Source organism: Crassostrea angulata, chromosome 8, assembly GCF_025612915.1.
Source record: "Crassostrea angulata isolate pt1a10 chromosome 8, ASM2561291v2, whole genome shotgun sequence".
Lineage (NCBI taxonomy): Eukaryota > Metazoa > Mollusca > Bivalvia > Ostreida > Ostreidae > Magallana > Magallana angulata.
The window spans coordinates 2,328,184-2,448,946 of record NC_069118.1 but is presented as its reverse complement, the minus strand read 5'-3'; the positions used below and the strand labels follow the sequence as shown (position 1 = coordinate 2,448,946).

The following is a 120,763-nucleotide window of genomic DNA, read 5'->3' as shown; positions in this document are numbered from 1 at the left end:
TGAGACCACTGAGCCAAGAAATAAAATACAGAAGATGGAAATTCATAATCCATATCCTCAGAAAAGACCACAACAATGATTGTAACATTTCCTGGACACCTGTAGGCAGAAGAAAGAGAGAAAGACCCAAAACAACATGGAGAAGAACAATCGGAAGAAGAGAGAGGAAAGTGGATTGAGATCCTCGGCTGAGGCGATGGCTGCTGCTGTGGACAGAAACAATCTTTTTAGACGTGTGTTAATGAAAAGTTCACATGACAAAACCATTCAATTTTTGCTGACTCGCACATTTGGTTTTTCATCATTTTGATTCGAGTATCAAGTCTGGTTCGAGGGTTTGTTAATAAGGAATTGTATATGGTCAAAACAATTTTTATTTATCTTATAAATACCACTCTGATACAATTTTGATATAACATCTATGTATGTATAGTAAGATTCTTTTCAATTAAAGGGAGAAAAACACAATTAGTAAATAGAGAGAATTATTCAAAGATACATGCATAATAGTTACTATTGATTAACATTCTCCAGATACTTAAAACTTACATGTTAAAATACAATATTTTCTCAAACAGAGAATTAAGAGGGATGTTATTAATGGAAGTACAGGATCTCTTCATATTAAATATTCCATTAAAATGTCATTTATAGGCTTGTGTATTTAATAGTTGCATGCGCATACATAGCAAAGGTAAGTAACCTAATGCCACGCAATGTACGATTAACATTGAGCTATATAGTACTATATGTACCTTTATCCCGCAAAATAAGTCAAAATATATAATATATGTAGTAATAACGTATCCAACGAGCAATGTTTTGTATGAAATGTGGACAAACAGTGTTCAAAAACAAACGTCCAAAGGAAAAATACAAAACAGGAGCAGAGCAAACACGAACCTCTACAAAAATAAAAAGTAGGATCAAATGTATGGGGGAAGGGGATCGGAAAGGGTGAACAAGACGCTAATGCAAAACGATGAACTAATTTAAAAAACAGACAAAACACGAAACAGAAAAGTTTAAAACAAAATCAATAGCGTGCTTAGTTGTCTCAGGATAAATCATAGCCTTGAGAAAACGTAACCCGAAAAAAAGTACCCTTGACTCATAAGAAAGGAACGTTTACATGGGCGGATCCAGAATTTTGTCTCAAGGGGGAAGGTCCGAGGGATATTTAGATTTTCCAGGGGTGGGGTGGTCAGGATCCACGTGCACACAAATTAGGGTGCGTTTTCTCCGAGAGAAAACGTACCTTGGAGAAATCGTAAAAAGAACTGAAATAGTTATTGATATATCATTGTTTACATAATCAAGTGCATTGAATAATTACACAATCCAGCAGAAACCTCGTTTTTGAAAGTGGTGGGATACTCATCCTTAAAATCTTGACAAGCAAAAAAGAAAAGAAGATATTAATTCGCAAATCATGAAATCCTAATTTGTGAGAAGAGTGGGGGGATAGTATGCGTTTATCTATAACTCTATAACTTTAATTTCACTCTAAATATCATTATTTTTACATAATCCATAAAGAGTGAGGGAGGAGGGGTGGGTGCATGGGGGCAACTCCTTGATAATTCAGTTTTTTATGTGTAAATTTAAGAGAAATGTTTGCTATAATAAAATTAAATGGAAGGGTCAGTCTCCCTTCCCCTGATGCCTCATGCCTGCAATAATTGTATTTACACAAAAACAAGCAATAAAATCTGACTATTCGATGATTCATAATTACCTAACAATATGTATGAAAAACGTCGGCCAGGATTAGACTGTATTTGCTAAAATAATTGTCGTATCGACCATAGAACTCAAGAAATAAAGATGTAATGTGTGAATGAGTTCAGTCGCTTCCTTCCTTGATAACGTAAAAATAAATGGCATACGATCTTTCCCAATCACTGATTAAATTTATATTTAATTCTAAAATATAATATTGGGTAAAATCAATCATATCAAAAAATAGGAAACGATTGGAAATGAAGGCGGTAAACCCAATTTCTGATAATTAAATTAATATGCAAAAACCAAGGATATGCTACCTTCTATTATTAACTTTCAGTAATGTGGTTTAGGGCACCCCTTATAAACAATACCACACAAAAGAACAACTTCGGTTCTATTCGGGCCACTGATCTAATTATGTGGTCCAGAGGTTTAAAAATGTAATTATGTTACCTTCTTCTTCAGCTGCTAACACAGGAATGACACGGCGCTCAGTGTCTCTCAGTTTTATACAAATGGGAGAGTCCACTGGGAAAGGGTGAAGGGTAATTCCATTATTAAACATATTTTACTAAGATCACATTTTTACAAAAACTTCAATCAAGGAAGTTAATTATCTTGTTTCATCAACTCGTTTGTCAATAGTTTGCCTCGCTTTAGAAACTGTTCATACGTATATCATGCCTTTGCTTATCGAATCAACTTAGAGACAAAAACTACATATGCAAGTGATGAAGGTCTATTGCTGCATAAGTAAGTAAATTTTATGAAAGAAAAACTGCAGTCTTCGCATGTATCATAAAGTTTTGTTGTTAGGTTACCGTTAATGCTTTTTACTTGTAAAATATTTATCTTTCTCTTTGTCATCACCGACACCATAAATAACAATATTATTATTTCTTACCTTAACGTTACAAGATAAATATTTCGACTTCCGACTACTTAACAAATGCATACAACAGAAATGTTATTCCAGTTTCTATAGGACCATGCTAAAATTGAAAATAATTGAGGTTTGGTTTTCCCTGGTTTTAAAATCGACCTTCAGATGTTGTACCTTGTGGATCTGTTTTTAGTCAGTTTGATGCATTGGCATTATTCATCATGGCATTGTGTTTTTAAATGCAGGGATGTGGGTTTTTTTTGTGTTTTTTTTTTATAGTTTTGCAAAATTAAGATTGAGGGATATCTACATGACGATATCTACAATATCAGATGTTTTTATCGCAAGTCCTCACCAATGCAGAGATGGCGCTACAAGGATTAGAACATATTCTAGTGTATTTATATACATAATTTATATATATTCATTGCCAGACGTTAGTTTATGAGCGTATAAAGTGAGACATTTAAAAGTCATGTTGGCAAGGTTTTTGGCAAATAAAAAAAATATCGTTTTGAACCAAATAAGAGATGCTTCAAAAATAGGCCCCTTTACTGCATATATGTTTACAAAATGCAGGCGGTTTGACAGCTATCAGCTGCAATTTATGTATAAATTTATTAATAAAAATATTCAGCTGCTGTCCTATTTGTATTGATCATTGATCTACTTAAGCTTGTGAGAAATTTTTTCATCCAGAAACTGTTTATCAGGCAATCTTAAAACTCATTGGTTTTCTATTAATAACTTTGAGCTAATTCAGGTGAAAGAAAATTAATATTTATTACATTATGTTTTTTTACCGATTTGCACGATTGCGCAGGGCTGCAAATAGCAAAAATATGCTCTAGTCATGGTGCGTTCCATTGTGACATTTAAGTTTATTGGACTTTATTATAATTAAATGTTGTAATTTTCAAAAACCGCAAGCATTGCTTCCCTTTTTTGGAAATTAAATCAAACAAAGAAAAGCAGTCATGAATAAGGAAAATAAAAACAAAGATTAGTAGTATGTTTTAAACAAACATGGAATAAAGAATTTACAATATTTCCATAATATTCATTTTTATAATCAATTAATCCATTTCAATTTGACAAATCTACAGTCATGAATTAGGAAAATAAAAACAAAATTGTTTTGTTACAAAAAGTCTTTAATTCACCCGCTCATAACAAGGCCGAAAGGGACGAAAATCAAATGGGGTCAATATTTCCCTGTAAAAAACAAATTGTTTTAATTAGCGGAAAATCTGATTGGTTATGTAAAAGGCTAAATTGAAACCCCTGCTTGATTCTGTAACGCCAGATAATAATCAGACCATATTTCACAATTTGAATTGAAAAAAAAATATATGAATTAAGTTTGTGGTCTGCATCAAAGGGGCCACTAGTCCCTCTATGTCCGACATAATCATATGGATTACGACAATTGGTGGTAAAGACACATTCTCCATGTGTTATATAGATACATGTATGTAGACAGGTTTAAATGCAATCAGGCATGCAGATTATATCCATGTCGGCTTCAGGTGACCCCTTGAGTAACGCGGGTTATGTATTTTTTCTGCAATGTCAACACCTTCATATCCCGCATGAATCACCAAATAACACATTTTATTTGTTTATAAAAATCCCTATTTTTATATACTGTATGTAGATTTTTTTTGTTTGTGTCCCATTTTTTCGCCCATCTATACTTGCAAATAGTTTCGCCCCTTCTTGAATTCGCCCAGACATAGTTGTGTTTAAAGAGAGAAAATTTAAGACATCATAATTTGACAAGTCTTGAATTCACCCGCTCATAACAAGGTCGAAAGGGCTTTGGAGAAGTAGCAGGGACTTCTGTTGGTTTGAATAAACCATATGTTAATTAAGGAGACTAAGAAGACAGGCATGGTCAGGGTTGACCGGGTATTACCGGTGCTGGGAATTACCAGTGGTAAATACCAATATTTCATGACCCGGGAAACACTACTTATTTTCTCAAGATTGGAAATCATTCTTTGTTTGATTTATTCATTATAATGGAATACTAAGATACCGACAGAAAGAATATGTATAACAACACAGTCTATCATGTTCTTTAGGTGTTAAAATGATAAATCTTTTTTTTTTTCAGCTGTATCTAAGTTCCTGTTTAGCTTTTTTAACTATATGATTTGTATTTCTGTGATTTTAATAAGCACAATAAAGTTCAATACTTTAATTATCCTTGTAAATGTTAAAAACAAAAAACAATCCAGCAATAACACGTTTGGTGAATTGACTCGAGACTGCTAACTATCTTTATTTTAGGGATAAACATTCTTTGAGTAGGGTTGATTGGCCTTTTCTAAGATGTGCTGCCTAATGTAGTAATGGTACTGTCACACTTACTTAGAACCGTTTTAACAAAGGCTTGGACTTTGGGCAGTCTGTTACAAACTCTGATTTGACGAAGGCGGGGTCAACTCATGGTTAACCGCACAGTCATTGGCCAATAGACATGAATATATTGAACGCAGTGAAACTCACCGGACTTCATACAGGGATGTATATTTCGCTGAAACAGCGTCAATTTCACACAACAAAGCAGATCTTGGCAAACAACTTTCCGGTTTTGACAGTCTATAAATATTAATGAGCTTCTCTTAGCGAATGAGAAGAAAGGAGGGGTCATTATCTGATTTATCTTGTTTTGATGAGGAAACTAGATAGAAACATCCCACAGAAAGTCCAACCTCTTGTTAAAGCGGTTCTACCTTTCGTTACTTTTTGGATTAAAACGTCAACCAACGTTAAGTCTTCTTGATCGTAAATTAATTGTTGATTTTGATTAATGTTATCCAAATTCCTAAGCTAAATACATATAAAAAATAAAACTTATAAGCAAAGTCAGTCTTTAATAATTACACAACACATTAAACTTGACAATAAAAAATAGATGTTGTAATGTATTAGTTATATATATGAGATCAACAATAGCATCTATCAATAGTTTTGGCTGTGTATTACTCGGTGGACATCATTACTGGGACTAACCCTGGGCTCTCTGTGGATGATTGGAACAATCACAGCGGAATGGTCTGGACGAAGGACATGTAGAGGAACGGACACAATTCCCGAACCGATAACCAATATCCTTACAGAATATATTACAAGGGTCACAGGAAGTCCTACACGGGCCAACGGAAGTACAGCTCGCTCCAAGAATTACTACACCCAGCAGTAAAACGAGGTTCAATGCAACAGTACGTGTCATCTACAAAATAAGACGACTATAAGACGTTCATGGATGTAATGGATGTATGTAAGACTCATTTATGACAAGGTGTTAAATTAAAAGTACAGTTTATAGCAACAATACAAATAAAAGTTATATGATAACATTGTGACCGTTTAGAGGGCGAGACCAAAAACACAACTGCGTTGTTATTGTTGTTTTACTTTTCTTCACTATACACTCCTCTAAGGGGACCTAGAAACGATTTGAGTTCAAAATTTTAACCCCCTCCCATTTTTATTGTTCAGAGTGATTAAATTAAAATGAGTATTTTGAAAAATTTGAAAGTCAAATATCATATGAAAGTTATAAGCAAGATAAATAATTTGTATTTTTTGGTTTTCTAAACAAAGCTCGGACCTTGTTATTTTTCACATATGTGGTTTTTTTTAATAAGTTTCGACCAAATGTTGCCTTATCTGTTGATAATATTGTTTCCGAACATATTGAATTAGTTTACTTGTTTGCCACAAGTCAATTTATCAAAGAAATGGTAGTTCAATACTTTACATTATTTGTAAACAAATAATACATTCGAGCTTTATTTACCTAACAATGAATTCTTAGTTCTGTATCTCTCTCATAACTGCATGACTTTTAATATTTAAGTCATTTTTTACATTGATATAATGACTGAAGTTTTCAATAATATATTCTGTACAAAATAATTGTATCCAAAGCAAGGTTCCTCTCTATTAACTTTGAGTCTCATGACTCGAAGATAATAGAGAGAAAAACAAAAAGTAAAGAGATGATTTCAGCAAAAATTCACACAGATTTTCTATGTCAAAAAAGTAGAGAATTTTACTTTTCAAGTATTATAGGTCTATTTATAATTACAAAGAATTGAGATGAAAATCGTGTATGCATCAATTGGAGAACAGAATCTTAGAGTCTTAGGACCTTAAAGAAATGTCATCTATAGTGTTATTTCCAGATGATTTAAAGGCTATACGACAAGAGTGCAGTAGGCATGCAAACGTAAAGTCAAGATGTAACATTGGCCTATAGAAAACAGATTCCATTTAATTGCGTTTAGTTGCGTCAATCAAAATATGTAGTAGTTTGCTTAAACGCAATCATTATCGTTGTCATCATCGTAAACACTAACAAAATTATTATTTATCTTACCTTGCCGTTACAAGATGTTACAATTTCCGACTAATAAACGATAGCATACAACACAATGATATTCGAGTATTTATAGGGCCATACAACCAGTTGGATAAGTAATTATATAGTGATGGGTTTTGCCTGTTTTTCAAAATCGACCTTCGAATGGTGCACCTTAAGGATCTTTTGTTATTCAGTTTGACGTATTTGTATTATTCATCATATATATTCTAAAAAGAAGGTAATTGTTTAACGTATAAAGGTGTTTGCAAAAGCAAGGTTGTGGAATATTTACGTGACGATTTTTCAAAATTTAAAACTTGTTTATCATATGCATGTCGTCAACCGTGCAGAAAAAGTGCAGAGAAACTGTATATTTTTTTTACGCCATAGAGGATTTACATTTTAAAAGTAATTGCGCTTTCAAAACGAGATTTTATCTGAATTATCCAATATTTTTAACTTTGAAATGTTTTGTTTTTTAGAATATGATGATTGCTTGATTGCTTATAATTATCGAAGTATTTTCTCGCCAAGAGTACAAAACATTTTTTACTTCTTGGAAGAAAGCGATGCACCTAAATGCGAAAGAAAACATAATACAAAATTTGGATCAAACGATAAAGAATTGTTTGTACATTTTTATGCATATTAATTTGAATTTGTGTGTAATATAATTTAAAGTATCCATCAATTTCGTAAACAAATTTTATCTGGGTTTAATTAGAAGAACTATTTAACTTTTCTTAGACAATTTTACAAATGTACAAATTTTTAAATAATCAAACAAACGTTTACAATCTGTTAATGGCATAAACTAAAGGTTGTTACAATGTTTCAATTGCAATTAAATATGTCTTGTTAAACTAATTTCCGAAATAAACAACCAAGTGTCTTGGTGACAATTATCGCTAGCACTATCAAGCGTAACAAATACATCGATATGGTGACGACGAATGGCACACTGAGTTTCTTAAACAGCTCCAGTACCGATGGCCAAAGGTCTGGCAATATGAGATACGAAATCTGCAGTTGTTCTCACAATAATAATCCGTTGGGTGATCACTGCTTACCCCGACAATAACGGCACCAAGCAGAGAAACAAGCGTAAATGCTACAACTCTTGTCATCAACAATATAAAGTGAAAGGAAGACCACAAATTTAATATGTGAAGAAATCAACTTCATGCAGTGTTTGCTGTTTATGAGAAAAATTATTAATTTATATCACAAATAATTTGTTTACTTGGGAAGAGGGTGGTTCGTAAAGGTTTAGAAAGACTCTTCTAATGTCAGAACTGTTACATCGTAATAAAATTCGCATTAGAAATTCTTCTTTGCACAATTGATAAAAAAATCATATTGTATAAAATTGATATTTATCCCTATGAAACGAGTATACATTAGTATAATTCTTTTACTTGGTCATACATAATGCTTCCTCTTATATCAGTGAATGTTTCATTGCATTCAATAAAACAAACTCATGTAAATTAATTTACACGCGTATATAAATCAAAAATAGAAAGTGAACTAAAATAAAGTCCCTGCAGCATTCTGTCATCAATATTCTTGCTAATTTGATTTTAAACGACTAATTACTAAAATAGATATAAATTCCTGGCAGCGTTGTCAATATTTAGTTTTATTAATTAAAATGTTGCTTGTTTAAAAAGGGAAAATACTACACACTAATTCTGATTTGGTTTAATTCAAGTTGTAACCTTCTTCATTTGATCATTTAGCCTATAGAGAATAAAATGCCAATTTCTTTCGTCAGCAAAAAATATAAGCATAACGATTTCCATTCTATGACAGAAAGAACTGGGCTGGATTAAATCTTTCTCTCAGAGAAGAGACACTTTCAGGCATATATCCGACTTAAAACATTACCTTTTTTGTTTTAAAAAAGGACAGTGTCATGTAAACCTGTTGACAATGCTGATAAATTTACATATTTTAGCTGTGCTTAATTTTGATTTTTCCAACAAAAGGTTTTAGATAAAATGATTAAAGGGTGTGGTCACAATTTTGATCAATATTTATTTATCCGTTATTAATGTTTTAATGTTTACAATGCTTTAGTAAGACATTTGTAATAGCCAATTACAATTCCCCGGTAAGACTTAAAATGAATGCAACAAAGGCTAGGATCTGTTTATTTATGTTCAAAACGAATTAGCGGAAAGAAAAAAAATCAGCTTGAAATTTTTACCGGTATATTAACAATGTAAACAAAATTATTGCACAAAGAATAGTAAGCTCTGTATCTTGCTTAAAACTCCTCGACTGACACTCAAATTTTGGTTAATTAATATGAAAGCATTACTAAAGCACTGTAAAAAAATAAAAAAAAAAAGAGAATTTGACCAAAATTGTACCATGTCCTAGGTTTATTTTTATGAACCTGTTCAGGAGTTGTGCCCCGGATGATCAAGAATAAATTTATTGAATAGTAAAGAGTGTGAATTTTATATAGGGTGGTGTCTCGATTTACAATCTGATCAATGTTGGTCCATGTAAATATTATCGAGCATATTTATTTTTTAAAGAAACATAAAACTAGAAATTTAGGCTTCATGTATAAAGATTACAACTATAACTGACTCAAATGACAAATGATACTGATGTATAAATGAGCTAGTCTTTCTTTAAACATATGTAGTAAGCTTTTTGGGTTTTAATTTTGCACTATCACGATGAAAAAACAAGATGTTAGGTTAATTTTAGGGATTCTTTGATATTATATGCACCTGTTGGTTTTACGATATAGACTGTGGTTTTTTTATGGAAAAAAAAATTGAGTTCATGAAACGAAATTCAATACTTCTCTCAGTTTTTCAGATTAAAACGTCAACCAACGTTAAGTCTTCTTGATCGTAAATTAATTGTTGATTTTGATTAATGTTATCCAAATCCCTAATCTAGAAAAATATAAAAAAAATTAATCTTATAAGCAAAGTCAGTCTTAAATAATTACACAACACATTAAATTTGACATTAAAAAATAGATTTTGTAATGTATTAGTTATTTATACATATGAGATTCACAGTAGTATCTGTCAATAGTGGCTGTATTACTGGGTGGACACTATTACTAGGACTAAACCTGGTCTCTCTATGGATGCACGAAACAATCACAGCGGAATGGTGCGGACGAAGGGCAGGTAGAGATACGGTCACAATCCCCGAACTGATGACCAATCTCCTGACACAATCTATTACAGGGGTCACAGGAAGCCCTACACGGACCAAAGGAAATACAACTCGCTCCAAGAATTACTACACCCATCAGAAAAACGAGGTTCAATGCAACAACACGTGTCATCTACAAAATAAGACGACTTTAAGACGCTCATGGATGAATGTATGACTCATTTAGGACAAGGTGTTAAATTAAAAGTACAGTTTATGGCAACAATACAAATAAACGTTATATGATAACTTTGTGACCGTTTAGAGGGCGAGACCAATAAACACAACTGCGTTGTTATTGTTGATTTTCATTTCTTCACTATACACTCCTCTGAAACATGCAAAATTAAGGGGACTTAGAAACGATTTGAGTTCAAAATTTTAACACCCCCCCCCCCATTCTTAATGTTCCAAATGATTAAAACGGGTATTTCATATGCTTTGTCAAAATTTTACAGTCAAATATTACATGAAAGTTATAAGCAAGATAAATGGTTTGTAATTCGTTGAATTGTAAACAAAGCTCGGACCTTGTAATTGTTTACATAATTTTTTGTGTATAAATTTCAAACAAATTTAAATGTTGCCTTTTCTGTGGATAATATTGTTTCTGAACATATTGGATCAGTTTACCTTGTTTGCCACAAGTCATTTTGTCAAAGAAATGGTATTTTCATACTTTACATTATTTGTAAACAAATATAAGACTCGAGCTTTATTTACCTAACAATAAATTCTTAGTTCTGTATCTCTCTCATAACTTGACTTCTAACATTTAAGTCATTTTTTACATTGATATATTGACTGAAACTTTCAAGAATAGACGTGTATTCCGGACAAAATAATTGTACCCCCAGGTCCCACTCTCTCAATTTCGAGTCTCAAGACTTGAAGTTAAGAGAGAGAAACAAAAAGTAAAGAAATGATTGCAGCAAAGATTAATTCAGATTTCCTTTGTCAAGAAAGTAGAGAATTTTACTTACGAAGTATTATAGGTCTATTTAAAAGAATTGAGATAAATACCGTGTATGCATCAATTGATCTGAAGAACAGAATCTTAAATATATTCCGATATTTACAACAATAAAAATTTATTGTGTTATTTGTAGAGGATTTAAAAGTTATACAGCAAGAGTGCAGTAGCCATGCAAACGTAAAGTCAGGATGTCACATTGAGCTATATAATTGAGAACTGATAATAATTTCATAGTTGCGTCAAACAAAATTTGTAGTAGTTTTCTTAAACACAACCATTATTGTTGTCATCATCGTCAACACTAACAACAAAATTTTTTTCTTACCTTACCGTTACAAGATGTTAAGATTTCCGACTAATAAACGATTGCATACAACACTAATGTTTTTAGAATATTTATAGGGCCATGCAACATGTTGAATAAGTAATTAATTAATGATTGGTTTTTCCTGTTTTTCAAAATCGACCTTCGAATGGTGCACCTTAAGGATCTTTTGTTTTCAGTTTGACGTATTGTTGTTATTCATCGTATATTCTAAAAAGAAGGTAATTGTTTAACGTATGAAGGTGTTCACAAAAACAGGGTTCTGGAATATTTACGAGACGATTTTTCAAAAATCAAATCTAGTTTATCACGTGCATGTCGTCAACCGTGCAGAAAAAGTGCAGAAAAAGTGTATGTATTTTTACGCCTTAGCGGATTTACAATTTAAAAGTAAATACGCTTTTAAAACGAGATTTTATCTGAATCATCCTTTATTTTTAACTTTGAAATTTTTTGTTTGTTGAATGATGCTGAAAATTATAGCTTGATTGCTCTTTCTTTCTCCCCAAGAGATCAGTATTTTTTACTTCTTGAAAGAAAACGATGCAATTAAATGCGGGAAGAAACCGTACAAAATTGGGTACAAACCATATTGATTTGTTTGTACATTTTAATGCATGATAATTTAAATTTTTTTTGTAATCCGAATAGGGATGGGGTAATGGTTATTTGTAATGGTAATTGAGTGTAATTAATTACAAATTTTGATGTTATTGAAAGTAATGTGTAATTGGCCAAATTTTCAATTACATGCAATGGTAATTTAATTAATTACTGTCAAAAAGGCATGTAATTCCAATAACTTTGCAATTACTTTCAATTACACACTGATGTACATATAAATATGAAGCTGTTCACTACTCATTGTTCCCAATGTTCTATCGTTGGTATCAATGGCACCAGTTCAAGGTAGGAAGAGTAGTTATAAGCATTAAACTATTATAATATATATCATTCTAAATATTTTCAGAATGAATTTTTTCAGGGATTCAATATTTAATCATAAGTTTCCCAAACATAATAAATACATGTATTTGATGATTTGTCTGATTTTTCTTTAAAAATACTTATTGTGATTGGCTTTGGCCGATCACAGTTGTGTCCATATGAGGCATTCGGCAAATTTAACGATTTGCACACGCATTGCGCCTTGCACTATTTTATTTACTATGCAATGGCATCCTTATTTAAATCTTTAATTAGACGTAGATTACAAAACCAATATTCTTATCCGTTTAACCTGAAAATAAAACATATAATGGATATAAATGCAAAGGAGAAAATTTTCAGATAATAGATTTGAATGCAGGAAATACTTTAGTTAAGACATGATAGATGTTGGTTAGGGATATGACTTTCAAATGTTTATTGAATGTCAAAGGTGGTATGGACACTTCCATATTGTGACTACCTTCGTTTTGAAATAAACAATAAAACCAAATTTATGTATTTTTTCTTTCCCAAAATTGTTACCTATCAGAGTAGTTAGTTAGCAAATTCTAAACAGAGAAAGTATTTTGATTATGACGAACTTTTACTCCCATTATAGACATACCTCCTTAAATGTTTATGTGTTTATGTGTTGTAGCTAAATCATGGTTTTAGTAAATTTTGATGACAAATGTAATTTGTAATTTAATTAATTACATCTACAAAGTAATTGTAATTTAATTAGTTACATTTGAAAACTCTTGTAATGGTAATGGTAATTTAATTGAAGGATTTAAGCAAGTAATTGTAATTTAATTAATTACCTTTCATTGTAATTGACCCCATCCCTGAACCCGACAATATATTCATTATTTTCAACCGTTTTGTTAAAACAAGAGGCCCATGGGCCACATCGCTCACATGAGGAACAATAGGTATGATAAAATCAGCTTAATGGAGTCATAATACAAACTATCTGGACAATGTACAATAATACATGTAGATCCTGTATAAATAAAATCCATTTTCCCCTGGATATTCTTATGTTTATAATCATTAGTCCCTTTTCTAACAGGATGATTTTATAGTCATATCATATGTTGAGTATTGCAGTTCTCAAAAAGATCCTTAACAATAGTTTATATATGGGATATAAACGTACATCAAACTCTGAACCTTCTCGTGAGGCCAAAGAATTATCCTGGGGCCAAAGTCTTAACAATTATAAAGAATCATCTGGCTGATTAGTTTCTGAAATTTTTTTTAAAGATTTACCCTATATATTCCTTTGTTAAACTTTGACCCCCCATTGTGGCCCCACCCTACCCCTGGGGATCATGATTTTCACAACGTTGAATCTACGGTACCTGAGGATGCTTTCACACAAGTTTCAGCTTTCCTGACTGATTAGTTTCTGAGAAGAAGATTTTTAAAGATTTACTCTGTTTATTCCTATGTAAAACATCGACCTCCCATTGTGGCCAAAACCTACCCCCAGTGTTATGATTTTCACAAATTTGAATCTACACTACCTGAGGATACTTCCACACAAGTTTCAGCTTTCCTGGCTAATTAGTTTCTGAGAAGAAGATTTTTAAAGATTTACTCTATATAATCATATATTAAAATTCGACCCCCGATTGTGGCCCCACCCTACCCCCGGGGGTCATGATTTTCACAACTTTGAATCTACACTACCTGAGAATGCTTCCACACAAGTTTCAGCTTTGCCGGCTAATAAGTTTCTGAGAAGAAGATTTTTAAAGATTTACTCTATATATTCCTATGTTAAACTTCGATCCCCCATTGTGGCCCCACCCTACCCCCGGTGGTCATGATTTTCACAACTTTGAATTTACACTACCTGAGGATGCATCCACACAAGTATCAGCTTTCCTGGCCGATTAGTTTCTGAGAAGAAGATTTTTAAAGATTTACTTTATATATTCATATGTAAAACTTCGATCTCCCATTGTGGCCCCACACTACCCCCGGGGTCATGATTTTCACAACTATGAATCTACACTACCTGAGGATGCTTTCACACAAGTTTCAGCTTTTCAAGCAGATTAGTTTCTGAGAAGAAGATTTTTAAAGATTTACTCTATATATTCATTTGTTAAACTTCGACCCCCCATTGTGGCCCCACCCTCAGGTGAGCTAAAAAAGGTTAAGTTTACAATACAATAAGTTGTTAAAGTTGGTTTCTGGAAGAACAGACTTTGAAAATTTTCTTAATAAATATTGACAATTTTTTTTACTTTTTTAATCTTTAGTTTTTAAGATCTGTGTACAAACATAGAATTGGGAGCATATCTCTGTATCTTGCTTATGATCCGAAGCTTAACACTCAAATATGGTTAAATAGAAATTGTAAACAATTAAACACAAGAAACATGCACTACATGTATAACCAATAAAGAACACGATTTATTTTTTCGAAATGAATCATATATATACATGTTTATACCTACATATTTCCGTCAGCGATATCAAACTCTATTTAAACTGAATAAACTCGAGAAAATGCCGAGCATCTCAACAAAACCTATTGCATTAATCTACCATTACGCAAAAGATAATGCCGAATTACCGATAGAATGAACTGTATTTCAGTACCCCTACATCAGATTTTGCTTAATTTGCGCTGGTAAACAGTTAACTGTTTGATTTACCGAAGTCTTTGTTTGATTTGATACGTAAAAATCACGAAATACAGACGATAGTTTCCAGGTTACAAAGCATAAATAATGAAAACGAAACGGAAATCAGAACAAGCTAACACCAACGTCATGTGTGGAAACTGTCAACGCATTGAAATATTTAGCCTCAATTTACTTCACAAAATCTGCACCAATATATTTTGCATGTTTCCAAATTTCCCTTCATACGCGAACTGTTGCACAACAAGCAAATTCATCATAGTCAGATCGACCCTTTTTCGTATCATGTCATGGCTGCTTTAAACAAAGAACCTCGTTTTAGAAGTATGGAATACGAGTCTTGGTAAAATGGGTATGCAAACCCGGGCCGTGGCAAAATAAAAGCCGGGGCAGATCGGCAATCGTCAATTCCAAATGCGCATTATTTTGCAGCAATATTTACAGCGAATACAAATATACTAGTCCATCAAATATCCTGAAATTTTATTGAGATTGGCAGATTAATAACTGCCAATCTTTTGTTTTGCCCAGGCCAAGTCTTGCCTACCCATTTTACCGGATGCCGAACCCGAAGCTATTAAACTGATTGAAACACGCCTTTCCTTTATTATTATTTTCGTAATAACTCAGATTTGAAACAGAATTACCCCTTAATTTTTGCAATTTATATTTTCCTTCCCATAAGGATAATTTATGCTAAACTACGTTGAATTTGCCTCGGTAGTTCTTGAGAAGAAGATTTTTCTACAGTTTGAAGGTTTTCTCCGCTTTGAATACAGATCGGACTTGTATATCTCGATTTATATTCGCCCTCCCATAAGGATGCTTTGTGCCAAATTTGGTTTAAATTGGATAAGCGGTTTTAGAGAAGAAGTTCAAAATGTAAAACTTTACAGACGGACAGACGGACAGACAGACGGACAGACGGACGACGGACAAAATGTGATCAGAATAGCTCACTTGAGCTTTCAGCTCAGGTGAGCTAAAAATATTATCTGGGTTTGATTAGAAGAAAGTTTATAATTTTCAAAGACAATGCTATTGATGAATTTGTTAGTGACTTAAAGGCTAAAAATCGAACAAAGCAGTTTTAATTTTAAAAAAAATCTATTATTTGAAACATAATCGTCGTATCGTCATCAAAGTAATTATTCAGTAGATGTTATTTCTCAACTCTGAATAAACTTGTAGGGAATGACATTGACAAGATGGACAGACTAGCAGCACAGTTTTTTTATTCTTTTTTTCTGGTTTTTTTTTTTTTTTTTTTTGGTTATTTTGTCAAACAGCTATTTTAAAATAATGACATTTTTCAATCATAAAAAAGTGTACTTTTCGAATAATCAAACAAAAGTTTACAATCTGTTAATGGCATTAACTAAAGGTTTTCACATTCTCTTAAATACAATTAAATATGTCTTGTTAAACTGATTTGCTAAATAAACAACCGAGTGTCTTGGTGACAATTACCGCTTGCTCTATCAAGCGTAACAAATACATCGATATGGTGACGACGAAGGGCACACTGAGTTTCTTAAACAGCTCCAGTGCGGATGGATAAAGCTCAGGCAATATGAGGCACAAAATCTGCAGTTGTTCTCACAATAATAATCCGTTGGGTGATCACTGCTCACTCCGACAATAACGGCACCAAGCAGAGAAACAAGCATAAATGCTACAACTCTTGTCATCTACAATATAAAGTGAAAGGAAGATCACACATTTAATATGTGAAGAAATCAACTTAATGCAGTGTTTGCTGTTTATGAGGAACATTGTTAATTTATATCACTAATAATTCGTTTGCTTGGGAAAAGGGTGTTTCGTAAAGGTTTAGAAAGAATCTTCTACTGTCAGACCTGTTACACCGTAATAAAATTCGCATTAGAAATTCTTTTTTACACAATTTATAAAAAAATAATTATATTGTATAAAATTGATATTTATGCCTACAAAACGAGTATACATTCTATGATTCTTTTACTTGGTCATACATATTGCGTCCTCTAATATCAATGAATGTTTTGATTCATTGCATTCAATAAAACACACTCATGTGAATTAATTTACATGCGTATATAAATCAAAAATAGAAACTGAACTAGAATAAAGTCCCTGCAGCATTGTGTCATCAATATTCTTACTAATTTGATTTCAAGCGACTAAATAGATATAAATTATTGGCAGAGTTGTCAGAGTTGTCATTATTTAGTTTAGTTTGCTTATTTAAAAAGAGAAAATAACTTTACACTTATTCTAATTTTGTTGAATTCAAGTTGTAACCTTTTTTCATTTGATCATTTAGCGTATAGAGAATAAAATGCCAATTTCTTTCGTCAGCAAAAAATATAAGCATAACGATTTCCATTCTATGACAGAAAGGACTGGATTAATTCTTTCTCTCAGAGAAGAGAAACTTTCAGACTTGTATCCGACATAAAACATTACCTTTTTTGTTCTAAAAAAGGACAGTGTCATGTAAACCTGTTGACAATGCTGATGATTTACATATTTTAGCTGTGCTTAATTTTGATTTTTCCAACAAAAGGATTTTGATAAAATGATTAAAGGGGTGTGGTCACAAATTTGATCAATATTTATTTATCCGTTTTTAATGTTTAAATGTATCCAATGCTTTAGTAAGACATTTGTATTAGCCAACCAAAATTCCCCAGCAAGACCTAAAATAAATGCAACAAAGGCTAGGATCTGTTTATTTATGTTCAAAACAATTTGTGGAAAGAAAAAAATCAGCTTGAAATTTTTACCGGTAAATTAACAATATAAACAAAAACATTTTTGTCTTGCTTATATTTCCTCGACTGACACTCAAATTTTGGTTAATTAATATGAAAGCATTACTAAAGCACTGTAAAAAAGAAAATTTGACCAAAATTGTACCATGTCCTAGATTTGTTTTTATGAACCTGTTCATGATCAGGAGTTGTGCCCCGGATGATCGAGAATCAATTTATTGATTAGTAAAGAGTGTGAATTTTATATAGGGCGGTGTCTCAATTTACAGTCTGAGCATTCCTGATGTGAAATGTTGGTCCATGTAAATATCATCGAGCATATTTATTTTTTAAAGAAACATGAAACTAGAACTTTAGGCTGCATGTATAAAGATTACAATAACTGACTCAAATGACAAATGATACTGATGTATAAATGAGCTAGTCTTTTTTAAAACATATGTAGTAAGCTTTTTGGGTTTTGATTTTGCTCTATCACGATGAAACAACAAGCTGTTAGGTTAATTTTAGGGATTCTATAACAGTATGTGCACCTGTTGGTTTTACGATATAGGTTGTGGTTTTTTATAGAAGAAAAAGTAAATTCATGAAACGCAATTACATACATCTTGTTTTTCAGATTGAAACGTCAACCAACGTTAAGTCTTCTTGATCGTAAATTAATTGTTGATTTTGATTTATGTTATCCAAATCCCTAAGCTAAATGCATATAAAAAAAAACTTACAAGCAAAGTCAGTCTTTAATATTAACACAACAAATTAAACTTGATATTAAAAAATAGATGTTGTAATGTATGTTATACATATGAGATCTACAGTAACATCTGTCAATAGTTATGGCTGTATTTCTCGATGGACACCATTACTACGACTAACCCTTATCTCTCTATGGATGCACGAAACAATCACAGCGGAATGGTGCGGACGAAGGACAGGTAGAGATACGGTCACAATCCCCGAACTGATGACCAATCTCCTGACACAATCTATTACAGGGGTCACAGGAAGCCCTACACGGGCCAAAGGAAATACAACTCGCTCCAAATATTACTACACCCAGCAGAAAAACGAGGTTCAATACAACAACACGTGTCATCTACAAAATAAGACGACTATAAGACGCTCATGGATGAATGTATGACTCATTTAGGTCACGGTGTAAAATTAAAAGAACAGTTTATGGCAATAATACAAATAAAAGTTATATGATAACCTTGTGACCGTTTAGAGGGCGAGACCAATAAACACAACTGTGTTGTTATTGTTGACTTTCATTTCTTCACTATACACTCCTCTGAAACATGCAAAGTTAAGGGGACTTAGAAATGATTTGAGTTCAAAATTTTAACCCCCCCCCCCCATCACCCCCATTCTTAATGTTCCAAATGATTAAATGGGTATCTAATATACTTTGTCAAAATTTTATTGTCAAATATTACATGAAAGTTATAAGCAAGATTAATGGTTTGTAATTCTTTCGATTGTAATCAAAGCTCGGACCTTGTAATTGTTTACATAATTTTTTGTGTGTAAATTTTAAACATATGTTGCCTTTTCTGTGGATAATATTGTTTCTGAACATATTGGATCAGTTTACCTTGTTTACCACAAGTCATTTTGTGAAAGAAATCCTTTACATTATTTGTAAACAAATATAAGACTCGCGCTTAATTTACCTAACAATAAATTCTTAGTTCTGTATCTCTCTCATAACTTGTCTTCTAACATTTAAGTCATTTTTTCATTGATATATTGATTGAAATTTCCAAGAATAGACGTGTATTCTGGACACAATAATTGTATCCATAGCGAGGTCCCACTCTCTTAATTTCGAGTCACAAGACTAGATGTTAAGAGAGAGAAACAAAAAGTAAAGAAATGATTGAAGCCAAAAAAATTCATTCAGATTTCCTTTGTCAAGAAAGTAGAGAACTTTACTTTCAAGTATTATAGGTCTATTTACAAAGAATTGAGATAAATGTCGTGTATGCATCAATTGAAGAACAGAATCTTAGAAATATTCCAATATTTATGACAATAAAAAATGTCATTTATTGTGTTATTTTTAGAGGATTTAAAGGTTATACAGCAAGAGTGCAGCAGCCATGTAAACGTACATTCAGGTGTAACATTGGCCTATAGAGAACTGACATCATTTCAAAGTTGCGTCAATCAAAATTTTCCTAAACACAACCATTATTGTTGTCATCATCGTCAACACTAACAACAAAATTTATGTCTTACCTTACCGTTACAAGATGCTAAGATTCCCGACTAATAAACGATTGCATACAACACAAATGTTTTTTGAGTATTTATAGGGCCCTGCAACATGTTGTATAAATAATCAATTAATGATTGGTTTTTCCTGTTTTTCAAAATCGACCTTCAAATGGTCCACCTTAAGAAACTTTTGTTATTCAGTTTGACGTATTGTTATTATTCATCATATATTCTAAAAAGAAGACCATTGTTTAACGTATGAAGGTGTTTACAAAAACAGGGTTCTGGAATATTTAAGTGACGATTTTTCAAAAATCAAAACTTGTTCATCATGTGCATGTCGTCAACCGTGCAGAAAAAGTGTGTGGTTTTTTACGGCATAGAGGATTTACAATTTAAAACTAAGTACGCTTTTAAAACAAGATTTTATCTGAATTATCAATTATTTTTATACTTTGAAAATTTTTATTTGCTGAATAATGATGATCGCTTGATTGCTTATAATTATCAAAGTACTTTCTCGCCAAGAGTACAATATATTTTTTTTCTTTGAAGTAAGCGATGCAATTAAATGCGGAAAGAAACCAAAATGCAATATTGGGAACAAACCATATAGATTTGTCTGTACATTTTTATGCACATTAATTTGAATTTGTGTGTAATGTAATTTGTTTCAATCAGTTTCGTAAAAATATATTATCTGGGTTTGATAACAAGAAAAATTAAGAAATTTCTAAGACAATTTTACAAATGTACAAAATATAATAGAAAACGCCTCGAAATTCTAAGAAAAGACACTTTTTGGAGGTTTTGATACGTATACGCCTGTTTGAGTCAACATATTCCAAGTATTGAACATATTTAAAGGTTAAAACTCGATGATATGTTAAACATATACCGGTATTAGTTTATATCATAAATCAAAATAAAAAACCAGACTTGTGTCATGAAAAAACCAACGTTTATTAGACTTTTTTCAACAAACATGGAATAAAGAATGTAAAAATTATTTCTGTTTTTTTGTTATTTAAAATCAATTTATTCATTTCAATTTGACAAACATCCAACTTTTTTAAATAGGATGTGAGTATGACTGGTACTTCTGTTTTAAAATATGTTTAAGTTTAACATAAAAGTAAAGTTTTTTTTAGTTCGTGGTTAGCATCAAATAGGCCACTAGCCCCTCTGTCTCTGAAAAGTACAAATATAGTCATATTGAATACGACATTTGCTGGTAATGACACATTCTCCACGAATTAAACTGATATCCAGACAGGTTTAATCGCAGTCAGGCGAGCAGATTATGTCTGTGTCGGCTTCAGATAACTCCTTGAGCATAAGAATGCGTCCGCTCGCCATCGTAATCAATTAGGCAAAAGAATAAAACCAATGTCAGCAACAGAATCCTTGTCATCTACAACGTAAGAAAAAAGTATGTCATGCATGAGACCGAAACATAAAGAACTACATGCGATAAGGTTTTATCTCTGCCCCTGTGTTCTATTAATGCAAAAATATGCTGTAAAAAAGCATAATTTCATAAAGATATTTTGATTAAACATAAAACTGAACACGCTAGTTACATGGATCTTAAAGTTTCACAACACCAATCATTTTTCTTGCTTTTCTGACGTCACTTAACTCGGCCATTTTCCACATTTTTTTAAAAAGCATGAATATTGCATCAGGTTTTCTTGATTATCAAAAGTAGGAGGTATAGAGCGCAGTGTTGCTTCAAAACCATTTTTTACATATGTTATTGTTTATATTTTTTTGCAAATGGTGTTGGAACAAGCATGCGGTCGATGTTTCCTTTTTAAAAAAAATACTGAAAAGCTAAAATATGTTTTTTTTGTGGAATTAGCTCATTAGCAACACAACATATTTCTAACATGACTTTGATTAGACAATTTATTTTTATTAACCTGAACTAGATACAGAAATGGGGTCAAGTACATTCGAAAGTAATTAATTTACATTACAGTTACTTGTTTAAAACTTTCATTTAAATTACAATCCCCATAACAAGGATTTCTAAATGTAAATAATTAAAGTACAATTACTTTGCAAATGAAAAACATTACCATACCAAACTGTCAACCATCTCAAAAAAACATAAAACGAAATACAAATTCAAAGCAGAGCAACACGGACCTCTAAAAAGATAGAGGCAGGATCAGTTGCCATGGAGGAGTGAGCATCCTCTGCTGACCGGTCACACCGATCGTGTGCTCTTTGATAGTAATATTTGACATAAATATAGGAACCTAATGATAAGATAGTAAATATGTGAATACTTAATCGAAGTCTCAAGACTCGAAGTTAAGAGAGATGAACAAAAAGGAAATAGATGATTACAGCAAAAATTACGTTTAGATTCCTTTGTCAAGAAAATAAAAAATTGAGATGAATGTAGTGTTTGCACCAATTTAAATAGAGCATCCTAGATATGTTCCGATATGTACGACCTTAGAAAAATGTTATAGTCATTAAACGTAAAGTCAGGATGTTACATTGAACTATATAATAGAGAACTGATATCATTTCATAGTTGGGCCACTCAAAATTTGTAGTAGTTTTCCTTAACACAACCATTATTGTTGTCTTCATCGTCAACGCTAACAAGAAATTTTTTGTCCAACCTTACCGTTACAAGACCGTACGATGTCTGACTAATAAACGATTGCATTCAACACAAGTATTATTCCAGTATTTATAGGGTAATACTATACAAGGGAATGTGGTTTGGCGGTTGGTTTCTCTGTTTTTCAAGGTCGACCTTCAAATAATGCTAATTCTATTGTTATTCTCCTTGATGAATTGATCATATTCATCAACAAATTCATCAAAAATTTGCATTCAACACAAGTATTATTCCAGTATCTATAGGGTCATGCTAAACGAGGTAGGTCATGCTAAACAAGGTAATGCGTGATGGTTGGTATCTCTGTTTATCAAGATCGACCTTCGAATTATGCTTATTCAGCTTGATAAATTAGTTTTATTCATCAAAAAATTCATGAAAAAAATTTGCATTCAACACAAGTATTTTTCCAGCATCTATAGGGTCATGCTACACAAGGTAATGCTTGATGGTTGGTATCTCTGTTTATCAAGATCGACCTTCGAATTATGCTTATTCAGCTTGATAAATTAGTTTTATTCATCAACAAATTCATGAAAAAATTTGCATTCAACACAAGTATTTTTCCAGCATCTATAGGGTCATGCTACACAAGGTAATGCTTGATGGTTGGTATCTCTGTTTATCAAGATCGACCTTCGAATTATGCTTATTCAGCTTGATAAATTAGTTTTATTCATCAACAAATTCATGAAAAAAATTTGCATTCAACACAAGTATTTTTCCAGCATCTATAGGGTCATGCTACACAAGGTAATGCTTGATGGTTGGTATCTCTGTTTATCAAGATCGACCTTCGAATTATGCTTATTCAGCTTGATAAATTAGTTTTATTCATCAACAAATTCATGAAAAAAATTTGCATTCAACACAAGTATTATTCCAGTATCTATAGGGTCATGCTAAACGAGTTAGGTCATGCTAAACAAGGTAATGCGTGATGGTTGGTATCTCTGTTTATCAAGATCGACCTTCGAATTATGCTTATTCAGCTTGATAAATTAGTTTTATTCATCAACAAATTCATGAAAAAAATTTGCATTCAACACAAGTATTATTCCAGTATCTATAGGGGCATGCTAAACAAGGTAATGTGTGATGGTTGGTTTCTTTGTTTGTCTTTGTGTTTTGTTATTTTGTCAACCGTGCAGTGCAAAGAAAGTAAATATAGAGTATACATAAAATGCATTACGCCACAGAGCGATATTTTTTCTTGATTATTTTAAAATAACTTTTTAATTTGTGTTTTGTTATTTTACCTTATTATTTTTTGTTGTTAACTGATGATATGATCGTTTGATTGCTCATTATGAACGAAGTTTTTTTTTTCGCCAGGAGACAATATTTTTCACTTTTTGGAAAAAAGGATGCAAGTAAATGCAGGGAAAAAGCATACAAAATAAGGATCAAAGCATTTAAATTTTTACCCATGTGCATTTAATTTTATGAACCCGACAATGATGTTTTTTTTTAATTTCCTTTAGTTCTATAGTGATTTTAAAACTAAATGTTTTAACCAAGTAGCTGTTTTTTAAATATAATATTTATGATATTTAATATTGATTATTTAAAACAATTATGAAATGGATTTTTTTTCATTTTTGTCAAACCTTTACTTTAAAAGAATGATATATTACAATCATAATAGCAGTGTATCTTTTATATAATCAAATAAATTTTGACAATCTGTAAGTTACATAAAGTAAATGATATTACATTTTTTGAAATACAATCACATATATCTTAATAAAGTGATTTACTAAATTAACAGCCGATCCTCTAGGTAAAATCATATCTAGCACTACTTATCGTAGCAATTAAATAAGTATGGTGACGATAAATTAAAGATTGGGCTTCTAAAATATATCCAGAACTGGTGGCAAAAAAGGCCAACAAAATGAGCCACAAAAGTATCTATAGATCTACATTAGAGTCGCTTAAACAATTTTTGACGCTAAAAACTATCAAATCAAATGAAAAAAATCGAAATATTTAATCCTAAAAATTTGAATACCTTTCAAGAATTTTATACAGAGCTCTTATAATAAAGAATATTAATGTAGTCAAAACTATTACACACTCCTTTTGATATATAATATAATTTTACAATCAAGTTTACTTTAACTACAAGAAAAAGGAAACAAATTATTATATTGCTTTGTCTTTCAGGTTTCAGATATAAAGTTTGCCGCCGATGATTTCGTAGTCTTCTTGCTAAAAGCCACGCTGAAATGTTTACAATCGATGCGCATGTGGTGTTAAACGAAAGACAGGGCTAGCTTAATTTCTTTAAAGGCCGTCTAAAATTATTAATTTGAGTGATAGATTAAGAATATTCAGATTTTGCAAAGCGTAATTTTTGCAATTTTTAAAGAAATCGGAAGAATAAATGAAAAAAAACACAATTATAGAAAGTGTTCTGTGTAAGTAATAATCATGCAAAACAAACGTAAAGATATGAAATAATATCATAAAATCTAAAAATGTGATAATTCCCATTATTGTTAACAGCAAATTAGTACCAAATCCCCGTAATACGTCTAATCGATAATTTATTAAACCGACTGCTGCTGATAATTAAAATGAATATATCTATACTACTATATTAAAATAATAGATTCGAATTTTTGGGCTTTAATACCGAATAATCGGAAGAGTACTATCATTTGTTTTATATATTTTAAACATCATTGGCACTAGAAGATTACCAATTTGTTTTCATTTTTTATCAATCTAGCTTCGCTAATTAATAATCAACGAAAATTCTTCTGAAAAATCCAGAAATCGTATGGATTTTTCGGATTTTAAAATCTTGCGCATGCGCATTACATTCACGCTTAATCACGGGAGGCTCTTTAGTTTTTGTTTCCACAATATCACATTTGCATGGATAAACTCAGAAACGATATTACAAATACGAGTAAATTTGTTATTGAAAATTTGTCACATATATTCTGTTCATCAAATGAAATACGGAAGATAACTCTAACTCATTGCATTTAATATATATTTTTGTATGAAAAATCTTAATAGTTTCGAATGTCAACTTGAAGCGAGTGAAATACGTTGCTGGAGAAAGGGTTGAATTCTTCAGTAATATGACTTAAATTTTTGATGAAAGGAACATACAGACTCAAGATGGTTAATTATAAATAATTTGACTGTTATTTTCAATGAAGCTTCATTAATTTTCTCCAAAATCGTTTCGGAGCGATTCTGCAATTTTTCGCTTCATTACGGTTTTATGGGAGGCATTTTAAATGTGGTATAGGTCCGTCCAGAGACACAGTTAGATTATTCTAACTAAGCAGAGTGTAGTAAAATTAATTGCATTATTGTAAGCTTAAAGATTCATTATGTAAATGGCAACAATACGGTGTGTTGATGTATCTATTTCGTAAATGTCCGACATCATATACAATGTCAACCCGTGCACGCACGGCTCAAAGTCTAGTTATTATATAAGAGTAATGCATGTCAATTCCGGCCAAACATTATAAACTGGGACACGCCTAACATATATGGATACATTTTGAGATAATAAATATACAGATTCATATAAAACACATGAATATGAATAGATAAATGAATACACACAATAATAATGCATAAAACCATTACATTGTTTTTAGTATTATATTAATCTTTTAATTCTCCAATTATATTGGATTAAAAGCTATAATATTTCTTAATGATTTTACTAAAACTGTATCGATTGATTAATTGCAGACTAGTTTAACCTCAGGCAACGATTGCTTGTGTGTACACACAAATAATGACGGCACGAAACAGGACGGGGTTTGGGGCTCGCTCCCCTCTTCCATTTTTTTCAGCGGACATTTTTTTTAGTTTTAATATAAAAAAAACCGAATTAACAAAAGTGTTGCCTCAGCTTTTTTCGGAGCATGAAAAAAATGACTGCGAAAATAATAATAATAGCAGTGAAAATGGAACTGAAATTTATACTACTAAAGTTATAGGTAAACGCATATTTTTGTCTATCAACCCCCCCCCCCCCCCCCACCATTTACATGATTTGCGATTTTTTTTTACTTGTCAAGCTTTTTCAGGATGCGCCTCCCCCAACACACACACGCACTGTAAAAAAACGATGCTACGGGCCTACATTGTGTATTTATTTATGATATACGTGAGTGACTATGTAAACAATGATGCAAGCAAAAATGATATAACTGCTTATTGAAGTTATTTATTGCATTACAACAGTTTTTATAAGTACCTCAATTCTTGTTACGATTTCTCCAGGGTACGTTTTTTTTTTACGCCAGGAGTACATTTTTTTCACTTCTTGGAATAAAGGATGCAAGTATATGCAGGTAGAAACCATACAAAATTATCTAAAGTATTTGCATTTGTTTGTACATTTTTACCCATGTGCTTTTAATTTTATGAATCCGACAATAATTGGAATTGTAATATCCTTTAGTTCTGTAAAACTCTGGTATTGATTAAAAGGTAGTTTATTATTTTCTAATACAATGCTTTTGGTTATTTTTTCAAGGACTTAAAAACTAAATATTTGAACCAAGTAGCTGATCTTTTATTATAGATATCGATTATTTAAAGCATGATCTTCATAACACGTACAGATATTTTATTAATAGCAGTTATTTCTCAACTCGTAAGAATTGTCATTGTCAACAAAACAGGGCTTCTCCGAACGCCTACTGCCCAATTATCATTCTTCAATTATACTGGGCAATTTTGGGTCCTTCTAAAGGGGCACAGGTAGACTTACCTGTGTTTCCTTGAATGAAAAAAATATAAGAGTTTCTCATTTTTGTTAAATTTTGAATGTCTTTATAACTAAAATTGTTGCATAAATAAAAAGAAAACCTTGAATCAATTTTGATATATTTATTTAATTTATCAGCACAACATTTAATCTAAAACAATGAAGTAATGTTTTGAAATTGCATAACATTATATATACAATTTTCTTTTTATTTTGACACATAGCAGTATATATACAATATTTACACAGATACTAATATGATAATGTATGTAACCAGGGACGTATATACTAATATGTATATACGTTCCTGATGTAACCAAAGTATATAAAAACAACTGCCTTTATGAACACTTTTCTACCTTCATCCATAAAATTATGGAATGAATTACCTCTTCACATTAGAATTTTACCAACTGAGTCTTCATTCAAAAAAGCCATAAAACATATTCTTTAGAAAGCAAAACAAACTTTATGACTTTGAAAACAGAAAAGCAAATATTATACATTGTCAGATAAAATAATGCAAGCAATTTAAATGCTGACATATTCAATCATTTTTTGTGTGAAAATTCTATTTGTGATATGTGTGGTTATGTATCTGAAAATGGATGCTTATTATTATTGTTTTGTCTGTCCACATTATGATGCACAGAGGCAAGTTTTTATTCAGTCAATAAGTAATTTACATTTACATATCCCCATCGTTATATGGGGACAGTAGTTTGCCTTATAACAAAAAGATTGTACATGATTATGTATTAGCTACCAAAAGATTTAATGCATTATTCAGTGTCATTCAAACAACTGAACCGCTTGCTTTCTACAACTATTTTTCATTTTGTACATAAATAATACCTGGTACCAAGAATCTTAATTCCACTTATTGTTCCTTTGTTTTTCTCAACTATATTCTATTGGTACATTGTACCATCAATGTTTGTCAAATTGACTGTTAAAGGAGAGGGCTCAAATAGGCAGATTGCCTGCTGCCCAATCCTATTATGTAATATTTTTTACATAATAGAATATTGTAAAACCAAAATAAACAACCAAAGTATATACAGGTAAAGTCTACCTGTGTCCCAAAGTATATACAGGTGAAGTCTACCTGTGTCCCCTTAGAGGGCCCCTTATTGCCTAGACCAATAATTAATTTTAATTGAGCAGTAGGCGTTCGGAGAACACACCCAAAACAGACAGCCCACCAATAATGGGGTTTTTAAATTGTATTTTTTGGGGGGTCATTTTGTAAAACCTTCACTTAAAAAGGTGATATTTTACAATTACAATAAATATTTATCTTGTAAATAATCAAACAAATTTTGACTATAGGTAAGGTATTTAAAGTAAAGGTTATTAACATTCTTTCAAATTCAGTCATATATGTCTTAATAAACTGTTTTTGCTATATAAACCATCATCCATTTCGTAATCACTGCTCGACCCGAGGACTTCTTTCAAAGAGATCAATACAGTCAAAAAATGTCCCAATCATCGAACCCGCTTTAAGGACAAGGGCATGCAATCCATGAATGCTGAAGAAAAATAGATATTTGCATTTAAACATACATCTTTTATTACATATTAATTTCTTTAAAGAATTTTAAAAAACTGTGTGAATGGGTCAATAATTGTAGTATTTTTTTATGTTTGAATCAAGATTTCTTGAATTTCACCAATAAAAATAAACGTTTTTGTTGCTTGAAATCAACATTAAACCTTATTTAGACTATGAGAAAAATATAGAGCACATACCCATTCTATAAAAGAAAAGGCCTTGAAGTTTTAAAAAAATGACACTATTGGAGATTTTGGTACGTATACGCCTGTTTGAGTCAACATATTTTAAGTATAGAACATATATAAAGATTGAAAATCGATGATATATTTAAATATACTTTACTTTGAATATTTTTTTTAATGTCGGATTTATTGATATTTAAGTTTATCAGTACTTTTTCCTTCCGTATATAGGCATTTTACACGCCTTATCCACCCATCTTCTTCGGATTATGAAATTGAGAAGTTGATTCCAAGTCAAGAAAATCACAATGCAAAGAGAAGCACTCCCTGGGCATTTGGTGTTTTAGACAACTGGCACCAAGAGAAAAAACATGAGTGTGCCTCTTGAATTTGCATTACCCAAACCGCTTCATATGGATGTTTTCACGATCAGCTATTCATTGACGTAAGGTAAACGGAAGTGAATATCCACCCCAGTCGGTTAATTATCTAGTCTGTGAATTATTAAGATATTTAATGAACAGCAAAAGACACGACATTAACTTTTACTCAGACTTGAGATTTGCAGATTTTAGAAAAATTCTGGACGCTATAATAAAGTCCTATTCAACGGACTAGGGACAAAGTGAAACAAGCAAACCTTATTACTATCAGGAGATGTAGAGTTACAATGGGAGACAGAAGTACATGGAAGCAAGACTGCAGAAACTTTACAATACACTGCGCTCTTTTAAATGTGTAAACTTTTCGGGCTGAGGGGATTTGATGAGCATAGAGACCTGACTTGCGCAAATGTCACCACTTGGGAGGATGAGGAGCGAGGTAAAGTTGGACATTTTGTCGGCCGATCTAATAAGACGTTTGGGAAAGAACTAGCTCACTTAACTCTTAAAGCTACAGTATATTTTATGTGTTTAGATGAACGTCATAGGGTTTAACTGTTGTGAAATTCATTTGCAATGTGTAATGCGATTTTTTTTAAATTTTGTATTATATTTCAAAGGAGAGAGATGCATTGCCGACTATTTTCAGCAGTATCTCGATGCGCTTGGAATCAACGGAGAGTTTTACAGACGTTAGCATGGAATTCTATTTAATCGGTGCGCAAGTGGGTGGTGTCAACAAAAAAAGAAGATCAGAGCAGGCGGTCCGAAAGTACAAACGATCTTGCCCAGAAGTATCTGATAATGTGAGTGAATTTGGGTTCCTCCCGCGCCGAAAGTATTTCTATAAAAACCTTTAATGACTATTATCACACCATCGACTGTAACAAATACAGCGGTATCGTGACGTCAAAGGGCAGCTTGGGCTTTGAACACAGTCCCCATTGAACACAGTCCCCAAACAGGTAGCCTCTTATCCGACAAGATCCACAACAAAAAAACAACAAGTGCTCGAGCAAGGCCCCACGTGACCGTCTCACCCCAAGGATCATCACACTCAGCAGGAAAACCAAGGTAATCACAAGAACTCGTGTCATCTACAATATAAAGTGAAAGTAGTGCTTACATGTTTAATTTGTGAATAATAAAACTTAGGAGAGAGAATGTGTACTGTATTGTATTGCTTAAGACCGAACATCTGAAAATGTATAATCATAAATGACTGGTCTGCTTAAAAACAGAGAGTCTCTCAGTTTAATGATTTTTTCAGATCCCTTGCAACCATGAGAGAATTCGCAATGGAAATGTTTTTTGCAAAAATATATTTATTAATGAAAAAATAATTATCATCAAAAACATAGGTATAACTGAATATTTTTTGGGGCACGTGAATTGAGTTTTCAAAAATCAGTAAATGCTGAAATAGTACGTGTGGTAGGGGGTGGGGTGGGAGGTTGAGGTCTTCTTATTTAGCTTTCGCATTTGAATATTAAATAAGGGCCATTATCAGTCTATGAATTTTGATTTTTAGTGGTTGGCGTAAAAGGGCTGGGTAGTTGTGGTGATTTTAGGACTATATTGATCTCCATAAGAAGAAGATCTAAATATAACATAAGTACATTAGAAAATATTCAATTTTTTAAACTAAACTAATAATATGTAATTTTTCTTTAATAGATAAAAGGTTGAGCATGTATGTTAAAAAAAACACTTCTGAAAATTTAAGATAGGCTCTAATGGTCAGTTTGTTTTTGTTGACCATCCAGCCTAAATTTTATTACTTTAACATAATTCTTTTAATCTATATTTATACACTCATTCTGTAAAGTCCTATTTAACTTGTTTATTAAAAGTATAGAAAAAAGATTCCAAATTTATTTTTCTGTATAGTCAGGTGAAATATTGTACAAGTTTGAATTTGATAAATTTAGTACATAGCTGTGTCTTCCTATAGAGTGAACATGAGACAAATGATTCTTACATAACTAAATATAAAGACGAGAATGTACAGAATAATGGAAGTATCTGGTCGTTGTACCTTATCATCAGAGCTCTTCGTACAAAAGAGATCAATACAGTCTAGAAAATGGACATGGTCATCAAGCCCTCTTAAAGGACAAGGACTTGCAATCCATGAATGCTGAAGAAACATAATGAAAAAAATTTAAATATACATATACATTTTTTGTACATATTAATGTCTTTAAAGAATAAAATAAAATAGTATTCATGGGTCAACAATTGTAGTATTTATGAATGTTAAAATCAATCTTTTATGAATTTCACCAATAACAATTTTCAGTTAGATTAATAATATTACTTATTATGTTTGTTACTGACTGTTTTAGAAATTTGTGGGGTCGGCAAAGTCCATAGAAGGCAAGGCGTACTTAACCGACACCACAAATTTCAATAATCAGTCAGTAAAAAACGTAATTAGTGTTTTGTTTTGTCGAAGACCTAAATTTTGCTATGTAAACAAAAAGGGATAATATATATAATAATTAAATTCTTCAGTAATTCTCTAATTTTTATACCTTTCTCGTCAGTCGTCTGTGCAAAGCGTGATGCCATACTGTAAGATCGTAATATTACGTCACGAGGAAAGGGCGGGGGGGGGGGGGGTTACTCTAAATATTTTGGAACTAAAAAATTAAAGGTATGGTTGAACGTTGGTGTAAAAAATGAGCTCAAATAACGTTACGTCCGCCATGAAGCCGTATAAATTTTGACGCTCACCGTGTTAAGAAATTAAAAAGGCTATCACGTGTCGCGATTCCTCCAATGACGTCGGGACATTCTAGTCCGAGGCAAAACCAATTACTTCACCTTTCAGGTTTCAGATAGTTAGCTTGCCACCAATACTTTCGACTGTTGTCTTGATTGGTATTGTGTCACTTTTTATAGCGAATAGCTTAGATAATGGCTTCAATCTCTGTGTTCTTTTCCACATCTTCTAATGAATTCAAATTATATACATGTAGTGTAATTTGAATTGATTTATCAACACATGCACAATTCATCATTTTTAAAACTATTATAAGGCTATAATATTGTATTACAAATATATAATTTGTCATTTATTTCTTATGTTTGCAAGACAACCAATCATAGTTATTTGCAAATAGAATTGAATTATTCTTATATCGGAATTTGATATTTCATTGAAGTCGTCTGTCATGCAGTAAAAAAGCTTTTATCGAGGTTATTATAAATTAATGTCACAGACTTTACCTTTGATGCACTCCTTATACGCCTTGTAGTTTAATATTTATGTTAATTAATGATATATTACTCAAAATTTGCACTATTGTAAGGTGGATTTACTTCAGTTTAATTAACCAAAATAATTTAATGTTCAAAACATAATATAAATGTGTCCTCGACGCGTCATTAATTAATGATAAATGTAATTTTAAAGCAATATGAGCTGTATTTTTTAGAATGTTGTTATGCTGCAAAAACCTTCTAGTATGATAAGACTGCATAAACTTAAACTTTTATGATAAATAAGATTTGAAAAAATCATTATTTTTTGTCAAAGGAAATATTTCTCTTTTAAGGAATATATAGCAAAACAATTTTTGTACAGGACGACAATAATTCCATTTTGTTCCAAATAAGGCTTCTTAACGGCCTTTTCCACAAAAATATGGCTAACATAGATATCACTACTGAATTCAAAATCCACTGATATTCCCAAAAATTGACTGACATTGTCTGACATCTACTGTATAACCACTGTACCCTACTGTAAATCCACTGTACACCCACTGTACAGAGCTACTGTACCACACTGTATCCCACTGTACCCCACTGTACTCCACTGGACAGCACAGTACCTACCCACTGACCAGCACTGTACCTCACTGTACACCACTGAACGGGGCACTGACCAGCACTGTACCCCACTGTACACCACTGTACAGGGTACTGACAAATACTGTACACCACTGTAACCCACTGTACCTAGTATGTTTTTATGCTTTATTGAATTTGATCACGCCCGACCAAAATTATCACCTCATTATACTCAAAGAATGATTCCTTATTCCTTATATATGTACGAAAGTAAACTATTCTATAGAAATAGTTGATAAATTCTTAATCAGCTTTTCATAAGGAAATTATATTCACAGCCTCTATTTTGAAACGTGTACATACAGTCAGAATAACAATGTTACAAGTATGTTTATCTTAATTATTACTAGAATTTTTACATCACCTTATAATAATAAATGACATTTTACAATCACCTCCAAAATCTTTATTAATAAAACAAATCTTAACTATCTGGGTCATCAACAATGGTAACTGTTTCAAACAGTTAATAATCAATATGCAAATGACATCAAGAGAAGAAGTTTGTATGCAATAAAATACGAATGTGCAACTGTGATCAAACTGAGGCGTTTGAAGAATGGTGAATATTTTGGTGAATAACATCGCTAACGCTGACCTACGGTTCGTTGCGACAAACACAGCGATAGGGTGCAGACGGAGGACAGAACCCGATTGCAAGACACTCTCCAAACCGATAACCTCGCAACCGGCAAGATATAGCACAATATGGACAGGTGCTCGAACAATCCCCCACGTGATCACCGCTCACTCCAAGGACCACCATACCCAGCAGAAAAATCAGGGTCAACGCAAGAACTCGTGCCATCTGTTAATAAACTTAAATGTTAACATTCCACATAAAGTCTGCATTTGAAGGGTGTGAAGAGCTCCGTCATTGAAAACACCATAACAGACGAAGAGGTCAAAGTTTGAAATAGAAGTTTTATTTTGACGTCACAAAAGTTACACGCTATCATAATCGAATATCAACATTCCACTTAATTTTTGCATGTATAGTGTGTGGAGAGCTACCAAAGATATAAATTAAAACTATAACTTAGACAGTGTACTAAAAGCTTTATTTGTGACATCATAAATGTTGATCGTTGTTAAGTGCAAGGTCACTAGCAAAAATCAAAGTTCACGCTTGTGGCTGTTTCAGTGGCTCTTCCATTTATATGAAATTACCCTTAGGATAAAATAAGATTTTTAAGGGGTAAATAATATTTGCAATTAAGGCAAGAAGATAAAAAACGTAAATATAAGCATTTAATCATTATTTTGACAAATATAGTCTCATGACTGCAGTGGTGTGTTCATATAAATTTTAATAACTCGCTAACGTGCGTTACTCAATTTATATGCACACACCGTTGCAGTTATGAGACTTTATCTTTAAAAAAATTAATGATTCAATGCTTAAATATAAAAATTCCCGGCTGTGGCTGTTGCAGTGCTTTTTTCGTTAATTTGATCATATTTTTCATAGGGACATAGACATGATTTGAGGTCAATTTTAAGATAAAGATTATTTTTTTAATTCTTTATTAAGTATAAAATGGTTTACCTGCGCATTTTGAATCATTGATTAGAATTTGAATGTTGAAAGTTACAAGCGAAATAGAAAGGTCAGAACTTCTGTTATGTAAACAAAGCCCGACTCCTGTGTACAAATAATGTAAAGAAAAGAAATTACCATCTCTTTGACAAAATGACACATGGCAAACAAGAGATAATTATTCAAAATGATCATAAGTAGCTTTAACAACGATAGAAAGTAAGATTTTATTGAAACGTATAGCAGTTCAAAACATATGTAAACAATTGTAACAAGATTCTAGCTTTGTTTACAAGACAATTTTAATGTCTATATCTCGCTTCAAACTCGATATTTGACATCCGTATTCGATGAAGCATTAAAGTAACCTAAATTGATTATTCTAGACATTAATAATGGAAAGGGCTGTGTGGGCGTGGCCATTTGAAGACTATATTAATCTCCTTAAGAAAAAGATCTCAATGTGAATAGAATAAAGATATACGGAAATATTCAAATTTTTAAACTGAACCATATGGAATTTTTCTTTGATCAATAAAAGTTTGAACATATGCCTTAGAAGATCATTTCTAAAATTTTCAGAGAGATATATAGGCCCTGATGGTCAGTTTCTATTTGTTGACTATCCAGTCTTAATTTCATTGGTCTTTAACTTATTTCTTCTAGTTTAAATATTTAAGAAATGAACTTAATGTCGACCCAAGTTATAAGAGTTTAACCTGGGTTGGAGCAGTTTACGCTTTATAATTTGCGATGTCTCATAGAGCAATCATGAGATAAATGAATTACATAACTAAAATTTTAGATAATGAACGGAATAGTGAAAGCATCTGGTTTTTGTATCTCATCAAGGAGACTGGACGATCATCAGATTATTTACCAGATCTACGTAAAATTTTAAGACAATTAGGTTCTGTCTAGTTATTAACTATTCATGTACATATATTTTACATTAATTTTTAAAAAGCTTAAAAAAGCAAAATAAATAAATAAATAAATAAATGTTAAAATACGTCAAAAATTGAAGTATTTATAAACGTTACAATCAAGATTTCATGGACTTAAACAATAACAGATAACATATCTATAATATGAATTACATTACCTTTCAGGTATCAGATAGTAAGTTTGCCAACGATGGTTTCGACTGTTGTATCGATTACATTTACGTCACTTTTTATAGCTCCAATAGACAATGGCTACATTCATCTTTGGGAAGGGTTCTCCGGGGTTTATTTTCCTTAACTTCTTGATAAATTGATATCATGTATAATTTATATTAATACATGCACAATTCATCATTTTAAAAGAAATATTTCAAGGGCAGGAAATTACATGACAAATATATAATTTATTGTTAATTTCTTATGTTCACTGCATAGAAAATTGCAAAACAACCAATCAAAGGTATTTGCAAACAAAAGTGAATTATTCTTATATCGGAATCTGACATTTTATGGAATTCATCTGTTATGCAGACAAAATGCTTTAACGGGGTTTACCTGAAAGCAACCTCACAGACTGTACCTTTTATGCACTCCTTAAACTCTGTGTAATTTAATGTTATTTATGTATATTAATGATATATTACTCAAAATTTGCACCATTTTAAGCTTGATGTACTGCAGTTCAATAGACATAAAGATATTAATGTTCAAAACAGTATACAAATCCTGTCATTGATTAATGTCGAGCTTGTTCAATGTTTTCGTTCCAGAGATTATAACATTACAGTTAAAAATAAGTTTCAGAGATTATAACATTACAGTTAAAAATAAGGTTCATTATTCACGATAAGAATACAGAAATACTTAAGCTTTTTTTTTACTAATGTTAAACTTAAAAAAAGTTTTGATTTAAATTCTCTAAACGGAATGCTCTTTAAACCTAAAAACCCAAAAATAAATAGATGTGATGCGCTTTTGTTGCTATGTATATAAAGCATCCAGAAAAGTTTATGACTTTATCATACATGTACCTGACTTTACTAAACCTAAAGGAATGAATGGATCCGGAGTCAAGACAGTGTTCTCTATTGTTCATAATGGATTAGATGACTGGAAGACAGAAGATCATTCAGAAAGTAAAACCTAGCGTATATAATTCTTATGGCATAAAGGGGTCTAACAAATGATTTTAAACGATAAGAAATTATAAAATTTGAAAGCTACTCTCAAATGTTCAAAATAAGCATCATCTTCAAAATTTTCCGCCACAAAATTTACACAAAATTTTTTCAAGTGCTGGAGATGTGTGATAACAATGGTAACTTGAACATCACTATATTGACTTTATGTTGAAAGCTGAATCTTCCTATGATTTGACAATTTTTTTTCTTCAAATATCACTAAAAACAATGTCTTCACGTGAAAAAAGTCCAAACGAGCTATCTGTGGAACTGCACGTTGAAAATGTTTAGATAATTAATAAAAAAAAAAAATCTGATACAAAATTTTCACATTTAATTCATAGCATATGTACATTTTCGTAAATTTACGTAAGGATATAACTGATTGTAACGTAACTGTTTCTTTAGCGGTTATTTTGGTTATCACTTTCCCGGTCTTCACACTGTATAATGTATCGGACACATAAATTATAATTTTATTTCTTTGAGAACAGGGCGGGTACAGCCATCACGATCTAGTTCATGTCTACGTACTCCGAAAAAAACCGAATAGTGACGAATTGTTGGGAAAACTGTTCTGAATAAGACATATCCAAACTACAATTTAGTCTGTCAATTTGTCATATCATACTCTAAACAATTTGCTTGCTGGGGGTTTGCGGGGTTTTTTTTTTCTCGCTCTTTTGAGATATGCTTTAGCATGAACGTCCTTTAAAAATAATTGACAACTGTGCAAAATTTGTTTTCTAAGACATAACGTTTATTCTTGTCAACGTTTCACATTAAACTGTAGCCCATTTTCTTGCCAGGGTTTGCGGGGTTTTTTTCACTGTCTTAAGATCTGCCTTATCGTGCATGTTCTTTAAACATTCTGAAGTGCCACTTATTCCAGTGTTTTAAATGTAGCAATAAGTATCCAATATCAATGGCCGACTTGATCGAATTCAACAGGTACACAGCGCGATAAAATCACGAATTTAAATGCCAGTTTATCACAACTAAAACCTAATCCCTTCGTGCGGTCATAAGAAACATTCTTTCATTGACCCTCGACACATACTATCATTTTTTTAGGATATTTCTTAATGAATTCTTGAGTGATTTTCTGTTACTTTTGGACTGTTTTCACTACCAAGCCTTGTTTCCATGATTAGGAGCCGTCTGCGTGATCGCGTGCGTAAAATGACGTAACGATTTCCGGGTGTCTCTGGAGAGGCGAGATGAAGGAATGGAAACTTGTTTGGAACCTGAGACGGGAAAATAAAAATCGATTTTGTAATAAGGAGTTTGTTTGTGTTTGATAAAATTCACAGAAAATGCCGCTGTATAACGACAAACAGGATAAAACAGACGATCGCAAGGTAAGATCCTGTAATCGAATCATTTTCATAAACGTTGTATGTTAATATTTAATTTCTCGTGATCGAGGAATGCATAAACTAAAACGTCAGTCCCCATCACCCTAAGCAGATACTTGAAACGGCTGTCTTTTGCTCTCCGTTAGTATGATGTGGGGGAGGGGGTTACACCTGTTCATATAAGATATATTTCGGCAGGTAACTGTATTTTCTGGTGTCTATAAATTCAGCCTTATCTGTCTCTGTCCAAGCTTTCACCCTGAGTCTCGGTGTCATGATGGCGCCCTGTAGAGTTTTATTTGGTATTAATAAATGTAGGATTGTGTTTACCTTTAATAAGGTAAATCCCCGAAATATACAAACTCCCAAAATAATTACAAACAGGTAGGCAAAATAAACAGCTTAATTGCTTACATAATTAAAGTCACTTCTCTGTGTTATTATTAAGCTTTTCGTACTACAAAAGAACTATCTTTAATATATCAAATTAGCGCCCGCGACGATAACAGTGAAATCTATAGCAGATTTTGAATTTTAGAAGAAAAGAAAAACGTGTCGGTGAAAATACAATTATTACATATTTCTTTTAATTAAGGGCGAATCAGGAAAAAAAAAATGAAAAGTTGATCAAATTTAGGTCATTAACTACCCCGTTATTGGCCTTATAAGATTAACCCCGACAGTTGTACAATGGTTGGGACATACAATTTGGCCTTATTTTGTCACGATGTTAAGACATTTAAATCGGCCCCAGTGTGTGTAGATTTACTTATTTGTCTTAACTCTGCTATTTGCGGGGTACTTAAAACCTGAACAAATATTTTAATGAGAGTTTGGTTTTCGTCAGAGAATTTTCCAAGTCAGAACTTAGACCTCATCTGAAGAAGTGCTTTAAAGCAGTGTAATCGTTTTACTGGTAGTCTGGATATAAGACAACGCTCGATATTCAACTAATATAAGAGAAAAATCATTTGGGTTCTTTTGTAGGATATTAATAATTCATAGAATTGCTTTACAAGATAGTACATGCCTAAAAGATTAAAATCGCGCGTACCGTATGACAGATTAGTGTTAACTGTTCAGAAGCATATCTTGTAGTCTCCATGTGAACATATCTCTCAATTTAATCTACTCTTCTTTATTTGTTTTCATGTAATCTAATCAAAATTCAATATTATTTTCTTTCCAATAACAAAAAAAGACTGTTATACCTTGGGTTTATGTTTTCTCGCTGCAGTATCCAGTATCTTTTAGATCGTATGATCAGATTAAACACACCGACTTGCATGTTGTTCTCGATGTCAAATTCTCTTGAAGCTAAAATTATAAACAAATGCTTTTTTAAAGTCTCCTTTTTAAGTCAGGCATATGGCAAAGTTAATAAAAGGTTGTACCCAAGTGTCTATCGATAAATTTACCATCGATTTAATTTCGAAAGATTGTATTTTACTAGACTAAGTATCATAATAAGGTGATTAAGAAGATCCACTTGTTTCTTGTTTGGTTTAGAACAAAAAAACAACAAACCAAAGATACTAATACACTTGTATAGGTCCGACTAAAACATTAGTTATGTATATGTTCAGACTGTTTAATCTAATGTTAAACCTTCCATGTTTTTGACTGTTTAGATGAACATATACCGCTCCTGTTTGGAGGGTAAGGTGGATGAACTGGTCAGGCTCGTGGGTGAGGACGCTAACATGGTGGTCAAGGTAAGTAGTTAGCTCACCTGTGTAACAGGTATTTCAACCTGTAAAATAAGAATACAATCCTCATTGTCATCAAATGATAAAATCAGATGGCTCAGTGTATAAATATAGTCTCCCACTACGTTCAATCATTCGCCAATATAAAATAAGGCAATAACCTTAGTTTGTAACTCTTTCTAACATTGCAAGATTCAAACAAATAAGCCTATTGTAAACAATATTCTTTTTCATTCTAAGATCAGGTTTATTAACAATGGAATGAAGTATATTGAAACGTTATTTTCAAACCAGCTAGTTATGTTAACGTCCCTATTTCAAACTTAAAGATACCATTTATTACAAGTTTTATCACTTTTAAACACTTAGGACGGGCAGCGACCGCTACACATTGTCGCCACGAGCGGAAGAGAAGACATGGTGGCTGTCATAGATGCACTTCTAAAAACCGGAAGTGACGTGAATGCCAAGACTACCACTGACGAGGACACCGTTCTACATCTCGTCATCAAACACGCTGTGCTCCGTCTGGCCTTCCAGACCTGTCTGATGATCCTAGAGCACAATCCGGACCTTGACATCAGAAACAGGGTAAGGGTAACAAAACCTCTAAAACTAGACCCTCGATATCAGAAACAGGGTAAGGGTAACAAAACCTCTAAAACTAGACCCTCGATATCAGAAACAGGGTAAGGGTAACAAAACCTCTAAAACTAGGCCTCGATATCAGAAACAGGGTAAGGGTAACAAAACCTCTAAAACTAGGCCTCGATATCAGAAACAGGGTAAGGGTAACAAAACCTCTAAAACTAGACTCTCAACATCAAAAACAGGGTAAGGATAACAAAACCTCTAAAACAAGACCCTCGACATCAGAAACAGGGTAAGGGTAACAAAACCTCTAAAACAAGGCCTCGATATCAGAAACAGGGTAAGAATAACAAAACCTCTAAAACTAGGCCTCGATATCAGAAACAGGGTAACAAAACCTCTAAAACTAGACCCTCGATATCAGAAACAGGGTAAGGGTAACAAAACCTCTAAAACTAGGCCTCGATATCAGAAACAGGGTAAGGGTAACAAAACCTCTAAAACTAGACTCTCAACATCAAAAACAGGGTAAGGATAACAAAACCTCTAAAACAAGACCCTCGACATCAGAAACAGGGTAAGGGTAACAAAACCTCTAAAACAAGGCCTCGATATCAGAAACAGGGTAAGAATAACAAAACCTCTAAAACTAGGCCTCGATATCAGAAACAGGGTAACAAAACCTCTAAAACTAGACCCTCGACATCAGAAACAGGGTAAGGGTAACAAAACCTCTAAAACAAGGCATCGATATCAGAAACAGGGTAAGGGTAACAAAACCTCTAAAACTAGGCCTCGATATCAGAAACAGGGTAAGGGTAACAAAACCTCTAAAACTAGGCCTCGATATCAGAAACAGGGTAAGGATAACAAAACCTCTAAAACTAGGCCTCGATATCAGAAACAGGGTAAGGATAACAAAACCTCTAAAACAAGGCCTCGATATCAGAAACAGGGTAAGGGTAACAAAACCTCTAAAACAAGGCCTCGATATCAGAAACAGGGTAAGAATAACAAAACCTCTAAAACTAGGCCTCGATATCAGAAACAGGGTAACAAAACCTCTAAAACTAGACCCTCGACATCAGAAACAGGGTAAGGGTAACAAAACCTCTAAAACAAGGCATCGATATCAGAAACAGGGTAAGGGTAACAAAACCTCTAAAACTAGGCCTCGATATCAGAAACAGGGTAAGGGTAACAAAACCTCTAAAACTAGGCCTCGATATCAGAAACAGGGTAAGGATAACAAAACCTCTAAAACTAGGCCTCGATATCAGAAACAGGGTAAGGATAACAAAACCTCTAAAACAAGGCCTCGATATCAGAAACAGGGTAAGGGTAACAAAACCTCTAAAACAAGGCCTCGATATCAGAAACAGGGTAAGGGTAACAAAACCTCTAAAACAAGGCCTCGATATCAGAAACAGGGTAAGGGTAACAAAACCTCTAAAACTAGGCCTCGATATCAGAAACAGGGTAAGGATAACAAAACCTCTAAAACAAGGCCTCGATATCAGAAACAGGGTAAGAATAACAAAACCTCTAAAACTAGGCCTCGATATCAGAAACAGGGTAACAAAACCTCTAAAACTAGACCCTCGACATCAGAAACAGGGTAAGGGTAACAAAACCTCTAAAACAAGGCATCGATATCAGAAACAGGGTAAGGGTAACAAAACCTCTAAAACTAGGCCTCGATATCAGAAACAGGGTAAGGGTAACAAAACCTCTAAAACTAGGCCTCGATATCAGAAACAGGGTAAGGATAACAAAACCTCTAAAACTAGGCCTCGATATCAGAAACAGGGTAAGGATAACAAAACCTCTAAAACAAGGCCTCGATATCAGAAACAGGGTAAGGGTAACAAAACCTCTAAAACAAGGCCTCGATATCAGAAACAGGGTAAGGGTAACAAAACCTCTAAAACTAGGCCTCGATATCAGAAACAGGGTAACAAAACCTCTAAAACTAGGCCTCGATATCAGAAACAGGGTAACAAAACCTCTAAAACAAGGCCTCGATATCAGAAACAGGGTAAGGGTAACAAAACCTCTAAAACTAGGCCTCGATATTAGGAACAGGGTAAGGGTAACAAAACCTCTAAAACTAGGCTTCGATATCAGAAACAGGGTAAGGGTAACACAATCTCCAAAACTAGGCCTTGATATCAGAAACAGGGTAAGGGTAACAAAATCTCCAAAACTAGGACTTGATATCAGAAAAAGGGTAAGGGTAACAAAACCTCTAAAACTAGACCTTCGACATCAGAGACAGGGTAAGGGTAACAAAACTTCTTAAACCAGACCCTCGACATCGGAAACAGGGTAAGGGTAAAAAAACCCTCGAAAACTAGGCCTCGATATCAGAAACAGGGTTAGAGTAACAAAGCCTCTAAAACTAGACCCTCGACATCAGAAACAGGGTAAGAGTAACAAAACCTCTAAAACTAGGCCTCGGTATCAGAAACAAGATAAGGGTAACAAAACCTCAAAATCTATGCCTTGATATCAGAGACAGGGTAAGGGTTAAATGACTAGTATCAAGATATTGGTATCAATAACATATTACGGCAATAGCAAACAATATGCACAGTATATACTGACTCTTCTGTTGGGTGTATTATATTCTTCGCATCGCTCATTCTTAAACACATTAAACAGCTGCAGCAATGCGGGGAAGGAATTTTAAGAAAGAAACCCAAATATAGTAAGCCCTTAATTCTATGGAATAACAATGATATGTAACGTTCACGTAATAAAACCTTAATTTTTTCGAACTCCACTGTGGGCTCTGAGATTTCTACAATCAACGAAAACAATTTTACTTTCAGAATCTTCGAACACCTTATGACCTAGCAATGGCTCAGGAGTACTTTGAACTTGCCAATGTTTTAGACGGTTCGATGACTCCAGAGGAGGCCCGAGAGTACTACATAAAGTCCATCGGGGAGTTATACGGGGTATGTACATGTATGTGGTATGTATATGTACGGGGTATGTACGTATATGGGGTATGTATATCTATGGGGTATATACATGTATGGGGTATGTATATATATTGGGTATGTACGTAGATGGGGTTTGTACATCTAGGGGTATGTACATATATGGGGTATGTACATGTATGGGGTATGTACATATACGGGGTATGTACACATACGTGGTATGTACATGTATGGGGTATGTACGTATATTGGGTATGTACATATATGGGGTATGTACGTATATTGGGTATGTACATATATGGGGTATGTACGTATATTGGGTATGTACATATATTGGGTATGTACGTATATTGGGTATGTACATATATGGGGTATGTACATATACGGGGTATGTACAAGGTATGTCACATTTGTGGATTATCCCTTTTTTCAGATTCAATAAAGTTGAAGAGTTCTTTATGTCATCTGATTAAGAAATACTGTGTGTTTGTTGTTTTAAGTAATTGATCTTTCATTTAAAAAAGAAAACAAAAACAATATAATTATGCGTTCAAATCTTAACACAGTAGTTATTTTCCATGGCATGATATTTATATGAAGATTTTATATGATATTTTGCAATTAGATTTCGTTGGTCAGTATGTTTTTGAATGGTTGATTCTATGCTGACACAGGGTCGGCTGATAGAGGCTGTGATGAATGACAATGAAGAGGAAGCGATGGACTGTGTCAAACAGGGGGCGGACTGCAACCAAGTCAACAAGGTCAGCCATCATAGTAACCAGGTCAAGGTCGATTGGTAACCTTGATTAGGGCAATATAAAAGCAAACCAGTGCAAGAAAAAAGCCAGAAAACACTTGATGAAACTCATTACAGTGCTATCTTGACAAAGTTTGTGACCAAATTTTAACAATTAATATTTATGTATATCTTTATCGAATATAACTTCATTCAGTAACGATTTCACTTTGTGAACGGTGTCTAAATAACAAAATTTTTAAAACAAAAGTATACAATGTCCTAAAAATGTAAATATAAGCAGTTAACTGAATTGAGGTAAATAAAAGATTCACAATCAAGATGTGCCCTCCAGAATGTCCAATATCAACAATCTTTGAAAATTAAACACAATGTTTATCAGAGACCGATATGATAGTGATGTATACTTCTGTCTGCTATAGCACGGGGCCGGGGCTATACACTACGTGTTCACAGACCTATACCTCCACCCCCCGCTAGATCTGCTGAGTAAGATGGTGGCCAATGGAGCGGATGTCAACCTCAGAGACTACGTAAGAACTAATTAATGTTGTATAAACATATTTAGAACGGGATTTTGGAGGTTTTTTGGTCACTATTTTCTTTACCTAGTATGTTACTAGTTTGTTCACTTTATATGGACGATTATCTCTTATAATGAAAAGTGAATGGCATGCTGTGTGTGGAGCGTCTTGGACTCTCAATAAAGCAAAGTTTTGAATACAGTAAAGTTGAAAAATAAGAATAATTCTGGTTAAAATCTAAGGGAATGTAAAAGTAGATAAAAGAATGTTTTAAGTAATGCTAAAATGACTTGATTTTTCTTTATCCAGGAAGGGGATACAGCTCTTAACCTCGCAATAAAGAAAACAAGTCTCCGGCCTGATAATACAATGTACAAAGTGGTGGATCAATTATTGCAATGGGGCGCGGATCCAACTCACAAAGACTTGGTAGGTTATATTGAGAGAACTCGTGGCCATTTTTAGACTGTATTGATCCACTGTATATAATTTTTATATATGAAAATATAGGAGATTACCAGAAATGTATGAGGTATTTTTATAATAATAGTTTATAAGTGAACAAATCAAAAATTAAAATTTAAAGTGAATATGATAGTTTATTGGTTGATCATCAAGCCTCCTTAATTACAGGCAGGCCTGATTTCAAACAACTTTTTGATATATATGTTACATTCTCATTTGCATGTTATGTAGAGTTATGTCAGCTGTTTATTTCTTGTTTCTATTGTGTTATTTACTAAATGCAGTGTATCTTTGATAGGACGGAAATGACGCCCTTGCCCTAGCCGAGAACCGGAAGTACCTGGACATTGTTAAGCTACTCAAAAAACAGAAAACATCCTTGATTGTTGTATGTAGTCCTACTTCATTCTAATTGTTTCGCCAGATTTTGCTAGATATGATAAAATTATAGTTTTAACCACCACAATTTTACTAAATGAAATCATCAAGTTTGATTTTTTTGTAATTTAAAAATAGTAACGAAGTAGTATTTAAGTAAATGTCTGTGTTTGTGACGATGTGGCTAGACAATAGTAGACGTCTGTGTTTGGTTTGTAGCCTCCTCCCCACGAGACTCCTGTACCGTCCCCTAGATACCAGGTATAGTACTCTCTATCATCTTCTCTAAAAATCTATCAAAAAATCATTGATATTTTGTATCTATATATAAGCAGAATTTTTCTCATGAAACTTTATTTACAGACGAAAAATTCAATGAACTTTTTTAGAATTAAATGAGTTTTTTTTACACAACAAGTTATTTGAATGATGTGATGCTGGAAAAAAATTATTCTTTCTGGTGAATAATGAATTTTTCAATACATGTAATTATGGTAATGTTGACCCCAGAAGTCGACCACCCCATACGAATCTCGATCACCCATCACCCACAGTCCCAGCCCTGTCCATCCGGACTGGGGCACGCCGGTACTTCCCGCCATAAGGTCGTCTGACCCCCTCATTGCTCCTGACAGAGAGGTACAGGGTTTGAACCCAGTAACCCCGCACCGTGTTACCACAGAATGTCCATGACCTCTGTATGTACCCCACACTTCATAAGTAACCTCCAAGTAATGTTATTAACCTATAGTTAACAATCACCAATGTTGCATGCAAGATTCACCTTAATAGTTCTAGATAGTTGTATTATTGCAGATTCGTAACATATTCTTGAAGGTTTATGAGCTTGTTTTATTTATACATTTCAATATCATATCATATATAATTGCTTACAAAAATGATGTTATTAAGAAATAATAACCCTGGGTTATCAACGAAATCATTTTATGTAATCTCGCTGAAGTTTAAAAGGAATCTTACCATTTTAAATTATTATTTTAACAATCCATGCAGGGGAAACTATATCAAGCATTAATATCCAAATTGTTTACGAACGACTAAGCAGAAAAACGCGTTATGAAAATATTGCCACTTACACTCTAAACTTTTTAAGCTAAATCAGTTGAAAGGTCGTTGTTGGTAAAGGAGATTTTAATTACGTTGACCTTTTAACCTTTTGACCTCCTAGTCTGTGTTCTGTAGAAACAGTCAACACTCATTGTAAAAAAGTAAAGAATAAACATCTACATCAATCTGATTGGATATACATGTAAAAATAATATCATATCAGCGTTAAATAAATGATTGGTCTATGTATACAGCCTCGCGCACCCTCAGAGTCCTCCACCCTACCATCTCTCTCTCCCACCAGAAACCAGCAACCAACACCACAGCCAACGACCAGGAGAAATCAGAATGCCGAACCCGATCGTGAGGCCTGCTTAAAATTGTTTGCGCATTACAAAAACTCAAAACTAATTCTGATTCGCTATTTTGTAACAACAATGGAACATGCGTGGATCCAGAAAAAGGGACTATTCAATCTCTTACCTTATCTTATCACACCCCCTCCCCCGTACAAAAATGTTCATGATCGCTTCATTCATTTCCGAAAAAACACCTTCTTTATTATATGATATAACATACCAATTTACACGATTCCAAAAACCCATTATCCATTGGGACGGGGGGAGGGGGGTTGTTGGTGTTAATGTTAAAGGACGAACGCTCTCTTTTCGATCTTATTTATTGAATTTAAATCATTTATTCAATTTACATCATCAATAATTTTAATAAGAGAATACTTGTTTTGGGAGGGTAATATATTCTTTTATTCCTTTGGCATGTAAATTTATATCACCCCTCCCTCACTGGACCCGCGCATGTTTTTTTTTATTTTCGATTGAATTTGCATTGTTAAGAATTTAATTTTTAGATTATAATGTATAATGAACAAATGTATAATGCTTTATTCAGCCATAGTTTATTAAAAATCCAAAAATTATAGATATATTTCGATGGTGTGGTATTCAAACGTTACATTACTATTAAAAATTCTACCTTTAAACTTCAAAACATTTTAAAATGTACTTTTAACTTTTTAACACAGTCATACTTGTGTAAACATGTACTGAATAGCTTTCAACATTGTTTAGCGAATTGTTAAAGGAAAGTACAGGAACGATGTAGATGAACATGCTTCATTAAATACTGCCGGCTAATGTTCAGTTCGTTAATCCGCGGCTAGTTCCCAGTATAATATCATTGTTTGATTGCTGGTCTATGTATACACAGTCCCCCGCACCCTCAGAGTCCTCCACCCTACCGCCTCTCTCTCCCACCAGAAACTTACAACCGACGCCAGAGCCAACGCCACGAATTCATCAGAATGTCGAGTCCGATCGGGAGGTCTGCCTGAAACTGTTTGTGCAGTTTTAATTCTTATATGTGAACTACAAGTTTTTCGTTGCTTTGTATAACAACCATGGATCATGCGCGGATACAGGATTTTTACGAAGTGAAGGAGCACATCTTTCCATTACCATTCCCAATCTTTAACCTCCTTTCACGGTCTTGGATATTCAGCGTTCAATTTTTTTTCTTCAAAAATGCATATCCCTCCTTGAAATGAATCTACGCGTATACAGGCATTCTCAAAACCAACGGTTGCACTTTTGGGAGTATTAATTCATAAAGTAATACATCCTATATATCTATATCATCTTCTTTTAAATAAAAAGATCCGTGTATGGTGAAGTGTATATCTTTAATTTATCACTTTGCTTTATACAAATTGAAAATTTTGAAAATCTTGGGAAGGTTGTACTACCCCCTGACCGTCCTAGATCCGCGCATGTGTCACTGTTTTTTTTAAGAATTAAAATTAATAATAGAGAATTGATTTCAAGACTTAATAACATTAAAAATAAATAAATGATAATTGGCTTATATATTAATCCATATTTTAATGTTAAATCTTCCATTTGAAAATAAAGAAATATATCAAGTATACTACTTATTTGTAATATAACTATCAAAGATTGAACCTTAACACTGTAAAGCTTAACGAGGCCGGGTCTAATTAGTTGTGCCCTAGATTTTTTAATGAAATTTTTTACCTGAATTTCTACTGATATAATTATTATTTTAAGATTAAAAAATAAGACATTTACCACACCGTTTGTTTAGGGGGTCATCTCAAAGTTTGTTAATCTTTAACATAGGACCCTATGGGATTTTGCTTGAAATGTATCAATTTTGCACATTTTTTTAAACTTCTGCCCTAGGGATTTCTTTTTCTGTTCTACATATTAAAGTTATTGCTAAAAGGCATCAAATGGTCAAATAAAAAAAACCTTTTACCTCCTGGTTTGTTCCAGGGGTCTTATCAAAGTTGATTTTTGTATGCCCAATTTCCCAGATTTGTCAGATAATGGCTATTTTTTATTTGACAAAGGCGGAAAAGGTGATCTTTATAGTATTATTAGAGCCTTCAGACATATTTAAGTAATAAAAAAATATATAAAATCACATATTAAGGGTCATTAGTATAAAATACATGGTTACTGTGTTGAAATATATGAATTAAGCTATATTTAGGCGGGTTAAGAAAACGTGACAGAGGGTTTGGCCTGCTGAACCCTCTTCACTTTTTCGACCCGAGCCCAAATATTGCTTATACTTCAAGACAGTTATTTTTATTCCACAATATAACATTAATTTTACGCATTAAACGAGCAATTTTCAACAAATTTCGCTGAATATCTGCAGATAAAACTATCACGCCATGGCGTCAACCAAGCAAAAAGATGACGTCACAATACAAATGAAACGCTGCGCGAAAGCGTGCGTACTCGTTCTGTACTCGGCCTCGTTAATTGATATGCTAAATCTTGATTCAGTAATTGTTATTTTAACATGCTCGTATGTGTACTGCATAGGTTTTCAACTTGAACGTATTTTGTAAAACATAACTATACAGTAGAATGTATATAACAGTCTTAAAATTAAGTTCGTTTATCCGCGGCTAGTTCCTTGTATGATATCACTGATTGCTGGTCTATGTATACAGCCTCGCGCACCCTCAGAGTCCTCCACCCTACCGCCTCTCTCTCCCACCAGAAACCTACAACCAACGCCACCAACAACGACAAGAAGAAATCAGAACGCCGAACCCGATCGTGAGGTGTGCTTAAAACATTTGGGAATTGCTGACGTGCGATTCAAACATTTTACGCTTGTTTTGTTGTTTTGTGGTTTATATTAAGTTTTTTTTTATTTTGTTACTACCATGGGGAATGCGCGGATCTAGGATTTTTCTCCAGCGGGTCCACCTTTTCCGCCCCCTCTACCCCAAAAAATAAGAGAAAGATTAAGTCCTTCTCTCCCAAATTTTCCATTACTTAGAGAGATACATTCATACAGTGTTAATGATTGATGATTTTTTATGTCAGTGTTTGAGAAATTGTTGTTATTTCTGCATAACATCAAGACGAGGTCAAGAGGTTATAAGTTTCGGGCATTAATATATTGTCAATCTATGTTGCTCTTTTTGTCGATGGTTACATTAAAATAAATAGATCGATCGATGTTCAAACTCATTATCGCATTTAAATAACGTAAATTAATTTTTCAGCTTATTTTTTACAAAGCATTTGCTTTTGTTTTAGAAAAATTCATTGCAGTACTAATGAAGTGCCCAATTGAATACACGAGTAAATTAAACTCATTGAAAACTTTAATGCACAACGATAAACCGTCAACAGAGCAAACTAACTAATTCAGTACTCTGTCATTATGTTCTTCATTTCCCACATATCTGTATCAAAACCAAAACATCAAAAGCATTTCTTACTGTGCACCTACTATACATGTCGACCGTGTCCATTCCACCACTTCCATTGTTCACTTTGTCTAATCTTATATTCTTTGCCGCGGGCTTGAATGACTTTATATCACGTGATAATTATAAAAGGTAAAATGGCGGCAATAAAAGATTTTTTTCATACATAGATATACAAAACATGTTAGTTCCTTGACGACACTAAAAATATTATTTTAGACAGTTACAACTTGGTTTAAACATTACCATAACTTTTTAACATGTTAATCAAAACTTGATTTATAGGTAAATAAATCTTCGTTAACACGCAAGAGGGATTAAATGTTTGTCTTAAGTATAAACTTAATGAGGCTGGATGCACAACAAATTACCCATAACATCTTAAAATTAAATTTATGATTTTTAACCATTTTAAAAATGGTTATTTTAAAAAATCTAAATATTTAAATGTTTCCCTTTATAATCATGCAGAGCTCTTCGTCTCATGAAGTTTGATATATCTAGCAATGGTTATGACCACTTAGCCCTCTTCATACGTAATATAATTAACTGCCTCAAATTTCGGGGGTTATGGGTCTCTAGAGAATCATACCCCAACGATCCCTCCCCTACTAGATCCGCGCATGAAGGAATTTTGTTTTCAATATAATAATTTCTTTATCCTAATTAATAGTGTTCCATTATTATTGTTTGTTTTTCTTGCATGATCTGAATTTTTAAAAGATATAAATCCACATAGTTACCGACTGGCTTTTATTTTAACAACCAAATATGCTTTTGTTATATTAGAAAGTAGTAAAGCCCCCTGTTTGCATGCAATTAAATTACATGTACTTAGCTTTAGGTTACAGATGCTTCATTGATCAAATATGCATTTAGTGTTTGTAAAGAAAAGTATTACCAATTGAGTATTGACATTTTTGTGTTACTAATCTCATATTATAACTAAGTACTTCCTTATTAATATGAACTGCTTTATTTAAAGATACTTTTAAATTACTGTTACATCATATATTATGATAGATTATTTTAATAACAGCCATAACTTTGATGATTTCGACCTATTAAAATGCTTATTTTAAATTTGGAAACAAAATACCAATAATTCAATGTGTTCTAGTTCTCGGGATGGACAGTGAATTCAAACAAACAGTCGGCATTTTTGTATTAAATAATTTTGGTTTAAACTTTATATGACCTTGACCGTTCTTTGTAGCCGTCCCCGACCCCGCCCACTCCGAGGCCACCATCAGCAAGTGCGGTGAGGTCAACGTTGTCTCGCTCTCTAACTTATCATATTTTTTTTATTTCCTTGATATAACCGCACGTACAATTACAAAAGGAGAAGGGCTTTGTCATATTTTATTTCATTCAACCCCTTATATTTCATTCGCATTTATTCAGCCTATTCCTAATATTCCATCCGGGTTTTGGTATACTTTTGTTATTCATTGTATTTTATACCCACCGTTCTTTTCTTCTTCAGTCCATTAATGTTTTCATTTAATCATTTAAATACCTTGTGTACGAGGGTTGTCCAAAAAGTTCGAAAATGCGATTGTCCACGAACTTTTTGGACAACCCTCGTATATAGTGCTTCATATATACGATTTAAATCAAAAGAATGATATCACAATCATTTTTATTTTATCTTGCATGCATTTTATCGTAAGTCGTGTTGAATTTAGCTCCAATTACAATGTACTTAGGTATAAATACTTTCAATATTTCAACATGTGGTTATTCTTTGTTAAGGAGTCAATCACATCAGCAATAGAAGATGACAACACGGACGAGCTGGACGCTCTCTTGAACGATCCTCACGCCAACCTCAACGTTCCCAACTCGGTAAGTTATATATCTCACTGAACCATTCATCCACCGGCTTTAAAAACTCCAAAGGTTGTTAACATGAGAGTCATCCCTATGACAACAATATCGTTTTTAATGGTATTGAAATTTTGGCTCACAAAACCGTCCGAACACACAAGTTGTGGTAGCTAATTAAATACTCGGGAAAAACAATGTTTAATTTCTTGATGGATGCTCCACATGACGATTACATTTGTGTTCATCTGTCTATATAGCATGTATTAATGTTGAAAAGATATTTGTTGGCACACACACACACACACACACACACACACACACACACTGTTCAACCTTGAATTTTTATTGGATCCAGATTATCTTTCTTAATACCTTGTATATGTGTTTCCAGATGGGCCTGTTTCCGTTACACGTTGCTATACTGAGGAATAACCCTGTGAGCAGGAATGACATGGTACAGCAACTTCTGAACAAAGGCGCCGACATTAATGTCAAGGCCATCCCGGTATGTTCGATACTCATTTTTGGTTTTTTTTTCTGGAAGCTTTATTTTCATCCATTTTCAGTATATGATGAAAAGACGATTCAATAGTTTATGATATCAAAACGCAAAATTTAGATAAAGGTCCCGTGAGATTTTTACAATCATTGTAGATAATCTTGTAATCACTGTCTGATTATTCGTCTGAATGTTATCTTTTCACATTTTTCACTAAAAAACTGTGATATTATAGTGTCCTTGACTGAGGGGCCATTCCAATTTGTAAAGGGTCATATCTATTCCGTGGTCATGAAATAAGTAAAAGTAAATAAAAGAGAATCGAATGTTCACGTAGAGTTAATATAACATAAATATACGATTGCAAAGTTTTATATAAAGTTTTCATAAATACTAAAACACGAGGTTTTGTTCATTCTACAACCATTTGTTGAAAAAAGGGTAAAGCTAGTTCATTTATGTTTTAGCTTTCTCCCAAAATAGGATTCTGTGTTCTTATCAGTCGACACATGAGCAATATTTAGAACAATTCAGTCTACTACTTAGACATCCTATGTCTATGGAGGCACAATGACGTTATATTTTCATAGAAAAAAATATATGTCAGTTCAAAACAATGTGTGTGAAATGTGATAAACCTCTTTATATCAACCCAAAGTTGTCTTTTCAGTTCTATATTTATCAAGTAAATTCTTTTTAGAAATGGGGTAGGAGTCCGATATTTGAATTGTCTGAAATAAGAAATATGCATACATTTTTCAATGAGAACAGTCAGTTTGAGAAATATTTGTTCTTATGTGTACAAGATATCCCTCTTAATTTAAAACCTGGGGCGGGAATTTTGGTTATAAAGTCACAAAGAGGTCCAAAATACAGAAAACCTCTCGAAAAGAATAGATCAATATCAATGGGATTCTTAGGGGGTTCAAACAAAATCATGATATGAGTTTATTGTTCATTTTAAAGTGGACCAGTTTTATTTTTTCCTCTATTAAGCAATGCAAACAAATTTTCTTTAAAACAGAATGAGGATCATGATGAGGTATATACACGAACGTCATAATTTAGCCTACTTTTATTTCTTGCTTCTTTCTTTCTATATGCGCATGCAGCCTTCAGTTAGATGCATATTCAACAGTTGTAAAATTTGCTTTATATATCATTTTATGTTTATTGCATTTTTTTTCCTTACCAAACATTTTCAAGCAAGCAACTGGCAAATCCATTTTGAAGGTATTCTTTCCAGTTCTGATAATGCCACAGCACAGACACCGAGTGGCTTTTCTGTGATTTTACAAATCATTCACTTAGCAGTGCACATACACTGATTGGCAAATCATTCACTCACCTACATTGATTATTCAGGTGTGTTTGTTTAATGATAATTATCATAGTAGGACGTGTCTTACACTTCCGGGTTATTGCACAAATATTTACGTTCAGTTTATATTTCCCCGTATGTTTCCATCGGAAATCTGCGACGTTCAATTTTCTATGAATACACTTTGATAATTAATGCGTCATGTGCAGAGATATAAACGTCTCCACGTGTTTCAAATATATTTATTTTTGTAAGATTAAATCAAACGTTTAATCTTATATATAAACCAATTTGATATGTGCATTTAAAAAATAATAACGATATTTTTCTCTACAAAGTTTCTTGCACTATAATTTAAGTTCCGGAAATGAACTAAATAACATGTCAATATGGCTGCTCCATGTAGGTTTCATATACCTGACTAGGAGCGTAAATAATGACTTTACAACGACAATACATATTTTATTAAAGTAGACATCAGTATGAATATAAAGATAAGCACTCAATGCTTAATTTCTTGCTTTTCGTAACGAAAATTACGTCCCCGCGAACAAGGAAAATTTTGACTACCCACGTTACTTAAACAAAGTATATTTGTAAACAATATTTGACAATTATAAACAGAATGGGTTTTTTTTACATTGGCTTACAAATGATATCTCATGCGGGTGTCATCGGTACCTCCATTGCAGTTTTACTTCAAAATTACTTATTTTCATATAATCTCTTATTATCTAATTAACTAATTAATGAATACATTCTCTAATTAATTCATGTACCTAGTTCTTATTCCAGACTGTTTTAACCCATTTTTTTTACCTCAGTAGTTATTCCAGGTGTTTCGTTACCTCTCGCAAATAACATGAACTATCAAAGATACTTTTTAATATCCTAAAAATTAGATTTCAAGTTGATTCGAATATTTTGAAAATCCTATATGTTCTTTCATCATAAATATAAATCTTACATGCACAGCTAATAGATTTTCTGTAAATTGCACGCCTTAAGTCTAGATTTCTTTAATTACCATATCTCTTTTTGGCAAGGCGATACAGTTTTTTTGCAAATTTGTATGCAATGTGTGTTCACATTATTATTTTTTCCTGCATTATATTTTAAACAATTTAAAGAGGGCGGTGTGGTCGTGGTAAATTTTAGTCTATTTCAATCTCTTTTAGAAGATGAATTCTATTTAAGGAATAAGGAATCATTCTTTGAGTCCAATAAAGCCCGAAGGGCTTTATGATAGATTTGATCACGCCCCGACCGAAATATCACCTCATAATGTTCAAAGAATGATTCCTTATTATTTATATTTATAAGATTCTAAGCCATGGTACGCTTAAATATTTAAATATAAATAAGCAAATACCGCTGGCGCCTCAATTTGGCGTCATTTGAAGTTATGGGTTATATAGTACAAAATCGATACGTAGGGTTATCACAGGCAAAGACAATAGAAAATGTAAATATACAGATATAAAAAAATATTCAAATTTTAATCGTTAAATATTTTGATTTTTCGTTAACTTTATGAAATACAATATTCAGCGATTGATTTCATACCTTTTCAGGGCGGAAATACTCCGTTGCACATGTCTGCCGCCAGAGACCAGCTGGACACGGTCCGGATACTCCTGACCTATGACCCCGCAATATCTCCCACCAATAACGTATGAAGCTAATTAAACAAGTCGTTTAAGGAAGGAGTCTCCTCATACTTCTAATATATAGAAATCCATGACATTTTCACGCAGTCAAACAGACATCAATTCCAAGTGTTTATATCAGTTTTATAAAATTTGGCCGTCATGTTTTCACAGCGTGGTTAGGTCAAAATCATTATCTTCTCCCTCAACTTAATGATGTGACACTGACATCTTTTTCAAGATTTTAGATTTATGTTTTACAATGAAGTGATTAAACCAAAAGTTGTCCATCAAAACAAAAAATTGATATGGCTTAGTCCGCATGTCTCCTAATATACTTAAATTTTGAAAATATTTTGATTATTTTTCTTTGGTTCCATTATTGAAAAATTTCATTTTTTTCATTTTATGATTACTTATTTATACATGTATGTATTTTTTTAAAAATTGACAGGAAAGCAAAAATATTGACTATTGAATAAAAGAGGAAATACAAACTTTTTAACACAAATCTGTTTAGACATTTAAAAAAATGTTTGTTTTTTTCACAAATCATATTTCATGAACACATTCTAAAACCTAAGTACCTTATAATTAATTCAGATTTGTTGAAAAAATCCTGCATCATTGTTAATCTTTAAGAAATTTTATCTAAATAAAGCCTTTGAAATTTTGAATAGGAAAACCATGTTATAGTTTCCAACTCCCCAAAATTTTGGTACATTAATTTGTATAAATAATATTGATATAAAATTGTAAACTTTTATTACTATTTCCATGCTAAGGTATACTATTTAAAGAAATAAAGACAAATATGATCTTTTTAATTTCCTTTTAATGCCTTAATGGGAGATTTTTTTTAATATTCTTCCAATATTTTGATAAGTCAAACACCAAACAAGATGTCTTCGTTTATTTATTGTACCATAAACAACTACGTATCAATTCATATATATTCATACGTAAAAATGTTCGTTAAACTGAAAAAGATACACGCATACTTCCTGATTTTTATTTAAACATGCAAATGTCTTATTCACAAATGCATGCAACAGATTAAAAAAGAAATGACTATAAAATAAAATTAGTTTTTGTGGCTACTTACCCGGTGTTTTTTTTTTTTACTCTAAAGGAGGGCCTGACACCTTACAACTACGCGGAACAGAATGGAAACTCCGAGATGATGAGACTACTTAAGGAGGAGCAACGTAACGCCGAAAGAAGTAATAAATCTTCCACCTGTGTCATCTTATGACCAAGCCATCTGCGCATGTCTATTCTATTGTGTCGTCATCTGAGAAAAAACTGCACTTCCTGTGTTCTTTTTGCGTGTCGTTCAATACAGATGCGTTCTGCACATGCGTGAAATGTTAATGACGTTATTTCTGTCATTGAACCTACGTGTTGGCGTTCCAATGTTTTCTTGTATCTATCTGTCAATAAATACACAGATTGTGTCTCTGTGTATTTGACTGTTACTTATTATTTATTTATTCTTACTACACACAAGTCATTATATACATATGTGATATTTCTTCATAATTTATTCTACAATATTGTTTTATGATATACGTTACTTTATAATAAATTATTTATTTCTCTAATGTGGTTTGTTTGCATTATCAATTGTTACTATGTTATTATCTTCTTCGTAGAGGAAAACCCAAATAAGGTAATGTTGCGTGTGATTATTTACCTTTATGTATCTTTCCTTTTCCCGTGTCGTTGAAGTTAAACACGCACTCCTCTGTGAGGAAAAGAAGTTGTTGAAGTTAATTCACAATCTGAGTTTTGTTCCTTTTCGCAGGAAGCTTAAATCACATCAACTTATTTGCGTTGTTTTTCTGTACACGTTTGATTCTAACCTCACATGATTCCTACCTAATTATTAAAGTCAATTCTGGATTGTAAATAATTTCGAATGCAAAATTAGAAACAAGTAAACCCTGTTGATATAATAGTTCTTTAAAAGATGAACAAAATTTTATTTTTTATACAAAGTATATAAAGATAAAATTTACTGAAAAAATAAAAATAATACTGGTAATGTGTTGAATAATTAAATAAATAAATATCTCAATTCGACTTTCCATCTGTGTGTAAAGTCAAAATACTTTATCTCGAACTCGATGGAATCGAGATATAAGGTGATTCGAGATATCGAGGTTAAAGTATATATAGAGAAGCACTGAATTTTAACTTACTTCAGAATATTAATGGTATACGATATATCGATGTTCGAGATGGCGACGTTTGACTGTACCTGTATGGTTGGTATACATTATATAGTTCTAGTTTGATCTGAGGGACAAAAAGATACATTTTATTCGGCTAAAAACTGAAGAGGCACGTGAATATGTGGGAACATATCTGAATATAGCATACAATGACACAGGTACAAAATCAATGTGTACCTGAACATCAATCTAATTACAATTCAGCAGGACAAACCACACAGCATGGAATGAAACTTCGTTAATTTTAAAGTTCATTTATGAACTGACTATATGTTCAAAAATTAAAATGATTTGTTAATTTTTCTAACAATGCATTTAGTTTAGAATACATATCACGGATTAAAAAAAAAAACAACAATAAATACTCTGAACTTAAGCATTAGCTCAGATGAGTATTCAAATGCAAACATGTAAACAAACAACATTAAATTACGATTTACCTTAACCTCTTCTAGCCTGACAACAGGGACGAATTACAACAGCTGCTCCAGGACCCGGATGCCAACGTTAATGTCCAGAGTCAGGTATGTCTCTTTATTATTAAAGTCAGTACAACTGAGTGTTGTCTATGGTGTAAATCATTTCCTCCGCAATTTTAATTAACTACTCTGTAACGAAGGTAAAATTAAGATTTACAACGTTGAAGTCTCCGTAAATTCAATATCAATGAACTAAATACCTCTTGGTCTTCCCGCTGACTTTTTGAAGCATATTGACAAATGAATAACACTGGCGTTTACTTGAAGAAAACAATAGTCACCGATTAGTTACCAATCGCCTAATGGCTGGCAAATAGAAGAGGACAATTTTATGAGAACATGAATTAAAGTAGATTCTGATACAAATTATCTAAAGACTACTAGTATTTACAAGGTATCTTGTATACTCTATAGCAAAATGGAAAAAAATATATAAAGTTTCTGATTTATTTTTCAATGATGCAATTTTGCAGAGCGGGTTATTTCCACTACATCTGGCCATAATGGAGAACGACCCGCTAATCCGAGAAACGTACGTCAAGAGACTCATCAGTCGGGGAGCTGACGTCAACGCTAAAGCACTTCCGGTAATAGAGTTCCTTAATTTAGTGTCAAAGAAAATGATATATCAAAAGATTAGTCTACTGATTCAGAGTGCAGCTTTGTGCTTGCATATCTAGAGGCCTCGGGAACCAAGCTATTCAAAAGATGACATGCGATGTTCATGTATACCCGAAACGAATGATTAAACTTGCAGGAAATAAAATACTGTTCTTTTGCTTATGAATGCAATGCAAATTTTGGATGTTATCGGATTTATTTGTTGAATAAGGAATCAGGGTTTTCAAATGAATATATGTTTATTTCAGAGAATGCAGGGAAAGCTCTTACTAAGGGTATGTGTCCATTTCTTCAAATCAAAGCTAAGTATTGAAATCATTTTAATTGAAACACCCAGAAAATTTATTAGATAGCATGTTAAGAGCGACAATGTACCAATGAAGGTTCTGCTTTTAATTGGACAGGAAGGAAACACGCCCCTACACATGGCTGTTATACGGAAGCAGCTTGGGATCGCTAAAATTCTGCTGAACAGCAAAGCTCGGAAAAATTCGGAAAATTGTGTATGAAATAAAATCATTATTTCTTTAGTAGTTTTTTTCAGTTTCTGCAAAGTTTGTCACGTGTTTTTACTTAAACACAGTCAGCCAGGAAACTTTTTACTTGTTTTAATATAACACTTCTTTTGGGTTGAAAAATGTTTTAAAACATGACAGAATTTTTTTTATTTCATTCACAGTGCAGCGTGAGGTTTGCAGATTTTTGTGAATCATTGTATTGATTTTTTAAGGATGGGAAAACGCCATACTTTTATGCTGAAAGTAATAAAGATGAGAAGATGATGGAATTGCTGAATGATATCAGAAAGGAGGAGACAGGTTAAAACCATTTGTCTCTAATATACATATTGCAGATCTGTAAATGAATATAAAATTTCATTATCTATCATAATCAATAATATCAGTAAAATTATATTTCTTTTTAGAATTTTATTTACAACTCATTTCATGCTCCTCTCTCTTTTTGCAGCGCCGATACCTACGGTGTGTATGGTGTATTGTATCCATGTCTATTGCAAACATTAATGATATCCAGAATAAATGGTTTATACGCTATGTAAAAAAAATTCTAAAAATGTGTACATTTTTTAAACATTCGTCCTCTGTGTATCTAATTTATTTTGAATCAGTAGGGTTTATCGCTCGTTTAGATAAGTATTGGGCGTTTAACCTAGTTCGCTACGAATATATAAATGCATTCGATTTATGATTCACAAATCACAATTAAGAGAGCTGGAGGGTCAGGGCCATTTTTTGGGTATATTGATCTCCTAAAGATGAAGATTTCTATATAAAGATAGAAGAAAATGTTCCTATTTTAACGCTTAAAAATATGATATTTTTTAATAATAAAAGTTTATAGCTTAAGTATTATACCTCTAGATTTAAGATAGGTCCGATTGCTAATTTGTTGACCCCCAGCCTCCTTAAATTCGTCAAATTAAGACAAAACAATGAGCGTTTTTGTGAATATTTCTTAATAAAACTTAATAGTCTCAATTACCCTGAAATCGTTGATGCATAAACGATACGCTTTTTATTTGTTCTGTTTGTATTTAGAAACCGCCAAAGAAGCCTCCCCTCACAGCAAGGGACCCGGTAAGCTGTATGAATCATATTGGTATATCAATTTAGTAAGCCAATATACTAGTACATAGGAAGAGTTGCTGAATATTTTATTGTATTAATTTACATGTTTATTTAAAGGAACCAACAAAACTTCAAGACAGAGGAAGAACAGGGTCCCTAGACGAGGTTTGTGTGTGGAATTGCTTGATTTCATCTTTTGGTATTTTAATATCTACAGAATGAATTTATTAAAGATTGAGAAGCTGTTAAATCTGCTATTGAAATTGCATAACATGAGACTCGCCATAATCTAATGCCTGTAGTATAAATAAAACGTCCCCTCAAATTATAATACAGTTGATGCCAATACTGTAAAACACTTGTTACGAGTGACTTACGTCGTTTTCGTTTACAGGTCAGCAACATAGATGAACGAAGAAAGGACCAGGATGGACTTGATGACCTTGTTAAGGACCCGGATGCAAATGTTAATATCAGGAACGCTGTACGTCGGGGTTTTTTTTATTCAATGCATTTACTGAGTAATATAATTTTTTCTTTTACTAATTAACAATTTTTAATTGTCAATGAGTGACAATTAAAAATTGTTAATTAGTAAACGACAATTTTGTACAAGTCATGTTTATGGTGAGTTTTAAAATACAATCCGGTCTACTTGTAGAATGGGTTGTATCCAATACACCAAGCCATCATGAGAAACGACCCGATAGCTAGGAACCAGTTGATAGAAAAACTGATCGAGAAGGGAGCAGATGTAAACTGTAGGACGCTTAAAGTAAGTATAGATTGTAGCTAGAATCATTTGGTTGACAAACTGATCAAGAATGGAGCAGATGTGAATTGTAAGACACTTATGGTCAAAAGCTGTGACTACAGTCAACCATTTGATGGAAAAACTGATTGAGAAAAAGGGAGATGTAATATGTAGATGTAAACCTTGGTTATTTTAATAATAAACAACAAGGCTTATGTGGCTCAGCACAAACAGGTTGTGAAAGAAATCACTTCTCGGAAAAACTGATCGAGAAAGGGGTAGATGCAAACTGTAGAAATCTTATGGTAAAAAGCTTTAACTACAAATAAACCAGTTGGTCGAAAACTGATTGAGGAGGAAGAAGCAAATGTACACTGTAAAAGAAGGTAAAAGTAAATAGCCTGGTAAGAAATCGGCTCGCGGAAAATTAACATTTAAGAGTTTCTGTAAACAGTAAGACAGACGCTTAATAGCATTTGAATATGGCTGGATATTTTTGAAAACCCTAAACAATGGAGAATCGACAAAGGACTAAGCATCGACTACGATGTGAACATACATTTCGATCAATTAACAGTTTTCAGCAAAATATTCACCCATTACTCCTTATTTTGGAATGCTTGTTCTTTCGGCATATCATATTATAAACGGGGGGGGGGGGGGGGGGTTCTATTCATATGATTTGATTTATGTACAATCATCATGTTGAACCATGAAAATGGTTGAAATCTTACTTCAGTATCAAATGCGAACCTATTAAATATCATACATACAAGTAACTTTTCTAAACGTTCAATTATTTTTAAAATCAGATCTTGGAATTAAGGAAAGATTCCACATGCATACTTTAATTGGATTTAACTATTTTGTAGTACAAGGAAATAGGATGGGATTATTTCTTGTTTTACAGAGTGGGAACACACCCCTCCATCTCGCCGTCACACGTGGACAGCTGGGGACCGTCAAACTGCTCCTAGGGTACCGACCTATCTTCTCCATCCCAAATCTCGTGAGTTCTCGTGTCTGTTATCTCATATTCGCCAGAGTTTCGTAGCCGATATTCTCTAAATCATACAAATTTTCATGCATTGTATATTTTATAATCAAATTCAGTGGGTTTTCAAGTCTTGTATAATCTTTATTCAAATCACGAGTTTTCAAGGAAGACAGAACACATGTACAATATATTTTATTCGGGTAATAAATAGACATAGTTTGCTTTTATAAGAGACAATAGTAATGTTTCTGCCACCCTGAAACAAAAAAAAAATAGTATTTGGATACAAATGGTTGTATTGGTGTTATACGATTATATTTTGAGTTATACAGTACGGTAGTTTTTCAACATCACTGATATAATATTTAGCACTTTCTGTACATAAGCAATGGAATTGTGTCTTTTTTCGCTTTTGAAAATGTAAATAAAATTAAAACTGACAAACAGCATGAGCATAAATTCACATTAATAACTTTTTGATAACGATTCCTCTTTCATTTAAAATTCCATTCTATCTGGATATGTTTATAGGCCGGAAAGACACCGTACTCTATAGCCGAGGAGAATAACCACATGGAGATTCTGGCACTGCTGGAGTCCTACAAGAGGAACGTGGTGGACAAACGCAAGAATAACGCCGCTATACGGGACAAGGCCAACTGCACGATCTCCTAGCACGACAAAGAACAACGCCGCTATACGGGACAAGGCCAACTGCACGATCTTCTAGCACGACAAAGAACAACACCGCTATACGGGACAAGGCCAACTGCACGATCTCCTAGCACGACAAAGAACAACGCCGCTATACGGGACAAGGCCAACTGCACGATCTTCTAGCACGACAAAGAACAACATCGCTATACGGGACAAGGCCAACTGCACGATCTCCTAGCACGACAAAGAACAACGCCGCTATACGGGACAAGGCCAACTGCACGATCTCCTAGCACGACAAAGAACAACACCGCTATACGGGACAAGGCCAACTGCACGATCTCCTAGCACGACAAAGAACAACGCCGCTATACGGGACAAGGCCAACTGCACGATCTCATAGCACGACAGTGCACGATGTGAGCGTCAGTGGTGACTGGTATATTACTCAGTTATGGCTGGGTGCACGCTGGACATGTGTGGACAGCACGGCGTACACGTGACCTACTACTGAATTACCACGTGTTATATTCACGAATATATAATATATATTGGGCCTCCATTTAAGAAAATATGTCAGGAAAATATTTCACACTTGCGAGTGTTTATTGCTATATCAAAGCGTCGATATGGCATTATGTCTCATTGTCGTGATTTGTCAATGTGAAAGTTCATGCATTACAAGTACAAGTATATGATGATTTGATTTTTAAAGCGACGCTGTACATGCTACCTGCCAAAATGCATTTGGTCTAAAAGAGGGCAACTTCATATGCCGTGTTTTGGTCCAACCCTTGTTTCATTTCATTAAAGAGAAATGGCAGTAAGCATTTTTTTCACAGTTTCATCCCTTCTGACCCAAAACTGAACAGTTTGTCGTCGAAATATTCAAACGCAATTGCAACAAGTCGTGATTTCAAGGGTTATTTGGCCAGCAGCTTGAGATTCCACAGAAATTTCTCACTGAATCAAACGATACATGAATAGCCAATAAAATCATTACAACAATCATATCAAACTGATGTGTGATATGTATGCGTGTACATGTAAATACAATCCCTCAACCCGAGTCCAGCTCGGGTTGTTTTACAGGTTGCTCTAATCATCATTCGCTCTGGTGTGCTCATACTAATGAACCACAGCACCAAACATGCACCTGCTCTGTAGCATGGGTTGTACAAAGGACCAGGTGTCCGTGTACGGATCGTACACCTCCACAGAGCTCAACACCTTACGGGCTCCGCCCTCAAACCGCGAATATGATTTACCTGTAAAATAAGCAAGGTGTCATTTATACCGACTGTAAAAAGTAATACAGCAGCCAAGTAAACAAATGTCCCTAACAAATCACAAGACAATCCCTTGTCTAAAATAACAGGCATTCTATGGTGACAAAAATATTTTACAAGTAGATTATTTCATAATAGTTTTGCATGTATATCAATATTGATATGGGGAGAAGAAAAGGGTATTTTACAATGTTTGTGCTCTTAGAACTTACTTTCATGTCAAAGTTAAGCGGTTTTCTTTTAAACGTAAAGCAAACATTAGATTAAACAACTTTTTTCAAAATACATAACATCATGATTACCAGAAACTGCTGTTTATTACTCAGATATCGTTATTTTGTCAAAACCTTGTCAAAGTGTGACATCTCCAAAAAAAAAAAAATTTGTCGACCAGGGCAAGGGCGCCAAGAGATAAGGGGAACTTACTCATATAGGCCCAACCCATAAGACAGGGGGTCAACCTATAGTTCTTAGGCTCAAATTGACCTTTAAGTCTCTAAAATACACACTACACAAAATGGTACAAAATGATAAATTGAAAGCACAGCTGATGGTTTTTACAAACTAATTACTGATCGTTATGGTGTTTGATGTCTTAGAAAACATACTTGAGACATGTCTCCAATGACACAGAAGCAAACATAATCTGACATACCTCCAATGATATAAAACCAAACATAGTCTGACATACCTCCAATGACATAGATACATAGTCTGACATATCTCCAATGACATAGATACATAGTCTGACATACCTCTTATGATATAAAACATAATTTGACATATCTACAATGACATAGATACATAGTCTGACATACCTCCAGCGACATAGATACATAGTCTGACATACCTTCAAAGACATAGAGACAGACATAGTCTGACATATCTCCAATGACATAGATACATAGTCTGACATGCCTCCAATGACATAGATACAAAGTCTGACATACCTCCAATGACATAGATTCATACAATTTCTGACATATCTCCAATGACATTGATACATAGTCTGACATACCTCCAATGACATAGATTTATACAATTTCTGACATACCACCAATGATATAGATACATAGTCTGACATACCTCCAATGACATAGATTTATACAAATTCTAACATACCACCAATGATATAAAACATACATAGTCTGACATACCTCCAATGACATAGATTCATACAAAGTCTGACATACCTCCAATGACATAGATTCATACAATTTCTGACATATCTCCAATGACATAGATACATAGTCTGACATACCTCCAATGACATAGATTCATACAATTTCTGACATATCTCCAATGACATAGATACATAGTCAGACATACCTTCAAAGACATAGAGACAGACATAGTCTGACATATCTCCAATGACATAGATACATAGTCTGACATGCCTCCAATGACATAGATACAGAGTCTGACATACCTCCAATGACATAGATTCATACAAAGTCTGACATACCTCCAATGACATAGATTCATACAATTTCTGACATATCTCCAATGACATACATGTAGATACATAGTCTGACATACCTCCAATGACATAGATTTATACAAATTCTAACATACCACCAATGATATAAAACATACATAGTCTGACATACCTCTAATGATATAAAACATTATTTGACATATCACCAATGACATAGAAACAGACATAGTCTGACATACCTCCAATGACATAGAAACATTCATTGTATAACATACCTCCAATGACATACAGCTTGTTTGACAGCACGGCTGCCTTGAGGTGGCTCCTCTCTTTGTTCATACAGCACACTGAGGTCCACTGACCGGTCACAGAGGAGAACATCTCAGCAGTGCGTAGTCTCCGTGAGTTAAACCCGCCCACAACGTAGATCCTGCCATCTGTAATAAGATAACAACATGTAAAATACACAAATATCTGTACAAGATATCACCACACATATACTGAAATCTGTACAAGATATCACCACACATATACTGAAATCTGTACAAAGACAACAACATATACCTGATACTACATCTAGATCTGTGCAAAGATATCTAGATCTCTGCAAAGATATCATTATCTGTGCTCAGATATCAACATATCTGTACAATGATAGCAACATCTGTACAAAGACAGCAACATCTGTACAAGAAAAGCATCCACTGAACAAGATACCAACATCAGTACAAACACTACAACATCTGTACAACAAAACCAAGAACTGTACAAAGATAGCAACATCTGTACAACTAAACCAAGAACTGTACAAACAATACAACATCTGTACAACAAAACCAAGAACTGTACAAAGAGAGCATCATCTGTACAACAAAACCAAGAACTGTACAAAGAAAGCATCATCTGTACAACAAAAAAACCAAGAACTGTACAACAAGAGCATCATCTGTACAACAAAACCAAGAACTGTACAAACACTACAACATCTGTACAACAAAACCAAGAACTGTACAAAGATAGCATCATCTGTACAACAAAATTAAGAACTGTACAAAGAGAGCATCATCTGTACAACAAAACCAAGAACTGTACAGACACTACAACATCTGTACAACAAAACCAAGAAATTTACAAAGAGAGCATCATCTGTACAAAAAACCAAGAACTGTACAAACACTACAACATCTGTACAACAAAACCAAGAACTGTACAAAATAAAGCATCATCTGTACAACAAAACCAAGAACTGTACAAACACTACAACATCTGTACAACAAAACCAAGAACTGTACAAAGAGAGCATCATCTGTACAACAAAACCAAGAACTGTACAAACATTTCAACATCTGTACAACAAAACCAAGAACTGTACAAACACTACAACATCTGTACAATAAAACCAAGAACTGTACAAAGATAGCATCATCTGTACAACAAAACCAAGAACTGTACAAACACTACAACATCTGTACAACAAAACCAAGAACTGTACAAACACTAAAACATCTGTACAACAAAACATAGAACTGTACAAAGAGAGCAACATCTGTACAACAAAACCAAGAACAGTACAAAGAGAGCAACATCTGTACAACAAAACCAAGAACTGTACAAACATTTCAACATCTGTACAACAAAACCAAGAACTGTACAAACACTACAACATCTGTACAATAAAACCAAGAACTGTACAAAGATAGCATCATCTGTACAACAAAACCAAGAACTGTACAAACACTACAACATCTGTACAAAAAACCAAGAACTGTACAAACACTAAAACATCTGTACAACAAAACATAGAACTGTACAAAGAGAGCAACATCTGTACAACAAAACCAAGAACAGTACAAAGAGAGCAACATCTGTACAACAAAACCAAGAACTGTACAATCACTACAACATCTGTACAACAAAACCAAGAACTGTACAAAGAGAGCATCATCTGTACAACAAAACCAAGAACTGTACAAAAATAGCAACATCTGTACAACAAAACCAAGAACTGTACAAACACTACAACATCTGTACAACAAAACCAAGAACTGTACAAAGAGAGCAACATCTGTACAACAAAACCAAGAACTATACAAAGAGAGCATCATCTGTACAACAAAACCAAGAACAGTACAAAGAGGGCATCATCTGTACAACAAAACCAAGAACTGTACAAGAATAGCATCATCTGTACAACAAAACCAAGAACTGTACAAAGAGAGCAACATCTGTACAACAAAACCAAGAACTGTACAAAGAGGGCATCATCTGTACAACAAAACCAAGAACTGTACAAGAATAGCATCATCTGTACAACAAAACCAAGAACTGTACAAACACTACAACATCTGTACAACAAAACCAAGAACTGTACAAAGAGAGCAACATCTGTACAACAAAACCAAGAACAGTACAAAAAGGGCATCATCTGTACAACAAAACCAAGAACTGTACAAGAATAGCATCATCTGTACAACAAAACCAAGAACTGTACAAAGAGAGCAACATCTGTACAACTAAACCAAGAACTGTACAAAGAGAGCATCATCTGTACAACAAAACCAAGAACTGTACAAACACTAAAACATCTGTACAATAAAACATAGAACTGTACAAAGAGAGCATCATCTGTACAACAAAACCAAGAACTGTACAAAGAGAGCATCATCTGTACAACAAAACCAAGAACTGTACAAAGAGAGCAACGTCTGTACAACAAAACCAAGAACTGTACAAACACTTAAACATCTGTACAATAAAACATAGAACTGTACAAAGAGAGCATCATCTGTACAACAAAACCAAGAACTGTACAAAGAGAGCATCATCTGTACAACAAAACCAAGAACTGTACAATCACTAAAACATCTGTACAACAAAACATAGAACTGTACAAACACTACAACATCTGTACAACAAAACCAAGAACTGTACCAAGATAGCATCATCTGTACAACAAAACCAAGAACTGTACAAAGAGAGCATCATCTGTACAACTAAACCAAGAACTGTGCAAAGAGAGCAACATCTGTACAACAAAACCAAGAACTGTACAAAGAGAGCATCATCTGTACAACAAAACCAAGAACTGTACAAACACTAAAACATCTGTACAATAAAACATAGAACTGTACAAAGAGAGCATCATCTGTACAACAAAACCAAGAACTGTACAAAGAGAGCATCATCTGTACAACAAAACCAAGAACTGTACAAGAATAGCATCATCTGTACAACAAAATCAAGAACTGTACAAACACTACAACATCTGTACAACAAAACCAAGAACTGTACAAACACTAAAACATCTGTACAACAAAACCAAGAACTGTACAAAGAGAGCAACATCTGTACAACTAAACCAAGAACTGTACAAACACTAAAACATCTGTACAACAAAACCAAGAACTGTACAAAGATAGCAACATCTGTACAACTAAACCAAGAACTGTACAAAGAGAGCATCATCTGTACAACAAAACCAAGAACTGAACAAAGAGAGCAACATCTGTACAACAAAACCAAGAACTGTACAAAGAGAGCATCATCTGTATGTACCAAAAAAGCAACATCTGTACAAATATACCAAAACATCTGTACAAAGATATCAACATCTGTACAAAGATAGCAAGTTAGCAACATCTGTACAAATATACCAAAACATCTGTACAAAGATAGCAACATATGTACAAAGATAGCAAGTTAGCAACATCTGTACAAAGTTAAAATTAATTTTACAAAGATGACAACATCTGTACAGTTATCAAATATTTGTACAAAAATAGCAACATATTTACAAAGACAGCAACACCTGTTCAAACACAACAATTGCACAAATATAACAACACCTGTACAAAAATACCAACTGCTGTAAATGTACAAAATAGCGACATCTGTACAAGGATACAATGTATTGTACAGATATCAACATTTGTACAAATATGACATAATCTATGTACAAAGATACCAACATAAGTAAAAGGAAAACAATATATCTGTACAAATACATCAACAGCTGTACAAAGACACAACAACCTCTGTACAATGATACCAAAATCTTCAAAAATCATATAAAATCAATTGTCAAAATTCCATGCGCATGCGTTGACGTAGGTGGTCATGTTTTAAAAAAGCTCCTTGACCAGAATGTTTTGAGCATAAAATGCCGTTTGTGATCGGAAACTTTTTCTAAAGAGTGAGGTGTAGTGTGGTATGAAACTATTCTAAAGTGTATTCGTTCAAGTTTGTGGGATTTTTGTGGATTTCTGGATTTTGTTTAACATTGCATTATGTCAGGTATGAAAACAAGACAACAAAGCAACCGTAAAAACTGTTCACCATTGGAACGCTCTGGTAAACATGAGTCCACTAGGGAAAGCGTTATACCTGAGTGGGCACAATACAAAGGCCTACCTAACGGTCGAGGTCTGTCTAACGGTCGTGGTCTACCCTCCGGTCGTAGTCTATCAAACGGTTGTGGTCGTAGTCGAAGTATGGGAAATGATTCTCTCAGGAACGACAATGATGAAAGCCAGGACGCGAACCCTCTCGAAGAGATAGCAGCTTCTTTAGCCAAAAACGTTGCGCAAATCCAAGATGACCTTTATGAACAGGACGGTTTCCATGACAGGTTATCCTGTCTAGCGCAAACTTACGTCGAAAACGCTGACGATTTGGAATCCCTACGTAAGGAGAACGCTCAGCTCCGAGAAGAGGTACAACTACTCAAATCTATAGTCATAAGTTTAGATCGCAAAGTATCTCAAAACCAAAACGACATTGTCGATTTGAAGTCAAGATCCATGAAATACAACCTCATGATCCACAATTTAGCAGAGGAAGACGGAGAGAACCTCTTTGTCAAAATACCAAAACTAATAAAAGAACACTTTGGAATAAATACCGAATTCAGCAACATCCACAGGAATGGTTGGAACAAACAAGACAAGACAAGACAAGACAAGCCACGCTCTATCACAGGCAAACTCATTAACTTTTCTGATAAAGAGAAAATTTTGAGCGCACAACGAGAGAGGAAAGACAGAACCCCCAAACTGCCATTTTTCATAACCCCACAACAACCCATTCAAATAACTGAAAACCGCAAAAAGTTGATCGAGGTGAGTAACAAGTACAAAGAAGATAACGTCCGCACACGTATCCTGGGAAATAAACTTGTTTTCCAAAACGGAACAGTCTATCGAGACAAAGTCATGAAACCAAGAGCAGAAGACATCCTCCTGATAGACGATGACGAGAAACAGAAGACCGAGTCCCTAGAAGTCGTGAGTAGTGATCCGGTTACTGAAGCAGGTAACAAATTCACCGCAACAGCTGCCGCAGTCAATACTTACGCGAACATCCGAGCCTTCTACAAGAAAGTAGTGAGCGTCCCAGACTGCGCCAGAGCGGATCACAACATTCTTGTGTACCGTTTTCGAGATAAATCTGGCCTGATCCACGAGGACTACCAGGATGATGGCGAATACGGCGCTGGTCGCAAAATACTCGGTGCCTTGCGCGACAACAACATAGAGAACGCGGCCGTCGTTGTCACTAGACTCTTTGCAAAACACGTTGGATTGCGGCGCTTCTCCATTATGGAAAATGTAGCGATTGATGCACTGCGCAAACTGAGTGATTAATTGGTATACTTTACTTGGGTGAGATACTGACAAAACTATTACTTTATTTTTGTCTACTTAATTGTATTCACATGCACTTCTATTGCACAAACCAGACTTCGAATGCCTCGTGCTGATATTTAAATCCTATTTATTTATTTATTTATTATTTTATTTACATACTTATATTATTTATATGTATATATATACATATATATACATAATCTTGTATTGATACAGGTATCATTTATTTAAGTTTATCATTAATCCGGGATTTTTAGTTCCCCATCTATACCTACTCGGTCTGCCTTTTCGGATATCCGAGCTTCTATTTTTGGTTTTTTTTTTATAGTCATGTTGATGTTTCCGATATTGAGTATACACATGTTTTGTTTTCTGTAACGGCATACACATTTATCAGGAATATTGAATTGGTAAAGCTCAAATAAATATTCAACACGACATTATCAAGTAAGTCGCAGAGCTACATTTAAGATGTGTCATATACATTTTGTTGTAAATATTCTCTTCTTGTTAATTTTTCTTTCCATCTCTTTTTGCACCCCCTTTCCGTTTTTGTTTGTATTGGTTCAATGTCTGGTATGTAGACATATTATCCTCAACATTTATGCATTTATTCAATATTTTTTAGTAAAGAAAACACACAACAATATCTATGAATCAGAATCTTAATTTTTCTCTACTTTCTTTAAATGTCAATGGTCTAGGAGCTACCTTAAAAAGAAACTGTGTTTTTAATTGGTTAAAGTTAAACTACAAAAATCATTTTGTTTTTTTACAAGAAACCCATACCACACCAAGTGTTGTCCCCACGTGGGAAAAAGAGTGGGGTTCCAGAATATTGTTCTCACATGGTTTATCAAATAAATGTGGTGTAGCAATCTTAACACCTCAAAATTTAGATTTTAAAGTTACGGATACATTCACTGATGAGGAAGGACGATTTTTAAAACTAACTATAAACATCAATGTTAATATTTTAGCTCCATGTCCAAAGTACTCGTATATTGATCTGTTTCCATGCTATTTATCATTTATTCTATTGTGAAACGTTTTGAATTATGTTCTAAAAATATATGTACCATAATTGTTGAGCCAATAAAATATTCACTCACAAAAAAAAAAAAAAAAAAAAAAAAAAAAAAAAAAAAAAAAAAAAATTGTCAAATTTCCATTTTGTTTCCACACATTAATTTGAAAATAGTCTTCAATAAATCAACAAAATACTGTAGATTCTTAATTAAAAGAGGGGATTTAATTTCCAAGTAAAATAGCGAAAAGCCTTGCAGATTTTAATCTCGCTTTTATTTTTTTAACAGGTTTGAACTATAGGAAACTATAACAAAAAAATTGATGATCGCGATTTTATATTCTTGCGATTTGATAACAAACAGTGAAATCGCGGAATTAAGTACTCGCGTAAAATAAGGAATTTACAGTAAGTCACACGGAAGTTTCACTGTTTAAAGTAAGTTAAACTTCATCATATGAAGCCATTCCTAACTCATCTTCAAAAAAAATATTAATTGATTGCTTTGAAACTGGGGCACACTTTGTTGATAATGAAAATATTAAAAAGATGAGATATACTACCAAAGTTAACAGCATCAAAGCTTGCTCTGGGTTCCAACATAGGCGTGACTTGCGTCCACTCATGACATTGGACATTACATCGCATGACGTCATTGACCTGAGTTACGTCCCTTACAGATAGCCGCTCCTCCCCGCCAATGACGTACAGATCTTTATCCAAGGTTACCGTAGCAAATGACGCCAGAGACGGGTTCATGGGGTATCTCCAGCACTGAGTGGCACCCACACTGAAGTCCCCGCTATCACAGACGACTCTGTAGGCGTAAGTGTTATTGTTACATAGCACATACAACATGCTAGACTCCTCACAGTAACACAGGGCACCCGTCTCCTTAAAACACTCCTGAATGGTCTTCAAAACACTCTCAGGAAATTCAGTGGAACAGTTCCTCCATTTCAGCTGGATAGGGTCAAATTCAAAGGCTGCAATGAAGCCAGTCGAGTAGGAAGTAAAACACACAAGTTTCCCAAACATTTCCACGGCGTACAGGGATGAGGCCAGCACGGGGAACTGGGTTGTGCTTCTCCAGGTGTCCTCTATGACGTCATATTGTTCCACAGTTTGAAGGCGTGGAGAGCAGGGGCTGAAAAAATTTGTACCGGTACTTGATACCAAAATATTTTTGTTAAGGCAATCAAAACAATTTGTTTTCTTTCCATATGGCTTATGAATATTGTAGTATATGTAATATTCTTTTGGGGGTTATGATTTAAAAGTGTGTATTACATGTAAATTCAAATCATTTCACAACTTCGACTGTTCTGAAGGGTAAGGGGTTTCTGCTAAATATATCAAAATTAAGCCACAAGAAATTCCAATGATCATGTATTTATCCCAGCTATACTGACCCAGTTCTTGACTGGAAGTACCCTCCAATCACATAAATGTGTTTTCTTTCATTTCGAGGTTTATCTTGTACATCAGCTCTGTACTGCTGGATGTAGTTCTGAAATTCTGAATAAAACACAAAAAATGATAATCTTTATTACATTGATCTACACTACAGTCCAGATTTCTGGGATTAGACTACAAGCTCTTGCCTTTCAGTTGGTCTGGCATTCCTTGGAAGACTCGATCAGAAAACTCAGTGATTTCCTTTTCTGTGAGTTGGTTGTAGCGGACACACTTCAGTATGTCCCAGATGGTTTCAGTGCTTGCTCCTTGGTGGTTCTCCAGCCATCCACACACAGAGTCCAATATCACCCCCTCACCACCTGAAAAACCACACAAAAAATAGGGCTTAAGTTATATGGACTCCATAGCACTATATGAAGTTTGAATAAAATTGAAATTTTTATAAAAAATTTCAACAAAACTTATTGAAATAAACAATATTTGATATTCATTCCATGCTTCTTTTATCTTGATGAATTTGTGTCTTTTCCAATGACTTTTATGACAGCGTACCAATTCATCAAACTTATGTGAATTTCCCTTATGTTATGTAGTTTTTTACGTGACAATATCATAAAGGATTAATGGTCATTAGTTCTCGTGAAAGTTACTGTGGTTTCATCAATATTCATTGAATGTTTATTTTTGTCGTTAAGTTTATCAATGAAATTAAATGTTTATTGAAGTGCAATTTCTACAAACAATTTGTATTGATATCATAGGGTGATTGACCATGAATTTACATATCCTTGAAACTGTAATTTTTACTTTATCCATGAAAATTGATACCCTTGAATATTAATGAAACCACAGTATAACTAAAAAGTAAAAGTACTCTATCTCAACCCTCTGTGTACCAGTACATGAGTGATCATATGTACATACTTATGTTCAATTCACCCAGACTCAGCAGAAATATAAGGGCTTCACTCTCCAGGTGCTGATAATTTTCTTGGCAAGAAACAAATCCAAACTGATGCTTAATGTGAGACAAAGATTTCCTCTGCATTTCTTCACAGGAAAACCTTTGGGCAAATATCCATACATCTAGGAAAAAGAATGGTAAATCAAGTAGATGTACTTAATTCTGAACAGGCCTTAATGTGATAAAAGTGAAAATAAGCCTTAAGCAGATACTCGTTAATTAATAGATACCGGTAATTTTCTCACTTGTGTTCTTCATTTTTATTGTGCATATGCATGTATAGAAATAGCCACATTATGGTATATCTAGCAAAAATAAAACACACAAAAATTATTTTATTTGGTACTATATAAAACTTTTAAAGTTTTAAAAAAAAATGTATGTATTAAATAAAGAGTTTTTAAATTTAATTTAATTAGTTACCCAGACAATTGTTAGTATCAATGTTGTCCTCCATGAATGGGCAGCAGGCATTCTTCAGAGACACCATCTGTAGCTGGTCCATCAGCATGATATAGTCCTGAACAGTCTCCCTGTTCAAATCTAGTTAATTCATCAAAAACAATGTCAGTCATCTCAATGTATTTACATCTACTGAGTATTTTTTCCTCTATCTCTTAAGAAAACCAATTTTACTCTATCTAACGTACAATACTTGATATGTATTATATTTAGCATCTAGGATATTTGACAGAAAATGATTTTTCAACAAGTTAGTATTGATTTGAATTACCATATCTTTGAATGTGCCTATTTTAATACATATATGAATGACATTTAGCAATGTACTTGATTTAGCAGAACCGGCTTTCCACCAAAAATTTAAAAAGAATAAACCACTAATTGTTACCGGTACATATTAACAGTAATTTAGTTGTTAATAATTTTATTTACACTCTATGCATAACAAGGGTTAAGTATTTTTTCTGCAATATCACTACCTTCATACCCTCAAGAATCACCAAAGAATGTATTGAATTTCTATTGTTTAAACAACAGCATTTATCTTGTTTACAGATTACTGATATATTTCACTTTCTAATTTGAGTGACATCAATACAACTGTTCACTAAATTCAATCCAATATTTTGGAAAATTATTTATGATAATCAGAGCTGTATTGATTCTATAACTGCTGAGCTTAAACTCCAGAAAGATTTTAAACTCTAGTATACCTGGTAAACAGCCTGTGTACATGAACTTTAAGATGCCCTTCACGATGTCTGCGGGGTGTTCGGTGAGTTTGATTGACGGGTTGGAGACCTGTGCTTCCTGGAGCCCAGAGGTAAACATGGCCTTGAAGAAGTCACTGTGCATGGAGAGGACAACCTTGTGTACAGGGATTGCCTCCCCTGTCTCCGTCTGTGAGTAGATATAGATTGATAATCTATTGTATTGTAACAGTATGAGAGAAAAATTGACACATCAGACAGGGATTTGAACACCATTAATTTTTGCCAGTCAGAAGCTCTATCAACTACCGGTAGGCTCTTTGGTGAAAAAGAGAATGATATTCAATTGTAGTGGAACAGGATGGGAGAAAACATGAAAGGCCAGACTAGGATTCAAACCAGGGACCCATAAATGTTATCCAATCAGAGTACAACTAACTGAGACATTTGGCAGGGACAATCTATCTGTTATATGACTGAATAATCATTCACGTTCTTTTCTCTTTAATAATAAACTTTTAAATATCTACCGGCACATAGCAATTAAGAATAATTTCATTATCTATCAAGAATTACTCACCATTATGGTAGCATCACATAGGATTTGTTCTTTCCACATACGATGAAACTCTTTTTGGAACTTGTTCCCATACTTATCACATGTGACACTGATTCCTTCGTCAATGTCCTTCACCTTGAATCCATCACTGAAAATATTCAAAAATCGCCTTCATTTCCAAATGTACGATGTGAAAAACTTTTTTATTATAAATGACAAAACTATAAAAAGTCAGTGTAGTTTTAACAAACTTATCAGAGTAGTACGCCTTCCAATTTAAGAGATCAGGTTGTTTTTTTTAATATTTTCATCACATTTACAACATGAAAACACGGTACGTAATATAAGATAAAATACTTTGACATGCCTGAACTGAAAATTGGACATTTAAGCAGACGATCAAATAAATAAAAATATTTTTGCTTAAAAAGAGCATGTTTGATCAAAACAACAAAAATATTTCAATATTTAGATACCTAAGATAATATATCATAAACATTTAATGATAAACTTTAAAACATTTACTGGATATCATAACGTATCAAAGCACAAACTTACAATCGATGGTTCATTGTTTTCTTCTAAAATTCAAGTCGGACATAAGATCTAGCACTCTAAATTACAAAACCAAAGCCTTAGTCTATCCGGATTTTTTAGAATTGTCGTGCCGATCCGCTAGCTCGGAATTTCCAAGCTCTGTGGAAAGATCCGAGAAGCTGCGATTGCTACAGATATTACACAAACTTTATAAAAAAAAACGGGTACTTTTTTTATTACCAAAAATATTTTTAAATCATCAGACTCAAAGATGGTGTGATAATATTAACTGATTAATGTAAAATATTTAATCTTCTTTGATAGAAAAATAAGTTCGTCAAATTTTATTAATATTTGATGACCGGGTGCATATGGAATATAAATGCTTACCGTGCTCATGTAAAGACATAATCCAGTTAGTTATTAAAGTCAAAGTTAATGAAATGTTGGGGGGTTTTTTTCGTAATCAGAAGGCAGGGTTTTCTACGAGCCTTGTTAACTTTAAGACACGTTAAATTTTTTTCTTTGCGCCCCAGTAAAAATGATCTGTCAAAAAGAAATTCGCTGAACCTTACATGTAATTATAACGAAATCGATGCAGTGTCAGGAGAATTGTTTTTAAAACAATGAATTAGTATATATTGTAGATGGTATCAATTAGACTGTAAAATTTACTAAAACATTTGGCCATGAATGTCATTAAACGTCAATTTGTCTTCGAAGCCTTTTTGAAACTTTATAAAAATTTGCATTTTCTTAGTGACAAAATCCGTGAAAAAGTTTTACAAATAAAAATTGACGTATTTTTCCGAAATAAAAATGTTTAACTAGCATATTCAGATGCCCATTTTGAAATCGCAGCCATTGGTCATCCACACAACAAGTGAATGAGAACAAACATCTGAATACATGTATTCCTTAATGCACACTATATAGAAAGGAAATTCCAGGCGTAACCTGTGCAAGAGAATTATCTGTATCAAATGTAAAGTGCATTATGTGATTTATTTATGCAGGTCTCCAAAGAAGGATACGTCTGACTAAGCTTTTCCCAACAGTGACCTTTCTAGCTTTTCACTTTCCCGTTTCAAACTGACAGAAAAATTCTACTAGACATCATCGAGATGGCCCATCTCAAATGATCCTGTTTAATAATTTTTGCCTTAGAAATTTGTTCAGGGTCATTGCACTTCCTTGATCAGTTATTGGTGAAGTTATAGCAGACAGGACCAATGTGAGAAAAAGTAAGATACAGACATTTTCCATGACCTTGACATAGTAACTTGATTCAAGGTCACTGCTCAGTCCCTACATACTTACAGGTACATGTATTTAAATGAAGATCCAAGGGAAGAGAAATAATTGTCAAAAACTGTTTTTTCAGTAAGGTCAAAACACCCTTTACCCACAAAATTTCGGTTTGTGAAGTATCTGCCAGTTAGGGTCCACGAAAAAAAAATTTAGCCCATGGGTAAAAGTTTTCTTTTTCACAGAAGTTTGCCATGACCTTAACTTTTGGCCAGGCCTTGAAACTTAGTTCAACGTCACTGCCATAATGGCTACAAGGCTTTTATATATTTAACAGAAATGTACATTGTATATTATAATCAGTGCCCAAGCTACCTTGTATTGCTTTTGACTCATTAACATGAAGACGTTTTCATAATGCAATTCTAACACTGAAAGTTTCAGCGAGGTTGGTGCTGTACGTGTAGTGCAAGACCTGGAGACCTATTACTTATCTGTACAGCACAATCTTTAATATTCTCTTAAAGATATTGAATATAATGGTCCTTCTACGACCCAAGTGACTTTAATGAAAAGAAGCCTTGTAAGTCTTGATTTTTGACTTCATGAATATCTGACAAACAAAAGAAAAGTTCCCTCAAAAACTCTTTATTAGCATTATATACATTTATGACCTAGGTCGTTCTTTCTTTCCCTTGAACAGAGCGAGGAGTGATACGTTGGCCACTTTGACGATCTTGAAGCGGACACCGGGAATATCTCCGACGGCGTGACCTTTTCTACCGAATCCAGCCACCAAAACCTCATCGTTTTCCTGAAACAACAATGGCATATTTTTATTCAAAAATTGCAAAAAGGATATTTTTAAAAAACAAATAAAAGAAGCACAATCTGCAACCTGAAGATTTTTGATTGATCTCCATTTCTAATCATAAAATATAACATCATTTCCCATGTAGCTTGTAACACGAGATTTGATTGGGTAATAAGATGGGTGTAAATTTTCGTACACCAGACTTGAGCAGGAGGTAAGTAACACGAAGTCATAAACTTTGCATTAAATGCGTAAATGGAATATGTTGAAAGTGTAATACACCCTTGATATTGGACATGGGAATCAGATTTATATGGTTTTCATAGAAAATAAATTTGTTATCCAGGTCCAATCAAGGGTGTATGGGATTATTGCCACGATGTATTCCACACACCCTTTGGCCTCTTGGTATGGAATACAACCCGATGTAAATCCCTGTCACCCTTGACTAAACCTGGATAATTAATGCATGTATTATTCTGTACTGAGCACTTGCATCATATTATATAACATTATTCAGTAATGTGCATTTGTATCATAATATTATAAATAACATTATTCTGTACTAACTGAGCATTTGTATCATGATATACATGTATAACATTATTCTGTACTGAGCATTTGTATCATAATATATAACATTATTCTGTACTGAGCATTTGAACCCCTTTCCTAAATAATCAGGAGTATAAATTATTGAGATTGGATGCATTAGCTCAACCACATGTACAATCTTCAATTTCCTTCAGTTATTATTCAAATTCAACCACTGGACATGCTTCAAATGAAAATGTCAGTTGGCCCGTTTATATGCTGAATTAAGTAATAAAGTCAGACCAAGTCTATTCATGAACTCCTTTTTTTAAAAGTGGAGGATTGTTCATTGTCAAGAAAAGATATGACTGCAGCCAATAGTTGGTATATAGATGCAGCATTCTCAATAGACTCACCTCTACGTAGTTCAGACAACCGTCGTTAGGGACGAAGGCTGTGATCTTCTTTCCGTTCTTGATGAGCTGTACTCTGACACACTTTCTGATGGCAGAGTTTGGCTGCTTAGCCTCAACTCCACTGGAAATAAAAGAAAAATTCATATAATACTTTATCAAGTATTTGGAATGTTCTGTGGAATCAACATAACATAGCTTTAATACAGAGGTGAAAATAGTTTAATAAATTTTTCTCTGATTAACTTGCAAAATTGAGTGTATGTTACAAATGCAAATTTTTAACTTGCAATATGAGTCTTATACTATTTCAGCTGTATGTTGCTACAGAGAAAAATACAAAACCTTTTAAGATAATGCCATGACCAAATACACTGCTATGTATAAAATTGTATGGATAACAAATACTTAATCAAGGTTTACTGTTCAAATTACTTGCAGTGCAATCTATTACACTGTTTTTCATTCCAGGTTTTACTTAATTATACAAGTTTTTATACACTTCTGATCACTGCTGATCATGAAATTCAGTATCATAATACTAACACTTTTTCCAAGACAATTCCCTTGGCGTGGGAGGACCCCTGGAAGGGCTTGACCCATCTTGAGGGTAGATGGGCTTTCTTGTAGTCATTATCGTGCCATTTCTGGTCCCGTCTGTGGTTGACACACTTTCTAGCTGTCTTCAAACCCCTGGGTTTACCTGTTTTAATACAGGACAAATAGTTATTAAATCAAAATAAATGTTTAGTGTGATTTTAATTCTTAAACCAATGCCTCATCTATATATATCTTTAACAGGTTTATTTGGGTAGGCATTTTTCCTTCAAGTACAGTCAAGCTTCTCTTGAACTATATGGGACTGTTTAAAAAATTCTGATATATCCCAGTATTCGAGATATCGAGTGTAATATATTTAGATATTTAGTGGTTGGGGCTTCAAATGTTTGAAAAACTTTTTAATGTTTTAAAAATGTTTTAAAAAATATCCAGTTGTCACTTTTTAGAAGTTTGATACTCAGTAGCCTATTCTAAGTTCATTTTTTAGCAAATTGTAAATGAACTCTGTTGAATCGCCCCCAGGTAAAACTAAAATAAAGATGTTCATTACTGGAAAGCACTTTGCCTTGAATTTTACTACAAAACACACCTCAGGGGTAAAGATTGTCGATGAAAAAGAAACACGTCTAAACTACAAGCCAAGTTTTCTGTCTACTAGCCAGGAGTTCGGCTGCTGCAATTTCTTTTAATGGTTGAACACAAGTGGCCCTAAGATATGTTAATGGATCTTGTACAAAATATTGTAGAGGAGCAGATTTACAAGTCTAATTTGAGATGAAGGAATCTTAAGTTACAGCAAAAGGTCACTGTTAACGATTTTAATATCAGAAGAAACTTGCATCATTTTTTCCATTGCAAAATGATTTGAAATTCAGCCAGATGGTCTAAGATTGAAGCAAATAGATGAGCCTTTATTTCTGTTCGACAGACGTTAACTAATGTGTTGAATTGAAGTATTATTCGATAGAGAAGGCATGCAGATGGATTTGACGTTGAAGGAAATTCAAGGAATAACGTCAAACTTATTTACTCCGTGAAGTAAGTAACAGGATTATGCCCGTAAATGTATCTAACGGTAGATGGAAATTAAGAGGCCTGTGCACAATTAAATTACATATGATATTGTAGGTGTATTAAAAATCACAATGTAATTTGTAAAGAATATTTTTTTAACTATTTTTATTCCAGGATGGCGCCAAATCAAATTATTCTGTTAGAATGGTGTATAATGTTGATTATATCAACTTGCTAACACGTAATTATTGCACACTTTTCAATACATCTTCATAAAACGAGAACCACGTGAGAAGCACAACATACCCATAATGGCGATTTGTGAAAAAGGGAGATCTCGCGATCTTTCGCGAGAACTCTGGGTAAATTTTTTTTTAAATAAAAATCCACAAGGGACTAAAAAGTATATATTTACTGTAAATTTTATATATTCAATATTCAAAATAATTTTCTTTGCTTGTTTTAATGTAAGTGAAAAGGAGTCATATGATTACATTATCACGTGACTGCGGCAACATGGAGGGCGTATTGAGATGTATCGCAATTCTTTCCTGTTTCTGCCTGGCTTTATCCACTAAAGTCCCGGTTTTGTTGTGGTCTTCTTCTAGGTAGTTTTTAGTAGAAAATTTCGAATCTAATATTATTTTTTAAATTGTTAATCTTATTTTATACCGTACTCGGGGTCCAGTCAGTTTGTGTTGGCCCGCCTAGAAACGCAAAAATTTACTGCATTCTCTTAAAATTTACACGTTTTAGTTTATATCCCGATCTTTTTTAGCTGAACAACGTATGTGTTTTTATATGCACATTTAATAAAAAAGAAAAAGTCCGATTAATTTTATTGATTTTGTCAATGATAATATAATAAGGTTTGTCACCCAGCTAACTCTTCAGCTCTTGGTGGTTTGATCCGCATTTGGAGGTGGAATTAAATATTGTACCCCACCCCCATTTTACTAATCGAAGGAAAGTTCATTTCTGAAGAAAATTGCATCACATGTTAAGTCACTGGGGCAAGTACAGTTCTCTCGCAAAGTTTTTCCGTTCCATATTTTAAAAAAGGTTAAAATCAAGATTGTTGCAAATCATCCATAGGTTTCTGTCTACCAAAAGTTAAAACAGATATTTTTATTTTAAATATGGCATGGCCTCATTCCTCAGACTGTTTACTTTTGAGTCATATCTAGATTTATTAATTTGATCTGACATTTCTTTAATCAATCATCTACAGGTCCTTTGCCGACCTTCCCCAAAGCAATGGTGGTCAAACAGTGGTCTCCTCGGACTTCAGTAACCAGTACCTGAAACCGCTAACTACAGGAAACAATGGGAACCTTGTTGTCTTTGTACAGGATAAGGTAGGAGTTTCAAACAACTTTTGTATTATAACTGTTTAGCTCAAATTGTTCAGTGATGAAATAGTTATTTTATTTGTTTAATATAATTGTCTTTATTGACTACTGATAAAGAAATTATTTATTTATATTTATATGAAATAAAATATTGTATTTTTAATTTTGTTTGACAGCTAAGTCTGCAGGATTTTACCCAGCATGCGGATGTTTATAACCCAGAAAGTGATGGAGGAGTTTTCAAGAATGTAAAGGTATGATGAATCCAAACTTACAATTGAAACTCAGAACACTAACATCTTCAACAGTTTTGGTGTTTCCTTGTTTGAGATGATCCTAATGATAGCAGATATTTTATATATGATCAACTAACTGGCATCCAAGAGAGACATGGCTTTCTTTGAATATTGTTAAAGTATCATAATTTATACACATGAATGGAATCTGCAGCTTTTTTTGCTATGTCAATTTATTTTGCATAATTTTAGGATATGCTAACATAATGGAAATATTGACCTTTAGCTGACCTCAAAATGTTCACTCTGTCAATGTGCTTTTCCTCAGTCTCACATGTTAACCTCATAAAGAGGCTGTAGTTGTATTTAATGTTTTTATATGAATTTTCCAATCGCAGGGTTTCATGGATGAGCTCTCTTCACTGAGTCTTCCATCGGTTCACCTCCCAGGCCTGGCCATTGATCATATCATCAAAACCTTTGAGGGCAAAGTTCACCACGTCAAAGATCAAGATGCTAGCAAAATTGACTTTGACTCCAAATTGCCCAATCTTGTTATTGTGAAATTGACATCAATATCGGACAGTCCTAATGAAGAGGAAGGATTCAGAAAGAATGGTAATAAAACAAGAAGATCTTCAGTATCTGGTTTATGTTCATTGATATGCTAAATGATATCATAGTATATGTGCTTGCTAATAACATTCATTAGATAAACATTATGAAGTCTCCATAAGGCCTTGCTGTAATGTCAGAATTTTTGTTTTTATTGTTCTCTTCTGTTTAGCAGATTGCACTCTGATGCATGGTGTATATATCTGACATGTTTCTGTATTGTCTATAATTTAGTGTAGAATATTTAGTATTTTAAGTGATGGATATTTGTTACAGCTTTAGAATTATTGCTCATTAATTTTTCATACAACTGTGTACCTTTCTCATATGATAGTAGCTGTATGAAATATGTCTGGAATTTTATAGATGAGACGATCGGTCGAGTGGTGAAACAGCTCGCTAAGCGGGGAGTGAAATATAGTGCTCTCTACACTGCCACGAGCTCCAAAGCAGTAAGTTTTCACCATGCTATATCAGACATTGCAAAGAAGGGACAGCACTATGTATGTACATATGAGACTTTTACATACTGTAGGGACTATTTCATTTAGGTTTGTTGCTTTAAGTCGACAATTCAAATTAACCCCTTGATAACCAACATGATTTACAGTTTTATTCTTTACACATTTATGTGTTTTATACCTTCATATTTATGATGTGAATCTTCGACAAAGCCCATTTTTAATCAATTTTTGGTAGTAGAAAAAATGATGTGGAATATATACAGGAAATCTTTAAAAATAGGTCACTGAAGCGTTGAAGTGGGGGGCTGTGTCAAAAATAGTTCGGACCAGAAGTATTTGATAAAGCATCACCAGTTTGATAAAACAAAGGTTTATCACACAAGTAGTATACACTACACATATAAGATAACTTTATGTGTAGGTGGTGTGAGTTTAACATGAATCTGTCAGATTTACTAGATAGTAGACTTTATGCACCAGAGTGATGAATTCATTCTTGTCGGACTGTCAATTGTCGGAATCAATTGAGCGATCACAGTAGGTATAGCTTAGGAGAATGTTGATGTTCTCATTGCGGACGATGTATGATTGTTTTTTATTTATGTTACAGGCAGAGAGTAACAAAGTCCGAACTAGGAGAGGTCTACTCAGTGTTGGGGCAGATAATAGTGGTACATTTATAGAGTATGCTAATGGCACTTTGTACAACTCCTCCTGCATCCTCATGTATGTGAGATCAATCAACATAGGGAACTCAACTCAACTAAATGACCCTAAAAGTTTCACAATGACAGGTCACGACTGTGTTGACAATAAAACTGCCAGGTAAGATTTGATCCTACATTGACCATCACACGTAAAATTAAAAATTGGTAAAATTCATCCAACATTTGATAATGAAAAGCTAAGTAGAAATTATTTCTAACTTTGACAATTTATCAGTTTGATATTCATTTTACCTGTGACAAAGACACATGTAGGTAAAAGTGCAATTAGTAGGTAAGAATTCATTCTACCTGTGACTGTGACATTATTAGCTTTCGTACTACAACAATAGCAATAGTAAGAATTCTTAATACCTGTTATTATCACAGGTGCTTGAGGACAGGATCGACCCCCCCCCTCCCGGGGGTCTATAATCTTGTGGGGGGGGGGGGGGGGGTCGATCCTGTCCTCAAGCACCTGTGGTTATTATGACACAATTAGGTAACAATTTCGTTTTACATGTGACAAGGAACATAGTTAGGTATGAAATTTTTTTTATATGTGACAATGACATAGTTAGGTATGAATTCATTTTTACGTGTGACAATGGCATGGTTAGGTATGAATTCATTATACCCCCACAAACAAAGTTTAGGGGGGTATATTGGTTTCACCCTGTCTGTCTGTCTGTTGGTCAGTCTGTAGACGCGACATTGTACCCCCTATATAATTTTTTACTACTGCATGGAACAATATGAAAATTTGTACATATGTTGATCACCATCTGAAGATGTGCACCTGCAATTTTTTTTAAGATCAGACAGGATTTTATGATTTTATAACAGTTCTCATTTTCCTTATTCTATATATTGTACACTGATGTTGAAAAGTAAGGGAGGTAATCCTTACAGATTCGATTTATTAATTAATAGTATTTAATATTAAAAACACTCTAAAATATATTTATATAAATACATCCATATGGAGGTTTTTTGTCTTTATGTCATAACTAAATTTATTTTTCATAAGTATTCTATCAACTGAAAATGCCAAAAAAAAAATTGTCAATGATAAATTCTTAGGAGCTAATAAGAACATCAAAGACAAGTTTGGCTGAATTCATTTGTCCCAAGGGGGGCCATTATCTGAGCCATGGTTTAGATGGAGCATGTGTTTAACTTTAGGGAAAATTGATAATCTGTAAAATGGGCAGTGGTTTTGGGGCTATTTTAAAACTGTTTTATGTTAACCGAAAGTTTCTATCATTATAAGAAAAATAAATAATATCATTATTAATAAAGAAGTTAACTATTTTTAGAATTTGTTTAAATTTATTAGTCAAGTAAATTGATGAGGTGACCCTATAGGGCATTAATCTAAATGAAATTCAAAATTACTAATATGGTTGTAGTAATTTGGCAATTTTAAAAATTTTCGTAATATTAAATTTTTTTTTTTACATATGTTTACATAGTATGGCAATTATGGTAATGTTTTGGGAGTTTATTAAATTTAACAAGCTCATCAAAGAAAATCATAGTCCCATGGAATCAATTTTCTGATATGGAGTTCCATTGTACAATAGGAGAAAGTGAGGAAAATTTGAAATAACTAATTGCATCTGTCAAGACTTTTATTAGAAAGATATTCAAAGTTTTATCAACAGAAGAGCATTGCTTGGCTACTGGTATTTCCATTTACTGCAAAGGGAGGGGTTATTGTCATTTTGTTGGTTTTTCTTTAAAACAAATTAAAAAAAATATCATCAGATACATAAATTTGTAAATGAATAACTGTTATACATATTGTATTTACAGTGAAATTCCGACAATTTTGATTTTAATTTTTCTATGTTAACTAATTTTTTTTTTAATTACATTTCTAGAATTTTTTTTATTTGTATGTGTTCCAAACATTTATTATTCAATTCAATTATTTGTCCCATTTGAAATTAGCTTTGCGGGGGTATTAGTCCCATTAGGACAGTTCTAGTTTAACATGTGACCATGACATAGTTAGGTATGAATTCATTTTTCATGTGACAATGACATAGTATGGTATGAATTTATTTTACATGCGACCATGACATAGGTATGAATTCATTTTTCATATGACAATGAAACAATTAGGAAAATTTCATTTTACCTGTGACTTTGAACATTCATGAAACTGAGGAAAATTGATGGGTTGGCACACTGTTCTGTAAAATATGACATTAATTTTTTTTTTTCTACAAGTTTTTTTTTATTTTTTTATTATAAACTTTTAAACCTCTTTCTTAGACTCGTACTACAATATTGGCATAGTATTATATCAATTGCAGTAGATGACAATTTTGTTTTATAGCCTGGCTTTTACATACAAAAACAATTCGGAGATTATTATGACAATGAGGTAAGTATCTCTTCCTTGGTTCAATGAATCTTAATCATAATGACTGTGTTTAGATATTATTGAATTTAATTACAACAAAAGATAAAAACGTGTTAAAGTAGGACGCGGTTAGTTTATATTTTATCCCATGAGAATTGAAAAAAAAAACAGCTTAAAAATGATTGAAGTAATGAACATATTACAGATTTATTGTGACACATTTTTTGTGATGACATGAAATGTACATGTCATATCTTTCTCAGTCTGATCATGAACGTGAATAACGTGTCTGGATACTGGAGCATCAATGACGCCACCGTGAACTGGAATGAAACAACCTACAACGTGACGTTGAGTAAAGTATCAGCGCCGTGGGGATTCTCCTACCACTGCTCCTCCCTAGAAAAACTGGTCGCCAGCAATAGCGACTTCACCATGTCCCTCGAAGGATTTCAGGTTAGCTCAGATCCCAACATTAGAACTTAGAGAAACCCCATATGTCCAGCTATTTATTGCGTATAATGCTTTTGTAGGAAATGTGTACATCCTTTTGTGGACAATTTATTTTCCTGTCAATGTCTACTAGTGACTGCTACTCATGTTATCAGAAATAACGCATTTATTGTTTTGATATGAACTTAGTGGGATAGAATTCTTCAGTTTCAACTGTTATAAGCTGTACAGCATTCACAATCATCAGCTGTTAACGTGTCAATAAGAGTAAATCAACAGTAACTTTTTCCAATAATCATTTTGACTTAATATACAGTGTAGGGTAATTTATTTTTGGGAGTTGATTTTAATCAACTCTCCTATGCAGTTACTCAGACAAACCGAAAGTGAAACAGTGTTTGGACCTCAGCACAAATCATTGCTGCTGACAAGACTTAGTTCTTGAAAATAATTGATAAATTCGATGTAATGTATGCTAAAGCATTGTTTTTCAAGGAAACTTATTTATAAATACCTTGAAAATAGTCAGATTTTAAATGGTACAAACAATTTAAATATTTTTTGCAGTCGTATGTATTCCTACGCCAGAGTTCAATATAGTCTCGTTCAACTCAACGCTCGGCTGTCACCGTAAATCCTTGTCAGAGATTTACGGTGTCAGCCGAGCGTTTGGTTGAAGGAGACTAGAGTTCAATATTGTTTGGATCCATGCAATTTTCGAGAAATATTTCTGTTTCTGATACATAGTTTGATTGAATTAATTTTATATTTAAATATTATTTTACATGATTCATATGGGGGTTTCTCGACATTCTTGTCGAAAAAGTGCAAAAATTCATTTATAAAAATGTGCATAATTCAAATCAAATTAGAAACTACATGTACTTGTCATGCAAAATAACATATCATTGATTTTAAAATAAATGAACATCGACAAAATCAACTCCCATCAGTTCTTCAGTACCCTGATTAATTGAGTGACCTCAGACAGGAATGCGTTCACTTTAATAGCATTGAAAGTTTTTAGCTCACCGAGCTGAAAGCTCAAGTGAGCTATTCTGATCACATTTTGTCTGTCGTCCGTCTGTCTGTCTGTCTGTCCGTCCGTCTGTCCGTCTGTCCGTCTGTCCGTCTGTCTGTAAACTTTTCACATTTTCAACATCTTCTCAAGAACCACTGGGCCAATTTCAACCAAACTTGGCACAAAGCATCCTTAGCCTAAGGGGATTTAAATTTGTGAAAATTAAGGATCACGCCCTTTTGCAAAGGGAGATAATTAGGAATTTATGAAAATTTTCAAGAAATTTTCAAAAATCTTCTTCTCATGAACCATAAGACCAGGAAAGCTGAAACTTGTGTGGAAGCATCATCTGGTAGTGTAGATTCTAATTTGTGAAAATCATGACCCCCGGGGGTAGGGTGGGGCCACAATGGGGGGTCGAAGTTTTACATAGGAATATACAGAGTAAATCTTTGAAAATCTTCTTCTCATGAACCATAAGACCAGGAAAGCTGAAACTTGTGTGGAAGCATCCTCAGGTAGTGCAAATTCTAATTTGTGAAAATCATGACCCCCGAGGGTAGGGTGGGGCCACAATGGGGGGTCGAAATTTAACATAGGAATATATAGAGTAAATCTTTAAAAATCTTCTTCTCATGAACCATAAGACCAGGAAAGCTGAAACTTGTGTGGAAGCATCCTCAGGTATTGTAAATTCTAATTTGTGAAAATCATGACCCTCGAGGGTAGGGTGGGGCCACAATGGGGGGTCAAAGTTTTACATAGAGTAAATCTTTAAAAATCTTCTTCTCATGAACCATAAGACCAGGAAAGCTGCAACTTGTGTGGAAGCATCCTCAGGTAGTGTAGATTCTAATTTGTGAAAATCATGACCCTCGAGGGTAGGGTGGGGCCACAATGGGGGGTCAAAGTTTTACATAGAGTAAATCTTTAAAAATCTTCTTCTCATGAACCATAAGACCAGGAAAGCTGCAACTTGTGTGGAAGCATCCTCAGGTAGTGTAAATTCTAATTTGTGAAAATCATGACCCTCGAGGGTAGGGTGGGGCCACAATGGGGGGTCAAAGTTTTACATAGGAATATATAGAGTAAATCTTTAAAAATCTTCTTCTCATGAACCATAAGACCAGGAAAGCTGAAACTTGTGTGGAAGCATCCTCAGGTAGTGTAGATTCTAATTTGTGAAAATCATGACCCCCGGGGATAGGGTAGGGCCACAATTGGGGGTCGAAATTTAACATAGGGATATATAGAGTAAATCTTTAAAAATCTTCTTCTCATGAACCATAAGACCAGGAAAGCTGCAACTTGTGTGGAAGCATCCTCAGGTAGTGTAAATTCACAGTTGTGAAAATCATGACCCCCGAGGGTAGGGTGGGGCCACAATGGGGTGTTGAAGTTTAACATAGGAATATATAGAGTAAATCTTTAAAAATCTTCTTCTCATGAACCATAAGACCAGGAAAGCTGAAACTTGTGTGGAAGCATCCTCAGGTAGTGTAAATTCTAATTTGTGATAATCATGACCCCCGGGGATAGGGTGGGGCCACAATTGGGGGTCGAAATTTAACATAGGAATATATAGAGTAAATCTTTAAAAATCTTCTTCTCATGAACCATAAGACCAGGAAAGCTGCAACTTGTGTGGCAGCATCCTCAGGTAGTGTGAAAATCATGACCCCCGGGGGTAGGGTTGGGCCACAATGAGGTGTCGAAGTTTAACATAGGAATATATAAAGTAAATCTTTAAAAAGCTTCCTTTCAGAAACTAATCAGCCAGGAAAGCTTAAACTTGTGTGGAAGCATCCTCAGGTAGTGTCAATTCAAAGTTGTGAAAATCATGACCCCCGGGGGTAGGGTGGGGCCACAATGAGGTGTCGAAGTTTTATTACATAGGAATATATAGAGTAAATCTTTAAAAATCTTCTTCTCAGAAACTAATCAGCCAGGAAAGCTTAAACTTGTGTGGAAGCATCCTCAGGTAGTGTCGATTCAAAGTTGTGAAAATCATGACCCCCGGGGGTAGGGTGAGGCCACAATGGGGGATCGAAGTTTTACATAGGAATATATAGAGTAAATCTTTAAAAATCTTCTTCTCAGAAACTAATCAGCCAGTAAAGCTGACACTTGTGTGGAAGCATCATCAGGTAGTGTAGATTCATAGTTGTGAAAATCATGACCCCCGAGGGTAGGGTGGGGCCACAATGGAAGGTCAAAGTTTTACATAGGAATATATATGGTAAATCTTTAAAAATCTTCTTCTCAGAAACAAATCAGCTAGGAAAGCTTAAACTTGTGTGGAAGCGTCCTCATGTAGTGTAAATTCAAAGTTGTGAAAATCATGATCCCCAGGGGTAGGGTGGGGCCACAATGGGGGTTCAAAGTTTAACAAAGGAATATATATGGTAAATCTTTAAAAATCTTCTTCTCAGAAACTAATCAGCCAGATGATTCTTTATAATTGTTAAGACTTTGGCCCCAGGACAATTCTTTGGCCTCACAAGAAGGTTCAGAGTTTATGTATGTTTATATCCCATATATAAACAATTGTTAAGGATCTTTTTGAGAACTGCAATACTCAACATATGATATGACTATAAAATCGTCCTGTTAGAAAAGGGACTATTGATTATAAACATAAGAATATCCAGGGGAAAATGGATTTTATTTATACAGGATCAACATGTATTATTGTACATTGTCCAGATAGTTTGTATTATGACTCCATTAAGCTGATTTTATCATACCTATTGTTCCTCAGGTGAGCGATGTGGCCCATGGGCCTCTTGTTTATGGATGAATCATTCATTCTTTTGGCTCAATAAATGATGGCTGATTAAGTCTCAGGAACAAGTCAGTAGCCGTAATTTACTTGTATATTTACTGAAACAGGTGAGCTTATTCTTTTTGTCATGTCTTGATATTAAATTTATTAGAGATCGTTTCCCCTTGCAGCTGCAGCCGTTTGATGTGATGGACTACAAGTTCTCGGACGGCTGGGACTGCGTCCCTTTCTTTTCGGAGGTGATCTGGATGGGACTGATTGCTACCCTGGCCTTCGTCCTCATCCTATTGTTTGGATTCTCCATGCTCGCCTCCGTCACCACCCAGGACAGATTTGACGATCCCAAGGGAAAAACCATTACCGTCAATGTTAATGAATAGCTGTGAATGCTGAACAAAATTCAGTAGTACAATCAGCACATTGTCTTGACTTGTTTTACACCCAAAAAAAAAATTATGTTTTGATCTAGCACTTACATTTAGTATTTCATAAATATATAAATTTTATATTTTTAATCAGATTCTTTTTAAGGTACCTCACTACACCTAAGCTTATACTTTTTAAGACACTACGTCACAAGATGGTGATTTAAATGTTTTGTTAAACTGTTTTTATCATTCAATTGGGTTGTATATCATCGTAGCTCAGTGGTTTTAGTATTGGGCTTCTAAACTGCAGATCATTAGTTCGAATCCACTTAGAGCTTTTGTTCATGTTAACAGAGTTAAAAAAATTTCAAAATGTAATTTTTCATCCAAAATTGCACAATTTTTTGCTTATTAGTGTTATATACTTCTTATCCATTATAATGATATCTATCACAATCAAGTAATTTTCTGCTGATTTAAGAAAATATTTCACGGTTTAGTGAGCCACCTTAAAATGTTGATTTCTTTCTTGAATAAAGTGCTTTTCCTAGAAGTGTTTTTTTATTTTTCAGAGGTAATAGTCTAACATTGAGATTTCTCTAAAAAGTAATAGGCTGTCATTGAGATTTCTCTCAGAGGTAATAGGCTGTCATTGAGATTTAACTCAGAGGTAATAGTCTAACATTGAGATTTCTCTAAAAAGTAATAGGCTGTCATTGAGATTTCTCTCAGAGGTAATAGGCTATCATTGAGATTTCTCTCAGAGGTATTAGGCTATCATTGAGATTTCTCTCATAGGTTATCATTGAGGGGTCTCTCAGAGGTATTAGTCTGCAATGTATCATTGAGATTTCTCTCTGAGGTATTGGGCTATCATTGAGATTTCTCTCTGAGGTAATAGTCTGCATTGTATCATTGTGATTTATCTCGGAGGAAATAGGATATCATTGAGATCGATTGGATTTGTCTGGCTCGGAATTAATTACACAAAAACTGGGAAACTAACCACGATACCAAGCATGCTATTGAACCTGATACTATATATAGCATGTGTATTTACGTGAAAATCGAACGCGCGTATTTTTAACGTGAAATTCCAACCAAGTCGTGCTAGAATGAATATGATTTGAAGGATATTGGTTTTGGTTAATCCAAAGATCGCGGGACCACAGACAGTGATGACGACATATTCGAGGGCGTTACTTACAAACGGAATGCCAGATACTACATAGCTGGAATCGGACCTCGTTCCTCACAGAATGGGTTGATGAATTTCCTCAGAAACAGAGGTGTCACTGTTTCGCACTGTGTATTCTTTAAGCAAAAACGCCCAGGATCGCGTCGCAATTCAAAAATTAACGTAGCGTTACGAGATGCACAAACTATCGAGAGCCCGTCATTTTGGCCCTATGGTATATCGTGCCGTCCATGGCTGAGCAATAGACAGTGGGAGGCAAAAATCGCGCAGGATCAACCGGAGGACGACGGGTCCTCGGAAAACAACGACCATGACGAACTTGACAATTACAATGCTGACTAATCTTATGTTTAGCTTGTTGTTGCTAGTGACCTTATTTGCTCACCTGTTTGTTACTATGTCTACATGTTTCAATATTTTAGCATGGAATGTGGGTGGTGTAATGTCACCATCTCTCAGTTTATCAAATGTTTTAGACACTGTCAGTTGTGACATAGCAATAATTTGTGAACATAAACTCAAACCAACAAGCGTTAATTACCTAGACACTATCAACTCAAAATACTCAAGCTTTGTACATATAGATTCAGAACAGAGCTGTAACAATACAGATAAACCTTATTCTCCCTTTGTGGGAAAGGGAGGGGTAGGGATTATGTATAGGAAGGATCTGCTACACACAGTGTCAGAAATACCCGATATAACTTCTTCTCGTATTATAGGAATTGAAGTTAAACGTAAACACCAACGCTCATTGTATGTTTTAGGCGCATATCTTCCATCAGACAGCAACATTCAAACATATCAATCAGAGTTAAATCTATTAGATGCATTGTTTAATCACCTTTGCACTCTTGGGGATGTAATAATCGGAGGGGATCTCAATGCCAGTTTATATGACAAAGAATTACCTAATGTAAACCAATATAAAGCTAAAGCTCTTAAAGATTTTACCCATCGCAATAACATATGTATTCCTTCGAATGACTTTCCTGTTTCAGGGTCTAGTTACACTTTTCTGCAAACTAAGACAACATTAGATTTTATCCTGTGCAATAGGTCATTTTTCAACTACGTAAATAAATACCGTATTCTGGAAGAAGGCACGTTCAGTTCTACATCTGACCATCTTCCAGTTTTAATGTCCATTGATTTACATGTAAAATACAATTATTCTTGTAAAAATAGCAGCTCATTACCAGCTTGGCATAAGGCAGATGTAAACCAACTGCAACATTATGAACTGTATATTAACAATGCTTTAGACGTTTTACTTGAACAAAGGTTGAGTTCTGTTGTAGATCTTGATAATTTCTGCAAACAACTGTACCATATTTTATACACTGCTGCATCCCTTTTTATTCCTGTAGCAAAATTTAAACCTCACTTAAGACCCGAGTGGACACCTGAAGTCAAACACCTTCACGACCGAGAGCGCCAAATGCGAAATATCTGGTTAATCGATGGTCGTCCCAGAGGCATGGTACACGACTCCTACAAGAACTATAAAAAAGCTAAACGCGAATTCCGTAATAAACTTAATGCTGAACACGACAGATACATGACATCGGTATTCCACGATATTGATCAAGCTTCCGAGTGTGATGTGCGGCTCTTTTGGAAACTTGTTAAACGTCAGCGACCCCGGAACACAAGATTCTATCAGGAAATCGAAATCGATGGCAGACTTGTTGACAACCCGGATGAAATTGCAAGCTGTTTTGCTGAGTATTTTGAACAAATTTATAACCCAACAAAAAGCAAAATGTTTGATTCAGAATTTTACAAAACCATAGAAAACTCATATTTGTTTATTCAGGAAAACTCACGACTTCAAACACTTTCGAAATTACCGGGGGGTGAAGTTACCGCTACCGAAATACCCAAGGCTATCAAAGATCTTAAACGCAGAAAAGCACCTGGGCTCGACTGTATCCAGAACGAACATCTCATATTTGGAGGACCCCGACTCTTCGCCTGCATCTCACACCTCTTTAATGCAGTTATCAACATAGGCAGAATCCCATCTATCTGGAAAACAGATCTCATTATTCCTATTTACAAAGGCAACAACAAAACAAAGAGCTCACCTGACAGCTATAGACCGATAGCTCTTCTTCCTTGTTTAATGAAACTTTTCGAAAAAATTCTTACGCTTAGGATTCGTGACCATGTTCTCCCTTCCGTTTCCTTTCCAAATCCACAGCAGCAAGGATTCCAGCCAAAACTTGGATGCATAACAGCTTTATTCAACTTACAAGAAACCGTCTTTCATAACCTTGAGCAAGGTAGTCCAGTATATGTTGCTTTTCTCGACACACAGAAGGCCTTCGATACTGTGTGGAGACATGGTCTGATGTGTAAATTACATCAACTCGGTGTGAAAGGATCGCTTTGGACCCTTATCGACGATTGTCATACAGACACATCTTGTTCCGTTGCCGTGAATCAGAAAAACTCCAACTGGTTTCCTATATCCCAAGGAGTGAGGCAAGGAGGAGTCCTTTCAACATTCCTGTACTTAGTCTTTATAAACGATCTCCTACAAGAACTACAAAACCAAAACCCAAATACTGGAATCCACAGCATTAGATCTTCAAATCCAGCACTTGCAGATGATATTTCTTGTATAGCCTTATCACCACGAGGTCTTCAAACCCTTCTCAACACAGCTTACGACTTCTCTATTCGATGGCGATTCAAATTTAACGCAAGCAAATCTAATGTTCTATATTTCTCTCCAACAGGCATCAACAACAATTCTCTTTCCTGGAAACTTGGCCACGACACCATTAAAATTTCAAAATCATATAACCATCTTGGTATTCTTCTAGATGCTAAGCTTGACCCAACAGAAAGAACAGCAAAAGCATGTAGAAAAGGTCAACAAACGTATTTTGCTCTCAAAATAAGTGAACACCTCAATCCCGCAACTCTTTCCAAGCTTTATAAACGGATTGTTCTTCCTAGTGTTCTGTACGGTAGTGAGCTATGGTGTGACCTTAAACAGAAGGACAACCGCGCTTTGGATGTATTTCAGCACTTCATATGTAAACACGCCATGAATCTTCCAAAACATACAAGATCAGATATGTGTGAGTCAATCTTTGGACTTTTACCAATAGCCTCCGAAATTGACAAACGTAAATTACAGTTGTTTGGCCGTCTCTGTTTAATGGACACAAAATGCCTCACGAAAAAGATCTTTCTTCATCGCCTATTTTCATACCTCGATTCTCCAAACTGCAAACACTACGGCTTTATTCCCGACATAATTCACCTTCTGGATAAATATAATCTGTTAGAACATCTGAACTCGTATCTACAAAATGGATTGTTTCTAAATAAACTTGAATGGAAAAAGACTGTAAACTCAGCTGTGTTCTACCACTTTGCAACTTTTAGATCAAACCGCATGCTCCGAGACAACGACTTTACTCAATTCAGACATATAACTGGAAACAGCAGACCAGACTGGATATGGAAACTTCCTAGCGACGTTCAGGAAGTTACTCTTTGTAAACTTATTGTTAAGCTTTGGACTCTCCAAGACCTTCCCCCGCACATCTGCAGTTTATGTCAAAAATTGTTCACAAATATTTTTGAACATGTTACTACTTCTTGTGATGGAACCTATTTATTTAGAGAAGCCTGGTGGCAAACTGTTATAGAAAATTTCGACATTAACTTATCTGCTGACCTATGTGGACTTAGTAATAACGACCTCTATTTGTTTCTTTTAGGCACAAGGTCACTCCCAGGCCTTTCATTTATTGATTTTTCTTATAGTTTACACCTTCTTAATTTCCGCCTAATTAGGGATGCAGCAGCATGTTATTATAGAATGTCACGTGTAACATCCTGTCCATACACATAAATGTCACAGGATTACAGTGTCATATAAATAATAATACTTTATATTTTGGTATTGCCTTATAGAATGTGTACACCTGTAAACTTGTTGGTAATTACGTATTGTATGTACTAGATCTTGCATCATAGTAGACCTATATTATATCGTTTTCTCTACAATTGTCTATATGTTTGTATTTTTGTAAATATGTTATGATAATCTCCTTTGGGAGGAAATAAAGAAAGAAAGAATAAATATAATTGGTCGAAAACTATGCCAAAACAGCCTTAAAAACATCGCTGGTATCTGATAGAAAGGTGAAACAATTAGTGCTATTTAAATAGAAAAAGAATTAAATGTTTGAATTATACACGAATTCATTTGAGATTTAAAATAGTAAAATAGTATCTTCACAGCCAGCTTTTCTTTGATGTGGGGGGGGGGGGGGGGTTATACATAGTCACGCAAAAAGACTTTCCGAAATGCCCCTTTTCAAAGGTTCCACCAATCAAAAAAAAAAGGCCCCAGTAACCGAGAAAAAAACCCACCACTAAGACTGCATTCTTAGCGAGAAATGTGGACATTTGATGGGTGAATAACTGGGTTATGTTATAAATGTGATTATGGTTACTGCATGCTCATTTAGTAATTCAAACTATGACCATGGCATAACCATTTACAATATAGACGTCTCTCTCATTTTCAGAATACAGTGCTAAGTCTGAACTTGTGACTTCTGTACGAAAATTATGCAAATACGCATCTCACTGTCGATTATCACACAAAATTTAAATAATTTTTGTCATTTAAAGCTTTACAACTTTCAGAAGAATATTTACACTAAAATGGGTGTATGTGGGACATTTAAATTCTTCACATGACAAATCTCACACACAGAGGAAGACCAGGAAGAGCAAATCACTGGAACCGCCATGTTGGGTGGGAGAGGTTAGTAAATATTTTGATTAATTGATATAGTTAAACTTTTAGTTTTTATACAGAATTAGAGAAGTATGAATACAATCGAGACATGGTCAGGTACAGGCTCTTGTCATTACTGGTACTATCTAGGTTTGTAATGGCGCTTCTAGAGTCCCCAGCTGCAGGGAAGAATAAATCGCCGGAATGCAACATGTTCGAAAAGACGGATTTGTTAAGCCTATAATTAAAGACAGTTAATCCATCAATAAATTGAGACTTTGTTTCATCTGTGAAAAAAGATATCTTGATTTTGTTCAGGTACACTTGACGAATATTAGTTTGTTGGTTTTTTTTTATTCTTTAAGGTAGATTCATATTTTGGTATTGTAAATAAATAGAAGAGAATTTAAGGTGGAATAACACATCATCATAAAATGGCTGACCTCTGTTCGAAACGACATTGCGTAGTACTAGTATTAAAAGGATTTTTTCGACAACAACTTGTACCTAACTATACCAACCCTGCGAATGTGTTCAGAATGTTTCTTTATCGTTGCTAAGTATATAATAAATCCAGAGGTTCTCGAATGAATGTTCACGAGATTTCACCGAGCTTTGTTCAGTTCCTATGAAATTTCGAGCGGAAGTATATGTGTTCGGATAATATTCTTAAAATACGTAAGTTCTGGTCGTTTTTCATATCATATCCTTACTTGATTTATGTTGAAACATGAACATCTTTTAAGATATATTTTTTTGTTCCCATCTAGCGGTTATTTAAATTATACGATGCTATTCAGAACAGAGTTATCGTTCGTGTTCAACCACGTGTAGAGTGGTTGAAAATATAAACATTGGGTTGCTTTGAAAATCATGGCCATGTTTGATGCTTGTTGTTTGCAATACCATGGTTTTAAAAAAATAGTCTTCAAAAAAATGAGTGTTGCAACAGCAGAAAAAACCTTTGTTCTTTATTGTCACATTTATTTCTAGAACACGTTTTATATCCACCATGCAATTAATGAAGATAAAGTTTAAAATCAATAAACCTCTAGATTTTATATTTGATTACAAGTACCTGTAGATTCTATGAAATAGGCTATAAACACGTAAGAGGCACGATATTTTTACTGCGAAACTGAAAGGGTAAAAAAAAAACTCGGTCTAAAATTTAAATGACAATAACATTTGCAGGGGTGATATAACCGAGTGGTTAAAGTGTCAGGCTTGTGATCCGTATGTCCTGAGTTCGAATCCCGCAGTGGCTTAAAATTTTGTTTTAACTTACTGAATCGAATATTTTAGATATTCTTTTTTTATCCCCAAACTGCAAATTTTTCGCTTATTTGACATATGTACAGTTTATTTATCGTTATATCTTTATAAATCAAATAACTTGCCGTTAATTTGAGTGACTTTTTCCAGATGTGTTATTCCACCTTAAAATACTAAGGTATAGATAGAGTTATTGCTATATTGAGCTGGTTTCGAACAGTTTACTCGCGTTATAGTCAGAACTAAAGTAACTTATAGACAAATTTCTCTGTATTGTCTAAATATTGATACGAGTCATGTTTTTCATGCTATCCTATAATATTTCACTTTTTTCATTCATATCTTTTATGTCAAAGAAAGTCTCTAAATTCAAAAAGAGAATGTATTTTCATTTCAGCTTGACATGTTTGCCATTATCGAAACAAGTCTTCATTATGATGCCCTCGAACAGTGCCCAAGATGTTATTCTCTGCAACGTATGCACAACCTCTGCAGCTCAATATAACTGTGAGAATTGCCAGGTGAAAGTATGCAGCGCTTGCATTTGCAATCATTTATCAAATGCTTCAAACAAAGATTCTCATATAATGAGTCTTCTCAAGCCAAGAGGACCCACCCCAGATTATCCTAAATGCCAGACACATTCCGACCTAGCTTTAGACTGTAAATGCCACTGTCAGGATTGTGACACCCCTGTCTGTGAGAGTTGTGTTTCCTCTACAGTGCACAAAGGTCACAAAATTGTCGACATGAAGACAGCACTCCAAAACAAAAAAGAGGTCTTACAAAGAGATCTACAAGAGCTAGAGACAAATATTTATCCTGCGTACCAAAAGATTGCTTCTACCCTTTCAGAAATCCCTAAGAGCATTACTGATCTTAAAGCATTAATGGACTCCAAAGATATTCGCATTGTCTCTACATACAAGTCCAGGAATGATGAATTCAGGAAATTGCTTTTAGACAAATTTTCTCCGCAGAAGTTTAATGGAAATATCCAGAATGATCATCAAAATGGCCCTCCGTCTGCGTCATCTTTTGCATTAGAAGAACCAGTCACCCCAAGGAGGACCACAGGAGCTGAACCCTCTCCCACGAAAAGACCACAGCTTGATGAAGCAAGCTTTACCACAGTCTGTAATACTGGGTATAAAGACCTACACAGAGTAGCCTGTGTTGATGATGAGAAAATCTGGACCAGTGGTTTAAATAAAACCATGAAACTCTTCAACCTTCGAGGAAACCATGAAAAGTCAATGGATACCACGTCAGGGATCGCCCCATTAGACATAACCGTGACAAAGAGTGGGGACTTGGTCTATGTTGATTACAGAAAGGGAACCGTCAACATAATCAAAGGCACTCCGACATCAGACCAGGTGATCATCAGAAGGAATAAATGGAAACCCCGCAATGTGTGCACTACCAGTTCTGGAGACTTCTTGGTAGTCATGGTTAGTGATGATGATTATAAATCACAGATTGTGCGTTTTTCTGACTCCAAAGAGAAACAAATTATTCAATTCGATGACACAGGTAAACCTCTCTTTTCATCGAGCATTTCAAGTAAATACATCAGCGAGAACAGGAACCTTGATATCTGTGTTTCCGATAGTGAAGCCAATGCAGTAGTGGTGGTCACTCAGGCTGGAAAACTACGGTTTAGATACCCTGTTTCCACCTCTGCCACCAAAAAGGAATTTAAACCAATTGGCATCACAACAGACAGCCAGAGTCGAATCCTAGCATCAGACCCTAACAACAGAAAAATCCACATCCTGGATCAGGACGGACAATTCCTCGGCTCCATTGACAACTGTCAGTTAGAGACTCCATGGGGATTGTGTGTGGACTCCAGAGACAACCTTTTTGTAGCCGAGTACAACACGGGTGACGTGAAAAAAATCCAGTACTACAAACAAACAAACCAACAGTGAACAAAACAAACCAAGTGTATTCTTGATATCCACGTAACAAAAGTGGATTTATTTTTATATACTGACATGTGACGTAATCGTCACTCTAACGCAAACAAAATTGAATCTAATCCAAACTACGTATACATTGTATATATTATGTAAAGTATTGTGTCATCAGTCGTTTTTGTCTCTTCAGGTGTACAGTTGAAAATCATAACACAACATATGAACCTTTCAGAGGATTGTCCTTTATTTTCATGATAAGGCGGTTCACTTATCGACTCGTTATACCCACCTGTACGGTTTCATTTGTAATTAACACGTCTATGAATAAGTTCTTCTGTACAGATATAGATGATTCTTGTGATATCTTATACTAAGTGTAATATTCCAGTATAAGTTGTAATTTATCTTGTTTGGCTGCTTCATTTTGTTCAACTTTTTTTTTGTCGTCCGATAAATTTGATTTGATAAAATGCATCGTTTCTATCGCTGTTCATTTCTTGTTTTAGTATATGTATATATATTCGTAAATTCATATTTAAATTTGTGTACCTAGTATGCCTTATAGCTTGCGCTTGTGTATTTAATGTAAGATCTTTCAAAAGAGGGACTGGGGCAGGAAATGAAAATGGATGTTAACAGTTAATCCCTACAACAAATAAAAGAATTTTTTTCTTTTATATGTTGTTTTATTTTTTCTTAAAAAGATAGAACCATTTTAACAAGAGCTTGGACTTTTAGTAGTTGTGTCAAACAGCAATGTGACGTAGGCCCGTCTATTTCATTGCTGGCCACTCAGCCAATGCTCTTTGAAATCAACAAGATTTGTCTGGCTTTTGAGCTAAGACAAGCAATCTGATGCATATTTTACTTGAAACCAGGTTATTTTCAACTTGCTTTGACCAAGAAATAGATAGATACATCCTAACAAAAGTCCAAGGTCCTGTTAAAATGGTTCTATTTATTATCGAGGGTGGTATGAATTCTAAATTTAGCATAACATTCATATGGTGGCGTAATTCCCATTGAACTCTATACAAACCTTATGCACTCATAGTTCTTAAACTATGACATCTTTAGCCAAATATTTATGCATTAAAAATCAACCCACTATAACATCTTCCTCTGGTATCTTTTAATTTTTTTCCATAAAATTATTCTTTCATTACATCTGTCATTTTAGAATTGATAGTTTAACTTAGAATATTAGCATTTTCATCTTCATTGTCTGTGTTAGCATTCCGAATCCATTTTAAACCCTAAAACCCAATAACTTCATAAAACATCAGTGACACAAAATGGATGCTTAGCAGAAAAACGGTATTGGCTGCGCCGCGTTCTAATACATAGCATGTGCAACATAAAAAATAGTGGTTTTAAAATAATGTTGTTTTAAAGTGTACAAATTTGAAATAATATAAGTATCAGTAATAAGGAATCATTCTTTTTAATATTATGAGGTGATAATTTCGGTCGGAGCGTGATCAAATCTATCATAAGCTCTTCAAGCTTTATTCGACTTGACCACGCCCCTTCCGAAATTATCACCTCATAATAATCAAAGAATGATTCCTTATTCCTTAAAAGCACTTGAAATACTAGTAATATCAATCATCCAAAAATATCTTGGATGTAAAGATGGGGACCTAAGATGTTGATTTATTTTATTTCTGACCTTTGTCACGTGCCATTTTTTTTTTTAGGTCCCGAACATAAATGACAAATTTCCATGAAAATATTGCTTAAATTTGACATGAAAATTGAACTATAATTAAGTTATAATTTCAATACAGTATGAAGTTTAACACATATAGTGACTATAATAGTATACTATTTAAGTCAAAGTTTAAAACACCTTGTTTTACTGATGGCTTCAAATGGCAGTACATAGAGAATACAACAGCAAATGTAAAGATTGTTACAAAATTTTGGAGCAATCAGATTATAACGCAAATAAATAAAATAATAGTAATGCTAACTTTTCAAAACTTTGCATACAAATAGACATACATTTAGTGTCTTATATAAAAGTAAAGAAAGTAGAGGTCACATCTCAAAAAATTGAGATATGACATGAAATAAACTAATTCTTGGCAAAAATTGGAGTTAATTTTTTTTTACTTCTATGAAATATAAGCTAGATCTGCCAAATTATATCGATAGAAAAATCAAAAAATTGTTCACAAATGTTTTCAGAACAACATAAATACTAGTATATCATAATACACAAACTATCTGAAAGTTTAGTTTGCGCCAAAGTAACAGTACTCTAAAACTATTGAGTTATAAAAATTGTTTATTTTCTTCTTAAAAGCCTTCCGCCATAAAACTTTTTAAAACTTGGTATTATAAAATATGATGCAACATTTTTAGATAACAGGTGTCATAAAATAGTTACCCAAAAAGAGAGGAGCGAAGTCAATTGTATATACCTTAAAGTCAATTGCGTAACTCCTGCGTCTGTTTTCTTTGAAGATGACAAAAGTAACCCTAACCAGGTGACATATATTGCCATTCACCAAATGTTGCCGTTTACATTTCTAACTCGTTCTTGAAAACTACAAGGCTAATCATTACCAGGTATTTTTTTAACATTTTTTTTGGTTTGAGGCATTTCTAGGATCAAGAAATCTAAACTGTTAGTTTTATTACCATTCCGCCGGAGCCTCATAAGTGGGAAAACGGTCACATTTTAAAAATTCTACAAATATCCTTTTTTATGAATAGATGTTTACAAACATCAAAGAATAAAAGCGGGACTAACAGTCAGAGGAGACTCGGATTAGAGTCTAGGCTCCAAAACGAAGTTTAGATCCACCTACGGGCTATGTACTCAAGTAACCGCCAAGGTCTGTTAACCTCTTAATTTAGCAGTAAAGTAAAGTAGATACATGTACTGAGATAATCTCTTTAGTAGTGGAGCCGCAACTTCACTAGCATTACTGCCGTTTGTTCATCAATCGAAAAACTATTACGTCTACACAAGCAAAATATGCTAGTTGTAACATCTGAGCTACAGTATACATGTTATCTGTTTCTATTGACAGGTAGGTTATCTCCTGACTTTAAAATCAATAGTGCAGTATCTATGATAACAGGAATAGATATGATGAACTAACACCCGAGTCGCCATGTCGAATTGAAAAGGTTTGTAAACTGTACATTTGAGCACAGGGGCCAAGCCCGTTTTAACATTTATTTCAATGTAATGGTTACATTGAAATTAATGTTAAAACGGGCTTGGCCCCTGTGCATTTGAGTTTATTAGTGAAAGCATATACAATTTGATTGAAAATACTATAAATATTGTCAGTTATTATATAGTGTAAATAATAGGACAGAAGCAAGTTGGAATAAAAGTGACTTGCTTACGTTGGATATAATTGGTTGGGGTTAAAGATATAAAAGGATGTGTGTATTTTGGGGTGGTACAAATTGGTTTAATGAAAGCTTATTGACGATGTAGAAAGTTTTCTGTATTTTCTTTCATTTTTTCTTTAGTAGATGATTATCAGGAAACAGAAATGTAAATAACGATTAAAGGGGTATAGTAACGATTTGGGTTAGGTTTTATTTTTCTTACTTTATTGTTTGCATTGCTTTAGGAATGCATTTCTAATGTTCAAATGAAATTTGAGAGCCAGTCGTAAAGTTGTTAGCAAGATACAGGGCTCACAATTCTCTGTCATGTAAACAGGGTTCGTGCCCTGTTTTTGTTTACATATGTTCAAAATACCAGTAAAAGTCTTTATCAAGCTGAATTGTCTATTTTCTTATTAATTTTTAGCATATATAAACAATTCCTAACGTTAAACACATTTATTTTAGGTCTTAAACTGGAATTTTCTCTTCAACATTCAAAATGTAAACAAAATCTTTGTTTACATTGCAATAAATTATAAGTTCTGTAACTCGCCTATAACTCATCGAATGACACTTAAGTTTTGGTTGCCTACTTAAAATGTCTTACTTAAGCATTGTAACATTAAAATCGGAGAAAAAAAAATTTGACCAAAATTGTGACTATGCCCCTTTAACTAAAATATTAGGAACAAACTTGGTGAGGAAATGTGCAATTATGAAAACACCGGGATATAACTGTTTTATTTCTGTTTATATAACGTACGTAATGCTTTTAGATTAAAGTCTTTATCACAAGTTATTTCCACAAACTTAATTGTCCCAAATCTGACAAAAACATTTTAATTTTGTTTTCTTAAATAAATGATATCCTAAACTTTAAAAAAGAATATATTTTTATAATGTTTTATACTTATTATAAGTACATATTCGTTATTTCAGAAATAATTAATACAGTGCTTGATTACTGAATACCGATGTGAAACAATTTTAGGGGTGAAAGTCAACCAGGTGTAACCTAAACAAAAACGAAACCACATTTTAAAATATTAAAAAGATAAACAGCAATATTTACATTTGCAAAATGTTTCCTTTAACTAGCCTATACAATACAAAAAAGGTCATTTCTGTATTTACATTATCAGATATTTACGTACTTCCCTATGTGAAACTGTGAATTAGAAGAAAAAAACGTTAATTTTCCGCACATCCTTGTCTTTTGGCTCAGCCTGTTGCATTATTGTATATTTTAATACTGATTGCAATGCGCTTTCTGATTGGCTAAAATATTATTTTATATCGTAAGAAGAATGTTGCCTACGTCATAGTAAGACTAACGTCAAAAACGTATCAATAGGCCTGAGGCTAGTTCAGCAGAGCGAGCGCTCGCGATCGCTCGCCAAAATTTGTGTTGCGGGTATAGGGAATTTTGGCGAGCGCTCGCAAACGCTCGCTCTGTTGAACAGGCCTCTGACGTTACGTTAGAATTTTTGTACAATTTTACGTCATTTTAAATGTCAAATGATCGTTTTTATCTACAATGAAGAGTAAAAAAAAATTAATGATAAACAATGAATTCAATATTTATTAGTTTTATACAATATAAAATGGTTTGAAACAGCTTCGCGGTTTATAAAGTGTAAACTACCCCCAAACCATTTTATATCGTATAAAACAAATAAATATTGAATTTATTCCTTAAATAAGGCATAAACACAAGGTAATGTTAATTACTTGGACGATTTGCCTCTCTCTAAGTATATATATATATATATATATATATATATATATATATATATATATATATATATATATATATATATATATATATATAAGTACTAATAACAGCCATGTTCAAAAGTTCATCGGGATACGAACTTGGTTGGTACGTCATCAAATGTTTTCAGAAGCTCTTTAATTAAAATAAATTTATTACAACTTATATTAATTTCATACATGTTCATTGAAAGTATCATTCAAGAATCCTTACTGTCATAGTTGGTGTTTTTGCCTTGGTTTTATTTTCATACTTGCATACAAAAATAACTGGTAAAATATCTTAAGTTTATAATAAATTAATTTATTCTTATTTTTTAACAAATTATCTTTCAGTTTGATTTATTCTTTATTTAGAATCGTCCAACATTGCCTATGCGGCCCCTGTGCAGTGTATTAATATTTCGTGAAATATTTCAACATGGATCCTCTAACCAGTGCCCAGGATGTTGTTCTCTGCACCAACTGTACAACCTCTGCTGTCCTACTGCACTGTGATATTTGTCACTTAGATCTATGTGAGGATTGCGTCATTCAACACATTTCAGATATATCAAAGGACCATAAAGTCGTCCCCATTACACAGAAAGGATCCACTCCTGATTATTCAATCTGCCTCAAACATTCCGCGAGACGGTGCCAACTCCATTGTGTACAATGCGACATTCCAATTTGTGTGCAGTGTTCTTCCTCGAAAGAGCACAAAGGTCATACATTTGTTGACATAAAGAGAGCTTTTGAAAGCAAAAAAGCCATCTTAGAAAGAGATTTACAAGAACTTGAGAAATATATTCGTCCAAAATACCTAGAGACTGTGTCTAGCATTCTAGTTCGGAAAACAGATATGATTAAACACTTTCAGAAAATAGCTACAGCTCTAATTGAACATGGAGAGGCTATACAAAATGAGATTAACAATACAATCAAATTGCTCAAATCTGATCTAGATGAAATGGGCTTCAAACATCTTGCTATCTTAAATGAAAAGGAAGATAATATATCACAAACGATGTCTGAAATCACCCAGAATATTGCTGATATCAAAAAATTACTGGAATCAAATGATATATGTCTTGTTACTGCATACAAATCTAAAATTGCTGAATTTCGGAAACTGCCTCCACATATTAAGGTTAAATTTCCAATTTTTTCTCCTCAGAAGATTGACAGAGATCAGATTTCTCAATGTTTTGGGACATTATCATCGTTATCCTTTACAACAGAAGATCAAGTCTTCTCATCAGAGACCCCAGAAACTGAGTCATCTCACCTAGAAAGACCTCTGATGAATGAACCATTCATAATTACCACTATAAAATGTAAATATAACTCACTTTTCCATGTCGCTTGCCAGGAAGATGATAAAGTCTGGACCAGTGGTCAGGACAACATGATAAAACTCTATAACCTCCAAGGGGAACTTCTGAAGTCAATCCAAACCAAATCAGGGAGTAGACCCGGTGATGTATCAGTTACCAATGGTGGGGATCTTGTGTACACCGATGATAAAGACAAGAGTGTGAATATAGTAAATAATACAAAAATACAGGAAGTGATCAGACTACGGGGATGGATACCTCGAAATGTCTGTAGTACCACCTCTGGTGACCTATTGGTCATCATGGACAATAAACAGAACACTAAAGTTGTTCGTTACTCTTACTCCACAGAAAGCCAGAGCATTCATCAACGACAAAGGACAACCGCTATATTCATCTGGGGGTTATATTAAATACATCAGTGAAAATAAGAACTTAGATATATGTGTGTCTGACGTTCAAGCCCGTGCAGTTGTAGTGGTCAATAGGGCCGGTAAACTTCGGTTTAGATACACTGGTCCTCCATCTACCACATATGGATCATTTTGACAGACAGCCACGGTCGGATTCTCACCGCGGACTATACCAACGACCTTATCCACATCCTGGATCAGGACGGACAGTTCCTCCGATACATTGACAACTGTCATTTACAGGGTCCATGGGGTCTATGTGTGGACACCAATGACAACCTTTTTGTGGCCGAGCACAAAACAGGGGAAGTGAAGAAAATCCAATATTACATGCTAGCAGAAAAATCCTAAGTCAACAAACTGGAAACAAATGAATAATATATATACATGGAAACCGTGATTGCTGAATGTTTTCTTGGAATTTCTGGCAAAAGAATAAATATTCTCAAAAAATATTAAAATTCAATCTTCAAATATTATTTTTTTGATAGAATCTACCAGATAACTTTTAAACAAAACTTTTAAAAGATCACTATATAGCCAGAAATACGACTGTAACAAATTTGTTTTATTCCAAAGTATTCGATTACGAACCATTATTACGGTTTTTAAAAAAAAAACATTGTAATTTATGCATTGAATAAAAGTGATATTCTTTCACACTGTGAAAGGATATGAAAATGTTATCCTGTCACAGTGGGAGGGACTGTCAACCGGCTCATGACGGATGACACGTGCGTGTCAGAACAACTCGACTGCACAAATAATGGCACTCCAACCTCAAAATGTAGAATTTTTCCTCTCGACAGTGACAGCGAATCAAATAAAGCAAAGTTACGGAGTTGTGCTGTGCATCGAATTTTTTTGAATAGATTGTACACAATATTGTGCACAATATGTTATCTTTTTACTCACCTTCTTTAAGGTTAATGTTTTATCAATTGGTATCGTTTAAAATAAAGGGTGAATTCAACATATTTATAGGTTTTTCCTTACATATTCTATTTGTTTGTTTGGTTTTGTTGTTGTTGTTGTTTTTTTCTTTCTTTCTTGCTGGTTTGGGTTTCATTTCTAGGGGAAGAGGGGAGCTAAGAAAAGTATTTTTCACTTGATCCAGCTTAAACACATGACAATACCGGCACCGGACACCTCATCGAAAGACAACTCATCGAATGCGACAACTCATCGAAAGTAGAACCCATCGACCCGACATGTCAACGAAAGACAACACGTGGATGACGAAAACTCATCAACATAATGAAAATGTTTGAACACTTTTCAGATTATTTACATCATTTTATACTCAGTCACGACATGGCCGCGATTTTACCTTTATTCCTTCGCGAAGGAATAAAAAAAAATAGCATACAACGGTTTTCGTGTGTCGTCGGTGTCTCACACCCTGATATTGTCGCTGAATGGTGAACAAGCCCGATATATATATATATATATATATATATATATATATATATATATATATATATATATATATATATATATATATATATATATATACATTGTAGATGGTTTCGAATATATATATATATATATATATATATATATATATATATATATATATATATATATATATATATATATATATATATATAAAGCACAGAGAAATTCACTTTTGTTGGAGTTATTGCAATGTTTGTGCTTGATAAATATATATATATATATATATATATATATATATATATATATATATATATATATATATATATATATAGTCGAAACCATCTACAATGTGGAAGAAATTTACTTTTATTTAGTTATAAAGTATAAGATTTGTGTTTGAAAAATCCTAATATTTTATTATTAAAATTCTAACAGCAAGCTTTCATTAGAAGACTATAAATGCAGCTGTGATTTTTTTTATATTTATTTTCTCTATTTTTTTAAAGAAGACATACACTTACTAAAGTAAAATCAAATTAATCAAATGAACTTTGAATCGTCCAAGCCCGATTAAAATTAATCACAATACTTATCTTACCCAGAACAATGAATGTTTACAATATAGATATCTATTTCCTGCTCAGTCAAATAACGAAATCATATATCGTATAGGAATGTGTATAACATACAATTGGCAGGTTATTTTTATAATATACATGTTATCTTCAGGCACATAGGTTGATTACATCAGTATACCAGAGGAGAAAACACCCAGAGTCGCCGTATTTGATTGGAAAGGTTTGTTCATTGTTAGTTTAATTTGTATCATTGATACTTTTATTATTTCCTAAATGTTAAACAAACTACAGGACAGTAATGAAACGACATATTTTCGTAATTACTAGTATACTTTACACATATGATAGATAGCATGGTGCATAAGGAGGATATAGGTCAAACAGGCGAAGCAATATACAATTTTGGATAAAAATTACGATTACAAAAATTTTGTTTTTGTAAATATGAGCAAAAGCCTTGGTGGATTCGAGCTCTTAATCTGCAGTGCACAAGCCTGATACTTTAACCACTGTGCTATGATGATATTTAACCAAATCGATTATCAAACAATTTTACAAAACATTTAAGAATCGCCACATTGTAACTAAGTGTCTTACAAAGTATATTTTTTGATGAAGTGAGGTACCTTAAAGCTCAAAACATCATTAATTGTATATCATTTTGTCTTGTTCTAACTTTCTCGTTTGCGTCACTTGTCTATTTTCAATGCTTTGGCTATGATGTCAGTAAAGATTTGTTGCACTAATTCATGCATGTGACTGGTAAACCTACTGTTATCCATTAATTTGCATTTAAGAAATAAACAACGTTATTTAGTGAACATGGCGTTATGAATAGCGCATCATGGAAAATATGCCAGCAGAGCAGTTGCTATTCATAACGCCATGTTTACTAAATAATCGTTGTTTATTACTTATATTTGCATTTTACCACTCGCAAATACCTTGTATTAGCCTACACCTTGACATTTAGCTATTGAATCAAAAATAAACATTCAGACTGTAATGTATCTTTCTAATTCACGTAGATTTGTTAGCAGAATCAATGATATGTTATAACAGTAATTCCTTTAAAATGTTATTATAAGACATGTTTTATTATTAAATACATCAATTTTATGGAGTTGGAGAAAAACACTTGATGTATCGTAAAGTGGTTATTTTTAAATTAAAAAAAATCTTTAACGTCATGGAAAAGAATATGACGTCACACCTTTATGACGTCATAGTATACAGACAGAGCAATTGCGATTAGGCTATTTAAGAAATGAACAACGTTATTTAGTGAACATGGCGTTATGAATAGCAATTGCTCTGTTGGCATATTCCATGATGCGCGCTAGCGCATCATGGAAAATATGCCAGCAGAGCAGTTGCTATTCATAACGCCATGTTCACTAAATAATCGTTGTTTATTACTTATATTTGCATTTTACCACTCGCAAATACCATGGATTAGCCTAGAGCTTGACATTTAGCTATTACATCAAAAGTAAACATTCAGACTGTAATGTATCTTTTTAATTCACATAGATTTGTTAACAGAATCAATGATAGTTACTGTTACAGTAATTCCTTTACAATGTTATCAAAAACATGTTTTAATATTACATGTAAATACGTCAATTTTAATGGAGTTGGAGAAAAACACATGATGTATCGTATAGTGGTTTAAATCTATAACGTCATGGAAAAGTATATATAACGTTACACCTTTATGACGTCATAGTATACTGACAGAGCAATTGCGATTATAGAGAAATAATTGCAGCTCCTCCGTATGAGCTTACAGTGGGAAAGAACAATGCAAATGCAAATAGAGAAAAATAATTGCAGTTCCTCCGTATGGACTTACAGTGGGAAAGAACAATGCATTTAAGAAATGAACTCAATGTCTACCCAAGTTATACTCGTATACTTGTATAGCGAAGCGGATTATAAAAAAGCGTAAATTGCTCCAACCCAGGATATACGAGTATAACTTGGGTAGATATTGAGTTCATTCCTTATAATTTAATTTTCTGGAATTTGCTGTACAAATTGAGTCCGTTTTACTTTTAAAAATGATATAAATCTGTTCAAAATTCATACGTAACGTCAAGTGAATTAGTACGTTGGTGCATTGTGACGTGTCTTGTGACGTGCAAACCAGGTTATACAAATTTAACTAAATTTTTCTATCCAATCAAATGCCGCGTTACAACCAGAATTAAATTATATGCAAATAATAGTATGTTTCCTATTTTTCAGATCGATTCATTTTACTACTGAATACCTACAAAGAACATAAAGATGGAGCCTGTGATCAGTGCCCAGGATGTTGTACGGTGCTCCCTGTGTAAAACAACATGTGGCCCCCATGCACTGTGAAAATTGTTACATAAATCTATGTAAAGATTGCATAGTAAATCATGTCTCAGATTCATCAAAATTTCACAATATGGTGCCACTCAAATACAGGGGACCCACCCTTAATTATCCAAAATGTCCAACTCATACAACAAAACAGTGTGAATTTCATTGTGAGCAATGCGACATTCCTATTTGTTTGCAGTGTGCTTTCTCGGGATTACACAAGGGGCATAATTGCATTGATTTACTTAAAAAGCTTAAGCTGAAAAAAGGCTCAATTCAGACAGATTTACAAGAACTAAAATCCATTTGTTCTAAATATCAAGATATCGCATCTTTCATTCCTTTTGAAAAAGCTGAACTGAAGAAAAATTCCAAAAAATTGGTAACAGCTATTTGCAAACATGGCGAAGACTTGCACAAAGAAATAGACACCGTTATTAAGTCGATGACATCTAACCTTGATGAAATGGATTCCAAACACCTTGCCGTTCTTCAAACACAAGAAGATGAAATCACATGGAAGATATCTGAAATTACACAGATCATTACTAATCTGACAAATATTTTAGACTCCAATGATGTCGGCCTTATCTCCAAATACAAGTGTAGAAATGAAGAATTCACAAGATTGCCTTCTATGATAAAAGTTACATTACCAAAGTTTTCTCCCAATGAAGTTAACAGAGATCAAATTCATCAACAAATTGGCTCTCTTTCAGCTATGTCTTTCACAAGAGAGGAAGTCCAAATAGATACCACTCTAGGATACCAAGAGAAATGCCTAACACCCCCAACAATAAACACTCGATGTAGAAAACTTCACCGAGTAGCCTGCCTAGAAGATAAAATCTGGACAAGCAGTGATGACAACATCCTTAGACTCTACAACCTCCGAAGTGAAGAAGAGAACTTTGTTCAAACCGCGTCAGGTAACAGGCCAGATGACATAGCAGTTACAGAGAAGGGACATCTCGTTTATATTGATAGTAATGATAGAACTGTGAACATAGTAAAGGGTACACAATTACGGAGAGTTAACAGACCACGTGGATGGATACCAATGGGAGTCTGCAGCTCCCGCTCTGGTGGCGTTCTTGTCATCATGGTCGACGATGATAGTACAGAAACAAAACTTTTCCGTTACCATGGTTTATCAAAGGAAAAAAGCTTTAGCATTCCTGGACTAGACTGCTATTCACATGGCTGCATGAAACCTTGCAGTGAGAACAGAAACCGAGACATTTGCGTGGTAGACTATGCAGCAAATGCGGTAGTGGTGGTCAATCAGGCTGGGGATCTCCGGTTTACTTACACTGGCCCTCCCTCTACTGCCAAGGAATCATTTCGACCACTAGACATCACCACAGATAGCCAGAGTCAGATTCTTACTGTAGATGGTTCTTTGCAGAGAATCCACATCCTAGATCAGGACGGACAGTTTCTCGGCTACATTGACAAGTGTGATTTACGCGGTCCGTGCAGTTTATGTGTGGACACCAACGACAATCTGTTTGTGGCTGAGAGCGATACGGGTAAAGTGAAGAAAATCGAGCACCACTTCAAGTCAACAAATTGACCATTATGGGGTGTTTACATACATTGTAAGTTTGTAATTTTGAGATGAGATGCACAGTTTGAAAAGGTATTATATCATGTGCCAGTTTATAACGTGTATATATCATGAATTACATATTGACTAAAATTAGCGGACACGTACAATGATTGGCGACGATGCTAGGAGGTCATTCAGCAATAGAAGAGTTTGACGAAAAATACCAGTACATATGTTTGAAATAGAATTAACGATTTGATAAATTGTAAATAGGCATGATTTATTAGATATTTATATTATGCATTTATTCACATCAAATTTTAAACTCTACAGTGCGTTTCTTACAACCAAAATAGATTTTCTACATTTTCGGGAAAAAAAATACAAAAAAATTCTTATAAAAACATTAAGGGGATATATCTTTCTTTGAACAACGTACTCTTGCTTCAGAAATGATATTCTAACGATCCATACAATAAAATTTTGTTGTAAACTTCAACCTTAAAAGTGTATAACTTGATCAGAATATTGTAATGTGGATCCTCATATATTATTCAAGCTCTATAATTCGCAAATAATATACTTAATATAATATTATTCAAATGCATGACTATAGTTAGATATGTACATTATCCTATATAATTATAAAAAAAAATGTAACTTGACCTATTATACAAGGAGAGGATATACATAGGCTATGCCTGTTTTCCAAATCCTATTAAATCTTTTCAATAAAATATGTTTAGATTATATTAAAATGCCCTCACATTAAAAATGTACTGAAATTTATAATATTCTAATCTTTTCTTTCCCAGTCGTAAGAGATAAACTAAATGGCAATGTTATTTTGGTGCTGTGCTGTTTTTGAAATGTGGCAGGGGTTGAGACTTCTTATTGGGGTGGGGATGACAAATGTGGTTATATAGTGAATTAAACTGTAATTCTTTAGCCCACTTGAATCACTAGCTTGTTGTCGCCTTAATTTAGGAAATTTACCAAAGGTTTACAATTTTTTGAAACCTGGAGCTAGGGTATAAACAATATGAAATTCGTTCAACTCCTCCTGCGCCCCCCCCCTTTTTATGATAATTTTTTTCAAACATCAAATTAGGATCGGGGTTAAGACTCCACATGAAGCTTAAAATGCAAACATGAGACCTTCTAACAAGTCAATCTGGTAAGGGCTATGATATTTAGGTGGCCGCAAAGGGCTCTATGCATGCCTATTTTTTTTTTTAGCAATTTCACAAAAAGTTTGATTGTGGCGGGGTGTTTTTTCATAAAAGAGGGGATAATGCGTGCGTATCTTTTTCATCTACTATAATCATGGAGCTCCTTGAATTGTATTTATGCTACAAATTTAAAAGTAGTTATGTTTAACTGTGTTAATGTTTTCAGAATTAACTCACTTCGCGCTAAAATTGAAATCAATGGCGGGTCTAGGATTTGAATTTGAAGTTAGAGGAGAAGCCAGCTGTAGGCAAGGAGCAAAGCCCTTATAGGAGGCACAGGGCAAAGCATCCGGAATCTCCTGGTTTCGAGAGGGGTTTTTTTTTGGTTAAAACTGAAGTATTCAAAACTAGACTGTTGTAACATTTCTTGACAAGATTTTGTTTTAAAATAAGAAGAAAAAAATACAAAATTTTGGTGGTTTGTCGATGTCGTATTCCCATCAGAAGTCTCTGTACAGAAATATACCAAACATTTCCTTTCCTTCTCTAAATAAGGAATGGCTGCAAAATTAATCAGTTAAAAATGGAGCGATGTTAATGAAGTTTTTAAAGAAGATACATGTAACCATGCCAGCTTGTATTGTAATAAACGTGGAAGAGTTGTTAAAACACTAGTTAGTATTTAACCAATCACTCAAAGGTGGTTGATCGATCACATTTAACCCCACGGGGAGCATGACTACATTGTGTGTTCTGCAAGTTACACCATTGAACCCAAGGGTTTTCCTCATACTTAGTAATTGAAATCAGTCTGATGTAAAGAAATCCCACGGGTTTCCGAAAAGTTGTTCATTTTATAAACTCCCACAAGTTGTTCAATTTCTTTGCCAGAAGGAGTATGTGAACTTTATTTTGGCAATTTTATGAAGTGTACATCCCCCTTAAATCCGCCACTCTAATTGATTGATTGATTCAGTGTGATTATGTCTATCTTTGCAAAAAAGAGTGCCCCCCCCCCTCCTTTTCCACCCCGGTCCGACGCCTATAGTGCGATAAACGGCTTGATCAAAATATTATTATTATAATACTATTTGTATTTGTATGTATTATTTTCATGCATCTCAACAGGTAGAACATTCATCACTTGATTGTATACTGTAAAGTACCTAATTATTGCCCCGTCATCGGTGCAGATCCGGTTCATTTTTTTATTTTAAAGGTGGGGTGTCTGGGGCCGAATAATTTTGTTTGTGAAGTGGAGAGGAACAAAACCTACATTCGGTTATTTTTCTTTATATGAATTTATAAATCTGAATTTCCCAAAAATAACCCCAACCCCCATGATCCGCGCATGCCGTATACAAAGCCTCGACGCATGATGTGTAGAAAGAAAGAATCGTATAGGAACGATGGTTTGAAATACACACACACACACACACACACACACACACACACACACACACACACACACACACACACATATATATATATATATATATATATATATATATATATATATATATATATATATATATATATATATATATATATATATCCATATCTATCTATCTATCTATCTATCTATCTATCTATATATATATATATATATATATATATATATATATATATATATATATATATATATATATTTTAGATTGTGATAACAAAAGAATTAGCCACTCGTTCTGAAAAGGTATGATGTTCAATATTAAACAAAAGTATCAAAAGTTAATTTATACTGGTATCATATTTCTTGTTTTCATTGCTATACCAGTTCATATACGGAAAAATAATTAAAAAGACAAAATGTGTATAGCTTATGAAAGACAATATGTGTTTATTTTTATGCATGCGTTATCATGTTAATTTTTCATATATATTGTACATATTATATTGATTTGTAGAAGAATTGGAAATAAATTTTTAAAGGAAACAAAATTGTTTTTCAATCTCTTTAGCTTCGTTTAAAAATAGACTTTCATTTTCTGCAAGACTTCTAGCAAAACGTGAGTATCAACAATGTGTAAATTTTAGCGAATATTACAATATTAGCATGAAACAAATGGTTTTTCAGAACTCCATGTACAAGTTTTTCGAACAAAGAAAAAGGAATGAATTATTTTGACTGTTATCTTCTATCGTAGCCTCATACCAATCAACTTATAATCAATATATAAAATATTGGTTACAGGATTTAAAATATGTACGTACATATTACATGTAATTATATATGTACGTACATATTACATGTAATTATATATGTACGTACATATTACATGTAATTATATATGTACGTACATATTACATGTAATTATACAAATGTATTTCTGTTTGGGTGATGCAGTTAGGCTACATGTTGTGACAGAGGGAAAAAATATATAGGGGAAGTTCTTAAACGGAGGGTCAGTCAAATTCAGATATGGGATGACCGTAACAACCCCTGATTACCACCCCTACCCCCTACCCCCCCCCCCACCCCCCCCCCCCCCCCCCCGATTAGTACCTCTATGTATAGCTTATATAGAAAATCCAAAAAGTGAGAGAGGCTGAAATTCATTGGCGGATCCAGAGGGGGGGGTTCCGGGGGTCGGAACCCCCCCCCCCCCCCCTTTCTCTGAGACATATGAATTTTTTGGAAAACTTGTAATGCCTATTTAAAGGCAATTTTTCCCATTTATACCATAAATACTTTAATTATTTCAAATAAATGCTTTTAAAATTGCTCATTTAAAGAATTTCTTATGCGGGTTATGCTATTTTTCTGGAATACTAGCTGCCTTAATACCTGAATCACAAACGAAGCCTCCCCCCCCCCCCCCCACCATGAATCGGAAATTACGTTACAAAAATACCGTGTAAGGGGTTTATATGTAAACCATTATGTAAATGCACAACTTTTCACAACTTTCTTGAATATGATCGTATCTGTACTAGTGCCGGGTGATGTTGCGCACCCATTACAGAGGTCACATCAAGTTCCCTGGGACGACTATTGCTTGTACCATTGTATTACACATGTACAATCTATTCAGCACATATATAAAGTATCCCCATTTTTTGTCATATCCTATCATTTAGACCTTTATTTAAGAAGGCAATCAATAGAAATCAAAATCGATAAATAGTTCAGAATTTAAACATCAAAGACATAAAAAAATTACCAAAAAATTTATATTTATAATAGCTTGTCGTAATAAGTCTGAATCATTTTTGTTTTGTTTTTAGCGTTTCTTTCTATTAAGCATAAACGCACGTTCTCATTGCTGGAGACTTGTTTTTTTTTTTTCTAAGGCTAGAAATTGTGCAAATCGTCCTTACCTAGCCCAAAACGCTGAATAAATGCAGTGCACTCTGATATTAAGATAGGTATGAAATACATGTAGATATTGACGAGATAACTGTTAATTAAATTTACGCATGAAAAACGTTCAAAAGGCCTTGTTTGTTGAAAAATAATGAATTTTGCACGTATTGATTATCATTAATTGGAACCCCCCCCCCCTTTTTCCAAATTGCTGGATCCGCCTCTGAAATTACATCATTTACAATAAAGTTCTTTGGTTTCTTTAAAGGAAAACAAATGAAAAATAACTTCTTGATATGTTATAATTTGTTAAAGTTGATTTTTGCTACAAGATCGAGATATATTACTATCGATAAATCGAGCACCTCCATCAATATGCGGTAGTTGCCTTTATCGTGTCCTTTGTAGTTTGAAGCTGTAGTCTAAGCTCTTGCTTTGATTTTGTTGAAGATTAATTTTATGTAATTCTTTGTGTCCTGACAATGGAATGATTTTCTTTGGGGTTTTTTTTTGCGTTGGTCATTTTTTTTTCATGTAAACAAACATTTCTATCCAATTTCTAGCTTTCCATTTATAATACAGAAAGATCAGGATTGTGGTAATTGTAGTCATTATCAATACCGTGGATTTATATATCTTTTTTTGGTAAATGTCTCGTGAACTGAAATAAAACAAATTTGAATTTAAAATTTTGGCACATAATTATGTGAAATCAAAAGGACAAAAATAAAAAAAAATAATTTTATCTAAAAATTAAATTCTCTTAGCATAGACTTTTCAAAAAATAAAATATAGATTAAAATCAGATGATATATTTAAAATTACACAAAATCCGGAGGACGTGCATTAGGAGGTCTTATTTCGAAAATACATTCAAACAAATCGATAGGATTTTACACTTACGAAAAGATGTTTCTAAGCGGAGTTGTGCCAATTCTTGACTACTGCAGTGGAGTGTGGGGGCACACAAAACATTACAACATCGAATCCGTACACCTACGGGCGCTGCGATACTTTCTAGGGGTGCACGGGTTTACTCCGATTTTAGCTATTCAAGGAGATAGTGCCTGGTTTCCTTCATTCTATCGCCATCAACTTAAATAACCAAAACTGGTCACATCATGTTGAACTTTTATTACAATCTATAGATATGTCAACATGTTTTTTTAAATCGGGAGGTGTGTGACTTGAACTTAGCCGAGATCAAACTTCAACAGAAATTCGTGAATGACTGGCAAAATGAACTACAAAGTGTTTCAAAACTAAGAACTTACAGGTCTTTCAAAAGTGATTTTAATTTAGAAAAATACGTTACAATGGACATACCCAAATCTCATAGATCTATATTAGCACAATTTAGGTGTGGTGTTCTTCCTATCAGAATAGAAACAGGGCAATTTAGGGGGGAGGAAGTAAACGATAGGCTATGTATTATATGTTCTGTAGAAGCAATAGAAGACGAATTTCATTTTTTATTACATTGTACATCTTATTCAAAACTTAGAACCGAATTCTTTACTATATAGTATTGGCTTTAAGGTAACTCCGTACCTATAAAATCATGGGTTCAAAGTTAAAAACTTAACTTTTTTTAAACTTATTGAACTTGAATTTCATAAAAAAAATAAATAAAAAATATATGTATCCATACTATTTAAGATGTAAGGTAATAAAAACCAAAGGCTGAAATTATCATCTGAAAATCACACTTTTTTCTGTTTAAAAATTAAATATAAGTGGGTGGATACTTGTTTGTCTATTTAAATTTTATTGCTTACTATGCCAGAAAACTAAAATTATTAATAAAAAAGAAAAAAATTGTTTATATTAGAAAAATTATAGCATTTAGATATATCACTTCGAGAAAAGTAGAAAAGAGTTATTTCCCTTTGTCATTATTGAATTATGTCGAATATAAGGATGAAAAACGCTTATTAAATATCTCCAAGTAAACAATGATTTGAGTTTTGATGTGCACCTATGATAACATAGAAATTACAAATCTACTTCCAAGAATTTTAATGAATTCATGGTTTATGTAAA

The 120,763-nt window shown here is 33.7% G+C and overlaps 5 protein-coding genes and 2 pseudogenes across 16 annotated transcripts; 5 read left to right on the top strand and 2 right to left on the bottom strand.

Annotated features, from left to right (window-relative positions):
- Positions 1 to 37,510: 37,510 nt before the first annotated feature.
- On the top strand, positions 37,511 to 63,336 carry LOC128158049 (ankyrin-1-like). 11 transcript variants are annotated; one of them, XM_052820727.1, is made up of 29 exons: positions 37,511 to 38,470; positions 40,099 to 40,182; positions 40,546 to 40,767; positions 43,602 to 43,730; positions 44,390 to 44,479; positions 44,898 to 45,008; positions 45,309 to 45,428; positions 45,763 to 45,852; positions 46,062 to 46,103; positions 49,915 to 50,028; positions 51,902 to 51,946; positions 52,441 to 52,533; positions 52,907 to 53,020; positions 54,221 to 54,247; positions 55,910 to 56,008; positions 57,117 to 57,207; positions 57,640 to 57,656; positions 58,677 to 58,745; positions 59,174 to 59,287; positions 59,570 to 59,596; positions 59,726 to 59,824; positions 60,052 to 60,139; positions 60,291 to 60,304; positions 60,881 to 60,919; positions 61,028 to 61,075; positions 61,305 to 61,394; positions 61,572 to 61,685; positions 62,575 to 62,673; positions 63,193 to 63,336. In XM_052820727.1, the coding sequence occupies exons 1-29, from the start codon at positions 38,426 to 38,428 to the stop codon at positions 63,334 to 63,336; spliced, it is 2,478 nt and encodes an 825-aa protein (XP_052676687.1). In that variant the 5' UTR covers positions 37,511 to 38,425. The 11 variants fall into 11 exon arrangements, with proteins under 11 accessions (XP_052676687.1, XP_052676685.1, XP_052676684.1 ...); XM_052820725.1 differs by lacking the exon at positions 49,915 to 50,028 and adding an exon at positions 46,356 to 46,481; XM_052820724.1 differs by lacking the exon at positions 49,915 to 50,028 and adding an exon at positions 46,353 to 46,481.
- Positions 63,337 to 64,446: 1,110 nt separating this feature from the next.
- On the bottom strand, positions 64,447 to 77,441 carry LOC128158051 (kelch-like protein 12). Its single transcript, XM_052820737.1, has 10 exons — positions 77,390 to 77,441; positions 76,853 to 76,979; positions 76,276 to 76,462; positions 75,524 to 75,643; positions 75,061 to 75,222; positions 74,322 to 74,495; positions 74,130 to 74,235; positions 73,281 to 73,864; positions 66,321 to 66,482; positions 64,447 to 64,586 (listed from the first exon to the last, which is right to left on the bottom strand). Exons 1-10 carry the CDS (start codon positions 77,401 to 77,403, stop codon positions 64,447 to 64,449), a joined length of 1,776 nt encoding a protein of 591 aa, XP_052676697.1. The 5' UTR covers positions 77,404 to 77,441.
- A 1,807-nt stretch (positions 77,442 to 79,248) lies between these two features.
- LOC128158053 (40S ribosomal protein S23) lies at positions 79,249 to 82,329 on the bottom strand. The gene is made up of 4 exons (XM_052820739.1): positions 82,259 to 82,329; positions 80,924 to 81,080; positions 80,381 to 80,501; positions 79,249 to 79,430 (listed from the first exon to the last, which is right to left on the bottom strand). The coding sequence occupies exons 1-4, from the start codon at positions 82,260 to 82,262 to the stop codon at positions 79,284 to 79,286; spliced, it is 429 nt and encodes a 142-aa protein (XP_052676699.1). The 5' UTR covers positions 82,263 to 82,329; the 3' UTR covers positions 79,249 to 79,283.
- A 79-nt stretch (positions 82,330 to 82,408) lies between these two features.
- LOC128158052 (V-type proton ATPase subunit S1-like) lies at positions 82,409 to 92,877 on the top strand. Its single transcript, XM_052820738.1, has 9 exons — positions 82,409 to 82,560; positions 83,184 to 83,310; positions 83,481 to 83,558; positions 83,939 to 84,158; positions 84,522 to 84,607; positions 85,230 to 85,444; positions 87,671 to 87,718; positions 87,961 to 88,153; positions 92,127 to 92,877. Exons 1-9 carry the CDS (start codon positions 82,439 to 82,441, stop codon positions 92,334 to 92,336), a joined length of 1,299 nt encoding a protein of 432 aa, XP_052676698.1. The 5' UTR covers positions 82,409 to 82,438; the 3' UTR covers positions 92,337 to 92,877.
- A 5,310-nt stretch (positions 92,878 to 98,187) lies between these two features.
- Positions 98,188 to 102,159, top strand: LOC128159375 (uncharacterized). Of its 2 annotated transcripts, none has more exons than XM_052822434.1 (2): positions 98,188 to 98,323; positions 99,969 to 102,159. In XM_052822434.1, exons 1-2 carry the CDS (start codon positions 98,253 to 98,255, stop codon positions 101,506 to 101,508), a joined length of 1,611 nt encoding a protein of 536 aa, XP_052678394.1. In that variant the 5' UTR covers positions 98,188 to 98,252; the 3' UTR covers positions 101,509 to 102,159. The 2 variants fall into 2 exon arrangements, with proteins under 2 accessions (XP_052678394.1, XP_052678395.1); XM_052822435.1 differs by lacking the exon at positions 98,188 to 98,323 and adding an exon at positions 98,352 to 98,614.
- A 4,831-nt stretch (positions 102,160 to 106,990) lies between these two features.
- Positions 106,991 to 109,677, top strand: LOC128159937 (E3 ubiquitin-protein ligase TRIM71-like; annotated as a pseudogene).
- A 2,952-nt stretch (positions 109,678 to 112,629) lies between these two features.
- Positions 112,630 to 115,280, top strand: LOC128160202 (uncharacterized; annotated as a pseudogene).
- The last annotated feature ends 5,483 nt before the right edge of the window (positions 115,281 to 120,763 follow it).

Coding starts and splice junctions, on each gene's coding strand:
- LOC128158052 (XM_052820738.1), top strand. CDS start 82,439: ATGATTACATTATCACGTGACTGCGGCAACATGGAGGGCGTATTGAGA. Junction 84,159..84,521: donor GGAAGGATTCAGAAAGAATG/GTAATAAAACAA, acceptor GGAATTTTATAG/ATGAGACGATCGGTCGAGTG. Junction 88,154..92,126: donor TGTCCCTCGAAGGATTTCAG/GTTAGCTCAGAT, acceptor TTCCCCTTGCAG/CTGCAGCCGTTTGATGTGAT.
- LOC128158049 (XM_052820724.1), top strand. CDS start 38,426: ATGCCGCTGTATAACGACAAACAGGATAAAACAGACGATCGCAAG. Junction 43,731..44,389: donor CCATCGGGGAGTTATACGGG/GTATGTACATGT, acceptor ATGCTGACACAG/GGTCGGCTGATAGAGGCTGT. Junction 53,021..54,220: donor TTAATGTCAAGGCCATCCCG/GTATGTTCGATA, acceptor AACATTTTCAAG/CAAGCAACTGGCAAATCCAT.
- LOC128159375 (XM_052822434.1), top strand. CDS start 98,253: ATGACAAATCTCACACACAGAGGAAGACCAGGAAGAGCAAATCACTGG. Junction 98,324..99,968: donor CGCCATGTTGGGTGGGAGAG/GTTAGTAAATAT, acceptor TTTTCATTTCAG/CTTGACATGTTTGCCATTAT.
- LOC128158051 (XM_052820737.1), bottom strand. Junction 76,463..76,852: donor TATGTGATGCTACCATAATG/GTGAGTAATTCT, acceptor ATCTACTCACAG/ACGGAGACAGGGGAGGCAAT. Junction 75,223..75,523: donor TGATACTAACAATTGTCTGG/GTAACTAATTAA, acceptor TCTTTTTCCTAG/ATGTATGGATATTTGCCCAA.
- LOC128158053 (XM_052820739.1), bottom strand. Junction 80,502..80,923: donor GGAATTGTCTTGGAAAAAGT/GTTAGTATTATG, acceptor TTTTATTTCCAG/TGGAGTTGAGGCTAAGCAGC. Junction 79,431..80,380: donor GTTGTCTGAACTACGTAGAG/GTGAGTCTATTG, acceptor TTGTTGTTTCAG/GAAAACGATGAGGTTTTGGT.